This window comes from Bos indicus x Bos taurus, chromosome 8 (assembly GCF_003369695.1).
Source record: "Bos indicus x Bos taurus breed Angus x Brahman F1 hybrid chromosome 8, Bos_hybrid_MaternalHap_v2.0, whole genome shotgun sequence".
In the NCBI taxonomy this organism is placed as follows: Eukaryota; Metazoa; Chordata; class Mammalia; order Artiodactyla; family Bovidae; genus Bos; species Bos indicus x Bos taurus.
Window position 1 is genome coordinate 56,594,796 of NC_040083.1, and position 144,179 is coordinate 56,738,974.

A 144,179-nucleotide genomic window follows, 5' to 3' on the forward strand; every position below is an offset into this window, starting at 1 on the left:
TCAGAAAACGAAGATCATGGCATCTGGTCCCATCACTTCATGGGAAATAGCTGGGGAAACAATGAAAACAGTGAGAGATTTTATTTTGGGGGGCTTCAAAATCACTGCAGATGGTGACTGCAGCCATGATATTAAAAGACACATACTCCTTGGGAGAAAAGTTATGACTAACCTAGACAGCCTCTTAAAAAATGGTGATGTTACTTTTCCAACAAAGGTCCATCTAGTGAAGGCTATGGTTTTTCCAGTAGTCATGTATGGATGTGAGAGTTGGACTATAAGGAAAGCTGAGCGCCAAAGAATTGCTGCTTTTGAACTATGGTGTTGGACAAGACTCTTGAGATTCCCTTGGACTGCAAGGAGGTCCAACCGTCAATCCTAAATGAAGTCAGTCCTGAATATTCATTGGAAGCACTGATGTTGAAGCTAAAACTCCAGTACTTTGGCCACGTGATTCAAAGAGCTGACTCATTTCAAAAAACCCTGATGCTGGGAAAGATGGGAGGCAGGAGGAGAAGGGGACAATAGAGGATGAGATGATTTGATGGCATTACTAACTCAATGGACATGAGTTTGAGCAAGCTCCGGGAATTGGTGATGGACAGGGAGGCCTGGAATGATGCAGTTCATGGGGTCGCAAAGAGTGAAACACAACTGAGCGACTGAACTGAACTGTACTGAAGCATGAATTCCTATGAAATTACGAATTGCATTCTTCACTGAACTAGAACTTTAAAAAAAAAAAAATTGTATGGAAAACAAAAGACCCCAAATAGGCAAAGCAATCTTGAGAAAGAAAAATGGAGTTGAAGGAATCAGTCTCCCTGCTTCAGACCAGACTACAAAGCTATAATAATCTAGACAGTAGGGTACTGGAAGAAAAACAAATATAGATCAATTAAGTAGGATAGAAAGCCCCAAAATAAACCCATGTACACATGGTGAATTAATCTACAACAAAGGCAGCAAGAATATACAATTGAGAAAAGATTGTCTCTCAATAAGTGGGGCTGGAAATACTGTATTTCTGCATGTAAAAGAATGATATTAGAACATTCTCTCGCACCATAAACATTTTGAATCAAATTCAAGATGGATTAAAGACCTAACTATAAATCCAAATACTATATAAAACTCTTAGAGGAAAACATAGGCAGAACACTCTTTGACCTAAATTGTAGCAATATCTCTCTCAATTCACCTCCTAGAGTAACGGAAATTAAAACAAAAATAAATGAGACCTAATTATACTCAAAAGCTTTTGGATAGCAGGGAAACCATAAACAAAATGAAAAGTAAACCCACAGAATGGGGGAAAATATTTGGAAACAATGCGACTGAAAATGGATTAGTCTCCAAAGTTTGCAAACAAGTCATGTGGCTCAATATAAAGGAGGAAAAAAAAAAAAAAAAAAGCCCAATCAAAAGATGGGTAGAATACCTAAACTGACATTTAACCAAAGAAGATACACAGATGACAAACAGGCACACAAAAAGATGTGCAACAACACTATTAGAAAAAGGAAAATCAAAACTAAAATAGGATTATCACCTCACACCAGTCAGAATAACCATCATCAAAAAGTCTACGAACAGTAAATGCCAAAGAGCGTGTGGAGAAAAAGGAACCCTCCTACACTTTTGATGGCAATATAAGTTTGTGCAACTGCTATAGAGAACAGCATGGAAATGCCTTAAAAAACTAAAAATAAAGCTATCACATGACCTAGAAATCCCATTCCTGGGCATATATCTGAAGAAAACCATAATTCAAAATATACACGCACCTCAATGCTCACTGTAGCACTATTTATGATAGCCAAGACATGGGAGTAGCCTAAGTGAATGGACAAAGAAGATATATATACCAAATCTTCTTTATATTACTTTATATGTGGCTGAATATTACTCAGCCATTAAAAAAATGAAGCAATGCCATTTGTAGCAATATGGATGTACCTAGAGATTATCATAGTAAGTGAAGTCAGTAAGACAGAGAAAAGTAAATATCATATGATATCACTTATATATGGAATCTAAAAAAAATACAAATGAAATTCTATATAAAACAGAAATATAAAAGAGACCTAGAAATATAAAATAGACATAGAAAACAAACCTATGATTACCAAAGAGGAGGGGGTGAAGAGGGATCAATTAGGAGTTATTAGGATAACAGATGCATATTACTATATGTAATATATGTATATTACTTTACATATGAAACTGAATCACTTTATACCTGAAACTAACACAACATTGTAAGCCAACAATATTTCAATAAAAACTGTTAAAAAGAATTCAAGCATGCTGTCCATTATATGTGACTACATATTTATTCTCATATTGTGAGTTTTCAAAAAATAACTACCTTAATAAATCCTATGATTCCAAATAATAATACTACTTGACAAGTATACCATTTTATTTGCCTGAAAATGTTATATTTCAAACAGTAATTAGGTTGAAGTTTGAAAACCAATTAAAAATCAGGAAAAGTTATAAGAGAAAATCTTTTGCCCTTTGTTTCTCGAATAAAAAGGAATCCTACAATTCATATACTTCAAGCTATGGCAGTGGAAAGCATATGTTGGCAGTTTTTCATTTGGAGGAAATTTATAGAATATGGTCTTTACTTTGTGGTTTAGTGTCCTTATTTGAAATGAAATACAGAAAGGTCCAACAATAATCAGGCAGATTGCCATTGAGCCTGGAGCATTTCAGGAACCACAAAGAAAGAATGAATCATTCCCATATAGCCCCAAACCAAAGTTTCATATCTCCCAATGATTTTTATAGCACTTGGGATTTGTTAATAGCTCATTAAGGTGATCTCAACATCAAACCTCCATTTACAATTGTTGATATTTCATTCCCCCAAAATGATTAGTTAGCCTAGCCAAATCTTGATTCACATCCTTACCTCAAAGGATCTCCATTTCCTCTAATGTTTGCTGGTTTGCGTTATTCTTAGTGATTGACTGTTGCATTAACATTTCCAATTTTCATCTTTACTTGCCTTGATTTAGTTAATAAAGATATGTAGCTAAGGCAGTGAATTTGGCAAGAGAGCTGTCTTTTAGGATCTAGTTAACATGGAAAAATCTCAGGGACATGTTAAATTACAGACAGGAATATGAAGGGACATGGCTATCCCGTGTCTAAAATCAGACCGATAGGAAAATTGAGACCAAACGCAGGAAGGCTTTATTTCAAATGAAATGATTTCAAGAAATACTGATGTCTGGCATCAATTTGAAATTCCTTAAATGAAATCCACATGATTTCAGTATTAAACAAGGCCTATCACTTCTAATGATCCAGAAGAAATCTTTGATTGAAGTGCCACAAGCAATTTAGTGAAAGTCTTAGAGCATTATTTAAGGAATAAATAATTTTGCATGGATGTTATTAATCACTTATATGTCAGTTCAGTATCAAAATAGGGTCTTAAAAATTAGATAGTCATAGGAAGACTTTGGTAAGGATGGAAAGCCCTAAAAAAAGTTCATTTGAAGCTCAGCCCTCTAGTGTGGAAAAGAAAGTAAAAATACGGTAGATATATAAAACTGTCATTTTTCAGTATACACAATATTTGAGCCACACATTACTTTTAATAATGAAATCATCTTGGATTTATATGGTGATATGTCTCCAAAGAACCAGAAATTCTCCTTTATATTAAGGAATACATTATTACCAATATTAGCAACCATGTTTATAGATGATTTTGATGCATGAAAAATGCATAATTTATCCAAGGTCACATAGTTCATCAGCATGAAAGTAGGATAAGGATCTAAGTTTACTGATTTATAATCAAATGTTCCATTCATGACTAAGAGTTCTTAACCAGTAGCCAAGAGCTCTGAGGACCTATGAACATCCTGACATTAAATGAAAAATGTCTCCTATATGTAAGTTTCTCCCCCTTTGGAAGAGGATCAGATTATCAAAAAGGGTCATGACATAAAAATTATTAAACACTATCTTATTTGACTAAGCCACTTCTGTACTAGATTTCTTGAAAAAGGGATCATATTCATTTCCATAACAAATTTAAAGTTCAGCCAAAGTTTCTAAATGCTATGTTAGCTGTTGAAATACATTAATGTAGTTTAGTAAATAATGTTGCAGGGAACAATGTAGATAATGGGGAACTTGAATCCCTTCTTAACTTTCACAGATTCTGACATTTTATCACAGAATTCACATAGTCAAATGCTACACTTAAACAGTTAAACGAATGTATCATTTCTGATATGTAACTTTTATACATAATACTTTTATACATATTTCATCTCTTGAAATAAAATTGTTCAAAGCAGGAGGCATTATTTATCCCCATAAATGTGTAACATCAGATTAGCTGGTTTTTACTTATGAGAACACAATGAAATTTGCTTTCTTTCCTATTTTACCTTTTGGAAATTTTGCACACACACACACACACATACACAATTCTCTAATTCAGAATAATGAAGCATTAAATTCACTATATCTGATTTTTGGACTGAAAATGTCATTCTGTATTTCCTTTTTAATGTTAAAAATTAAAAGTTAGAAGCAATTTAAATACTGATGTTCATGTACACATAATAGACAATTTGGATTTGCTTCTAAGTTGAATATATTTACTGTTGTTGCATTAGAAATAAAAAGGTACAGCCTTTACCTGAAAATTCATATTCCTTCAAATTGGGATATATCTATAAAGCATCCAAATTGAGAGTTTTGAGTCATTCAATCAGTTCCAGGAGGAGAAGGGGATGACAAAGGATAAGATGGTTGGATGGCATCACCAACTCAATGGACATGAGTTTGAGAAAGCTCCAGGAATTGATGATGGACAGGGAAGCCTGGTGTGCTGCAGTCCATGGGTCGCAAAGAGTTGGACATGACTGAGTGACTGAACTGAACTGAATCAATTCAATGAAACATACTATTTGATGATCTGTGGACTTAATAAAAAAATGTTGGGTTCATTTTAAATAGTATGAGAGCCTTGCAGTGTTAATCAAGGCAAAAAATCACCAGTACTCAGTTGTACTTGGTTGGCCTAGGAATCACATTTCACACCTTCCAAGGACTTTTCAGACTTGTATATAGTTTTGCATCAACTGACCTACAAGTCAACAGCCTGGAATCCACAGGTTTCTACCTTAGCTTTTCTATCAGAGATCTTTAATATTATTCTTCTCAAAATATAGGAAGTGTTTTGATGGTTGTCATCATGAGTCTTGTCCAGGTTCCCATGGGATGTAACAGTAGTTCTCTGCTTATATATACACAATTTATCCACTAAGATACATCAAAGATATGAGGGAGGAGGTTGTTGTCAGTGGAGTACAGGGTTTGTTTATTAGAAGCTATTGAAGGATGAATTTTTACTTCTGTCCCAAGGCAATGAATAAGGCAAAACTTTCCTAGAGGTATGCATGTCTTTAGCAAGAGTAATGGGATGTAGTTGACAGAAAAGAAGGTTATTTCCTCACACCTAAAGCAGTGTAGATCTGGTTTGTCCCACTGATAGTTTATGAAGATGAAAACAGTCACTTCAATCTCCTTTTCTTGAGTAGGGGGGTAGAAAATATTTGAAATTAAATATCAAATTAATCCATAAGTATGAAGAAGATCAAAGCTAGTTTTCTCTGAGCCTCATGAGTCATGCAAAAGTTTCTCTGTTTTGATAAAGAGTAAAAGGCAGGGGGCCAGCTCTCCATTTCCAAGAATATGCCCCAATTTTAATTGCTTAAGTCTATTACTGATTACATAGCACACAGGCCAATGTTTCTTGACTGTGAGCTCAATGGCTAGACTATAGACATCGGTAGAGAGAAAAAGGATTGCTAATTTCTACAGTCATTGTCTGGAGTAGGGGGGGAATACAAAGAACATTGATAAACCATAGATTTACCTATTTGATCAAGAGATTTCTCACACAAAACAAGGAAGAAAAGAAAGACAGAAGAGAGGCAGAGAAACTGTTTACTGGTCAAACTGACTGAAAGGAGATACCAGAAATGGAAGGCAGTCCTTGTTCTATTCTTAACAGCTGAATTTTCTCTGTTATACCTTTATTTCAGAGATAGCAAAATGGATTTCTTGGCTAAAGACAATCTCCCTGGAACGAAAAAGACAAACACGTCTGCTTTTGTGCAGGTTGTTGCAAAAAAAACGCAAATTCTCCTTCAATATGAAAATACTTTATTCGTAAAGCACGTAGTCTTAAACCAGTACAAATGGATAGAGATGATGTGTCTCTTGGTACAGATAATTTCCCCAGGTCACTTAGTCTATTAACAGTAGCAAGAATAAATTATGGCACATGTGCTTGAACAATCAGAATGAAATAGATTATTTAAGCCACCCCTTTGCTATATTAGCTGTGAAAAGAAGAGAAGCGAAAAGCAAAGGAGAAAAGGAAAGATATAAACAACTGAATGCAGAGTTCCAAAGAATAGCAAGAAGAGATAAGAAAGCCTTCTTCAGTGATCAATGCAAAGAAATAGAGGAACAACAGAATGGGAAAGACTAGGGATCTCTTCAAGAAAATTAGAGATACCAAAGGAACATTTCATGCAAAGATGGGCTCGATAAAGGACAGAAATGGTATGGACCTAACAGAAGCAGAAGATATTAAGAAGAGATGGCAAGAATACACAGAAGAACTGTACAAAAAAGATCTTCACGAGCCAGATAATCACAATGGTGTGATCACTGACCTACAGCCAGACAACCTGGAATGTGAAGTCAAGTGGGCCTTAGAAAGCATCACTGCAAACAAAGCTAGTGGAGGTGATGGAATTCCAGTTGAGCTATTTCAAATCCTGAAAGATGATGCTGTGAAAGTGCTGCACTCAATATGCCAGCAAATTTGGAAAACTCAGTAGTGGCCACAGGACTGGACAAGGTCAGTTTTCATTCCAATCCCAAAGAAAGGCAATGCCAAAGAATGCTCAAACTACCGCACAATTGCACTCATCTCACACGCTAGTAAAGTAATGCTCAAAATTCTCCAAGCCAGGCTTTAGCAATATGTGAACCGTGAACTTCCTGATGTTCAAGCTGGTTTTAGAGAAGGCAGAGGAACCAGAGATCAAATTGCCAACATCCGCTGGATCATGGAAAAAGCAAGAGAGTTCCAGAAAAGCATCTATTTCTGCTTTATTGACTATGCCAAAGCCTTTGACTGTGTGGATCACAATAAACTGTGGAAAATTCTGAAAGAGATGGGAATACCAGACCACCTGACCTGCCTCTTGAGAAATTTGTATGCAGGTCAGGAAGCAACAGTTAGAACTGGACATGGAACAACAGACTGGTTCCAAATAGGAAAAGGAGTTCATCAAGGCTGTATATTATCACGCTGCTTATTTAACTTACACGCAGAGTACATCATGAGAAACATTGGACTGGAAGAAACACGGGCTGGAATCAAGATTGCAGGGAGAAATATCAATAACCTCAGATATGCAGATGACACCACCCTTATGGCAGAAAGTGAAGAGGAACTCAAAAGCCTCTTGATGAAAGTGAAAGTGGACAGTGAAAAAGTTGGCTTAAGGCTCAACATTCAGAAAACGAAGATCATGGCATCTGGTCCCATCACTTCATGGGAAATAGCTGGGGAAACAGTAGAAACAGTGGCAGACTTTATTTTCTTGGGCTCCAAAATCACTACAGATGGTGACTGCAGCCATGAAATTAAAAGACACTTACTCCTTGGAAGGAAAGTTATGACCAACCTAGATAGCATATTCAAAAGCAGAGACATTACTTTGCCAACAAATGTTCGTCTAGTCAAGGCTATGGTTTTTCCTGTGGTCATGTATGGATGTGAGAGTTGGACTGTGAAGAAGGCTGAGCACCGAAGAATTGATGCTTTTGAAGTGTGGTGTTGGAGAAGACTCTTGAGAGTCCCTTGGACTGCAAGGAGATCCAACCAGTCCATTCTGAAGGAGATCAGCCCTGGGATTTCTTTGGAGGGAATGATGCTAAAGCTGAAACTCCAGTACTTTGGCCACTTCATGCAAAGAGTTGACTTGTTGGAAAAGACTCTGATGCTGGGAGAGATTGGGGGCAAGAGGAGAAGGGGACAACAGAGGATGAAATGGCTGGATGGCATCACTGACTCGATGGATGTGAGTCTCAGTGAACTCCCGGAGTTGGTGATGAACAGGGAGGCCTGGCGTTCTGCCATTCATGGGGTCGCAAAGAGTCGGACATGACTGAGCAACTGATCTGATCTGATCTGATCTGGTTTTGCTATGTTAGGCTAATTCTTGAAAGGCAACGGAATTTTCATTCCAATTAATGGTCATAGTCTTTACTACATTTGTCACATTTATCCTTGCAAAACCTCCATTTCATCAAAGGTATGTGTCTCTTGAAGACATCTGGGGAGTTTCTGACCCTATTGTTACTTCATTACTGCTTCTTGAAATGCCCTTCACCATTTCTCTGTTAATCTCAATCATTTCTCTGTTAATCTCAATCTTTCTCATCCCTGTTCTCAGTGAAGCCTTTCCAGACACTACAACTCTTTCTTTTTTTTTTTTGGTCCATACGTCTGTAAGTCAAATTTCTACATTTGGCATTTATATACATCCTATGTTTTTACAAATTTATGAGAACCCTATATTAGCCAGGTAACTGTGCTTTTAGTCTCTAATCTGCATGTAGAATTTCTTTTCTTTTTTTTTCTGTCATTTTTTTAAACCTGGTAGAAATTATAGTTGTCCAAAAGGTTTTGAGCATGTTGTTTATTGTTAAGTCACTTCAGTCGTGTCCAACTCTGTGTGACCCCATAGACGGCAGCCCACCAGGCTCCCCTGTCCCTGGGATCCTCCAGGCAAGAACACTGGAGTGGGTTGCCGTTTCCTTCTCCAATGCATGAAAGCGAAAAGTGAAAGCAAAGTCTCTCAGTCGTGTTCGACTTTGCGACCCCATGGACTGCAGCCTACCAGGCTCCTCCATCCATGGGATTTTCTAGGCAAGAGTACTGGAGTGGGGTGCCATTGCCTTCTCCTAGAATTTCTTTTCTAGTCAACAAGTTACTTAACTTCTCTAATCTTTCCTTTACTTGTTAGTAAAGTGAAAAGAATAATACAGCATTTCTTTTCCTACCAGTATAATAAAAGTAACTAATTAAGCTTGAAATAAATGTTTATCATTGTTAACAATAGCACTGCATTTTTTGTGTTTAGTTATTTTCTTTTTGGATTAGTAGTACTTTAGGAATAAAATAATAAATAAATAATATTAATAAATAAAATATTAAATAAATAAAATGATTAAATAATTAAAATAAATAAAATAATTCTGAACTAAACAACTTCCCTTGCTTCCTCAACATCTTTATCAAACTCTGTATTTGCATTTATACCAATATAAGATACTCTATATTGTATCTATCTCTCTTACTAAAAGCTTCCAAAGATAAATCTGCATTATAGTTATCTTTGAATATTTAATACTTACCACCTCCAGTGAATCCAGTCTTTGAGAAGTACTCCTACTTTTTTGAGTTTTACCTCCAGGGGCCACACTGGGCTCTTGCAGTAAGAATCATACCCAAGAGAACAATTCCCTTGGGTATCTGGCAGAGGGTGAGGAAAAGTAGCTGTTTTGACACACAGAATACTGGAGTTGGTAGCCTTTCCCTTCTCCAGGGGATCTTCCCAACCCAGAGATCAAACCCAAGTCTCCCGTATTGCAGGCAGATTCTTTACCAGCTGAGCCACAGGGGAAGCATTTTGAAACACAATGCCTGTCCTAAAAATGAACTATTTCACCAGAGTCTAATAGACTAGAGTTTTACCTGAGCCTAACCCACCTAGGGGAAGAAAAATACTGAACTCCAGCTTCCTCTAGCCTTTGAACGAAAGAAAGAAAAATACCCAGATTTTTGTCTCCTGTAGACTTCCATGTGGAATAGGAAAATACTTAAGTCCAGCCCCATCTAGCCTTTTATCTAGAAGGGTTGTGGGGGACTGAGAGCCACCTATAAAGATCACAGCCCAGGTACACAAGCAGACTAAAGACAGATCAAATCATAGGACTATAGACATTATAGAGTGCTTCCCTTCACCCATACCTCAACAACACATCAAAAAGACTGGTTTAACCCAATTCTTGAGAATTTTCCAAAATTAACATCAGAAACCAAAACACAGATCTAAACTTGTACCTTAAGAAAATAAGAAAAGAGAAGCAAATTAAATACAATCTAAGCAGAATGAAAGAAATAATAAAAACTAGAGCAGAAATCAGTGAAATTGAAAACAGGAAGTTAATAGAGAAAAAACAAACTAAAAGCTGGTTCTTTGAAAAGAACAATAAAATTTTAAAATGTTTAGCTAGACTAAGATAAAAAGAAGATACAAATTTCCAAAACAGAAAAAAGATGTAGCTATTGATCCCATTTATAATAAATGTAATAAAAAATACAAAAAATTTATTATCCACCAATTTGATAACTTAGATAAAAAGGATCAGTTCACTTAGAGACACAGTCTACAAAACTTCATGCAAATAAAAACAGATCATATGAATAAAACTATCTTTATTATAGAAATTGAGTCAATTATTAATAACCAAAAATAGAAAACAAAGCAGAAAGCGCCAGACTTTGTTGTGTTCACTAGTGAATTCTACCAAACATTAAGGAAGAAATTTTATCAATTCCCTGCAACTTCTTAAAGAAGAGAGGAAATATTTCTTAACTCAGTGTGTAAGGTCAGAATATCCTAATACCAAAACTGGACAAATATTACAAGAAAGGAAAACTACAGACTAGTATCTCTCATGAACACAGATGCAAAAATCCTCAACAAAATAACAGCAAATCAAACCTAAAAATGTATGAAAATAACTGTGCACCATGACCAAATGGAATTTATTCCAAGTATGCAGGCTTTGTTCAACTTTTGAAAATCAAGTATAATCCATCATATTAAGAATCCAAAGGAAAAAAGTAAGATGATGATATCAGAAGATATGAAAATGCATTTGACAAAAATCAAACAGTCATTTTTTTATAAAAACTGTTATGAAACCATGGATAGAAGGGATCTTCCTCAACTTGTTAGAACATTGGCGAAAAATCTACATCTATCATTATACTCAATAGTGATAACCTAGAAGCTTTCCCTCTCAGTTCAGAAACAAGACAAAGGTGTCCCAGGTCACCCCTGCTCTTCAACATAATCTGGAAGTCCTAAATAAATATATAAGAAAATAAAGAAAAGAAAGGTAAACAGGTGCAAAGGAAGAAATTAAACTGAATTATTTGTAGATGATGCGATTGCCTATGTAGAAAATCCCAAAGAATCAATGAGAAAGCTCCTTGAGCTAAGTGACTATAATAAAGTTGATACTGGATGCTTGGGGCTGGTGCACTGGGACGACCCAGAGGGATGGTATGGGGAGGGAGGAGGGTGGAGGGTTCAGGATGGGGAACACATGTATACCTGTGGCAGATTCATTTTGATATACGGCAAAACCAATACAATATTGTAAAGTTAAATAAAATTAAATAAAAAAAAAAAGGTTAATATACAGAAGCCAGCTGCTTTTCTTATATGCCAGCCTTGAACAACTGGACTTTGAAATTTAAAATACTATACCATTTACATTAGCATCTCCAGAAATGAAATATTTAAGTATAAATCTTATAAAACATGTGCAAGACTGATACAAGGGAAACTATAAAACTCTTATGGAAAAAAAAGAAGTTAATAAATGGAGATACTCCATGTGTGTGGATATTGAGATTCAACATTTCTAAAATATCAGGTCTTCCCAACTTGATCTACTGATTCAACCCAATCAATACTCGAATCATACTATGTATGATTTCAATTTCTGTAAATTTATTGAGATATTTTATGACTCAGAATATAGTCTATTTTGGTGAAGTTTGTAAGTGTACTTGAATTGCTGATATTGTTTAGAGTATTCTTGAAATGTCAATTAGGTCATTTTGGTTGATAGTTGAGGTTGATAGCTACATTAAAACCTTCCACATTCTCACTGATTTTTTTCTACTTCATTGATTATTGAGAGACAGATTTTGAAGTCTCTAATGACCACTGTGGATCTGTATATTTCTTTCTTCAGTTTTATCATTCTTTGTTTTGTGACAAACCCCTTTCTTAGGTACAGACTTATTTAGTATTGTCATGTTTTCTTATTTGACCACTTAATCAGTATTTAATATCTTTCTTTCTTTTAATATCTCTAGTAGTATTCTTTGTTATGTTTATAATTTGTATTATATTAATATAACTACATCATTTTAAAATTAATCTTTCCATAGTACATCTTTTATCAGATATTTACTTTTAATGTGTGTCATTCCTATATTTAAAGTGGTTTTCTTTTAGACTTTTTATAGTTGGGTCTTAAATCTTATCCAGTTTGACAAGCTCAGTCTTTTAATTGTGTGGTAGAATGTGTACATGCGTGTGTGCATGCTCAGTTGCTCAGTCGTATCTGACTCTTTGTGACCCCATGGACTGTAGCCAACCAGGTTCCACTATCCATGGGATTCTCCAGGCAAGGATACTGGAGTGGGTTGCCATTTCCTCCTTCAGGTGATCTTCTCAACCTAGGGATAGAACTCACATCTCCAGCATCTCTTGCATTGGCAGGTGGATTGTTTACCACTGAGCCACCTAAGAAGACTGTGTGGTTGAATAATTTCTGTTTATTAATATGGTTGGATACAAATCTATAAATTTTAAATTGCTTGCTTTCAGTTCTGTTTTTTATTCCTTTTTCTCTTTTTCTTAATATTATTATTAATATTTCTTAATATTTTTTATTTCTCTATTTTATCTATACTCTTGGCTCATTATTTGTACCTATTTTAAGTCAACAGTTGCAATAGGGTTTATGATATTCATCATCTACAGTCTTTCTACAGTCTAGTTTTTAAAAAGTCCAAAATTCCCAACTTATTTCTACCATCTTTTGCATTAATGTTTTCATACTTTCCTATTTTCCCCATTTTTACTACTGTAGCAGTATCATTTCATTAGACATATCATTGTAGCAACCACAGTGATAGTTTACTAGCATTTATTAAACATATACTATGTGCCAGATACTTTGTTAATTTACATGAACCATGCTATTTAATACATATAATTCTGTGCAGTAAGTACCTTTATCATATCCATTTAATAGCTAATGAATTTGAGGCATAGAGAAAGTAAGTGATTAACAAAAAATTACACATCCTTCTAATGTTTGAAATTAGCCAGTCCATCACCAGAGTTTCAATCTATAAATTATGTTTGCTGGTACATAATTAATTTATTAAATTGTAAAAATTTCTAGTATTCTTAGTTTGTCTTCTAAAATTTCCTACTGGGAAAAATTTTGTTTCCAAATTGTAACATTAATTTCCTCTTATTCACTAATGTTTTTGCTTTGTATCTTATTGTATTTGTCAGTACCTCTAGAATAATTAAATAGTTGTAAAGATAAGTGCATATTTTATTCTTGATTTCAAGTGAATTCTTCTATGGTCTTATCTTTAGTGTATTAAGATTTTTTTAAGAGTAATCAGTGAGTATATTTTATTTAATGTTTGACAAATTTTCTGATTCCTGCTTTTCCCTGTTTTGTAAACCTATTATAATCACATATTGCATTATTATGGAAAACAACAAAAACTTCTAAAAAGAAGGGAAATTTTATACGAAAAATTAAGTCAACATTTTTAACTCAGTGAAAAAATTAACATTTGCCTATGGATAGAATGGCATGTGACTTGAACATTCTTTCCAGTACAGAGTTCAATCAATACCAACATTCAATAAATTTTTACTGACTACCTAAATGGACTAGAGGATTTTCACAGTTCATAATGACTAACATTATCATCCATATGCCTAATGCCAAAAAAACAGAATTTTACTGAACATTCAAATGATGGTATTATATTGCTGCAATCTGTTCTATAACCAAATCCAAAAATTGATTTGACAATTTTAATGTAGTATAGAGCTGACTCCAGAGCATAATCTCATGAAAGACATTTTAAATTCTTGTTTGTAATGCAGCCAGTGTATTACCATGTGTCACCTAATCCATCAAAAGGTTAAACGAGGGCTTCGTAGAATAGTAATGGCTGCATGACGCCAGAAGCTCTATAGGTTAGAAAAGCTCAGGTGCAACTTCTTACACGGTAAAGGAATTTTCATGATCTTGTCTTCTAAATATCCATGAGTATAAGATGACGTCCTGTATAGTATCAATAATAATGAGTGGACCTTAGGGTATACTTAGATTTACAGCTAATCAAATAATAGCACTTCATTAATTTCTTCTTCTCTGATTCAAGGAAAATCAAAAGAAGTAGCCTTATTGAACTTTATACATACATTCTCTAATTGCATCATGTACTCATCTCTCTTTCAAGATTGGTGGCTTCCTGAAAGGTAGTCATATATCTATATCCATACGCATGCACATATACATATACACACAGATATAAGTGCACATATATGTGTCTTTTCAATAATTATGCAATTTAAAATCAATGACAGAACCCCAAATACAAAGTAGGACTACACAGATATATCACAAACCAAATTTCTGGACAAAATTCTCAGTCATCCTCTAGGGCTGCACTGTGTAACATTATAGCTACTAGCCATAAGTGACCATTTAAATCATACTTAATTAAATAAAATTTATCAGCCTAAGTGTCCATCAACAGATGAATGGATAAAGAAGTTGTTATATATATAAATACACACACACACACATATACACAATGGAATATATATGTATAAAATACTAAGCTATTTAAAAACAAAAATTTTGCCATTGAAGCAACATGGATGGACATGGAGGGTGTGCTAAGTGAAATAAGTCAGACAAAGACAAATACTGTATGATATCACTTATATGTGTAACCTAAAATGTACTCAGATCTAGGGAACAAACTAGTGGCTGCCAGTGGGGAGAGGGAAGAGAGGGGCAATACAAGGAAACGGGGATTCAGAAGTACAAATTATTAGGTATTAGGTATAAAATACTGTATATCATGGGAAATATAGTCCAAATTTTATAAAAACTATAAATGAAGTGTAGCCTTTAAAAACTTCAAATCACTATATGATACACCTGTAACTTATATAATATTGTACAGAAAATATATACTTGAAGTGAAACATAAAATTCATTTCCTCTTCACACTAGCCACATTTCAAGTGCCCAACAGCACGTGTAAGTAGTGGCTAACATACTGGACTGGACTTCCCAGGTGGCTCTGTAGTAAAGAATCCACCTACCAATGCAGGAGATGTGGGTTCAATTCTGGGGTCAGGAAGATCGCCTGGAGAAGGAAATGGCAATCCCACTCCAGTATTCTTGTTTGGGAAATCCCATGGACAGAGGAGCCAGGCAGGCTGCGGTCCCTGGAGTTGCAAAAGTGTTGGACACAACTGAGCGACTAAACAACAACAACGTACTGGACAACACACATATAGAACACTTTTCTCATCACAGAAAGTTCTAAGGGACAGCACTGCTCTAAGAATTACAGAGAGTTCTCCTTCACCACTCAGCAGGAGGAATTCCTATGAAAGTGTTAACAACCTTTCAAATTCTTCTTCAAACAGCTTTAACTGTGAAGACTACTACACAGAGAGGGCCTTCAGCCATAGAACAATTGATTTTTCACAACAGTACATGAAAGGTGTTAAAGCAATAAATTCCCTTGAGCCACTTCTCAACTATGATTCCCAGAGGAGAGCTTGGTGATGCTAAAGTTGAAAATCCATGGTGCTACAAAAATGCAGGATCAGTTTTTTACTTACGTCTCAAATACACAGCAACACTGCTTATGAATGCTGAGTTTTAATCCAGCTTTTTCACTCTCCTCTTTTACCTTCATCAAGAGGCTCTTTAATTTCTCTTTGCTTTCTGCCATAAAGTTGGTGTCGTCTGCATATATAAAGTTATTGATATTTAAAACTCAACATCCAAAAAATGAAAATCATGGCATCTGTTCCCATAGCTTCATGCCAAATAGACAGGAAAACAATGAAAACAGTGGCAGACTTTTTCTTGGGCTCCAGAATAACTGTGGATGGTGACTACAGCCATGAAATTAAAAGATGCTTGCTCCTTAGAAGAAAAGCTATGACAAACCTAAGCAGCATATTATAAAGCAGAGACATAACTTTGCCAACAAAGGTCCATCTAGTCAAAGCTATGGTTTTTCCAGTAGTCATGTATGGATGTGAGAGTTGGACCATAAAGAAGGCTGAGCAATGAAGATTTGATACTTTTGAACTGTGGTGCTCAAGAAGATGCTTGAGAGTTCCTTGGACTGCAAGAAGATCAAACCAGTCAATTCTAAAGGCAATCAACCCTGAATATTCATTGGAAGGATTGATATTGAAGTTGAAACTCCAATACTTTGGGCACCTGATGGAAAGAGCCAATTCATTGGAAAAGACCCTGATGCTGGGAAAGATTGAAGGCGGGAGGAGAAGGGGATGACAAAGGATGAGATGGTTGGGTGGAATCACCAATTCAGTAGACACGAGTTTGAACAAACTCCGGGAAATGGTGAAGGACATGGAAGCCTGGCATACTGCAGTCCATGGGGTCACAAAGAGTCAGACACAACCGAGCGAGTGAACGACAACAACTACTTATGAGAAGGTGTAAAGCTCCATAATCACCAGAGCAAGGGGAACACACTGAGCAGAATAATGCAGTTGTCAAAGAGAACAAGAGCTGAAACATTACACAACTATAGCCAGCATCATGCAGAACTTATAAGAAAAAAACAAACCATACATAGTCACATATTAATTAAGCTGCAGTAGTTGAAAACAAGACATAGTCAAGACATACATACATGTGATTTACTAACAAAGCCCCAGAGAAAGAAGCAATCACAGAAAAGCAGATGGTATCTCTTTCAACACAAAGCACATACAATACAATAAAAAGATTCAACAGTGTTGAGCAATGTGGCTTCAGTTTATCACCTTTTTCTTATATTTAAAGTTGGCAAGTTGATATTAAAACATATATCTACTATGCTTTTTTATTTATATAGGGATATGATATTTGTAAAACTTTAATTTGTGGGTTGGGTTCTATCATTTTCAGAATATCTCTTTTTTTAATCTTCAAACACTCCTTAGTTAAGGAGTTCATAATTATTATTATTTTTAAAAGACAGAATTGAATGTAATCTGTCTACAAGAGTCAAAATTCATTTTTTAGAGGAGAGAAACCAACTAAAGCCTTTCTTTGTAGAATTCTGGTGAGGCTTATTCCTGTGTGTGTGTGTGTGTGTGTGTGTGTGTGTCTGTGTAAGTTTATACTTATTTCTGTGTGTCTGTGCTATACCTAGCAATCACAGATTTCTCTACAGAGTGTTGAGACATTATCCACCTTTGCTTTAGCTGAACCAGGAAGCAGGTCAAACATTTAGGAAGTGACTATAAATCTACTGAGTTTTTTTTTTTTTTTTTAAGCTATGAGAATTACCATCACGCATAGATTCTTTATGTAAATCATTAAAAAGTAGGTCAATGTCATCCCTTATTATTCTCAAGAAAACATTGAGATCTTCCTGTTTACTTCTTGCCTGTGATCATATCACAGTAGAATACAACAGATAAAAGGAGAAAAAAAAATTATTAAAGCAGGCAAGCCACATTCACCTCCATTAATTGAAAAATAATTTCAAGCAGCTATTTAACATCCAGATAACCACGATGGTGTCAACACTCACCTAGAGCCAGACATCCTGGAATGTGAAGTCAAGTGGGCCTCAGGATCCTTACAATGTTTAGGAAGCATCATTACGAACAAAGTAGAGGAGGTGATGGAATTCCAGTTGAGCTATTTCAAATACTAAAAGATGATGCTGTGAAAGTGCTGCACTCAATATGCCAGCAAATTTGGAAAACTCAGCAGTGGCCACAGGACTGGAGAAGGTCAGTTTTCATTCCAATCCCTAAGAAAGGCAATGCCAAAGAATGTTCAAATTACTGCGCAATTGCACTCATCTCATACGCTAGTAAAGTAATGCTCAAAATTCTCCAAGCCAGAATTCAACAGTACATGAACCATGAACTTCCAGATGTTCAAGCTGGATTTAGAAAAGGCAGAGGAACCAGAGATCAAATTGCCAGCATCTGCTGGATCACCAAAAAAGCGAGAGAGTTCCAGAAAAACATCTACTTTTACTTTATTGACTATGCCAAAGCCTTTGACTGTATGGATCACAACAAACTATGGAAAATTCTTAAAAGATAGAAATACCAGGCTACCTGACCTGCCTCCTGAGAAATCTGTATGCAGATCAAGAAGCAACAGTTAGAACTGGACATGGAACAACAGACTGGTTCCAAATTGGGAAAGGAGTATGTCAAGGCTGTATATTGTCACCCTGCTTATTTAACTTATATGCCGAGTACCTCATGCAAAATGCTCGGCTGAATGAAGCATAAGCTGGAATCAACATTGCCAAGAGAAATATTAATAACCTCTGATATGCAGATGACACAACCCTTATGGCAAAAAGTGAAGAAGAACTAGAGAGCCTCTTGATGAAAGTGAAAAAAGAGAGTGAAAAAGCTGGCTTAAAACTCAACATTCAGAAAACGAAGATAATGGCATCTGGTCCCATCACTTCATGGCAAATAGATGGGGAAACAATGGAAACAGTGAGAGACTTTATTTTGGGAGGTTCCAAAATCACTGCAAATAGTGATTGCAGCTATGAAATTAAAAGATGCTTGCTCCTTGGAAGAAAAGCTATGACAAACCTCGACAGCATATTAAAAAGCAGAGACATTACTTTACCAACAAAGGTCCGTCTAGTCAAAGCTGTGGTTTTTCCAATAGTCATGTATGGATGTGAGACTTGGACTATAAAGAAAGCTGAGCACTGAAGAATTGATGCTTTTGAACTGTGGTGTTGATGAAGACTCTTGAGAGTCCCTTAGACTGCATAGAGATTAAACCAGTTGATCCTAAAGGAAATCAGTCCTGAATTTTCATTGGAAGGACTGATGCTGAAGATGAAACTCCAATACTTTTACCACATGATGCGAAGAACTGATTCATTGGAAAAGACCCTGATGCTGGGAAGATTGAAGGCAGGAGGAGAAGGGGATGACAGAAGATGAGATGGTCAGATGGCATCATGTGCTGAATTGACATGAGTTTGAGTAGGCTCTGGGAGTTGGTGATGGACAGGGAAGCCTGGCATGCTGCAGTCCATGGAATTGCAGAGTTGGACACAACTGAGCAGCTGAAAAGAACTGAACTGATTTATCACATATGTTGAGAATAACATCAATTCCAACACAATTGTAACTTAAAAATGTGAATACAGTAAGAACTTAAGTGTTAGATGCACAAATTTGTACATGTCTCACATATTAAAGTTTTGGACAGTTATCAACTAAACCCAAGAATGAGGTTTAGTGTCATTCAGTGCCCTTTCAGGTAGGTAAGATTTAATATCAGTGCAAATTTTATTCCTTCCTATTCACTACCCTCTGCAGCTATATTCTTGGCACTGACCTGTTCCTGCTTCTGAGGTTAGACAGTATGATTTAAAGCATGGCTCTCCTCGTTCCCTACAGTAATTAGTCTGCTTTGCCCAAGAAAGTTGCTTGCCAAGGAGCATTTTAATTGGGTGCCAGTTTCTGTAACTAACTAAAAGTCAAGCTTGTGACCTTAAAGTTTCATGCTGAAACATCCAGGTGACCCAATATCATTGGACCTAGGTCTGGCTGGAAATTTAGCTTCTTTTAATGGCTGTTGAATGAAATTATTTCTCTAGAATGAGAAGCATTATCTATTATCACAGGGTCATTAAAGCCTGTATCCAGTGTCCACACAAACCTCCCAGTAATTATGAAAGCCTACACCTGAGTTTGGATTCCAGACACTTGTTACATTCGAGTTTTACGGGGTGCAGTTACTTGCTCCGACATGGTTTGTTTTTTTACTAAACACTGAGGCTATTTCACCGAAAGCTTACAAAAGTGAATGGACCTTTCTATGAATACGTAGAATTTATTAACAGAAGAAGCAACACCTTTAAAATATCTCTCACCATATATTGTACCAGGGGCCATACACATAGGATATTTGATGTCCTAGAATTACAATTACAAAACTGTAGCAATTTACAGCCTAAAAAGATCTATCTTATGCAATGTGTTAGTTAAGAAAATGTAGATTTGTCTATAACCAGTGGTATTCTGCGGAGAAGGCAATGGCAACCCACTCCAGTACTCTTGCCTGGAAAATCCCATGGACGGAGGAGCCTGGTGGGCTGCAGTCCATGGGGTCGCTAGGAGTCGGACACGACTGAGCGACTTCACTTTTACTTTTCACTTTCATGCATTGGGGAAGGAAATGGCAACCCACTCCAGTGCTCTTGCCTGGAGAATCCCAGGGACGGGGGAGCCTGGTAGGCTACCATCTATGGGGTCACACAGAGTCGGACACGACTGAAGTGACTTAGCATAGCATAGCATAGCAAACACACTCATGGAGATGGCAATGGCACCCGACTCCGGTACTCTTGCCTGGAATATCCCATGGACGGAGGAGCCTGGTGGGCTGCAGTCCATGGGGTCGCTAGGAGTCGGACACGACTGAGCGACTTCACTTTTACTTTTCACTTTCATGCATTGGGGAAGGAAATGGCAACGCACTCCAGTGTTCTTGCCTGGAGAATCCCAGGGACGAGGGAGCCTGGTGGGCTGCCATCTATGGGGTCGCACAGAGTCAGACACGACTGAAGCAACTTAGCAGCAGCAGCAGCAGCAGCAGCAGTGGTATTCTGACTTTAAACTTAGTATATGATTCCCTCTTAGAGGCCCTTCTGCATTTAAGACTTCAGAAAGAAGCTTCATCCTGAGGTATTAGACAATAGAGGATATAATGCATTAACTAGAGCTGAACAGAACTAGGCTAAACAGAACCACCACTCAGTGACTGTGTGACATTGAGGAAATACCTTAACTTTGCTGATCCCCATTCTTCATCTGTAAACTACCATACATAATCCTTAACCCTGTCTCACTACCTCATAATCCTACCTCATAATCTGACCTCTCCTTTTTGTAAGAAGAAAGGAGACCATACATGTATCATGGCTGAGATAGATCCTATCCTCTAGTAAACAGTCAATATATGATGGTCCTTATTATTCTTTTGAAAGCACCAATAAACAAACATGAATACACAGAAATCCTTTTCTAAAAGTTCAATCTGGCAACACATCTGAACTTTTTCAAACACAGCATCATTCTGCTGGCCTTGCTCATACTGAGTTGTACTCACAAAGCATGCTTAATAAATATTTGCAAAGATGTGTTTGCAGATCTAAATATGGATTTTCCTTTTGGAAATCAAAAATTCTTCAGGTTAACAAGATTTAAAAAAAAAAAGAAAAAGTTTTTAGCCATCACCTTCTACATTCCTCATATTTCTATGTTTATATTTTCATGTAAACCAGTTCAGTTCAGTTCAGTCACTCAGTCATGTCCGACTCTTTGTGACCCCATGAATCACAGCACTCCAGGCCTCCCTGTCCATCACCAACTCCCAGAGTTCACTTAGACTCAACGTCCATCGAGTCGGTGATGCCATCCAGCCGTCTCATCCTCTGTCGTCCCCTTCTCCTCCTGCCCCCAATCCCTCCCAGCATCAGAGTCTTTTCCAATGAGTCAACTCTTCGCATGAGGTGGCCAAAGTACTAGAGTTTCAGCTTCAGCATCATTTCCTCCAAAGAAATCCCAGGGCTGATCCCCTTCAGAATGAGTAGGCTCATAATAACATATTCTTTTAACATGGCCTAAATCTATCAGACCCACTATTTTGTAAAGGATACAAAATGCACATGCAAGCATGCACATAGACACATATACTCATGGATCAAACTTCCCAATGATTTTTATCTTTAATTTATGGTAGAGATTTCTGTCCTATTTTTCTCCTTCCCTGTTATATACAAAAGAGAGCTTGCATTACGAGGCCTCATTATTTTAAATGCATTGAAACTACCCTTTTTATTTCCTTAGCATTGTTTTTTTCACATTAGATAAATCCTCCCACATCAGAACTTAGAACAGGGGAATCCTTGTAGAATGCATTTGGAATAGGATCACTTCACAGAATGAATTTAACCTGAGCACAAAGCTAATTTTTATCTGAGCCAGCTCCTTGGCAATCAAAACGGTACTATAGAATGAGATAAGGAATGTTAGTTCTTTATCGCTCATGTAACAAATGTCTTAATAATACAGAATGGCACATTAGTTATTTCTAGTGACAATATGAGGACAGTAATGAGAAAAGAAAATCATCATATATTCATTCTCCTGAAAGGTATTACAATAATATTGGGGACAGACCAAAAAATTAATCAATTGCACTTGGCCTAAAGGGAAATAAGAACAGCAAGAACAGTGTTGGAAACAGGAACAACAACAACAACAAAAAACCCACTGTGCTGGCATAAGTTCAATTCCTGTCCACTTCTGGAGACTCTTATCAAGCTCTTATCAAAATCTACTTAAATGCCTGTTTCTTGCTCTCAGAGTGTTCTATCGACTGCTGCCTCAGTGAAAAGTACCTCTACTAGTTATCCTTTTTAACCTGCTCTGCAACAGAACCACAGGGCACAGGTTCCTTCAAACTCCTGGACCAGCTGTTATATCAACAGTCCCAGAATGAAAGCAAAGGAAATGGCCTACTGTGGGAAAGGAAAGATTCCTAAGTGCACTTGTGGTGCGCTTAATCATCATCATTTCAGGAAATTCATGTGGTGTTCCTAAATTAAAATACAAGAAAATGTTTTGGTGAATTAGATTGCTTTTAGTGGAGACTAGGTGCTTATCCTTTACAGCAATAAGAGCAACTATCAAAGGCTTATGTTTTTGTGTTTGTTTTAGAAAATTGAGCTAATGGCTAGTTTCTGATGGTTTTAGGAATTCTGAGAGTGTTATATTACCTGGACCAATAGAAAGTCTTTTTTATGAACTTTCTGAATGGTGTTTTGAATTTTACAACATTTAATGTATGTTCTTATATCTTCACAGTTTTTATTTTAACTCACCTGACCTTTGTAAATTAGGGGATATGAGAATGACGATAATCAAAAACAATTTTATGAATATAACCCATGGCTCTGAGAAATGTTCAAAATTAAAATTCTTGAGATAAAAAGAAAATAGCATCACTTAAAAAATAGCCATAACAATGAACCACCTGTGACACAATTTAGCTTGAGAAAGCAAGGTCTGTATTTTGGCCAGAAACAGAAACAAAAAGGAATGGAAAGATTTTGGTTAAAATTTATGTTTGTTTGGATTCTTTTATTGTTATTGTCCACTAAGAATAAAAGTCGCATCTGTGATACCAAATGGCTTCAAATTTCCCAGTGTCCTTAGGGATGGTGATGGAAGTGATATCTCCTTCTCTTCTGATGCAGACAGTGCTGAGTTGAGAAGACACTGACTTGGTAGATCAAAGTAACTGAAGATTAGCAAAGTGAGGTTTCCAGACCAATGGCATCAGCATCTCCAGAGAACCTGTCATAAATATTACTGAATCAGAGCCTCTGGGGTCAAGACCGGCAGTCAGTTTTAGCAAGCCCTCCAGGTGATTCTGATGCCTTCCAAAGGTTAAGAACCACTGAACTAAACCACTCCAAAACATTCAGGACAAAGATCAGGAAAAGAGGTAAAATCATTAGCTCACAGCTATGTCAGCTATACTTGTGTGCTCTTATCTAAAGGTTACCGAATCCAACTTCATACTGCTTGCCACATGACGGGCCAATAGATTGAGAGACTAGGTGTTAAGGCAAGGAATTGCAACTTTATTTGGAAAGCCAGAAGACTAAAAAGATGGTGAACTAATGTCCCAAAGAACCATCTTACTCAAGTTAGAATCCAGGCTTCTTTTAAGATACTAAAAATGGAGTAGGGTGGGTGGTTGTTGCGAACTTCCTGGTGCTGGAATCCTTTGTTCTTGCAACTGTCCATCTAGGTCTGGTCACTGTGTTTCTGGTCACTGTAAACCTCTAACAAATGACAAATGCTATTCTAAGAAAAATGCTATTCTCTGTTCTGCAACTTATTTCTATATGCATGGAAAAGTGTTACACCTTTAAAGAAAAGACTCTTGAGCATGGGTTACCATGTCTATTTCAGGCTACAAGCAACAAACTGCAGAGACAGCATGACTAAGCACAGAGAACAGAGCACAGAGGATAGAGCTAAAAGAATAGATTCAATATGGAGTCAGGTTTGTTTTTCTCTGTTACATAAATATGTAATATGATATCATAAAAATGAATGTATCATGAGTACTGGGTTTTGGTATCCTTGACAGAAACCTGAGCTTATTAAAGGAAACAAATATTTTAAAAGTTTGATAATTTAGTAATTATAATTCACATAGTTTGATGTAAAAATACATAATATTGGTTGATATGTTTTGCATGTATTATAAAACATACATGTAGCAGCTTAATTTAAAACCCACTTAAAAACTGAGATTCTTTTACATTGATGCCAGATATAAAATTGAGTCGTAGTTTGGCCACCTAATGTGAAAAGCCAACTCATTGGGAAAGACCCTGATGCTGCATAAGATTGAGGGCAGGAGGAGAAGTGGGTAACAGAGGATGAGATGGTTGGATGGCATTATTGACTCAATGGACATGAGTTTGAGCAAACTCTGGGAGATAGTGACAGATAGAGACCAGTATGGTATTCATGGGGTTGCAAAGAATTGGACATGACTGAGCAACTGAATAACAAAACAACAAATAATTAGTTTTAAAAAATCTGCTTGTACTCATAACTATGAAGCTGTGTGACATGTCATTAAAATAGCACACAGTATTTCCGTAAGTTAACTTACATGACCATAGTCAAGGAATGAATGAACCAGGCATTGCAACTTCACAGTTTATTCCATTTGATGGAATCACTGCTTTTAATGATGACTGGAAATATTCCCTGGGGCTAAATAAAAGCAATATGGGCCTAGAAATTCTTCTAGTCAAAGTAATGATGCTTTCAAAAGTATCCAGCAAAGAGTTCACCTCAAAGTCTGCTTCAAAGCCTAGTCATGATATGTCCTCAAATGCTTAAATAGATGATGTTATTGTAACTCAGTAAATTAAGAGCCATAAGTTTGGGATCTGTGCAAAATAGGGCACAGGTAGCATTAAGTATGTACATGAGTTTCTACTAGTGCTTACAGGAAAATTTACATATTTACTTTTCAAAGTATGTATATTCCAAATTTCAGTTATAATCAACACCCATAAAACATAGAAAGGTCTATAGAAGATAGATTTAGAATAATTGTCTTAATTTAGAAAGATGGTAACAATAACCCTGTATATGAGACAGCAAAAGAGACACTGATGTATAGAACAGTCTTGTGGACTATGTGGGAGAGGGAGAGGGTAGGATGATTTGGGAGAATGGCATTGAAACACGAATAATATCATATATGAAAGGAGTCGCCAGTCCAGGTTCGATGAATGATACTGGATGCTTGGGGCTGGTGCACTGGGATGACTCAGAGGGATGGTACGGGGAGGGAGGAGGGAGGAGGGTTCAGGATGGGGAACACATGTACACCCGTGGCAGATTCATGTTGATAAATATGGCAAAACCAATACAATATTGTAAAGTTAAAAAATAAAATTAAAAAAAAAGAATAATTGTCTTAGTATGTTTAGACTGCTATAACATAATGTCATACACAGTGGGCTATGATCAACAGAAAAGTTTTCTCACAGTTCTAGAAGTTGGGAAATTCATGATCAGGGCACTGGCAGATTCAGTGTCTGGTTTGCTTCCTCATAGATGGTTCTTTCTCCCAGAATCTTCAGATGGTAGAAGGAGCAAGGGAGCATTCTTAGCACTAATTCCACTTCACAATCACTTCCCAAAGGCTCCATCTCCCAAAACCATCACTGTAGGTGATAGGATTGCAACATGTGATTGTTGAGGCACATAAACCTTCAGATTATAATAGTAATGCTTTAAGAGATCTACTGTTGATATTCTTTTCAAATGGAACAGTGGTTAAAGCATTTTTGAAAATGGTACTATGTGGCACTAAAAGAAAAAACAGGTAGTGTGTGCATTACATATATCTTGTACTTAAATACATAAAAGGTAAAATTATGTAGTTATATATACCTGGGATTATTTTGTTTGTTACAGTTTTTCTGTGAAATAGTACACTCTCAAGTCAATATAATTAGGTTAAAGAGGACCATGATTTGGGCTGAAAGGTACTTGGTCACACAAGCACAACACAGAAGAAATAAAAATATTAGCACACTGCAACCATTAGAGAGAAGGAGTAATTGCAGGGGAGTTTTTAAACGTGTGCAGAACACAAGGCTGAAGCCATATGGGAAAGCATTTGTGGATAAAAGCATGCAAAATCAACAAGTTCTCAGTTATATTCTTCACAAGTTACATCTTCACCATAAACATACTATCTGCCTTAACAACTGCTCTCTTCATTGTACTCATGCTCCTTTTTGACAGCAGAGAAGTTTGACCCTGGCAGTATAAGGGGATATAAGATTCTATCTACAGATTCATCATGTTAGATGAGTGGATATAAATTCCTATCAGGATTTTTAAGTGAAAAAAAGCATTTTTTTAAATAAAGGTTAGTAATTTTAGAACTTCCTCCACTCAGAAGACTACTCATTTATGAATAAGTGACCAGATCTGCTTTTATTGACATTATTCTGATCTGTTGCAAATAGATAGGCTTCCCAGGTACACAGTTGGTAAAGAATCTGCCGTCCAATGAAGGAGATGTGAGTTCAATCCCCAGATTGGGAAGATCCCCACGGAGAAGGAAATGATAACACACTCCAGTATTGCTGCCTGGAAAATTCCATGGGCAGAGGAACTGGCATACTACAGTCCACGGAGTCACAAAGAGTCAGACATGACTGAGCACACACGTTGCCAACAGACTGGGAAAATGACAGACTTGTTAGAACAGAGTTCTCCCAAACAATTAAAAAAAAATTTCCTAGATATGTTAAGATTGTTAGAAAAAAGAAAAATGTAAACTCAAAATTTCTAAGAAACCCAGTAGTCGAATGGATAGTAGGACTTGACAAGAGTAACAGTATGCTGTTCTTTGATGTTTTATTTGGCAAAACCTCAAGATTGGCAAGGAGCTAAGAGATGTCTTCTCTCTTTTGTTGAAATCTTGGGACCAGATGTACTTGAAAATTTAGATAATTTTTAGGTGTAAGGAAGTTTATGGCATATTTGCTTTATAAAATATAACTAGCCACAGATGGGTCTGAGGTAGCATCTGTAATCAACCACATGAATATTTCTGCAGTGATATGTGACTCGATAGTCACACCAAGTTACATAAATGTGAACTCTAAATAGCCTCATGCCACCTCAAGACAAGTTCTGCCTCCAAATAAAAAGTCTCAAGATTACGCAGAAAGATGCAAACTTGGAGATTTGGGTAACTTGGAAAACAGCTAAGGAATGGCAGTCATAAGAACAAAAATTACTGTTACTATTTACTATAATTATTATTGTCCATACCACTATATTTACTGCTTAGAAGGCAATGGCACCCCACTCCAGTACTCTTGCCTGGAAAATCCCATGGACGAAGGAGCCTGGTGGGCTGCAGTCCATGGGGTCACTAAGAGTCAGACATGACTGAGCGACTTCACTTTCACTTTTCACTTTCATGCATTGGAGGAGGAAATGGCAACCCAGTTCAGTGTTCTTGCCTGGAGAATCCCAGAGATGGGGGAGCCTGGTGGGCTGCTGTCTTTGGGGTCGCACAGAGTCAGACACAACTGAAGCAACTTAGCAGTAGCAGCAGTATATAGCAAACAAGTAATAAGTGATTTATTAAACACCTTCTAAATCCTCTCAACAGTATTTTAGATACGTAATAAAACTTCATTTTAGGAAATTAAGAACTGGGCACCTATAAGGAGCAGATTCAAGATTCTATTTTATGAATGTTCAACTCAAAAGTCCATACTTTTTCTAAATATTTATACATACATGTATATATGCATATAGGCTTCCCTGGCAGCTCAGACAGTAAAGAATCTGCCTGCAATGCAGGAAACTCAGGCTTGATCCCTAGGTTGGGAAGATCCCCTGGAGAAGAGAATGGCTACCCATGCCAGTATTCTTGCCTGGAGAATCCCATGGACAGAAGAGCCTGGCGGGCTACAGTCCATGGGGTTGCAAAAATAGTGCATGTGTGTGTGTGTATATATATATATATATATATATATATATACACACATATATATATGTATATATATATATTTAAAACTTTCCACTATGTCTTCCTTCCCTTTTTTGTTTTTCATAAACTTTTTTTAAATTTTGTATTGGAATATAGCTGATTAACAATGTTGTGATAGTTTCAGGTGGACAACGAAGAGACTCAGCCATACATATGCATGTAGTCATTTTCTCCCAACTCCCCTCCCATCCAGGCTGCCACATAATATTGTGCAGAGTTCCCTGTGCTATACAGTTGGACTCTGTTGGTTATTCACTTTAAATATAGCAGAGTGTACATGTTGATCCAAAACTCCATAACAATCTCTCCCCCACTCTCCCCCCATGGTAACCATAAGTTTGTTTTCTGTGAAAATTTCTGTTTCATAAGTAAGTTCATTTGTATTATTTTTTTAAAATTTGACATAAAAGGGATGTCATACAATATTCCTCCTTCTCTTTCTGACTTATTTCACTCAGCATCATAATATCTAGGTCCATCCATGTTGCTGCCAATGGCATTATTTCACTCTTTCCTTCCCTTTTTTATTGAACACATATTTACTGAATGCCTTCTATATACGAAGCATCTTTGCTTGACACTGAAGAGACAATAAGAAACAAAATAAATATTCATAAAACCTACGTTCTAATGGGGGAGGGGAAATTCACAAATAAAAATAGGTTTTAAAAACTATAAATTATAGTTGTAAAAATAATACAGGATAAGGAAGTAATAAATAATGCTGTGGAGAGACAGATATATCTGTTATATTTTGAGTCATAAGAAAAGGCCTCCCTAAGGCCTTTGATCCAAGTGTGGTTAATGGAGAAGAACATTCCAGGCAGAAGGAAGAGGAAAAGCAAATGGCCTGAGGTGTAGAGCTGTGAGATAAAATGCCAGCATATTCCCTGTGATGCCAGTGTGTCCCCGAGTGTTGCCAGTAGGCTCCTTGTAATAGCTGGGATGCACTTATACTTGAAAAATTATTTATCTAATATATAAACTGAAATGGGTGCTTCATATTTCCTTAATTTGACAACCTACTGAGGCAAAAATGTGTTTGTTCTATTATAAGGATGACAAGGAGGCTAAGCAAGGAGGCCATGTTAGTTAGAACAGAGGATCTGGAGGAGAGAAACTGAGGAAGAGAGCTCCTGAGAAGGTAAGTCACATACGGCTACTGAGCACTGGAAATGTAGCTGGTCATCAATGAGATGTGCTGTAAGTATGATACAACCTAAATGCCAAAGGTTAGTGTGAAATTGAAGGTGAAATACTGCATCAATAATTTTTACATTGTTTGAGTGTTGAACTGATAATATTAGGGAGTATACTAGGTTAAAGTAGATTATTGAAATTAACTACACTTATTTCTTTTTTATTTTTAACATTTCTACTAAAAACTTGAAAATTACATATGTGACTCACATTATATTACTATTGGATTATGTCAGATAAGAAAGAAAATGGCTAGGGGAGGAAGGCGACCATGCAGAGCTTTGGAGATGGTGGTAAAGACTGGATTATACTTGAGTGGGATGGAGAAGCGTTGGAAGGTTTTAAGCAAAGGAGTGATGGAATGTACCAAATTTGAAAATTGTCCCTGGGATTGCTGTCTTCAGTCCTCACCAATGAACCTTAAACAATGGTAACTTAAACACAAATGCTTCTTCAGGGTAACTACTGATAGTATCTGTAGAAATTATCACTTACTGCTACTGCTGCTACTGCTAAGTCGCTTTAGTTGTGTCCAACTCTGAGCGACCCCATAGACAGCAGCCCACCAGGCTCTGCCGTCCCTGGGATTCTCCAGGCAAGAACACTGGAGTGGGTTGCCATTTCCTTCTCCAGTGCATGAAAGTGAAAAGTGAAAGTGAAGCCGCTCAGTCGTGCCCAACCCTCAGCAACCCCATGGACTGCAGCCTTCCAGGCTCCTCCGTCCATGGGGTTTTGCAGGCAAGAGTACTGGAGTGGGGTGCCATTGCCTTCTCTGTATCATTTACTATCTCACCTTATCTCCCAGACCGCAAGCTGAGACCAACTGACTTATGCCCTATTACTCTAAGTTGTTTTCCAGAGTCACTGATTCAAAAATATTCTTGGAGAACCTACCAAATGCCAGACACTATTCTAGGTGCTGTAAAAGAAAGATGTATCTATAAAAGAAGGGGAAGAAATGAAAATTATGTCTCACAGAGTTTATATTTTAGTGGAGATATTCCATAAATAAACAAAATGAAAGTAAAACCAAAAAAAGAGAAAAAATAAATTATATACTAGATTAGATTTAAAGCGATATGGTAGAAAATAAAACAAATGATGGTTATGGAGTACTGGAGTAGGACAAGTTATTTTCATTTTAAGTAGAGTCATGACTGGAAGGCTTCGTGTGAAGCAGAGCAGTAAGGGACCCACATACATACTGGGGAAAAGAGAGTTCCAGGCGTAGAAAACCCAGATGTGTTTTGGAGATGTTGTCCCTTTACATGTTTTCTGGTAAAAGGCTCCAATGATCCAATAGGTTAGGAAAACACTGAAACTAGATCCTTGTCTTAGAGATTCCTGATCACTGAGCCCTTAATGTGCACACTGGTACATTAAGGGCTTTGAGAAGTCCTGAGGTAAGAAATACATAGAACCTTGTTTAATCCATCATTCCCCACACTTTTTTGGGGTGGGTGGAGGGAGGATAAGAAACTCTTTTATTCATGTAACACGTGTTCATATGCATGGCTTAGTGAACCATGGAGTCTGCTGTGACTGAGCATGGCTCAGGGAGAAACCCCTATGTGCCTTTGTGCTATTCTTCCAGATGCCCTTCCACCCAGCACACTTGGGGTCTTCATAAAGTGTTAGCCCTGCCTAAAATGATCTTGAACTCAAACTCATCCAGGCAAAGTCCAGCACTGTGACCTGTTCCATCTATTCCCTCACTCGCTTCTTAACCCTCTTTTCCCCAAGAGAGAGGAGCTATGTCTCCATCAAACTAATATTCTCTTTCTTTCTCTCTCTCCCTTTCCTTCTCTCTCCAGCATTAATAATTATCTACTTTACCATCTTTTCTCCTCTCACTACCTAATTTTCCTTTATTAATAATTTTCAAAAATTAAAAAAAAAAATCACAAATAATGGGGGTGGTCCCAAGATGGTGCAGTAATAGGATGGGGAGACCACTTTCTCTCCCACAAGTTCATCAAAAGATCATTTGAATGCTGAGCTACTTCCACAAAACAACTTCTGAACACTGGTGGAGGACACCAGGCACCCAGAAAGGCAGCCCATTCTCTTCAAAAGGAGGTAGGACAAAATATTAAAAGACAAGAAAAGAGACAAAAGAGTTAGGGACTGAGAACCGTCCTGGGGAGGGAGTTGTGAAGGAGAAGTTTCCAAACAGTAGGAAACCCTTTCACAGGTGGATCTGTGGGGAGTTTTGGAATCTCAGAGGGCAACATAACTGGGAGAAAAAAAACTGACAGAATACATGCCTAACTGCAACTGCCAACAGAGAAGTAGCCCAGATACTCGTATCTGCCACCAGCAAGTAGAGGCTGGACAGGGAGGTGCGGGCTGCATCATCTGTGCCTAGGGTAAGGACTGGGCCCGAATGCCCTGATGACAATCTGAGGGAGCTAATGTGAGATAGCAACCCAAACTGTGGGATCACCAGAGAGGAAAAAAAAGGATTACTTTCCTGCAAAAGTCTCTAACATGCAGCCTGGCCCACTCACAGAACAAAAGATTAAGTGAATAACAAAGGAGAGCTAACCTGCTGTGTAGGGGCCCCTTCCCCATGCAGGAGGCAGAGAGGCAGGCATGAGACAGCCAGAGACTGAAGGCAAGGGGCAGGCTCAGCCCCAGAGACCAGCATCTTCAACCAAACTGTGAGCAGGCTCCCAGTTGCTAACCACACCTTCCTAGGATCCCAGACATTTGACATCTGCCAGGAGGGTCACAGCCTGAGATCAACTGCCCAGAGGAGACATGCGGCACACCCAGGAAACTGAGCGGCTGGGACAAGGGAGGTGATTAAGATGCACGGCCCACCTGAATCAAAGCACTTGCCAAACACTGGTCGCCTGAGCTGCTCGGACCTGGGAAGGGCACAAAATACATGCCCAACCAAGTCTGTGCCCTTGCAGAGTATGGGAGAACCTGAACCTGAGCGGCTTAGACCTGGGAAGTGCACAAACGCAGGGCCCACTTTGGACGCTGCCCCTGCAGAGCACCCTGGAGCCTGAGCAGTGTAGACCTGAAAAGCACACACTGCAGCTGGGGCAAACCCAGTGTGGTCCATACACTGTGAGCACTCCCACACACACTGGCAATATTTGTTTACAGTGTCCCTCCCTGCCCACAACATAACTGAACTGTGAGCTTATATAAGTGACCACGTTTGCTCCCTTTTATCAGGGCACAAATTAGACACTGAAGAGACTTGCAAACAGAGAAAACAAAAATAAACGAAGAGGAAACTGCTCTGGAACTTACAGGTGCAACAGATTAAAACCTTGTAGTTAACATTGACTAAGATTGGAGAGGGCCTATAGAATGTGAGAACAATTATAAGCTAGAACAAGGAACTATCTGAAACTGAACTGACCCCACACTGCCCACAATAATCCAGAGAAATTCCTAGTTTTATGTTTACTATTATCACTTTTTAATTTTTTTAAGGTCTTTATTACTCCTTTAATTTTCATTTTTATAACCTACTATTACCTTGCCAAAAAAAAAAGACCTTATTTTTAAAGCAAGTTTCACATATATTTTTAATAATTTTTGTGATTGATTTTGTTTTGTATTTTAATATTGTATTTTTGAGAGTCTAACCTCTACTCTAGATGTCTAATCTTTGCTTTTTGGTATTTGTTATCAATTGACTTCCCTTGTGGCTCAGACGGTAAAGCGTCTGCCTACAATGCAGGAGACCAGGGTTCAATCCCTGGGTTGGAAAGATCTCCTGGTGAAGGAAATGGCAACCCACTCCAGTATTCTTGCCTGGAAAATCCCATGGATGGAAGAGCCTAGTACACTACAGTCCATGGGGTCGCAAAGAGTCGGACATGACTGAACGACTTCATTTTCACTTTTTACCTTTAAGACTCTAATCTTCAGTACCCCTTTTCACTTAGGGGTGTGATTACTGGCTTGATTGCTCTCTCCCCTTTTGACTTTCCCTTTTCTCTACCAGGTCACCTCTATTTCCTCCCTCCCCCTTCTCTTCACTACTTAACTTTGAATCTCTCTGGGTGTTCTGGGCTGTGGAGAACACTTCAGTTCAGTTCAGTTCAGTTGCTCAGCCGTGTCCAACTCTTTGCGACACCATGAAATGCAGCACGCCAGGCCTCCCGTCCATCACCAACTCCCGGAGTTCACCCAGACTCATGTGCATCGAGTCGGTGATGCCATCCAGCCATCTCACCCTGTCGTCCCCTTCTCCCCCTGCCCCTAATCCCTCCTAGCATCAGGATCTTTTCCAATGAGTCAAACTCTTCGTATGAGGTGACCAAAGTACTGGAGTTTCAGCCTCAGCATCAGTCCTTCCAATGAACACCCAGGACTGGTCTCCTTTAGGATGGACTGGTTGGATCTCCTTGCAGTCCAAGGAACTTGCAAGAGTCTTTTCCAGCACCACAGTTCAAAAGCATCAATTCTTTGGTGCTCAGCTTTCTTCACAGTCCAACTCTCACATCCAAACATGACAACTGGAAAAACCATAACCTTGACTAGAAGGACCTTTGTTGGCAAAGTAATGTTTCTGCTTTTCAATATACTATCTAGGTTGGTCATAACTTTCCTTCCATGGAGTAAGCATCTTTTAATTTCATGGCTTCAATCACCATCTTCAGTGATTTTGGAGCCCCCAAAAATAAGTCTGACACTGTTTCCACACTTAGGGAACTGATTACTGGCTTGATTGGTCTCTCCCCTTTTGACTTCCCCTCTTCTCCTCCCAATCACCTCTATCGCCCTCCTCCCACCTCTCTTCTCTTCTCCATGTAACTCTGTGTACCTCTCTAGTGTCCCTTGCTGTGGAGAACTGTTTCACCATTAACCTAGATGTTTTATCATCTGTGCAGTATGGATGGAGAAGTCTTGAGGCTACTGTAAGAATAAGACTGAAAGCCAGAGGCAGGAGGCATAACTCCAAGACCTGAGAACATCAGAGAACTCCTGATTCCAGGGAAGAGTAACAGACAAGAGCTCATCCAAAACCTCCATACCTACACTGAAACCAAGCTCCACCCAAGAGCCAACAAGTTCCAGAGCAAGACATATTATGCTAATTCTCCAGCAAATCGGGAACATAGCCCTAAGCATTAAAATACAAGCTGAAAGCCATGCCAAACCCATAGACATCCCAAAACTCTACTGGACACTTCACTGCACATGAGAGAGAAGACATCCAGCTCCACCCACCAGAACACAGACACAAGCTCCCCTAACCAGGAAGCCTTGACAAACCACTAGTCCAACCACACCCATAGGGAGCAGGCTCCACAAGAAAGAGGAACCACAAACTTCCAGCCTACAGAAAAGGGACCCCAAATATAGCAATCTAAACAAAATGAAAAGGCAGAGAAATATTCAGCAGGGAAAGGAACATGATCTATGCCCACCAAACCAAACAAAAGAGGAAGAGATAGGGAGTATACCTGAAAAAGAATTCAGAATAATGATAGTAAAGATGATCCAAAATCTTGAAAAAAAAAAAAATGGAGTTGCAGATAAATAGACTAAAGACAAGGACTGAGAAGATGCAAGAAATGTTTAAAAAGGACCTAGAAGAAATAAAGAAGAGTCAGTCAATAATGAATAATGCAATCAGATCAGATCAGATCAGATCGGTCGCTCAGTCGCGTCCGACTCTTTGCGACCCCATGAATCACAGCACGCCAGGCCTCCCTGTCCATCACCAACTCCCAGAGTTCACTCAGACTCACGTCCATCAAGTCAGTGATGCCATCCAGCCATCTCATCTTCTGTCTTCCCCTTGTCCTCTTGCCCCCAATCCCTCCCAGCATCAGAGTCTTTTCCAATGAGTCAACACTTTGCATGAGGTGGCCCAAGTACTGGACTTTCAGCTTTAGCATCATTCCTTCCAAAGAAATCCCAGGGCTGATCTCCTTCAGAATGGACTGGTTGGATCTCTTTGCAGTCCAAGGGACTCTCAAGAGTCTTCTCCAACACCACAGTTCAAAAGCATCAATTCTTTGACGTTCAGCCTTCTTCACAGTCCAACTCTCACATCCATATATGACCACAGGAAAAACTATAGCCTTGACTAGACGAACACTTGTTGGCAAAGTAATGTCTCTGCTTTTGAATATGCTATCTAGGTTGGTCATAACTTTCCTTCCAAGGAATAAGCATCTTTTAATTTCATAGCTGCAGTCACCATCTGCAGTGATTTTGGAGCCCAGAAAAATAAAGTCTGACACTGTTTCCACTGTTTCCCCATCTATTTCCCATGAAGTGATGGGACCGGATGCCATGATCTTCGTTTTCTGAATGTTGAGCTTTAAGCCAACTTTTTCACTCTCCATTTTCACTTTCATCAAGAGGCTTTTTAGTTCCTCTTTACTTTCTTCCATAAGGGCGGTGTCATCTGCATATCTGAGGTTATTGATATTTCTCCTGGCAATCTTGATTCCAGCTTGTGTTTCTTCCAGTCCAGTATTTCTCATAATGTACTCTGCATATAAGTTAAATAAGCAGGGTGACAATATACAGCCTTGACGTACCTCTTTTCCTATTTGGAACCAGTCTATTGTTCCATGTCCAGTTCTAACTGTTGCTTCCTGACCTGCATACAAATTTCTCAAGAGGCAGATCAGGTGGTCTGGTATTCCCATCTCTTTCAGAATTTTCCACAGTTTCTTGTGATCCACACAGTCAAAGGCTTTGGCATAGTCAATAAAGCAGAAATAGATGCTTTTCTGGAACTCTCTTGCTTTTTCCATGATCCAGCGGATGTCGGCAATTTGATCTCTGGTTCCTTTGCTTTTTCTAAAACCAGCTTGAACATCAAGAAGTTCACAGTTCACATATTGCTAAAGCCTGGCTTGGAGAATTTTGAGCATTACTTTACTAGCGTGAGAGATGAGTGCAATAACTGAGATCAAAAGCACTCTGGATGGAACCAACAGTAGAATAACTGAAGCAGAAGATAGGATAAGTGAGGTGGAAGATAGAATGTTGGAAATAAGTGAAACAGAGAGGAAAAAAAGAATTAAAAGAAATGAGAACAACCTCAGAGACCTCTGGGACAATGTCAAATGCTCCAGCATTCGAATCATAGGAGACCCAGAAGAAGACAAAAAGAAAGGGCATGAGAAAATACTTGAAGAGATAACAGTTGAAAACTTCGCTAAAATGGGAAAGGAAATAGCCACCCAAGTCCAAGAATCCCAGAGTCCAAAACAGGATAAACCCAAGATGAAACACCCTAAGACACACATTAATCAAATTAACAAAGATCAAACACAAAGAGCAAATATTAAAAGCAGCAAGGGAAAGCAACAATTAATACACAAGGGGATCCGCATAAGGATAACAGCTGATCTTTCAATATAAATTCTTCAGACCAGAAGGAAATGGCAGGATATACTTAAAATGATGAGAGAGAAAAACCTACAACCAAATTACTATACCCAGCAAGGATCTCACTCAAATATGAAGAAGAAATCAAAAGCTTTACAGACAAACACAAACTTAAAGAGTTCACACCACCAAACCAGCTCTTCAACAAATGCTAATGGAGCTTCTCTAGATGGGAAACACAGAAAAGGTTTATAAACTCAAACCCAAAACAACAAAGTAAATGGCAACAGGATCATACTTATCAATAATTACCTTAAATGTGAAAGAGTTGCATGCCCCAACCAAAAGACAAATATTGGCTGAATGGATAAAAAAATAAGACCCTTATAAATGCTGTCTACAAGAGACCCACCTCAAACCAACAGACACATACAGACTGAAAGTGAAGGGCTGGAAACAGATATATCATGCAAATGGAGACCAAAAGAAAGCTGCAGGAGCAATACTCATGTAAGATAAAATAGACTTTGAAATAAAGGCCATTAAAAGAGACAAAGAAGGACACTACATAATGATCAAAGGATCAATCCAAGAAGAAGATATAACAATTATAAGTGCATATGCATCCAACATAGGAGCACCTCAATATGTAACGCAAATGCTAACAAGTATGAAAGGGGAAATTAACAGTAGCCCAATAATAGTGGGAGACTTTAATACCTCACTCACACCTATGGATAGATCAACCAAACAGAAAATTAGCAAGGAAGCACAAACTTTAAATGATACAATGGACCAGTTAAATCTAATTGATATCTATAGGACATTTCACCTTTTTTTCAAGTGCACAAGGAACATTCTCCAGGACAGATCACATCCTGGGCCATAAATCTAGCCTTGGTACATTCAAAAAACATTGAAATCATTTCAGGCATCTTTTCCAAACACAATGCAATAAGATTAGATGTCAAGTACAGGAAAAAAACTATTAAAAATTCAAACACATGGAGGCTAAACAACATGCTTCTGAATAATCAACAAATCACAGAAGAAATAAAAAAGGAAATCAAAACACTCAAGGAAACAAATGAAAACATGACAACCCAAAATCTAAGGGATTCAGTAAAAGCAGTGCTAAGGGGAAGGTTCATTGCTATAAAAGCTTACATCAAGAAACAAAAGAAAAATCAAATAAATTGCCTAACTTTACACCTAAAGCAACTAGAAAAAGAAGAAATGAAGAACCCCAGGGTTAGTAGAAGGAAAGAAATGATAAAAATTAGTGCAGAAATAAATGATAAACAAAGGAGACTATAGCAAAAATCAACAAAACTAAAAGCTGGTTCTTTGAGAAGATAAATAAAATAGACAAACCATTAGCCAGACTCATCAAGAAAAAAACGGAGAAGAATCAAATCAACAAAATTAGAAATGAAAATGGAGAAATCACAACAGACAACACAGAAATAGAAAGGCTCATATGAGACTACTATCAGCGACTATATGCCAATAAAATGGACAACTTGGAAGAAATGGACAAATTTTTAGAAAAGTATAACCCTCCAAAACTGAACCAGGAAGAAATATAAAATCTTAACAGACTCATCACAAGCATGGAAATTGAAACTGTAATCAAAAATCTTCCAACAAGCAAAAGCCCAGGACCAGATGGCTTCACAGGTGAATTCTACCAAAAATTTAGAGAACAGGGGAGATTTGGGAGAATGGCATTGAAACATGTATAATATCATGTATGAAACGAGTTGCCAGTCCAGGTTCGATGCACGATACTGGATGCTTGGGGCTGGTGCACTGGGACGACCCAGAGGGAGGGTATGGGGAGGGAGGAGGGAGGAGGGTTCAGGATGGGGAGCACGGGTATACCTGTGGCAGATTCATTTCGATGTTTGGCAAAACTAATACAATATTGTAAAGTTTAAAAATAAAATAAAATTTAAAAAAGAAAAAAAAGGCAATCTGAATAAATAAATAAATAAAAGGCAAAAAAAATAAAAAAAATAAAAATAACATTTGTTGAAATCCAGATTTAAGACAGGAACAAAGATAATGTCAATGGAAGCTTGCAATTTCTAATTAAACATTGATTGCGCACTTAAAAAAAAAAAAATTTAGAGAACAGTTAACACCTATCCTACTCAAACTCTTCCAGAAAATTTTAGAGGAAGGTAAACTTCCAAACACATTCTATGAGGCCACCATTACCCTAATACCAAAACCAGGCAAAGATGCCACACAAAAAGAAAACTACAAGCCAATATCACTGATGAACATAGATGCAAAAATCCTCAACAAAATTCTAGCAAACAGAATCCAACAACATATTAAAAAGATCATACATAATGACCAAGTGGGCTTTATCCCAAGGATGCAAGGATTCTTCAATATTCACAAATCAATCAATGTGATACACCGCATTACCAAACTGAAAGATAAAAACCATATGATATCCTCAATAGATGCAGAGAAATACTTTGACAAAATTCAACACCTGTTTATAATAAAAACTCTCCAGAAAGCAAGTATAGAAGGAACAAACCTCAACATAATAAACGCCATATATGATAACTCACAGCAAACATTATCCTCAATGGTGAAAAATTGAAGCATTTCCCCTGAAGTCAGGAACAAGACAAGGGTGCCCACTCTCACCACTACTATTCAACATAATTTTGGAAGTTTTATCCATAGCAATCATAGAATAAAAAGAAATAAAAGGAATCTAGATTGGAAAAGAAGTAAAACTCTCACTGTTTGCAGATGATATGATCCTCTATGTAGATAACCCCAAAGACACCACCAGAAAATTACTAGAGCTCATCAATGAGTACAGCAAAGTTGGAGGATATAGAATTAATGCACAGAAATCCCTTGCATTCCTGTACACTAACAATGAGAAAGCAGAAAGAGAAATTAAGGGGAAAATCCCATTCACCATTGTGATAAAAAGAATAAAATACTTAGGAATATATCTACCTAAATAAACAAAAGACCTATATACAGAAAACTATAAAACACTGATGAAAGAAATCAAAGATGACACAAATAGATGGAGAAATAAATATACCATGTTCATGGATTGGAAGAATCAATATATTGAAAATGAGTATACTACCCAAAGCAATCTATAGATTCAATACAATCCCTATCAAGCTACCAATGGTATTTTTCACAGAACTAGAACAAATAATTTCACAATTTGTATGGAAATACAAAAAACCTCAATTAGCCAAAGCAATCTTGAGGAACTGGAGGAATCAATCTGCCTGACTTCAGACTATACTACAAAGCCACAGCCATCAAAGGCACAAAGACAGAAATATAGATCAATGGAACAAAATATTAAACCCAGAGATAAACCCATGCACCTATGGACACCTTATCTTTGACAAAGGAGGCAAACATATACAATGGAGAAAAGACAATCTCTTTAACAAGTGGTGCTGGGAAAACTGGTCAACCACCTGTAAAAGAATGAAACTAGAACACTTTCTAACACTGTTTGCAAAAATAAACTCAGAATGGATGAAAGATCTAAATGGATGAAAGATCTAAGGCCAGAAACTATAAAATTCCTAGAGGAAAACATAGACAAAACACTCTGACATAAATCACAGCAAGATCTTCTATGACTCATCTCCCAGAGTAATGGAAATAAAAGAAAAATTAAACAAATGGGACCTAGTTAAACTTAAAAGCTCTTGCACAACAAAGGAAACTATAAGCAAGGTAAAAAGACAGCCTTCAGAATGGGAGAAAATAATAACAAATGAAGCAACTGACAAAGCGTTAATCTAAAAAATATACAAGCAGGTCAAGCAGCTCAATAACAGAAAAATAAATGACCCAATCAAAAAATGGACCAAAGAACTAAATAGACATTTCTCCAAAGAAGACATACAGATGGCTAACAAACACATGTAAAGACGCTCAACATCACTCAGAGAAATACAAATCAAAACCACAATGAGGTACCATTTCACACCAGTCAGAATGGCTGCGATCCAAAAGTCTACAAGTAATAAATGCTGGAGAGGGTGTGGAGAAAAGGGAACCCTTTTACACTGTTGGTGGGGATTCAAACTAGTACAGCCACTATGGAGAACAGCGTGGAGATTCCTTTAAACACTGGAAATAGAACTGCCATATGACCCAGTAATCCCACTGCTGGGCATACACACTGAGGAAACCAGAACTGAAAGAGACACACGTACCCCAATGTTCATCACAGCACTGTTTATAATAGCCAGGACATGGAAGCAACCTAGAACAATACTGTAAAGTTTAAAAATAAAATAAAATTTAAAAAAAAAGAAAACTGACACAAAAAGAAATGGAAATTCTGAAAACTTCTATTTTCCATTATAGAAATTGAATATGTTAACAATATTTCCACACCCCCCCCAAAAAAAAAAGAAAAGAAAGCTGTGGTACATATACACAATGGAGTATTACTCAGCCATTAAAAAGAATACATTTGAATCAGTTCTAATGGATGAATGTAAGTTTTACAACATGGAGGTGGATGAAACTGGAGCCTATTATACAGAGTGAAGTAAGTCAGAAAGAAAATCACCAATACAGTATATTAACATATATATGTGGAACTAAGAAAGATGGTAACAATGAGCCCATATGTGAGACAGCAAAAGAGACATAAAGTACAGACTCTGTGAGAGATCGTGAGGGTGGGATGGTTTGAGGGAATACCATTAAAACATGTGTATTACCATATGTGAAATAGATCACCAGTCCAAGTTTGATGTATGAAACAGGGCACTCAAAGTCGGTACACTGGGACAACCCAGAGGGATGGGATGGGGAGGGAAATGGGAGGGGGGCTCGGGATGGGGGACACATGTACACCCATGGCTGATTCATGTCAATGTATGGCAAAACCACCACAGTATTGTAAAGTAACTAGCCTCCAATTAAAATAAATAAATTAAATTTAAAAATGCAAATAACAAAATAAAGAAGGCCATGACATCATCAAAGGAATATCACCAAAGAAAAAGTGTGAAATAAATTTTGTGGCAGGTGAGGTCAGTGGTAGCTGGGGGTTCACAAAACACAGGTGCCTCACAAGAATGCTTGAAAGGCTGGTCAAATGAACATAAACAGGGAATGGGAACGGGAGTTATAGAAAATCATAATGCCATGTTCAGTGCAGAGAGACAGGTGTCATTATCATTTTCCAAAGAAATGACCTCCCATAAGAAATGACCTTCCCCCTAGGGCTTTCAGTAACAAATTCTGTATTTAATATGCACCTTTACATTTCCTATAAGCATGGTTATTTCTTTCCATTCCATTATAGTTCTGTTCTTTCATTAAGAGTTCAAAAGACAACAGCATTCTCAGGCTCAAGTATTTACTTTTGCTAAGGAAATATCAACACAGAGAGGAGAAAGTTCTCTCTTTCTTCTTGAGGTTTCTGAGGCAACAGGGGGACTCTCTATGTTTAGAGAAAACTACTTTTTTTTTTTTTTTTTTAAAGAAAGAAACTAAAAGAACCTAACACAGGATTTTGATATGTTGTGTCCTGCCACTAACTGGCCTGCAGCAGTGACAAACTTAAGTCTTTGGGTTTGGTTGGGTTTCCTCATATGTAAAAAGGAAGCAGTGATCTAAACCAGGAGTTGGTAAACAGCAACTAATGGGCTGAATCCAGCCACTGCCTGTTTTCAGAAATAACATTTCGCTGGAGCACAGCCGCACCCATTTGTTTACGTCTTGCCGATAGCCGGTTACCTTCTACAATGGCGGACTTGAAAGGAGTTGAGTAGTCGGGACAGAGACCCTATGGTTCAAGAGTCTAAAATATTTACTCTCTGGCCCTATGAGAAAAAGTTGGCTCAGTCGGGCTTCTGCCAGCTCTGACGTCGTCCTGTGATACAGATTATCACCCCACAAAAGGCTTAATTGTTGTCTTTGGAGTACAGGTGTTAGGGGTAGAGTAAATGGCCCGAGCAAACCACCCCAGTCTTAGTATTTCATGCACCTTTAGTCAACCGTTTTTTGCCACCCACAGCATTTTGACAATGAACCACACACCAAATTGCTGTAACTAGTGCCAAAGAAACACATTTTGAAAACAAAGCTTGCTTTCTGGTCCATGCCTTATGAAAATGTATGATGTGAATCGCTCTCAAATAAGGTGTGTGTTGTGCTGTGTCTCCAGCTTTGAATCCCAGAAACCACAACATTCCTCAATTCAGTCTCCTTCATAGAGGAGGGAGTGCTTTCCTTGCCAACCAGATGAACAAACCCTGACATTTGATTTATTTTGCTTTCTGGAAACACTCACTCAAAGGGAAAAGGGTCCCCAGATTTTCTGCAGCTGCTGTCTGGATCATTTTTTAAAAATATACCCAAGGAAGCTGCCTGGGTGGCCACAGAGAATAGTTGAATCAGCCTGAATTTCACATATTGGGTGCTTTCAATGGTTCACAGTGATGAGACTATCCGCAGGGTCCTGACCATGTCTGGCCACCCACTCACAACTGCCTACACACTATGACCAAGGATTTGCTACAACACCAAAGGGATTTTCCTTGATGATGTTCTGCCTTTAACATTTAACCCAATACATTGAAAGACAAGCTACTATTCCAGCTTTGACAGCAGAGAAGAATTCATTTAGAAAAATGTCAAGAACATAAAAACTCAATCACCAAGTGATTACAGACGCTAAACCTCAGAGCCTCAAAGAGATTCTAAGTTTTACAACATTTTCTTATTGCATCTATGTGTTTGAGGGAGAGTGTCATTACAAGGAACCCATTTTGATAATTAAAATTATTAATTTCACACAACATTTTAAGAAAATAACAATAGTAGACAAAAAGTCAATTATACTGAAATTTGTAGCAGTTTAGTAGGAATCTGCTATTGGTAGATGCTGAAATATGTTAATAAGTTCTCTGTGACCCAAAGCTGCCACCATTCAGTCCCTTGGCTCATAAAGGACGCTGGACACTGGAATCTTGCAGGGATTGGAGTAGGGCTATTTCTTCTCATAGACACCACATTCCTACACATTTTTTAGGTTGGGATAAGAATCCTGACAGGTAAGGATTTCGATAAGTAGTTTAGGAATTAAGGGCAACTTATTTGATCTCCCTAAGACACTGAGCATTTGTCCACCTGTGTCCAGGGATCCAATTCCAACAATTCTGCTCTCTAAGAAGAAAGGGAGAGAAGCAACATGAAGGAGAATTCAAGAAAACAGATCCCAAACCGTCTCTAATCTCTGCTTCCCCCAGCACCTTTCCCAGCATCTGAAGTTGCTCATGTGATGAGGAAGGGGATAGGGAAGGGCACTGGATTTTCTGCAGGCATCAGTTCCCCATCTCCAATGCAGGTACTTAGAAAGTGACACTGATTGCCAACTCTGTACTAGCTACAATGAACACATTATTTCATTAACACTATTTCATATAATTGTTGAGCACTGCAAAGTTGGCATTATTATATGATTCTCCCTATTTCATGGGTGAGAGGATTTAGTTTTAACCCAAGGAAACTGTCTATAGTAATAGATTTGGTAGTAGCAAATAAGAGATTTGGACTTGGCTCTGTTTGGCTCCAAAACCCTTGTCAGTCCCACTACACTCCTCTTCCTTCAGAGCCAAGCCTTCAGGAGAAAACCCTCCCTATTATCTTTTTTCATCAAGGATGAGAGAACCTTCTGATGTGGAGTGGATAGGGTGTGGAAAGTGGACAGGAAAGATGGCTGGCACATGCCTCAGAAGCCCTAAGCTTAGATTTAAAAGCTTCTATATCCTTGCTAGCCATGTCCTGGAAAGACGCAGCAGGATAAAGGCCAGTTACAGAATTGCACCACTTGATTGTGCTGGTCTGCCATGCTTCTTGGAAGTGTTGCAATGTATGCATGCCAACCAATATGTGGAAGTGGATGTGGTCCTTCACACACGCGACTGCACTGCAGGGTGTCGGTCTGCCCCGTGTGCAGTTGTGGGGCCTTAGTCACCCTAAAGAATAAAGAGAGACCACCTCTTTGTTTTCATTCTCAACCCTCCCCAAAAGGCAGCGGCTAACATTGCACTGCTCTCAGGCATAGATCTGTGTCTCCCTCCTGCATCATAATAGAGAGATGATGCTAAAGCCTTCACAAATCTCAGCAAGTCAGACTCACGGGAGACAAGGAGAATCTGAGATAGTGAGAAGTTCAAATTGTATAGTCTTCAAAGAATTACTACAAAGAATATAACACAGGCACACACACATGCATACATGTTTGTATGTAGGCAAAGAAAGCCTTGGAAAGTAGGCAGTGGAGAATTTCAGATCCTTTGGGAGTCTGTTTTGATGACAGAGAATGATTTACATGATTTAGTTCTTCTAAGGTACTTGAAAGGAATTTCTTTTCAATGGTAGGTGAGAAATCCCATCTTTTTGCGCTTGTTTACACTCTTGTTCTCTTTAGAAAATTTTAAATAGAATATACAAAAAGGCACTTGGTCTAAAGTGGTTCATCACAAATTCCAAACGTGAGATCTGATTAATCAGATCTTATAGAAATGAAGGCATCTCTGAGAAAAGGTTGTAAACAACCACTACTTCTCCATTCCAAAAATCAGTGCCTTAAAGGCCTCTCTGATAACCCCAATCAAGAAAAGATAAGTTCTGAGTAGATAATACAAGGACACCTATGAAAATAGTGACTGCAGCTGCCTTGGTGCAGGGAAACTGAGGGGCTTTACAAACAAGATTGGAAGGGCACTTACTTAAACACTCTGTGTCTACCGAATTTTCAGTCAGGTCATTCAAAATAATTGAAATAAAATTTTTGAATTAATATTCATTGTCACTATTTCTATTTACTACCTCGTTGACAAGGAAGCCATTTGTTTTATATTTACTCTTTTTACGTATTTGTCATGATGTTCAACAAGAAATCACATCACTCGTTCCCCATCTCTGCAATATGTCCATTTCTACTCACTAATATGCTGCACCCAGAATGCTCTTCAGCAACTTTGCATGATAATCCCTGCATCTATATCTGGATTTGGGCTTCCAAGGGGGATTTTCAAGAGAGGTTGTATGAGTGTTGGTTTTGATGGTTGCCATTCTAGGTTAGAATTTTGGCTTCAACCTCTTACTAATTTTATGTCCTTGGCCAAGTCACTAAAAATCTCTAAAGACTCATTTTCCTCATTTCTAAAAAAACGATATCAATATGAATACCTTGTTGAAATGTCAAAACATTGAATAACAATAATATCTTATTTAATTTTCATAATATTAAATTTGCTCAGTTCTCTGTACATAGCCTTTACTCAGTAAATGTGTTGTATTAGTCACTCAGTAGTGTCCAACTCTTTCTGACCCCATGGACTGTAGCCTGCTAGGTCTTCAGTCCAAGGAATTCTCCAGGCAAGAATACAGAGTGGGTAGCCAATCCCTTCTCCAGGGGATCTTCCCAACCCAGGGATTGAACCCAGGTCTTCTTCATTGCCGGCAGATTCTTTACCATCTTAGCCACCAGGGAGGCCCAATAAATAAGATACTACTGAATAAATAAGTTATTACTGAATAAATAAGTTATACTATTTTGCTTTTGTTCAATAGAGTGTATAATTTTCACACTTAAAATTTTTTAATTTCAAAAAACATGTTTAAAATATGTTTCTGACTGAAGCCCATAGAAAATAAGAAAGAGCAGCATATAGATAGTAAAGGGAATTAGAAAATATGGGCAATTGGTAAGTGTCATCTGGAAATTACATTTCTTCTTTTGCCTTCCTCACAATCAAACAAAGAAGGAGGCACACATAAAAACTACATAAGTCCATCTCCTTCCACCTTGCTTTTTCACAAGTCGCTTTCTTGCTAGATTGCCAACCAGAGTACAGAATCCAGGTTTTGTCATTTATATGTGGTTTTCATCCATGGTCCTTTGATTTTGATCTTTGGTTCCCAGTGTTCCTAATTACTTGGAAGCAATTCCCAGCCGTAGCAGAGCCCAGCTTCCATCATTAGCATTTGCCTGTCTGGCAAGACCAGCTCCAAAGAGGAAGTACATGGAAAGGCTTTCATGGTAGGAGTCAGTAAACTTGACTGAATGTCCAACACATGCTGTGTAATGTCCTCAGGCAATATGGGGTACATGCCTCTATCCCAGACATAAAAGAAATAATAGATCTGGCTCTATTCCCCTGTAGTCTTGAAAAAAAAAAAAAAAAAAAAGTCAAAATGAAATACAGAAAGGCAAAGTCTAGGTTATGTATGGATATACTTTGTCTTGTACAATGTTGGGTTGAAACATATGATCTGGGCCAGTCTCTTTGCTTTCTTCTATTTCTCAGTGAATGCTTGACCCATCATTTCTAATTAAAATATATTTTCTGGCAGGAAGATCATCTGGCACACATATTTTAACTAGTTCACAGATACATAAATAAATAAGTAAGTTTGTTCCCAAACTATTTAGAGTTGTCTGTGGGTGGTCATTCTGAGGTTGGGCTATAGGGCAGGAAACACACAGCTAATACTTCTCAAAGTGCTGTGAAGTCAATTAACTAGTTACACTCAGACATTCTTTTCATCACCATGGTAGGGAAATTCAGCATTGCCCGATAGAGATTATATTCCACACAGATCTAGGCAAGCGTAAAACGGCCAAATGTAAGGAACAGAAGAGAATGTAACAACATGCCAGCATGAAGCATAACTTTGCCTTTTGTCACAGACCCTGATCCTTATATCTACACCCACTTTTTAGGCTTAATGGTAGTATTTCATGAAGTTAAGAAAATGCAAATATTTTATGTCCTCTGATAAAAAGCAAAAGGACATCTTGTTTTGCTGCTGAAACTTGGCTGTAAGACCCAGCAGTAAAAACACTCACAGGCGGCCTGTGGAGGAAGAACACCTGAATTCTGGGGGAAATGCATCATTCATCATTTTTTTCTTAAAATATGCAGAAATATTTTGTTCTATCATCTTGTGCCTTTTTATAGGCTGTTAATGATGGGAGAACCTGATAAAATGCAGGCAGACTTTCACATTTAGCATGGATAAGTGGAAAGCAACAAATGCTAAACATGTGTCGTCCACTACCAGCCAAGGAATGGCTTTTTACTGCATTTTATAAACTCTCAGATTGACATTGAGTTGGATAAGCATTCACATTCACACAAGAATACCTTATTTTGCACACTACTGCTACTAATAATAAACAGCGAATGGTTCAATTAATTCCTATACGCCTTATGGAAAAGATTAACTTCCCTGCCATTTGTTTTATATTTGCTGGAAATTGGGAATTCCTAAGGTCATCAGGTACAATGTCCCAAATATTCAAAGGCCAGACTCCTATTAGGGAATGCAGGAAACTCATAGATACGGCATCTTTTTCCATGAGAGATGCTTTGAGTGTGCGAGCTTTGACATTGTTTTTAGATGCCACTTAGTACCCTGACTCCCAAATGAGCACCAAGATGCCCTGCGATGCTGTGGTGAACTCACAGTGGTACTGCAAGATACTTTAAATTGTAAATGGGAAATCCAGCTGCCTAACACCACACAAACTATTAAGTTGTTTTGTTGTTTAGTTGCTCAGCCATGTCTGACTCTTGTGACTCCATGGATGGTAGCCCACCAGGGTCCTCTGTCCATGGGATTTTCCAGGCAAGAATACTGGAGTGGGTAGCCATTCTCTTCTCCAGGGAATTTTCCCCACCTAGGGACTGAATCCATGTCTCCTGCATTGTAGGTGCATTATTCACTGCTGAGCCATCAGGGAAGCTCATTAAGTTTTTCAGACCCAACTATTTAAAAAACTAACTGATGAAACATTTCTTACAGGCTAGGAGTGCCATGAAAAAATTACTGTGACACCAAAGATATCAGGAATCCAGAAAGCTTGGGAACCTCTAAGATAATCCCATTTATATAAATCCCAAATTCAAAAGCATGAATGAATATACATCTTACACATTCTATATGCTGGAAAGTATAGTATGGAGAATAGAGGAACCCTCATATACAATGGCACCCCATTCCAGTACTCTTGCCTGGAAAATTCCATGGATGGAGGAGCCTGGTAGGCTGCAGTTCATGGGGTCGCTAAGAGTCAGACACGACTGAGAAACTTCACTTTCACTTTTCATGTTCATGCATTGGAGGAGGAAATGGCAACCCACTCCAGTGTTCTTGGCTGGAGAATCCCAGGGATGGGGGAGCCTGATGGGCTGCCATCTATGGGGTTGTACAGAGTCGGACACGACTGAAGTGACTTAGCAGCAGCAGCAGCAGCATGGGTGTGGGTATGGCATAAGTCCTCCTGGAGGAGGTGGGCATTAACCACACTATAGAGCTACCAGAACTCTATAGCTGGTACTTGAGACAGGGAAATCGACTCTTGGAGGACACAACAGAACCTTGTGCATTGAGACCCAAGAGAAAGGAACAGTGACCCCACAGGAGACTTGCCTCTGGGTGTCCAGGAGTCTCTGGTGAAGGCATGGGTCAGTGGTGGCCTGCTGCAGGGTTGGGGGCACGAACTGTGGTAGTACATGCCTGGGATCTTTTGAGGGAGGTCACCATTATCTTCATTACCTCCACCATAGTTTGGTCCCAGGTAAATAGCAGGGAGAGAACACAGCTTCACCCATCAACAGAAAATTGGATTGAAGATTTACTGAGCATGTAAAGAACAAGACCCAGTTTCCCCCTCAGTCAGTCTCTCCCATCAGGAAGTTTGGGCAAGCCTCTTATCCTTCTCCATAAGAGGGCAGACAGACTGAAAACCACCATCTCAGAAAACTAACCAATCTAATAACATGGACCACAGCTTTGTCTAACTAAACGAAACTATGAGCCATGCCGTGTAGGGCCACCCAAGACAGACAGTCATGGTGGAGAGTTCTGACAAAATATGGTCCACTGGAGAAGGGAATGGGCAGACTACTTCAGTATTCCTGCCTTGAAAACCCCATGAACCGTATGAAAAGGCAGAAAGATAGGACACCAAAAGATGAACTCCCCAAGTTGGTAGGTGCCCAATATGCTACTGGAGATTAAGGGAGAAATAACTACAGAAAGAATGAAGGGATGGAGCCAAAGCAAAAACAACACTCAGTTGTGGATGTGACTGGTGATGGAAGCAAGGTCTGATGCTGTGAAGAACAATATTGCATAGGAACCTGAAATGATAGGTCCATGAATCAAGGCAACTTGGAAGTGGTCAAACAGGAGATGGCAAGAGTAAAAGTCGACATTTTAGGAATTAGCAAACTAAAATGGACTGGAATGGGGGAATTTAACTCAGATGACCATTATATCTACTATTGTGGGCAAGAATCCCTTAGAAGAAATGGAGTAGCCATCATGGTCAACAAAAGAGTCTGAAATGCAGTACTTTGATGCAGTCTCAAAAAAGACAGAATGATCACTGTTCGTTTCCAAGGCAAACCATTCACTATCACGGTAATCCAAGTCTATGCCCCAACCAGTAATGCTGAAAAAGATGAAGTTGAATGGTTCTATGAAGACCTACAAGGCCTTCTAGAACTAACACCCCCCCCCCCCCCCCCCGCAAAAAAAGTCCTTTTCATTATAGGGGACTAGAATGCAAAAGTCAGAAGTCAACAAACACCTGGAGTAACAGGCATATTTAGCCTTGGAATACAGAATGAAGCAGGGCAAAGGCTAATAGAGTTCTGCCAAGAGCATGCACTGGTCATAAAAAACACCTTCTTCCAACAACACAAGAGAAGACTCTACACATGGACATCACCAGATGGCCAACACCGAAATCAGATTGATTATATTCTTTGCAGCCGAAGATGGAGAAGCTCTACACAGTCAGCAAAAACAAGACCAGGAGCTGACTGTGGCTCTGATCATGAACTCCTTATTGCCAAATTCAGACTTAAATTGAAGAAAGTAGGGAAAACCACTAGACCATTCAGGTATGACCCAAATCAAACCCCTAACAGTTATAGAGTGGAAGTGAGAAATAGATTTAAGGGACTAGATCTGATAGAGTGCCTGATAAACTATGGACGGAGGTTCATGACATTGTATAGGAGACAGGGATCAAGATCATCCCCAAGAAAAAGAAATGCAAAAAAGCAAAATGGCTGTCTGAGGAGGCCTTACAAATAGCTGTGAAAAGAAGAGAAGTCAAAAGCAAAGGAGATAAGGAAAGATATCACCATTTGAATGCAGAGTTCCAAAGAAGGTAAGGAGAGATAAGAAAGCCTTCCTCAGTGATCAATGCAAAGAAATAGAGGAAAACAATAGAATGGGAAAGACTAGAGATCTCTTTAAGAAAATTAGAGATAACAAGGGAATATTTTATTCAAAGATGGGCTCAATAAAGGACAGAAATTGTATGGACCTAACAGAAGCATAAGATATTAAGAAGAGGTTTCAAGAATACACAGAAAAACTGTACAAAAAAGATCTTCACAACCCAGAAATTGAGCAAGACCCAGATGCTTATCACTTCAAGAGGATGATGTTCAGTGTAACCATTAAGCCCTTCAGGAAGTGTGATCTGTTTAAGAAATGAGATACTTGGGACAGGAAACTTGGGGAAGTAAATTTGACCCAAGGCATTGCAAGCAAAGCTAGAATATCAAGATCAGTGGTTAAACGATTAAAAAAAGAATTGGGCCACAATCCTCTAAGGAGCAGATTGTTGAATTAGGACACCTGAGTTACAAAAACAGTCAGTAGGCCAGTAGGCCTTGGTAGGCCTTGGTAGGAAGAAGAAACTGAGTGGCCGAGGCAAGGATATCTGATTCCACTATGATGACACTATCTTGGAGTCAGTTAGAAGATTAATCTTTTGCTTTACAATGACTACCTAATGAGTCATTTATTTCTTAATAGTTAAATTTATGAGATTTTTGGAAGGGCAAACAAATTGTGATTAACCTCAAATCTAATCCTACTCTTGTAGTTCTGTCCCAAAGGGGAAAAAAACTGAACGGATTAGTTAACATTGTATCAAAACTGAAAAAAAAAGAATCATGCCAGGAACTACACTTGGGTCACCAATCTCTTCCATTGTGTCTTTCTCTGCTACACTTCTGAGGCTTCCCATGTGGTTCAGATGGTGAAGAATCTGCCTGCAATGCAGAATACCTGGGTTTGATCTGCAGGTTGAGAAGATTCCCTGGAGAAGGGAATGGCTACCCACTCTAGGATTTTTGCTTGGAGAATTCCATGAACAGAGGAGCCTAGCAGGCTATAGTCCATGGGGTCACAAAGAGTTGGACACGACTGAGCAACTAACACTTTGACTTCACTACTAAGCTTCTAACTGCACCCCAGGCTATGTGACTCCTTTTGCTATGATAATTTCTTCCTAGAAATTTAATTCAGTTCCTTCTTGGCTTTAAACGCCACCCATCTACTGCTGAATTATAAATTTATTTCTCCAACCCAGACTTCTTCCCTGAACTCCAGATTCATATATCTAAATACTTATTTAACTATGTAATACATGTGGCAACCTTAACACGTGAAAACAGACATCTTCATTCTCGGATTCCAAACCTACTCTTCTCCCAGCCACTATAAATGTCACTGCCATCCACTTGGTTGCTCAAATTGAAAAGTTACTGATTCCACTCATTCTCTTATCCCCCACTATGGCCAATCCACCTGCAAAAGTTCTTTGGATTCTACTGCCAAAGGCTCTCATAATCCTCCTATTTCTCATCATGCCATCTGCCACTAGACACCATCTCTTACCAGGATCAATAAAATGGCCTTGAAAGTCACTTCTGTCTTCCATTCTTGTCCTCTTCTATCCAATTTTATACATATAATTTTTAAAACATAATTGAGATCACTTCCTCTCTCTATGGAAGCCCTGCTGTGATGGTCAAATGCACTAGATAAAAACAGAACACCTTAGCCACAGCTGAAGGTCCTATTGAATCTATCCCCACCAAATCATCTAAATTCATGTGTTAGCAATCTCCACTTCAATCTCTCCATGCATGTCAGACTCATCTTTTTTTTTTTTTCCCAAAGATACCAAGCTTATTCCCACCTTAAGTCTTTTGTAGTGCTTGTGTTATCTTCCTAAAATGTTAATTTTCTATTCTTCCCATGCCTACCTCCTTCCTGTCATCTGGATCTTGTTTTAAATGTCATTTCTTCTGTGTCCTGTCAATTCATATATTCTCCAGTCAATCACCATGATCATGAGGAGTGGCCCATGATGATGGGGAGTAGCAATGGCCACTACTCAAATATATAATTATTTATTTACTGTGTACATTTATTTTCTGTCTTGATCTGACTGAAATATAAGCTCTAACAGTATAGGAAATTGTCTCCTTATATGACCAAGTACCCTGCTCAGCACATGGTGAGTGCTCAGAAGATATCACTAAAAATCCTTGAACTAAAAAATGGGTATCTCAGGCTCTCTCTTCTGTTTTGTTACATATGTTTTCTCTAATAGTCACTTGTAGACATGATTACTAAAAGCTCCCATCTCTTCAAACATACACAGATGAGAAAAAATTAGTAATTAAAGGTGAAAAACAAAAATCAGAAATAGTGCTATAATTCCACCTTATAATTAACTTGATAGCTGTGTTATGATACTTAAGAAAATGTTCTTTGTATTTCTGGAAAATGTCTGGAAAACAGACTTTCATTATAAATGTATATTTCTTAAGAAATAGTTTTCACATATTTATTAGAAAAATTTCAAAACTAACTTCACAGGCCTTGGTATAATATACAGAAAGTTATTTATTTATATATATATTTTAAAAGATCAACATTAACAACTTAATATAAAAAGCCTCTATTTTATCCCCTTCCTCAGAGGGGGGTAAATAGTATCATAGAATTGTATTAAGTAAAATTAAATTCTTTTATTTCTCAGAAATATTAGGAATGCCTATTGGCATGTTTATCCTTCTACTTGAATGAAATAGTGTTTTTCAGATACAGCATACCTATTACTAAGTAAGCCCCTAAGATACTGCACATACTACATTATAATTTAATGCAATTTTTGAGGATGAACAAGACATTTTTCTTCTCATGGGAATCTCATGATGTGAAAACACATTGTTCACATGCCATGCTTACTTTATGTATCTTTTCTCTTTCCAAATTCAAGTTCTGTTCTATAAGTGGAAAGAAAATGATGTTCATTTTCTTGAAAATAAATGTGAGAAAGTGAAAACCCAAGAACTAAAAGGAAAAGCATTCTTCACTACCAGAAATATAAAATCTTTACTTCCTGAAAATTCTGAATGTTTTAATCTGCTTCTTCAACCATTGCAGATTTTCAAAATTTTAATTATATTTTCAGACAGGGGGAAATAAGGTACTTAAGAATATTATGGAGAGTTTTCAGCAGTAGCTAAAACTGTACAGTTATTCCTTTAAATAATTTTTAAAAATCTGATGGAATAAGAGTAGTTACAAACATTAAATATTGAAGGTTTAAAAATGAAATCAAAATTATTTTAATTAAATTAAAAAATAAACTTAAAAGTTCTATTTTTATTTCATCATAGCATTTATATTAAATGTCACAAATATATGGTTCTTATTTTCTACAGACACACAAATACACACCCTTGTAATAGTTTTATACATGTAATTAGCTATAGTTAGAAATATCTTGAAATTCTGAGAAGCCTTTCCCTCAAAAGATCATTTGAATATCATATAATTTACCACAACTTCCAGCCTCTCACTTCCCTGGACTTCCATCTCACATTTTCGCTTGCTTTAGCATTCACATTGTTTTTGTTTAGTCTCTAAGTTGTATCTGACTCTTTTGCAACCCCAATGACTATAGCAGGCCAGGTTTCTCTTTCCATGGGATTTCCCAGGCAAGAATACTGGAGTGGGTTGCCATTTGCTTCTCCAAAGGATCTTACCAACCCAGGGAATAAACCTGCCTGCATTGACAGGTGGATTCTTTATTGTTGAGCCATCAGGAAAGCCCAATTAGACAGCTGCTGCTGCTGCTAAGTTACTTCAGTCGTGTCCGACTCTGTTCGACCCCATAGACGGCAGCCCACCAGGCTCCCCCATCCCTGGGATTCTCCAGCCAAGAACACTGGAGTGGGTTGCTATTTCCTTCTCCAATGCATGAACATGAAAAGTGAAACTGAAGTCGCTCAGTCGTGTCCAACTCTTAGTGACCCCATGGACCGCAGCCTACCAGGCTCCTCTGTCCATGGGATTTTCCAGGCAAGAGTACTGGAGTGGGGTGCCATTGCCTTCTCTGAATTAGACTGCTATCCACATACAAAAACAGTGCTAGTAAAGCTCTGGAGTCCACTTAAGAAAATTCAGCAACACAGTAGAACAACAACAACAAAACTTAGAATAAATGAGTTTTTATTTAAAAGAGAAGGAAGACAGTTTAGTTTTGCCTTCATCATTCGATCCCTCAAGTCAGTATTCTTCAGCACCAAGCCAGAACACCCCAGGAAGAAAGACTTTCCCTACTAAGAAAGGAAGAGTGGGTTAAGTGACCAGCTTCCTCAGCCGGTTGGGGCACCACACAAAATTCCCACTTTGACTTCACTCCACTGAGACCAGAAAGGCTGAGATCCATAGAGATAACTAGGAACAAAAGAAAAATGAAGCAAGGATATCAGTAACAACCACCCACTGGGAGTGCTCACGGTTCACAGTGACTTGCTTTATAGATAAATTCAGCAGCTTTTGCCACTGAAGAAAGAACAAATGGCCATCATAGCTGCCATGGATCCCCTGTAGGTTTCACCAGCTTTCACTCTACAGGGACTTACATTGGCTAGCATTACCTGCCTGAGTGTCTTCCTCCTCCCTCCCCATCCCTTCTCCATTCCCTGCAAGAACCCAGAAATTACACCAGAAGCCAGCCCAGGCCTCTACAGCTATGTAAGTGAAAGACACCAGCCTACACTACTGCAGCTGAACCCCATCACCAAACACATGCTCAGGCCTAGTTACTCTGGCCAATATCCCTGATGAATACAGATGCAAAAATCCTCAACAAAATACTAGCAATACAAATTCAACAGCACGTTTATAATGTTCAAAATCATGATCATGTGGGATTTATTTCTGAGATGCAAGCAAGGATGGTTCAACATACACAAATCAATAAATGTGATATACCATGCCACACAATAGAAGCAAAGACAAGAATTGTATATTCATGTCAACATGCAAACAAAGCATTTGACAAAATTCAACATCTTTTCATGATAAAAGCTCTCAACAAAGTAGGTATAGAAGGAATATACCTCAACATAAGAAAGGAAAAAAAAGGACAAGCTCACAGCTAACATCATACTTAATGATGAAAGGCTGAAAGCATTCCCTCTGATACCAGGAATAAGACATTTAATGCCCATTTTCATCACTTTTATTCAACATAGTATTGGAAGTTCTAGCTAGAGCAATAAAATGCATACAAATTGAAAAAGAAGTAAAATTGTCTGTATTTGCAAATAACATAATCTTATAGAAAATCCTAAAGACTTCACCTAAAACTATTAGAAATAATAAATAAATTAGGTAAAGTTGCAGGATACAAGATTAATATACAGGCAACTTCCCTGGTTTCCCAGTGGTTAGGAATCGACCTTCCAATGCAGGGGACACAGGTTTGATCCCTGGTTGAGGAACTAAGATCCCACATGCTGTGGAATAACTAAGCCCACACGCTGCAATTAAGTGGATTAAAATGCCCATATTACCCAAAGCCATCTATAGATGCAATGCAATCTTTATGAAAATTCCAATGGCATTTTTATACAGAAAGAGAACAATCCCAAAATTCATATGGAACCACAGAAGACCCCAAATATCCAAAACAATTTCTAGAAATAGCAAAGCTGTAGGCATCATACTTTCTAATTTTGATCTACACTACAAAGCTATATCAATCAAAATAGTATGGCATTGGCATAAAAGTAAACACCAATGTGGCATTAGTGGTAGAGAATCTGCCTGCCAAAGAGGGAGGTGCAAGAGATGCAGGTTCAATCCCTGGGTTGGGAAGATCCCCTAGAGAAGAAAATGTCAATCCATGCCAGTATGCTTTCATGGAGAATCTCATGAACAAAGGAGCTTGGGGTCCATGGGGTTACAAATAGTTGAACAAGACTGAGAACACACACACACATTGGCTTAAAAACAGACACATAGGTCAAAGGAATAAAGTTAAGAGCCCAGAAATAAAATTTTGAATATATGGTCAACTAATATTTGACAAGGGAGCCAAGAAAACTCAATACAAAAAGGATAGTCTCTTAAATAAATAATGTTTTGAAAATTGGATGACCACATGCACAAGAATAAAATTAGACCCCTTTCATACATACCTCACAAAAAGCTGGAAATGTACTAAATATTTAAACATAAAAAATGAAACTGTAACAGCCTTAGAGGAAAACATAGGAAAAAATCTGCTGACATTGGTCTTGGCAAAAGTTTTTTTGAATATGACACCAAAAGCACAAGCAACAAAGGCAAAAATTAGTAAGTGGGACTCAGTTCAGCTCAGTCACTCAGTCGTGTCCGACTCTTTGCAACCCCATGAATCACAGCACTCTAGGCCTCCCTGTCCATCACCAACTCCCGGAGTTCACTCAGACTCATATCCATCGAGTCAGTGATGCCATCCAGCCATCTCATCCTCTGTCATCCCCTTCTCCTCCTGCCCTCAATCCTTCCCAGCATCAGAGTCTTCTCCAATAAGTCAACTCTTCGCATGTGGTGGCCAAAGTACTGGAGTTTCAGCTTTAGCATCATTCCTTCCAAAGAACACCCAGGGCTGATCTCCTTTAGAATGGACTGGTTGGATCTCCTTGCAGTCCAGGGGACTCTCAGGAGTCTTCTCCAACACCACAGTTCAAAAGCATCAATTCTTCGGCGCTCAGCTTTCTTCACAGTCCAACTCTCACATCTATACATGACCACTGGAAAAACCATAGCCTTGACTAGATGGACCTTTGTTGGCAAAGTAATGTCTCTGCTTTTCAATATGCTATCTAGGTTGGTCATAACTTTTCTTCCAAGGAGTAAGCATCCTAAAAAGCTTCTTCATAACAAAAGAAATGATCAACAAAATGAAAATGCAACATAAGATATGGGAAAAATATTTATAAATCACATATCTGATAAACTAATATAAAAATATATGAACTCATACAACTCAATAGGAAAAAAAACAATTAAAAATTAGGCAAAGGAATGGAACAGACATTTTTAAAAGACAAACTGACAAATGGTATATGTTCATGACAGTATTACTTACAATATCTGAGATATGGAAAAAACCTAGGTGCTCATCACTGGAAAAATTGATAAAGAAGTCATGGTCTGTATGTACAATGGAATATAATTCAGCCATGTAAAGGAGGAAATCCTGCCATATGCAACAACATGGATGGACCTTTAAGGCATCATGCTGAGTGAAATAAGTCAGAGAAAGATAAGCACCATATGATATCCTTTATAAGTGGAATCTAAAGAAGTTGAAACCACAGAAACAATGAGTAGAATGATGTTTACCAGAGGTTAGAAATTGGAAAATGGTGAGATGTTACTCAAAAGTGATAAGATGAATAATGTGCAGCATGTTGATTATTACAATAATACTATATTATAATACTAGAGAATTATCAAATGAGTATCTTTAGTGTTCTCACTACAAAAATTAAATGGTAATTACATGAGATGATTGCAGTGTTAGCTAACACTATGGTGGGAATAATTTTACAATTTATGAGTATATCAAATTAGCACATAGTACTTACTCTTACACAATGTTTTATATCTCAATATAGCTATCAAAAACTATCAGTTCTACTTACCCAAATCACTTAATACACCTCAAATAACTGTTATCTACACAAACTCATCCAGAAAATATTTTCATAAAAATAGCAATCCTTACTCCTGGGCAGACACCCAGAGAAAACCATAATTCAAAAAGATACATACATTACAATGTTCATTGCAGCACTATTTACAATAGGTAGACATGGAAGCAACCTAAATGTCTATCAACAGAGGAATAAAGAAGATGTGGTACATATATACAATGGAATATTACTCAGCCATAAAAAAACAAAATAATACCATCTGTAGCAACATGGATGAACCTAGAGATTGTCATACTGAGTGAAGTAAGTCAGACACAGGAAAAAAATATCATATGCTATTACTTATGTATGGAATCTTAAGGGGAAAAAAAGGGTACCAATGAACTTATTTGTAAAACAGAAGTAGAGTCACAGATATAGAAAATAAACTTATGGTTACCAGGGGATAAGGTGGGGAGCAATTTAGTGGGAAGAAGACTGGGATCGACATATATACAGTACTATAAATAAAATGTAACTAATAAGGACCTACTGTATAGCACTACTCAATACTCTCTAATGCCCTGTATAAGAAAGGAATCTAAAAAAAGTGGATGTATGTATTTGTACAACTGACTCTGCTGAACACCTGAAAATAACACAGCATTGTAAATCAACTATACTCCAATAATTTTTTCAAAGAAAACCTCACATATATCTTTGTATTAATTTGCCAGAGCTACCATCACAAAGTATCATAAAGTAATTGGCTTAAACTACAGAAATTTATTTTTCTCACTTTTTGGAGAAATTTATTTTCTGACAATTCAGAGGCTAGATGTCCATAATTAACTGTGGCGTTTGTAGTACTTTACATTGTGTCATGCATCCAGTTATTAAAATGGTTTAATTTAACCATTTAACTTTTTAACTGGCATAAGGATGGCTTTAAGACTGGTTTAGTAAGTACTAGTAACATAAATTTTATTTTCATGAATTGTTATAGTTTATCATGACTTTGTCCACATCAGTGGCTGTTTATTGGCAGGAAAATGACTGTCCTAATGAAGCATTAGGCTTCTTCAGGAAGCAGACACAGCTAATGGCAATATGACATTATAGGAAGAAAGACAGTATAATCTAAAAACTTCTAAAATTTTTAATGTGCGGATTTTTTTCTATATTTTACTACATTTCTCAACCAGTTCTGCAAGGTAAAAGACCAAAACTTCAAAAAGCTGAGTGCTCTAATTCTAGAAAATACTAGTTTTATATGATTATATATCTTGCTTCAGTTGCAATACTACCAGTTTCAGCTCTAACATTAAACAGCTTTGAAGTTGTCACTCTCATCTTTACAATGAGAAAAATAGCTCAACAAACTGAAAATTGATGACTTTCCTCAGGCCCATCAGAGAATAGAAGTTGTAAGGCCAACCACCAGCAATGAAATCTATAGAGACAAGCAAGATGAATAAAGAATCTCAGCCAAGATCTGCTGAACCAGAGTAGAAGCTGCTAGAGCGATCCACTGGTAGGAACACTTAATGGTAGTTTAGACAAACTGTGGAAGCTGCGTGGGGACTAGCACGAAAAAGACAAAAACCCATAATCCACAGTCTTAGGGGTACCCTCATACTTATGTGGGGTTTGTCTCCAGGAACTCCACCAGATTCCCAGAGTGAAAGGCCAAGAAAGAGCCCCTTCCACTTCTGGCAACAGTTGAGAAAAGCAACCATAATCAAATACAACAAAGGGATTCTCCAGGGGAAAAAGTCTACTGTATTAAGTAGTATTAATTATTATTAATTATTAATTGCTGTATTTACCGTCTTTTTTTTTTTTTTTTTGTATTCTAATGGTTTGACCTGACCTGCCTCTTGAGGAACCTGTATGCAGGTCAGGAAGCAACAGTTAGAACTGGACATGGAACAACAGACTGGTTCCAAATAGGAAAAGGAGTAGGTCAAGGCTGTATATTGTCACCCTGCTTATTTAACTTATATTTAGAGTACATCATGAGAAACGCTGGGCTGGATGAAGCACAAGCTAGAATCAAGACTTCTGGGAGAAATATCAATAACCTCAGATATGCAGATGACACCACCCTTATGGTAGAAAGTGAAGAAAAACTAAAGAGCCTCTTTATGAAAGTGAAAGAGGGGAGTGAAAAAGTTGGCTTAAAGCTCAACATTCAGAAAACTAAGATCATGGCATCCAGTCCTGTCACTTCATGGCAGATAGATGGGGAAACAGCGGATACAGTGGCTGACTTATTTTTCTGGGCTCCAAAATCACTGCAGATGGTGATTGCAGCCATGAAATTCAAAGACCCTTACTCCTTGGAAGAAAAGTTATGACCAACCTAGACAGCATATTCAAAAGCAGAGACATTACTTTGTCCACAAAGGTCTGTCTAGTCAAGGCTATGGTTTTTCCAGTGGTCATGTATGGATGTGAGACTTGAACTATAAAGAAAGCTGAGTGCTGAAGAATTGATGTTTTTGAACTGTGGTGTTGGAGAAGACTCTTGAGAGTCCCTTGGACTGCAAGGAGATCAAACCAGTCCGCCCTAAAGGAAATCAGTTCTGAATATTCATTGGAAGGACTGATATTGATGCTGAAACTGCAATACTTTGGCCACCTCATGCGAAGAGTTGACTCATTTGAAAAGACCCTGATGCTGGGAAAGATTGAGGGCAGGAGGAGAAGGGGACGACAGAGGATGAGATGGTTGGGTGGCATCACCGATTCAATGGAGATGGGTTTGGGTGGACTCTGGGAGTTGGTGATAGACAGAAAGGACTGGTGTGCTGCAGTTCAGGGGTCGCAAAGAGTCAGACACAACTGAGCGACTGAACTGAACTGAATGGTTTGACAGCTTGAGGCCTTGCTGACCCCTTGCTGGTTTCAAATGCAAATGCAGAGACCACACACCGACTGTCTCCTTTATCAGAATCTCACATTTTTGGGTGGTATCCACTTACCCTCATCACCTCAAAGCTAGGTAAGAGACAACTACGGCCACCCCTATGTCCCTATTCAATACTGAACGTATTCAAGCTGGTCAATAATAAGATTGTTTACCCTGCTTCATCCACTCCTTTTTGTGGAAACCATAATAAAAGCTCTTACCTACCATTCTTCCTTCTTCTTCTGCCTTATGACAGACACTAGTGCTTCCCCATATGTACCCCTCACCCCCATGACATGTCATGTCCCTTCTTCTTGGGAACTATGAGTAATAAACTATCTTTTCAATGGCAATCATGTCCAGGTACGTTGGTCTAACTATATTGCAATTTTGTATTAATATGCTATATTTTAAAACTACTCTGTTGTAAGGGAAAATATTACTAGGGCCTCCTCACTCTTTCAATTACTTATTACCCAACTCCGGTTCTCAGTAACCTTCCTGTCTCACAGAAGTGGTGGGTGAGTGAAGAGACATGAGCCAAGAAACATATGTGAAGGTCATGGCCCTAGAACACAGGTCAACTAAAAGACTGAGATTTAGTCATAAAATAATAGAATACTTTCCCTCCCCAGCAATTTACCATGTCAACAGGACTCTTACGTAATAACAGTGGATTATAGCTAAAGAGTTACAAGGTAGAAATTCTATTTAAAGAAGAGTTCTTAGAGGAGTGCAAAGAAAACAAGAAGGACAAAATCAAGGACATTAAAGGAATTTGAATCCTTTGGCACTTTCAGCTACAGCAAACATTCAGATCAGATCAGTCGCTCAGTCGTGTCCTACTCTTTGTGACCCCATGAATTGCAGCACACCAGGCCTCCCTGTCCATCACCAACATACCCAAACTTCTAGTGAGGTTAACATAAAACCTTGCACTGAAAGCCGACATACATGAGTTCTTATTACCCAAGATATCATATCTAACTTTCAACAAAAAATCACAAGTTGTGCTAAAAGGCAAGAAATAAATATGTAGTCTGAAAGGACAAAGGAAATGTCAGAACCAGACCCATATATGACACAGATTTTGGAATTTCACAGAGAGAATTTATAATAATTATAACTAACATGTTAAAGGATCTAAAGGGAAAAGTGGACAATATTTAAAACAGATGAGTAATGTAAGGTGAGAAAGGGAAAAGCTAAGAAAAATCAAAAGGAAGTGTTTAAAAATCAAAAACAGTGTAAAAAAATGAATATTTTTGATATGCTCATGAGCAGCCTGGACACAGCAGATATAAGAGTCAGTGAGCTTGAAGATACAACAATGGAAACTTCTAAAACTAAAAGATACAGAGAAAAAAAGAATGAAAAATAAATTGTACAATTTCAAAATGCATAACGTAAATATAATAAAGAGAAATAGAATAAAGAGAATAAAGAGAAAAAGAAACAGAACAATATTTGAAGTAATAAGGAAAATAGGCTAGACAGTCCCGATAGATTGCTGCTCTTTGCTGAGGGAAGAGTCTGGAAGAAGAAACTGCAGACTTAGGCTTCTGCCTTCTCTTCTTTTTTGGGACCTACTTCATCTCATTGTGAATAAGGTATATTCTGAGCTCTTCCATAATGTGAGCTTTACCTGTTGAGGCCAGTTACTGGACTGTCTAACTACCTCAACATAGTGTCAGTAAGTCTGCCTAATTATAGATTGTATATTCAGTTCAGTTCAGTTCAGTCGCTCAGTCGTGTCCAACTCTTTGAGACCCCATGAATTGCAGCACGCCAGGCCTCCCAGTCCATCACCAACTCCCACAGTTCACTCAAACTCATGTCCAACGAGTCAGTGATGCCATCCAGCCATCTCATCCTCTGTCGTCCCCTTCTCCTCCTGCCCCCAATCCCTCCCAGCATCAGAGTCTTCTCCAATGAGTCAACTCTTCGCATGTGGTGGCCAAAGTATTGGAGTTTCAGCTTTAGCATCAGTCCTTCCAATGTAGACCCAGGACCGATTTCCTTTAGAATGGACTTGTTGGATCTCCTTGCAGTCCAAGGGCCTCTCAAGATTGTATATTCAGTTCAGTTCAGTTCAGTCGCTCGTTCTTGTCCAACTCTTTGCAACCCCATGAATCACAGCATGCCAGGCCTCCCTGTCCATCACCAACTCCCGGAGTTCACTGAGACTCACGTCCATCGAGTCAGTGATGCCATCCAGCCATCTCATCCTTTGTCGTCCCCTTCTCCTCCTGCCCCCAATCCCTCCCAGCATCAGAGTCTTTTCCAATGAGTCAACTCTTCCCATGAGGTGGACGAAGTACTGGAGTTTCAGCTTTAGCATCATTCCTTCCAAAGAAACCCCAGGGCTGATCTCCTTCAGAATGGACTGGTTGGATCTGCTTGCAGTCCAAGGGACTCTCAAGAGTCTTCTCCAACACCACAGTTTAAAAGCATCAATTCTTCGGCGCTCACCTTTCTTCACAGTCCAACTCTCACATCCATACATGACCACTGGAAAAACCATAGCCTTGACTAGATTGTGTATTAGCAAGCCCCAAACCACACCTTCCATATTAAATTGTAAAAATGTTAACATTGGGTTTTTATATAAATACTGTGATGCCCAGATGGTTCCAGTGAATGGGATTGTGATTTATTAACACCCTATAGTCTAATTCTAAAATGTTTTATCCTTTTCTGATCATTCTAGAGTACTAATTTTATATTACTAATAACTTATTAATAAGTATTAATAACTTATTAACGTCTAGTCAAGGCTATGGTTTTTCCAGTGGTCATGTATGGATGTAAGAGTTGGACTGGGAAGAAAGCTGAGTGCCAAAGAATTGATGCTTTTAAACTGTGGTATCTGAGAAGACTCTTGAGAGTCCCCTGAACTGCAAGGAGATCCAACCAGTCATCCTAAAGGAGATCAGTCCTGGGTGTTCATTGGAAGGACTGATGCTAAAGCTGAAACTGCAATACTTTGGCCACCTCATGGGAAGAGTTGACTCATTGGAAAAGACTGATGCTGGGAGGGATTGGGGGCAGGAGGAGAAGGGGACGACAGAGGATGAGATGGCTGGATGGTATCACTGACTCGATGGACATGAGTTTGAGTAAACTCCAGGAGTTGGTGATGGACAGGAAGGCCTGGTGTGCTGCAATTCATGGAGTCTCAAAGAGTTGGACACGACTGAGCGACTGAACTGAATGTTTGCCCTAAGTAATAGAAAATCTATCTCTTGTGTAAATGATACTACAGAAGTATGTGGCAGAGGCAAAAATTTACCAGCTAAGATACCAAGGATATCTTAGTTAAAGACAAAGGAGAAAAGGAAAGATATTCCCATTTGAATACAGAGTTTACCAAAGAAGAACAGAGAGATTAGAAAGCATTCCTCAGTGAACAATGCAAAGAAATAGAGGAAAACAATAGAATGGGAAGAAATAGAGGAAAACAATAGAATGGGAAAGACTTGAGATCTCTTCAAGAAAATTAGAGATACCAAGGGAACATTTCATACAATGATAAGCACAATAAAGGACAGAATTGTATGGACCTAACAGAAGCAGAAGATATTAGGAATAGGTGGCAAGAATACACAGACGAACTATACAAAATAGACTGTCATGACCTGAATAACCATGACGGTGTGATCACTCACCTAGAGCCAGACATCAAGTGGGCCTTAGGAAGCATCACTATGAATAAACCTAGTGGAGGTGATGGAATTCCAGTTTAGCTATTTCAAATCCTAAAAGACGATGCTGTGAAAGTGCTGCACTCAATATGCCAGCAAAGTTGGAAAACTCAGCAGTGGCCACAGGACTGGAAAAGTTCATTCCAGTCCCACAGAAAGGCAATGCCAAAGAATGTTCAGTATACTGCACAATTGAACTTATCTCACATGTGAGCAAAGTAATGCTGAAAATTCTCCAAGCCAGACTTCAACAGTATGTGAACTGTGAACTTCTAGATGTTCCAGCTGGATTTAGAAAAGGTAGAGGAGCCAGAGATCAAGTTGCCAACATCTGCTGGATCATCAAAAAAGCAAGAGAGTTCCAGAAAAACATCTACTTCTGCATTATCGACTACGCCAAAGACTTTGACTGTGTGGATCACAACAAACTGTGGAAAATTCTTAATGAGATGGGAATACCATACAACCTGACCTGCCTCCTGAGACATCTGTATGCAGCTCAGGAAGCAACAGTTACACCTGGACATGGAACTGGTTCCAAACTGGGAAAGGAGTACATCAAGGCTGTACATTGACATCCTGCTCATTTAACTTATATGTAGAATTGCCGGGAGAAATATCAATAACCTCACATTTGCAGATGACACCACCCTTGTAGCAGAAAGCAAAGAAGAACTAAAGAGCTTCTTGATGAAAAAAAGAGAGTGGAAAAAGCTGGCTTTAAAACTCAACATTCAAAAAACTAAGATCATGGCATCTGTTCCAATCACTTCATGGCAAATAGATGGGGAAACAATGGAAACAGTGACAGACTTAATTTTTTGTGCTCCAAAATCACTACAGATGGTAACTGCAGCCATGAAAATTAAAAGCTGCTTGCTCCTTGGAAGAAAAGCTATGACCGACCTAGATAACATATTAGAAAGGAGAGATATTACTTTGCCAACAAAGGTCTGCCTAGTCAAAGCTATGGTTTTTCCAAGAGTCATGTATGGATGTGAGAGTTGGACTATAAAGAAAGTTGAGCACCGAAGAATTGCTGCGTTTGAACTATGTTGTTGGAAAAGACTCTTGAGAGTCCCTTGGACTGCAAGGAGTTCCAACCAGTCAATCCTAAAGGGAATCAATCCTGAATATTCATTGGAAGGACTGATGCTGAAGCTGAAATTCCAATACTCTGGCCACCTGATGCAAAGAACTGATTTATTGGAAAAGACCCTGATGCTGGGAAAGATTGAAGGCAGGAGGAGAAGGGGATGACAGAGGATGAGCTAGTTGGCATCATGGACTGGATGGACATGAATTTGAGCAAGCTTCAGGAGTTGGTGATGGACAGGGAAGCCTGGAGTGCTGTATTCTATGGGGTTGCAAAGAGTTGGACATGACTGAGCGACTGAACTGATATCAGGGATAATGTCTGAGAGATCCACATTTACCTTCACTGCAATGTCACGAGATGTTACCCCAGCTCCAAACATCAGTCACAGTCAAGGCATAAGAAAGAACATATGATATCTATTTCTATCTTCTTATCAGAGATGCAAAAATTGTTCCAGAAATTCCCCGATACTTCTCTACATGTCATTGGCCTGAACTGTCACATTATCACATCTCACTATACAAAGGTGGAGAAAATGAGTAATTAGTTTTTCAAGCCTTTTAGGTGGAAGATAACAAATGTGATAGGGGCAGATAAGAAAAGTTATGACCAATCTAGACAGCATATTAAAAAGCAGAGACATTACTTTACCAACAAATGTCCATCTAGTCAAAGAAATGGTTTTTCCAGTAGTTGTGTATGGATGTGATAGTTGGACTATAAAGAAAGCTGAGCGCAGAAGAATTGATGCTCTTGAACTGTGGTGTTGGAGAAGACTCTTGAGAGTCCCTTGGACTGCAAGGAGATCCAACCAGTCCATCCTAAAGGAGATCAGTCCTGGGTGTTCATTGGAAGGACTGATGCTGAAGCTGAAACTCCAATACTTGAGCCATCTGATGTGAAGAACCAACTCAGTGGAAAAGACCCTGATGCTGGGAAAGATTGAAGGCAGGAGGAGAAGGGGACAGCAGAGGTGAGATGGTTGGATTGCATCACCGACGTGATGGACATGAGTTTGAGTAAACTCCGGGAGTTGGTGATGGACAAGGAGGCCTGGCATGCTGTAGTTCTTGGGGTTGCAAAAAGTTGGACACAACTGAGCAACTGAACTGAACTGAATGCCTTTTGGAACAGTCAACCATTAGTGTCAACATAATATGGACAGTGATGCTGCCAGGGGCTCTGAAATGAAATCAGTTTTATGTCTTTCATTTTGGAAAGGATTTATTATAAATGGTAGTTTTATCATTGTGTTATTTCTTTTTAAATTTTTCTTTGTGTATTCTCACCTGTTTTTAATCTACAGCATGACTTCAACAACTATGTAGCTCAGAGTGATACTTCTTTGGGAAAAAAATAGCTCATGAGGTGTATCATAGCTCTTCCTCATTTTGAGGATTTTTAAAAAAAATTCTACTCTGGTTTCACATGTCTGTCTAGGCCATTAATGTTACTGAATGCCTGACACATACAAAGGCTAGTATCATTTTGAAAGTAAAAAATTTTCTATTTTTGTATTTTCTTCTGGTTGTTTAGTCATATTGTTGGCTTTACAGAAGAACTTGGGATGTTCAGATTTGGATTCTTAAATCCTCCTAATACATGATGGAGGTTATTCAAAATGTGGTTTCCGTTTTTATTTTGTGTTACTCTTGTGATATTATTACCACTTTCTTTTTCTCATTCCTTGAAACTTAGCCAAATAGAAGTGGAAGGTACTACCTTACAAGTTTAGTTCAAATGTTTTGCCAATTTTGATTTTCATTCAAACTGATGTGGGCTTCACAACAGATTTATTTCCTGCTTTTCATGAAAACTTAAAAGCATATCTGTTAAGATTGTTCTCCTTTCAACTTTGAAACAGTCTATTAATAGTACAGTACTACATCATAATGTAATATTTATTGACTCTGTAGAGATATTGCTTTGAAGGAAAAAACGTTTTTTTAAATGTCTTGCTTTGGGTTAGAATTGACAAAATGTGTTAAATGTGAGTGGATTTGTTTACAGTATTAACTATTTTAAACAACTCCATTTTTGAAAGTTTTCTGTTTTTTTTTTGTTGGTTAAATATATATATATACATATATATATATATATTCTTCCATGTATGGCACTTAATAAAAATTGCACACACAAAGAATTTAGGTCAATATTTCCAGAAAAGACATAGTAAGAGAAATTAGCCCTTAAATTAAGAGCTAAATAAATCAAAAATTGCTTAATAAATAAAAGGTTGCTTTCCATTTAAGCATCTTTTACTTACACATTCATTTTCAAGTTTTCCTCATGCTCCTTACACATGGATCACAAATTGGGGGAAGAACATACCAATAATAAACAACTCAGGCGAAAATGCTGAACATCACTTTTGTAACAAGCTTGCAGCCAGAATAATTAGCGCAGAATCTGCCTCTCGTTACAGATACAAGACGGGCCTTTTGCTCCATGAATGTACTGACTGCATCTCACGGCCAGGCTGGGCAAGCTCCCTGAACAGAGCTGGCGGTGGAACTTATGCACTTGCTGTCTCAACTTGCTGTTCAGAATCGAGACTGCCAGACCACTGCTAAAATTGATTGGCGTTCACACTTCATTTGAGTGGGTTTGCATTTGGACGAGGTTTCATTTTCACCTTTCTTGCTAGTTCCTGAGGCAAATGAGCAATTCTGTGAAGCTGGTGTGCTTTTCAGTTCTAGGATTGTTCAGTTACTCACTGCCTCCCCTCCCCCAAGCTTTCTTTATAAAAGAAAGGTCTGCATACTTAAACTTGAAGGTAAAAGAGTGTTATACTCAATTCCTGCATTTTTCAAGATTTTTCTTCCCTTATTTTTTTTATTTTTTACAGAGCTTAGGAGCTGTGTGAATGGTTGCTGACTGAGAACTAGATATACAGTAAATTCATCATTTATCTACAGATCAAGGGGAAAATTAAACTGGAGGAAATGACCTTATGACAGCATTGGGGAAGTATGAACCAGACTTAAAAGGGGAAAGAGTTGTTGACATACTGTTTCCCATATGATTCTTTTCACTGAGAGGGAACAATCTGTTTTTCTCTCAAGGAGCTGGCATTGGTCAAGTGCATTTTAGAAAAGTTACACTGAACTCAATTCATTCAAAGCTGTGAAGCATCTTTTAAACATTAACATATAGTACTGCTGATATTCATTTGATTTTTTTTGTAAAGCTAAAATCCAGGTTTGTAATGCCAGACTGGATCAGAATTTGGAACCTCCTACACTAATCTTAGGCAATATAAACAACCAATATTTATATACACATATGTATACATATATGCATATGTATATGCATATACATAATAACATTTTTTTTCACAGAAAGAATCTAGGAAAATGAGGCTGCCAAAAAAAAAAATTGACCTGAATTATTCAAATTGAAAAAATTGTCTGGCACAAACTACCTTAGCAACTAGTCAATTCTATACTTTAGTTCTGCCGTGTTCTTCTCCAAAATCATGTATGATCAAAAAAGTATGGCAAGCTCAATAGATTATTTCAATTATGAAACAAATCCAGACCTTATAATTACAGCAAAGACAGATTCTTTTGAAATAAGCCCCAGATCTCAGGAACTTTCTGCACCTTCTTCCTTCTGCATGGCAATATTTTTCTTTTTTTCCACTCTTTACCTCCTTTGCTATTGGGTAGACCTTAAAACACCCCTCAAGAAATGGCTCAAATGTCTCAATGATTACTTCTTTGACTCTGCATCTACTCATTTAGTTAAAAAAGTAAATGTATTATGTATTACGTACGTAAGTAGTGTTACATATACTAGAATACAAGATACCAAGGAGCAAGCAACTTAACTTGTTCTCTCCAGAACCTTAGGATATACTTGGATCACAGACTTCATCATTTGTAATATAGTTTAATCATCATTTCTGTCTTCATGAGAGATCTGCATTGTCCAATATGGTAGCCATATGTGGTTCTTTAGCATTTGATATGTTACTAATCCAAATTGAGAAGTGCTGTAACTATAAATATACTAACTACATTTCAAAGACTTAGAATGTAAAAACAGAGCTACCTTACACTGTGAGCATCCTGAGAATAAGAACCATACTTTACTAATTTCTATATTTAGATATCAATTGCATAAAGGATAAAGGTATTTAGTAAATGTATGTTAACTGAATGTATATTTCAAGAGGCATCGTTAATGTCCTAGAGCTAAGAACAAGATGATAATTCAAGGAGGCAAAAGTTACTTTAGGATTGAGACCCCTGATGTCCTTTTTGTTTTAATTTCTTAAGATATGACAGTTTGGAAACAATTTCAAAGATTTCTTCTTACAGATAATTTGATTTAGTTATTTCTACAGCCTATGTCTTCGTGTCTACAATCCTTCTCAGTTATTTGACCTGGCACGTTCTACAGAAGTGATTTTCCTCTAATGCAGAGGGGATTGATGCTATCTTCTGACCCTCCAGCAGGATCACTAGCTAGGTTGAAATGAAAAAGGTGGCCAACGATAGCACCATGCTCCAGCAAATCTGCTCATTTACCACCAGTATTTCACTTAGCTGTCTGGGAAGCCTCAGGAGATCCAAAATACATTTTTCATGAGTTGCATAAAGGAGAGGAAAATCTCTAGGAAATTGATGTTGTTTTGGAACATCGAAGATTTAGGTAAGTTTTTATCTCCTATGGGCTTCTAGAATCTAAGTTTAGCCTTTGAAGGCTTCAGAGTTTGGGATATTTTTGGTGAATGATAGAGGCATAAATGCTGTGCAATCTTATTTGCTGTGGTCCCAAAATAAATGATTGATAGAGTGCCATGCTATGCTCAGTCATGTCCAACTCTCTGCAACCCCATGGATTATAGCCCTCCAGGCTCCTCTGTTCATGGAATTTTCCAGGCAAGAATGCTGGAGTGTGTTGCCATTTCCTCCTCTGGTGGATCATCCCCACCCAGGGATCAAACCTGAGTCTCCTGCACTGGCAGGTGGTTTTTTTTTTTTTTTAATCACTGTGCCACCTTTGGTGAAGGGTAGAGGCGTAAAGGCTGTGACAGTCTTATTTGCTGCCGTCCCAAAATAAATAGTTGATAGAGTAAAAGATACTAAAGAAATACGTCAACGAAATGCAGCATATAATCTGGTTTAGATCCCGAATCAATGAATGGTATTTCTGGAACAACTGACAAAATTTGATTAAAGTATATAAAACAATATTATAGTAATGTTAATTTAATAATTTTCATAAATATACTATAGTTATGAATGTTCATTAGCAGTCATATTACTCCCATGTTCTAACGCTACTATAAATAATGCTGCAATGAACACTGGGGTACATGTGTCTTTTTTAGTTATGGTTTCCTCAGGGTATATGCCCAGTAGCGGGACTACTGGGCTGTATGGTAGTTTTATTTGTAGTTTTTTAAGGAATCTCCATACTCTTCTCTATAATGGTTTTATCAGTTTGCATTCCCCCCAACAGTGTAAGAGGGTTCCTTTTTCACCATACCCTCTCCAGCATTTATTGTTTGTAGACTTGGTGATGGCCATTCTAATCAGTGTGAGATGATACCTTGTTGTAGTTTTGATTTGCATTTCTCTAATAATGAGTCACGTTGAGCATCTTTTGCATGTTTATTAGCTATCTGTATGTCTTCTTTGGAGAAATATCTGTTTATGTCTTCTGGCCACTTTTTTATTGGGTTGTTTGTGTTTCTGGTATTGAGCTGCATGCTGCTGCTGCTAAGTCACTTCAGTCGTGTCCGACTCTGTGCGACCCCATAGATGGCAGCCCACCAGGCTCCCCCGTCCCTGGGATTCTCCAGGCAAGAACACTGAACTGGGTTGCCATTTCCTTCTCCAATGCGTGAAAGTGCAATTGCTCAGTCATGTCCAACTCGTAGCGACCCCATGGACTTCAGCCTACCAGGCTCCTCCATCCAAGGGATTTTCTAGGCAAGAGTAATAGAGTGGGTTGCCATTGCTTTCTCCATGAGCTGCAGGAGCTGATTGTATATTTGGGGTATTAATTCTTTGTCAGTTGTTTCATTTGCTATTATTTCCTCCCACTCTGAGGGTTGTCTTTTCACCTTGTTTTTAGTTCCCTTCATTGTGCAAAAGTTTTTAAGCTTAATTAGGTCCCATTTGTTTGTTTTTATTTCCATTACTCATGGAGGTGGGTCATAGAGGATCTTGCTTTGATTTATGTCAGAGAGTGTTCTGCCTATGTTTCCCTCTAAGAGTTTTATAGTTTTTGGTCTTTACATTTAGGTCTTTAATCCAATTTGAGTTTATTTTTCTGTATTGGTTTTAGGGAGTGTTCTAATTTCATTCTTCTATACATAGTTGACCAGTTTTTCCAGCACCACTTATTGAAGAGACCATCTTTTTTCCACTGTATATCCCTGCCTTCTTTATCAAAGGTAAGGTGCTCTTAGGTAAGTGGATTTATCACTGGGCTTTCTGTCTTGTTCCATTGGTCTATATTTCTGTTTTTGTGCCAGTACCACACTCTCTTGATGACTGTAGCTTTGTAGTATAGTCTGAAGTCAGGAAGGTTGATTCCTCCAGTTCCATTCTTCTTTCTTAAGATTCCTTTGGCTATTCACGGTCTTTTGTGTTTCCATACAAATTGTGAAATTATTTTCTCTTGTTCTGTGAAAAATACCATTGGTAGTCGGATAGAGATTGCACTGAATCTAGATGTTCAGCTGAGTCCAGATTTTCTAGAATCAACAGATGAATGGGTAAGCAAATTGAAGTACATATATATATACACAATGGAATATTACTTGACTATAAAAAGGAACACTTTTGAGTCAGTTCTAATGAGGTGAATGAACCTAGAGCCTATTACACAGAGTGAAGTAAGTTAGAAAGAGAAAGACAACTATCATATATTAATGTATCTATGGAATCTAGAAAGATGGTACTCATGATCCTAGGTGCAGGGCAGCAAAGGAGACACGGACATAAACAGACTTTTGGACACAGTGGCAAAAGGAGAAGGTGGGATGATTTGAGAGAATAGCATTGGAACATATACATTACCAGACGTAAAATAGATACCCAGTGGGAGTTTGATGTATGACACAGGGAACCCAAAGCCAGTGCTCTGTGACAACTTGGAGAGATGGGATGGTGAGGGAGGTGGGAGGGGAGTTCAAGAGGGAGGGGACACATGTATGCCTATGGCCATTTCATGCTGCCATATGACAGAGGCCACCACAATATTGCAAAGTAATTATCCTCCAGTTAAAGTAAATGAAGTTTTAAGAATTGATGTTACTCAATGTTTAAAAACAGAATTTTTATATTTTATAAAATTCAGAAGCTTTGACCATTTGAAGAAGTTTTCTGAATTTTTAAGTTCCATAATTATAAATATAACTATATAATATCTACAGTATATTCATATTGAATTTTCTGAACAACATAGGGTTCTGGTGACCAAGTGATATTTTCTGTCAATTACTCTGAATGATTAAAATATATTTATTCTGTTGGGTGAAGTTATTAGTTTATATTAAGATAAAGTTAAACCAAATATGTATGGATGTTTTATTATGTCTGCTCTCTGTATTGACTTAAAATATGCAGGTTCAGCCTAAATCATCTCTTTTAATCTACTTTTAAAAATTCAACTTACTCTCGGAATCCTGAGGGCATTTCACATTCCATGTTGTGTGAATTAGCGTTTATTCCTGACTTGGGCACTGGGAATTATTCACTGAGGAACAAAGTGAAATGATCCAGTTGAAGTTTTAAAAAGATATCTATGCTGACAGAGCAAAGCAAAGATAGCAAAGAGATGAGACTGGGAGTATTGTGAATGTATCTGCAGCAGATGCTAGAGAGCATAACTAGACAATGGCAATAAGAAGAAGAGGGTCCAGTTATAAAGGTCATTCCAGAAACAGTATATCATGAATGCCCACACTAAGGCTGAAAGAACTCATATTTACACACAGTTGCCAAGGCCGGTGACCTAGAAGGTGATAGACTTGAGAGAGCACACCCAACTAAGGAAGGGTATATAGAGAAGATATTTTTATATTACTTTATCACTACTTCTCATTTGGAAAATTCTTTTCTTTAATATATTCTCTTTAAGATTCATTTTCCATAAAAATTCACACAGGAGTCTATTATTGCTAAGATCTGGGGAATTTGCTTGTAGAAATTTGTGGATCAACTAACACAGCATTTCTAAGGAGTCAGGCTCACCCACATAGATCTACAAGGCTGAAATGTTTTCTGGAGACAGTACTTAACATGGGTCACTGTGCTTTTTAACTTTTCAGATTTTGCATGGGAAGTGCCATCCTCAGCTTTAGAACATTATCATGTAAAGGAAGGGACAGGTGATATTTTCCCAATAGTTCATAATTTATGTTTCTTTAAATATGGTATTACATGGTAGGAAAATTTCCCGAGAGACAAAAAAAAAAATTTTTTTTTATAAGAAAAAGAAAGAAAGACCAAAAGAAAGAATCAACTGTTCCAATATATGTCACATGTAGAATAACCCAGAAAATAACTGACTGAGTAACAGGCAGCTGTGAGAATTTAAAATGCTAGTCACGATCAAAAGTCTTCATCAAAAGCTGACGGCAACCAGCCAATGTGTTCATAACGGATGTGCTAAAGGACCTCCAGCCAAGAGGCAGAAATGAATAAAGTGAAAATTACTGCTATTACCCTGAGCTGAAGATGACCGATGAGGCCAAGCCAACCAGTGAGATTTGAAAGTCAGCCAGCTGCCAGTGATGCCGGAGACCTGGTCTGCTCCTAGTCTCAGGGATCCGACCTCACTCATTGGCAGTAATCACTGCTAAAGGCCTGTCATCATCCACTTTTTATTACTGCATGGGGACATGTGAGTGCCACAGCCATACCACAGCATTCCCTCCTTCATCAGTACCTGAAATCTACTGTCCTGTGAAATCTGTTCTTTTAAGAGATTTGCTTTCCTCAGTTTCTAAATTCCCTTTAGTGTGAGTTTCCCACCTTAGAAAAAAGGCCTTGTGCTTGATGTGAAGTGCCAACTCATTGGAAAAGATCCTGATGCTGCAAAAGTTTGAAGGCAAAAGGTGAAGAAGGTAATAGAGGATGAGATGGTTAGATAACATCACAGACTCAGTGGACATGAATTTGAGCAAACTCTGGAAGATAGTGAAGGACAGGGAAACCTGGCATGCTGCAGTCCATGGGGTCGCAGAGTCAGACATGACTTAGTGACTGAACAACTTCATTAGCTAATTGATTTTAGTACTGCCTGAAGGCACACTTAATCTAAATTACCCTTGGCTTTAAACAACATGAAATCACCTCTTAATAGCTTAACCTTGCCAAACTCCTATTTGTATTTTAACTAATGATGTTGTGGGGGTTTTGCTGTTTATATTCAGTAAACAGTTTGCTATTTTCTCCAAAATCCTTCATCCTTTCATCACCTCCAACGCACATGCACATGAATGCACACACACACACACACACACAATCCAAATGGAAACATTTCAGTCCCATATGTTCTAAAATAGGTGAGTCTGGTTTAGCAAATATGTGACTAAATCTAGGATTTAAAGTAGCTGGTACTGAAGATAATGGATAATGCCAAGGATTCAAGGCCTAGGGATTAAAAGAGTAGTTTCAGCTTTAATTCTTCTGAAAATGTATCCATTCTTGTTATGCAACCAGCGGCCATCCTGCCCTGCAAATGGTAACTATACTCAGGCACTGAAGGGCTTTCATGAGCTACCGCATCATATTCTCCACTAATCTTCCAGACAAAGGAGAAGCTGAACAAATCCCAGTTCCAGATGTGTCTCTCCTTGACAATTCCTATCTTATCCAGGCCCAAAAGTGTCAAAGTTCTGCCATTATTAGGTCTGACCCTGGTAGCTCCTGCACAGATGAGAACCAGCATGACCATAGTTGAGTGCTTCTGACCCATGAGCACTTTAAGCCAACAAGCAGTCTCCTGTGTCTGGACTGAGCTAGTGCTCTGAGGCTCACTGGGCTGCCACTACACTTGACCCCAACTGTGTGCAGCTGGTGTGTCTCACTAGCCCCATACCTGGGGCTCTGAGTCCAGATCTCCAACATGGCTCCCTCAAACTGAAGCTTAATCTCAATGACCTTGACTATTTCTGCAATGATTTCTCACAAGATTAGATCCTGCTTCTCAAATAAATTCATATCTCTGACACTGATCACTGCCATCATTCAAAAGTGCCACCAAGTCCTCTAGAATCAGCCACCTCAGAATAGTGGCCCTTGACCCTGGGCATGAATTGGAATCGGCCCAAGGTTCAACTCCATTCCCTCAGATTGAGAAACACTGCCTTAAATACCAAAGCCAGTCTGGGCCAGTGTGCAGTTTTGCATATACGTGATTCAAGCATGGAAGCTGTTTCAAGCTTTCTAAAGAAGTGTTCAGGCTATAAATCATAAAGTAGTAAAATATATAATATTCTGGTTATCATCATTGTGTAATTTATTGTCATGTTAATCACAGGATGATTAAATTACTGCTTTAATAGTTTCTTGGCATTAGGGAATCTTCCTCCAACTCTGCTATTGGTCATCTCTGTCTGGTACCTTCCTGTTCTCCTGGCCCATCAGGTCTGCAGTCATGCCACCTGTTGGCACCACCCCAAAGGACATATCCTAAACCACTTGTTCATCCCATTTCACAACACAGTTCCTCCTTTCTTTCTACTCTCTTCGGTTTTTGACCTTGGGATTCTTTTTGACTCACTACTACTTATCGTTAGCCCTGCTACCACAGCCAAAGGAAGACTCAGTTTTCTCCTTCATCTGAATCCAACTTGCCCTCCAGGTCAAAGGCCTTCAACTGCCCTTATAAAACTATCCACTTAGATATGCATAGATTTACTTCTGAATTGCAGAGGGTATCTAGAATTCTTTGTCCTTATTTTTATGTAGAATAATATCTTTACAATAAAAGGACAGAAAAAAGTAACTTCCATTTTGGTATAAAGGAAACTAAGCAATATAATCTGCCTGTTTTCTGGAATCAAACCATCAAATTTCTATACGCAGAGTCCTCACCAAGTTGTCCATGGTCTTCCTAATTGATGCCTATGTTTTCTCAAACCCTTTTGGTACCCCATATTGTTGATAGTTTAGGATGCACTGAATGTTAGATCTTTCTTGTGATACAATCTTTATGTGTGGATTTAGCATGCCAGTCTCAAAATCACTGCAGATGGTGACTGCAGCCATGAAATTAAAAGATGCTTGCTCCTTGGAAGAAAAGTTCTGACAAACCTAGACAGTGTATTAAAAAGCAGAGACATTACTTTGCTGACAAAGGTCCATATAGTCAAAGGTATGGTTTTACCAGTAGTCATGTACAGATGTGAGAGTTGGACCATAAAGAAGGGTGAGTGCCAAAGAATTGATGCTTTTGAACTGTGGTGTTGGATAAGACTCCTGAGACTCCCTTATACTGCAAGGAGATCAATCCTGAGTATTCATTGGTAGGACTTAGGCTGAAGCTCAAGCTGTAATATTTTGGCCACCTGATGTGAAGAGCCGACTCATTGGCAAATACCCTGATGCTGGGAAATATTAAAGGCAGGAGAAGAGGACGGCAGAGGACAAGATGGTTGGATGGCATCACCGACTCAATGGACATGAGTTTGGGCAAGCTCCGGGAGATGATCAAAGACAGGGAAGCCTGGTGTGCTGCAGTCCATGGGGTGGCAAAGAGTCAGACATGACTGAGCAACTGAACAACAACTCCTGATCTAAAAGATTCATTGACTTCAAATTTTCTAAAGAAGTGACCCTCACTTGATGGAGCATATCATATTAGGCAAAGGGACAGAGTATAGGGGAGATATATGCTCCTGAAAGCAGTTGCAATATTATAATTCCAAACCATGTTCAGAAAACATTCAAAAACCATGTACTTCTTCCACAATAAAACTTACAGAAGGGACAGTTCATTTACTCTTCCATGATGAACACCTGTTCATAGTTGTTCATCATGGATGAACTACATAGTATGTGTAGCATATACTGTTCTTGCTATTCTACTAGCTACAGGGAAAATCTTCATTGGCATGTGAAAAGAATGCAGACAAGCTGTAGAAGAGTCATGCTGAAACAAAAACCCAAATTAAAATCTCAGGAAATCTCCACAGAGTGTAAAACTGCAGTTCTACTACAAGTCTCAACTCTGATCATTTCTCAGCAGCCACATAGAGGGTTGAATGGTGGTCCTCAAAAGATAAGTCCATGTTCTAAGTCCTGGAGGCTGTGAATGTTACCATCATTTACATAAAGGATCTTGAAGATGTAATTAATTTCAAGATGAGATCAGCCTGGTTTATATGGTGGGGGGCGGGAGATATGGGGGGAATCTAAATGCAAACACAGTTAAGTGTCATAAGAGACACACAGAGAGACACAGAGGGAAAGAGGAGAAGACCATATGATGACAGAGGCAGAGATTAAAGAGATGTATCCGCATGCCAGAGAACACCTGGAACCATCAGAAGCTGGAGGAGATGAAGAAAGATTCTCTGCTAGAGAAGTAGCATGGTCTTGCTGGCACACCTTCATTACAGACTCTGGCCTCCAGAACTGTGAAAGTATAAATTGCTATGTTTTAAGCCATGAAGTTTGTGGCAATTTGTTACAGCAACCACAGAAAGTTAATAAAACCATATACTGTAATTCATAGTAACTTTTTTCTCACCCTATAGCAACAGAGAGTATGCATAGTTGATATATGATAAATTCTTAATGGACTCCAGACCCCCTGCTTTATATAGATTAAGGACTACCTCTGGGGTAGGAGAGAGTGAAAGGGTAACCTAAATTGATTCAAAATTATTATTCTGCCCATACAACATTCAGACTCTTACCTTAGGAAAGATACAGTATCTTTTTCTTCTCTTATCTACCATGAGCTACATCAAACAAGACAGGGGATAAGTAAATACATCACAAAGAATTATTGATTTTTTTTAATGCAGTGTACTTGATATACCAGTGAACTGTTCCCCAAATAATTCCAAAAACATACTTTAGTTATATTTTACACAGGATGTACAGTGATTGGACCCTTGCTTTTTATTCTTTTCAGGTTGAAGACATCTCCCATTGACCTCATTAGCTACTAATAAAGCAAGTACCTCATAAATGAATTTTTACTTGGCAAAAGTAGATTAGGAAATCCTACATTTATTCTCAAATCGTTCAAAGTTCTAATTTTATTACATAGTAATTAGAAAGATAAACCACAAACCAAGATATACTCAATGTTGAATGTAAAGAATTTTTACATGCAAATAAAAGAAATTTTTTAAATCATAAAACATAAAATGGCATAGAAAGTAGTAAAACACTAGTAAAAGAAATTAAAACAGGAAAATAGAGAAAAAATTCTTATCAGTAATGTTTCTGTACACTTGATCTTAGCTACATAAACATAGCTTGGGCAGTTAATTAAGCAGTTGAAAAAAGATAGATGAGGAGTGAAGGAAAGGGAAATAAATAAAACTCTAAGTGAGAATTTTCTGACAAATGTGCCTTCTTGGTTAATTTTCACATCCAGAGCTAAGCAACATCTGCATCGCTTGCACTTCCTTTCATTACCCAAGCACCAATCACTTACTCGTTTATCATTCCTATACATACACATATTACTAAAATGTGATGATTCGTCACTATTCATTGATCAAATAACATTCAGAATTACCTTCCAAATGCTTTGCATGTAGAGGTGACCAGATACCTAAAAATGTTTGACGCTTCCTTTTCATAACAGCTCCATGAAAAGATTCAGTAAACCTGATTCCTTTTAATGTCTCTCATTTGCAAGGGGACTGTGCTCTCTCACTCTAGATAGGCCTGCATGCCTCTCTCCCTCCATGCCTGTTCATTCCACATGCTTTCATGTGCAAATGGACACAAATTGCTGTCAGTTGGGAACATTCGGAAACCATTTGCCTTGATTTTCCTTAAGTAAAATATAAAAAGAACTAGGAGCAAATACATGGGACTATTATGTAAGAAGACTCTTTAATATGTTGCTTGGGTGCTCAGTCCCAAGGAAAACACTGTTTATAAGTTGAGCAGATCAGACTTTGTCAATTAGAACTTAGACCACCATCCTTCTGGAAAGTGGCTGCTTTTAGGGGAGTGGGTTGTATATATGAAATGGAAAGAAATATGATCTTTACATGAGTCATTTTTGCAGCCTTCTCAGAACCTACCCATGGGTCAACTGCAGGTATTCAGAAACTGTTTATTGACTGCAGTGGGCATGTGGACTTCTGTTTTCCAAGTTGCAGAGTCTCATTTAGAGATGTTGTTAAAGGCGTCCTGCTCTATTATCCCTATTAGAAGTTTGTAGAATCTTTAATTCACAGCAGCCACACATCTAAACTTTGTTCTGAGCAAACTGCTGAAGGCAGCTGCCCTGACATTTCCCTCCATAGGTAAGTAGAGCTAAAGACTTGGGCTGAATTCAATGAGAGAAAATGAACAGTTGTGAAAGGACATGATCTCTTCTAAACTGAATCTGAAAAACCCCTTCAAACACATATTAGATTCTCTCTCTCTTCTCTCCTTTCCTCCCTCCATCTCCCTCTTTCTCTGGCAGGCAGTGGATGGGAAAACACTGACTAGCTGTAGAACAGCTAAGCTCTGTTCTACATGCTTTATCTTACTTAATTCAGTTCTATTTACAACACTGCCCTTGGAGAAATCTGAACTCAGCATTATGCCAGCTCACTGCTCAAGGGTGTAGACTGAATGTATAGTCAATAACAACCACATCCATTGTCTTCTTCCTACACCATGATACCTCCAAGTACATGGGCTCAAAAAAATTGGTCAATGGAAAAGCCTTAGAGTTCAGCCAACAGGTAAGCAGACTACATGAAAAAGAACTTTTAAAATTAAAAAGAAAAAAAAAAAAAAAGTGAATATATGTAAGAAAATAGTATTGTATTTACCACTGAACATCCTTCTAGGAGAGAGCAGACTTGAGTGCAGGCACGGAGAAATTTCTGTAATACTGAAGGGAGCAAGACTACAGTCTGTCATCTTGGCCACATAGAAGAATAAAATCAGGATGTCAAATCAAGTAGAAAGGAAGATAGAGCATGATCTTATTAGGTAGTTAGAATAGGAAAAAGGAGTCCAAAATGGTGGTGGCTAAAAGACAAAAAAAGGAAAAAGCCCACGAAAATGAGACAAAAGAAAATCCAAGGGCCAGAGTGAGAATCTCAGGTGAAACAAACAGCCCTCCTGGCTAGCCCAATTTACATAAGGCAGGCTTAGGGGGAGGAGAAAAAAGCATATAAAAAGAGGAGCCAAGATAGAGCTGCTCTCTTCTTTTGGGTTGGCCCTCCCTCACGCCTGGAGCATGTATTTTCCTTTGCTTGCCAAATAAAACTGAGCTGTCACATAACTATAACACCAGTCAACTGTTTCAAATCTTTGCTGTGGCAAGACAGAACCTAGGAAATTACACACTCCAGAAGTCAGGAAAGATTAAAACAAATATGAGCATTGTCACGAAGTCAGATGCAAATACAGCTGACAATTCCATAGGAATTAATAGTTTCAATTAATACAGTCAAACCTCAGTATCCTCCCATATAATTTAAATCATTTCTAGAATACTTATAATACCTAATACAAAGTAAATGTCATGTAAATAGTTGCAAATACAATGTAAATGATATGTAAAGAGTGCCAGCATGTAGCAAATTCCATTTTGCTTTTTGAAATTTTCTGGAATTTTTATTTTCCAAATATTTTTGATCCACAGTGGGTTGAATCTGCAGATGTGGAACCCACAGGTACTGAGGGCTGACTGTAATTTTCTGCACTGTATCCCAGTGTGACCTTGCCTGCCTTTGTTTTTATTCTTAAAGATCCAGGACAATTTTAAGCCTAAATCCTAATTCTAGAGTCTATGTACCTCAGGAGTCATAGAGATGCTGTACTCTTTCCAGGTATCTCTAAGTAATTTTTCTAAAATTTTCAAAAACTCCATTGTAACAAAATGTATCAAGTCCAAGCTCACTCTGCTCACCATAGAACAGGCCAATGAGTCAAGAGAGGAGGTGTTGAGGCAAGGAATAGGACTTTATTTGGAAAGCCAGCTGACTGAGAAGATAGTATACTAATGTCTCAGAGTAACCATCTTGTTGGGGTCTGGAAACCAGGTTCTTGTATAGAACCAAAGAGAGAGGCAATAAGGAACTAAAGTCAAAAAGACAGATGAATAAAGAGGGAAAAGCAATGAAAAAGTCAAGGGAAAGGGCGGGAGAGGCAATGGTGAAGTACAGTGAAAGAATCTTCAGTCTTGAAAAACATCTCCTGAAATGGCCAGCCTTTGGAATGGGTGTGTTAATCTCTTCTCTTTGTTGTAGCTATTCACAGGTAGGCAGGTTCAGATTATCTCTCTAAGAGCTGAACAAAGGCATTTTAGTTTACAGTCAGGAAGAGGGGCCCAGTCCTTCAAGGCAGGCCATTATGTATGATTGTAATAACAAAAGCAACAAAAAGCAAGTCAAAGAAATAGTTTCCAACCCCTGGAGTCAGAATTGGCTTCTTCTCTGTAATATATTCAGGAACATAGACCAGTGGTACCCATTTCATTAGGGATTTCCACCACCTCATTGGCAACTGTACCTGTAATAACTGCCTCATTCACTTTAGCAGCGGGTTTTTGCCATCACTTAAGGTATCTAACGTTTCTCCTTATTAGGGAAAAGCACTTAAAGATGCTTATCTAATTGTGTTCAGACAACATAAATGACCCATCTTTATCCAAGTTGAACTCCCAGTAGCTATTCATCAATGTATGTTGATACTAAAGAGAATCTAACACCTCTGATCTGATAAATATTGAAGTAGTGCTGATGAAGGCAAAGAAAAATTTTCCACAAAGACTTTTGGAGACAAAAACTCTAGCATTAATGAAGCATCAGATATGCAAAACAAAAACCCCTAACACCTCATTAAGGTGCAAATATAGGCTAAAGGAATAGCAGGAGCTAAATATGGCCTCATTGCATAGCTGCCTTACTCTGCACCTGCCCTCTCTTACTCCATCTAACTTGGTAGGTGATAAATCCTTTGGATTTTTATATTTGGGGTAAGAGAAGTTGATCAAAATTTTAGTGAGGGAAAAGAGCATTAAGGATTTATCAATATATTCTCTCTCTGCAGTTTCCATTCCCATGCTCCTAAACATATTATAATTATAAAAGAATTGTCTATTATGAGTAACTTTAAGAATTTATGAAATAAACAGGGGTTAGAGAGACAGGAGATCAGTCCTGGGTGTTCATTGGAAGGACTGATATTGAAGCAGAAACTCCAATACTTTGGCCACCTGATGTGAAGAGCTGACTCATTTGAAAAGACCCTGATACTGGGAAAGATTGAGGGCAGGAGGAGAAGGGGATGACAGAGGATAAGATGGTTGGATGGCATCACTGACTCGATGGACATGGGTCTGGGTGAACGCCGGGAGTTGGTGATGGACAGGGACGCCTGGCATGCTGAGATTCATGGGGTGTCAAAGAGTCGGACATGACTGAGAGACAGAACTGAACTGAACTGAGAGAGACAGGGTTCATAAGCAAACCTGTGAAAGTATTGAAAATACTGTTCATATATAACAATAGTAATAAACATAAGAAAATCAGGAAGAAAAAATAATAGAACACATATTTAAAAAACATCTATGGCTTTTAACATATTTTGAATTTGTAAAAAGTAGTACTAAACAACATATTTCCTTGGTCTATTCTAGCTCACTAGAAAACTTGAGAATATTCTTTTCCCATAGTGACGGTCACATATTTGTTTGCTTTGATGCTCTACTACCCATATGCACAGGCACACAAAATCTGTTTGGTCCTTAAGCCTATTTTTAAATTGTTTTTGTTTTCCTAGTCAACATTGTGATTTCTTTATGTTAGACCCTAAAGTCTCACAAATGTGAAAGTGATGTCAATTTGACTTTGGGAGTGTTAATTAAAGAAACCATTAGACTGGGCTAGTTCTAAAGTCATATAAGCCTGCCTACACACCCAAACCTAAGCCTGAAATGCCTCAAGGTCAACAAATCAAAACCCGAGGACAACTAATCACAGACCTCCAACTAGGTCTTCCCAAATAAGGCAACCACTTACATGATAATCAATAAATAAGGTTGTATCTTTGCTCCCCCATCTTCTCTATAAAAATCTTTTCACGAGATCCTGTCCATGGAGTCATCTGAACTACTTCTAGTTTGGGACTGTTCCATTCAAATCAAGCTTTGCTCAAATAAACTCATAACGTATTTAATGTGCCTCAGTTTATCTTTTAACAGGAGGAATTTAACTGATTTCTCATTCATGAAAGTCTTGATTCCAAGTGGCCATTGGGAAATCTGGTATAAAACCTCCAGATTTTCACCATCATAATCTACCCATTAAACAAATTATACCTGAATTGTGAAATTAAGACAAATTTGTTAGCAAAAAGCCTGGGAATATATACTTATCTTAAAGATGAAAGCTCATTTTGATATCTTATCGGTTTTTTCTTTAACTTTTTCCTGGCAATTGCCAACATAAATTACTTTTGTAGGATTCTTATGTTTCTTAATCACTACTACTTTTTCTACGACTTCATTCTCCCTCCCTCTCTCTCTCTTAACTCACAGATTATTTCTGAAAGTATCTAAAGTGAAAAAATGAAAAAAAGAATTCTGTCTTTGTAATTTCATGTCAAGTGAGGAAGTAGAGGTTTTTCACCCCCAGATAGTTCAGAGTTCACTGCCAACGAATTCTCTCTTTTCTCTATCCTATTTCTGTAAGAACTGGAAAAAAAAAAAAATACAAGTCCAGACAAGTAGTCTGGACACTACTGAAGCAAGTGTGGAAAGCCTGTGCAATCTGGGAAGCCCAAGCATTGCTGGAAATTTCTCTCCATTTAAGTGACCCTGTCACTGATATTCTGTTTCTCAGGGCATCTTCCCCATTGGTCAGTAGAAAGGGAAACTCATATGAAATTAAATATCATTCTATATGAAACATGACTTTAGTCCTCAAACCAGTCTTGATTTGCAAGGACACAAGCCATTATGCTGGGGTCAAAGACACTAATAATAAAGGCACCATTTGATAAAGTAACTATTCACAGAGAAAGAAACCATGGAAATATGTGGTGAAATTAGTCACTGTTTCTAAATTGTCTTTCTGAGAAATGAGATGCATTTAAAATAGCGCCCTACACTTTTAAGATGGGAACAATGATTAATGACGATGCTTCACCTCATCCAGCAAGAAAAAGAATTGCATGTCAAAACAGACACAAGGTATCTGAAAATTGTAGATAGTGTGGAGAATGTATTTTCTATCTTTGAAAAAGGAAAGCAAGCAAGTAATTGCCGCCTCCTTTCAAAGGGTTAAGCATTTCTGATTAGCTTTGGGTCATGCATCACATTTTGAGTGCCTAAGCTTAAAGACACACTTCATTGAACCCCATCTAGCAAGCTTCATGCTTATGAAGGTGTTCCTCTTGATTGCTTCTCATCTGGGCTACAAAACGATTGGGTTGGAGACTGACATTGATTAAGTGCAACAGAACCATGTTTTACTGTGACAGCTGCTGGCTTCTATCAACAAATCAATGTTTTTTTTTTTTTTTTTCCTTTTCGCCTTAACTCTCCCGTTAGCATCCTGCTGTTACTAGAGATGAAAAACATCTCTGTAACTGTCTGCTGATTGACCATTTTCTGATTTGCCAATCACATAAAATGTTTTTATGATGGAAAAGGCTAACCCTTCATTCTAAGCAGCTTTTTGTGCACAAATAGTGCAATTTGCTGGAATCCTCTGGGGTGTGGCTGCTGCTCCTATAACGTAAAATCACAATAGAGAGTAACGTATTTTACAGAAAAAATGTCACTTTACTCTCTGGATTTGATCTGTAAGATTACAAATGCATCCTGTCCATGAATTTGGGAGTGTTTAGCAATGGTTCCACCTATTGGTCTTTTGCTATCTAAATAAGATAGTAGCCATTTATAGCTTTTTGTGCACAGAATATTCCTGGTTATTTACAAGACAGGCTGTTAAAGCTGTGCAGTTCATACTGTATACCAGAAACAGGAGGCATGGTTAGGAGACAACATATACAGAGATCTCCAAAGCAGCACTGTGTCAAAATAGAACTTTTATAACAGCAGACTTCCCTCCTGCCTTCTACCTCCAATTGTATGGCTTCAAATTGAGCCCTAAATTTGCCTGACTAGAAACATATAGGACAGACCCAAGTAGAAGGAGTAAATCACTGCCAAGTAATTAGAGCCTTCTGGGACTATTTAATGAAAAGTGTATTTTCATATGCTTCTGTCTGCAATTTTTTTTCATAACCAAATACTGCTGCTAAGTCACTTCAGTCGTGTCCGACTCTGTGCGACCCCATAGACGGCAGCCCACCAGGCTCCCCTGTCCCTAGGATTCTCCAGGCAAGAACACTGGAGTGGGTTGCCATTTCCTTCTCCATAACCAAATACTAAGTAACCTGAAACCAAGGTTTTAACTGTGTCAAGTCTTGGACAACATGGTTTATTTTGCCCAGCCTCCCCTTATGCCTTAGGATATTAACTCAAAAGACACAAATTATTTTACTGAAAATGTGTTACATTGTCAACAGGCCAAAATGGCAATGGGATTTGAACAATGGAGCTCCTTGATGTGATGAGTTGAATATAATCATGACTTGTCCGTAACTTCCTGCTAGCTTGATCAGCAAGCAACTGGAAATGAGGAAAGAAAATTCAAATCTCCTGGGTAACATAGAAAAAAAAAAATCACTTGTTCAGATCAAGGAAAGCATTACTAGCTGTTTCAAAGGACATTAAAAAATATATATAGCACTTAATAAGCCAGTTTCCCAGGCAAAATAGCATTGGACAGGAATCCTAGCTGTATACTGATGGTTCTCTAACTCATTCATCCTGGATGGCCATCAGACCCCAGGCTATACAAAATCCTGCATGAAAGAAGGTATTCATAGTAATACATCTGTTTCCTTTTTTTCACCAAGGAAAAAAAGATATAGAGATAATAGGGGAAAGTAATGGGGTCAAAGGTAGAAAGAGGAAAGGATAAAATAAAACAAATTGGTCACAAAGAAAAGAGGCCTTGGCATTCTCTGGCCCCAGTCTCCACACCTCCAGACATGTTTTTCAGTTACTAAAGGAGATGGCTTAGAATACCAGACCACCTGACCTGCCTCTTGAGAAACCTATATGCAGGTCAAGAAACAACAGAACTGGACATGGAACAACAGACTGATTCCAAATAGGAAAAAGAATACATCAAGGCTGTATATTGTCACCATGCTTATTTAACTTATATGCAGAGAGTACATCATGAGAAACATTGGGCTGGAAGAAGCACAGCTGGAATGAAGATTGCCCAGAGAAATATCAATAACCTCAGATATGCAGATAACACCACCCTTATGGCAGAAAGTGAAGAGGAACTCAAAAGCCTCTTGATGAAAGTGAAAGAGGAGAGTGAAAAAGTTGGCTTAAAGCTCAACATTCAGAAAACGAAGATCATGGCATCCAATCCCATCACTTCATGGGAAATAGATGGGGAAACAGTGTCAGACTGTATTGTTTTGGGCTCCAAAATCACTGCAGATGGTGATTGTAGCCATGAAATTAAAAGACACTTACTCCTTGGAAGGAAAGTTATGACCAACCTAAGTTTAAGTTTAAGTTTACGCCGCTCAGTCGTGTCTGACTCTTTGTGACCCCATGGACTGTAGCCCACCAGGCTCCTCCATCCACGGGATTCTCCAGGCAAGAATACTGGAGTGGGTTGCCATTTCCTTCTCCAGGGGATCTTCCCAACCCAGAGATCGAACCCAGGTCTTCCATATTGCAGGCAGTCGCTTTAACCTCTGAGCCACCAGGGAAGCCCTAAGACCAACCTATACAGCATATTGAAAAGCAGAGACATTACTTTGCCAAAAAAGGTCCATCTAGTCAAGGCTATGGTTTTTCCAGTGGTCATGTATGGATGTGAGAGTTGGACTGTGAAGAAAGCTGAGAGCCAAAGAATTGATGCTTTTTTTAAATATAAATTTATTTATTTTAATTGGAGGTTAATTACTTTACAATATTGTATTGGTTTTGCCATACATCAACATGAATCTGCCACAGGTATACACGTGTTCCCCATCCTGAACCCCCCTCCCTCCTCCCTCCCTGTAAAAGATGGTAACAATACCCTGTATGCGAAACAGCAAAAGAGACACAGATGTATAGAACAATCTTTTGGACTCTGTGGGAGAGGGCGAGGGTAGGATGATTTGGGAGAATGGCATTGAAACATGTATAATATCATATATGAAAGAATTGATGCTTTTGAACTGTGGTGTGGAGAAGACTCTTGAGAGTCCCTTGGACTGCAAGGAGATCCAACCAGTCCATTCTAAGGGAGATCAGTCCTGGGTGTTCATTGGAAGGACTGATGCTAAAGCTGAAGCTCCAGTACTTTGGCCACCTCATGCAGAGTTGACTTATTGGAAAAGACTCTGATGCTGGGAGGGATTGGGGGCAGGGGGAGAAGGGGAAAACAGAGGATGAGATGGCTAGATGGCATCACCAACTCGATGGACGTGAGTTTGAGTGAACTCCGGGAGTTGGTGATGGACAGGGAAGCCTGGCATGCTGCAATTCATGGGGTTGCAAAGAGTCGGACACAATTGAGCGACTGAACTGAACTGAAATGAACTGAGATGGCTATCTCTTGGTAGAACTACTTTATGATTGCAAGAGTGTTTTCTCATTTGACTTCATTACCATGCTAAAAGGCTCTTACTACTATAATGCAATTCATCCTGGCTCTCAGAATATTTCTTCACATTCAAACACATTCTACTCAAATTTCTTATATAAGTTTTAAGAATCTGAAAGTTTGAACAATACTGTTGCATCTGTTATGAGATATCCACATAGAAAAAAATGTATCATCAAAACTCATTTAAAAACATATTTATAAGTGTTGCATATATTCACTTTTTAGAGAAAAAATTTACAATTTTCCCCTCTTCTCTTTTACCCTATGGTTAAGAAAATGTTTCACTTCAAAAGAAGTAAAAAATCAAATTAGAGCAAACAGTCCAGTGAACCCATTATAATGATATTTGCTTCCAGACCAATTATGAGGGAGAAGGATTCCTTCTGTTACTAGAGAGAAAGTTGACAGCAGTTACTTTGTTCTGTTTTTTTTTTAAGCTTGGGAAAATTTCCTTTCTCTCTGTCACATATTTTTTTAAGTTTCTGTGTGTTTCCATTATCATCTATGAAAGAAGAATTTTAGGCATGTAGTTTGATATACAATTTTCCATCACATATGAGAATTAAGGAAATCTTATTTAAAAAGCACTCCTCTCTCAATTATTCTAACACATTGTTGCAAAGGGAAGCATCTCATCAGGAAGTTCTCAAGCCCCAGGTTTATCCCATGTCCAAGACCACACACTTGGCCTAAATGGAAAGGACTTGAATTTCATTTTCACCAAACCCACTCACATGATGGTTAAAGGTTCACACTGAAACTATTGTTTCTACTAACATAAGGAATGACACATATGCAAGGTCATTAGAGAATCCAAGAAAGAGCCTGAAGTCCATTGGCAGATATACACTGTTTAGGTGGATAAACAGGTACATTTGTCTTAGATAGTTCTCTGGACAGATACTGAGATGGAGACTTGAAAGCAGACCATTAAGCAGGGAAGTACTCTTGAGAGTTACAATTGTAAAGGCCAGGATGGCAGAACTGGACAATGGGAGAAGTTGACCTGTAGCTGGGGCATCTGCCCATTCTGGAGAGCCCTATGGATGGAATGCTTCCTAAGAGTTTTATCCAATAGTCAAGAGTTCTGGCCTTTATCTCCATAACAGCCAATTCTGGGCCTTGGGAAACTCCCTATGAGGGGGCATACCTCTGGGTGAGTCACTACTCACTGCCAAGGGCAATACTCAGTAAGGAAGGCAGTTGTGAGCTGTTAGCAGCAGAAATTTCAAGCAACAGGAGGATGAGTACATCAGCCAGAAGAGGGAACCTAGGCAAAGCCATGCAGTAACCACTGGAGAAAACACAGTTTATAATATAGACTGTTCTGCATCAATATAAAAATTCTATATTTTATCTACAGTGGCTTATTTTCACAGGAAAATTATATTCTAGGTTTGATATTTAATTTTTACTGTGTGGGTGTGAATCAGTCCTTTTTTACATCTAATTTAAAACTAATTCCTCTTGGAAACATAAGTCAGAACTTTGGAAGGACCTGGCCTAATATACTCATTTTACCAATAAAGGAAAAATTTCCGTGTCAAAAGGCTCTTTCATGACGGAGATATATTAAGAAGGGGCTCCAGTCTAATTTCCTTTCAGGTCACCATTCTGCTTCATTAATTTAACAATCTTTGACTGTCCATTATATTTTTATTGTTGGAGATAGAAAATCCATGGATTCCCACTCCCATGTAGCTTATCATCTTGAAATCGTGTGTACTAAAATATGCCCCATTGTTACTGAAAATGTTTTTCTAAGAATTAGCATTGACAACATTTGTACTAGTTGTTCTATGACAATTTAATGTGAAACCCGCACCTCTTTTGAGGTAGAAACGTATCAATCTTTCCATATTTTAATTATGAACCTGTAGGAAGGAAAACTTTTCCCTTCTAGGTTCTTGAGATGGCATAATAATTATATTGGCATAAAACAGAATAACAGAAGAAAAAGTGTAAACTTAATTTTGTACATATGGAAGTCCCACAAAAACATAAGACACTCGCCAACAGTCAGGCTATTGAGGTTTGCATGCCCTCCTGAGCTAAGAAAAGCTATGACCAACCTAGACTGCATATTAAAAAGCAGAGACATTACTTTGCCAACAAAGGTCCATCTAGTCAAGCTATGGTTTTTCCAGTAGTCATGCACGGATGTGAGAGTTGGACTATAAAGAAAGCTGAGGGCCGAAGAATTGATGCTTTTGAACTATGGTGTTGGAGAAAACTCTTGAGCGTCCCTTGGACTGCAAGGAGATCAAACCAGTCAATCCTAAAGGAAATCAGTCTTGAATATTTATTGGAAGGACTGATGCTGAAGCTGAAGCTCCAATACTTTGACCACCTGATGTGAAAAACTGACTTCTTAGAAAAGACCCTGGTGCTGGGAAAGATTGAAGGCAAGAAGAGAAGGGGACGACAGAGGATGAGATGATTGGATGGCATCACTGACTCAATGGACAAGAGTTTGAGCAAGCTCTGTGAGTTGGTGATGGATAGGGAGGTCTGGCATGCTGCAGTCCATGGGGTCACAAAGAGTTGGACAAAACTGAGTGACTGAACTGAACTGAACTGAGCTAAGAAGAAGTGGGTAGAGGTCTGCAACTTCAAAGGGGAGGAAGATAGTTCACAGGAAGAGGGAAGAGCAAATGTTTGATAAATGTTTACCACATTAAGAATTCTTTCTGGTGTTAAAAAAAAAATCCAGTTATATTTGGTAATAGCTCTCTTCCTGGTACAGGCTCCCTATCCAAATTATTTTAGGCAGTTAAGGGGATATAAAAAGTTCTTCTTGAGTTTGTTGGACCTTGATTGTCTTTAGCTCGAAGTAATCCACATGCCAAAGTGCCACATTCTGGGGAAGCCTGCCTTGAACCCCATCAAAGCAATATCAGTGATATTCTCCTTCTTAGCTATCACCTGACTCTGTCTCAAATAACCATACCCCATGAATGTTAAGGCTGTGCTTCTTCAGAATTAATTATACCCTATTCAGGCTCAAGGATATGCTTCCCATTCTTTTAGCTTTCCTCTGTTCTTACTTGATATAGGCTGTTTCATTTCTCTTTGCATACCAAATTATTTGTCCTACTACCATAAACTGATCTTTTTAAAGATAATCTCTGTGAACATTACATGGGTCTTCCTATTCTGTCAGCCCCACTGGAGCTAGCTGAAAGGATCTAATCATAGGAGGTATAAGCTCCAACTCTCAATGCTAGGGAAGGTGACCAAAAGAGCAGGGCAACCTACCCAGTGTGTGGAACATTCCACCACAGCACAGTAAGCTTCAGCCACTGAAACTGTTCCTGTCCATCTGGTATTGCCTGAGTCTACTTTTATCTCTCAACTTGTTTTTTATGATTTATGACAAAGGTGGTAATGACAATGATGTTGATGATACTCATATATATCAAGCACTAATTGTATGAAATATTTATATAAATCCTTCCTCATTTTATTTGGTCTTCAAAAAGGGGCATAATGTATTTCATAATTGTTGTTGCAAACATGGCCAACTATAAGCCACATTTTTTTTTTGCATGATTCCAGTCTCCAGAACACAACTGTCTGCTGTCTGATGCCTCTGTGGAATCTTCAAAAGATAGTGCCATGTTCCTGCAGAAAGTGTTATATCAACATTCATTATCTTACAATTGTTCCACATACTTTTAAAATATTTTTAAATGTATAAAATCTGGTAGAACCTCTGTCTTCCTCTTCGTAGCAAGTAAAACTTGTAGTAAAATGAAACTAAAATTCAGCATAAACACTCTTCATACAAATACATCTCCTTCTCCCCCTCCCTTTCTCTCTCCTCCTCCAGTTCTCCCTGAAGGTATCCATTATAGAACATTCCCCTGTAAGAGAGGATCCTAATGACATTCTGCCCTTAAAACCTATATCAGCCACAACGGTTGGCATTAAAATAATCAGACACAGCTCTAACCCCAAAACATCGATGAGTAACACACCTTTGCTTTTTGTTTGTTTTGATCAAGAGATAGAAGTAAAACTCCCTTTAACCATCTCCAGCTCATTCTCAAGTTTCTCTTCCTCCAGTGACTACCACATCTTTCCCGTTTTCCTCAATCCATTTCTTTTCATAGTTGCTCATAATAAAACTAATTCTTTATCTTCTTTCACTCTAACCTTTCCAAACTTTCCCCTACCATCCCCTTACTTTATAGAATAGTAAAAACAAACCTATGAATTTCTAAAAGAAAAGGAAAAGGAAAATAACTAGTATATTCAATAGACAGCATTTTGCTCCAAATGTGAATTGGTTTGAAGGGGTTGATGATGGAGAAGATATAAGAGGTGGGGGGTTGTGCTACAAGTGCTGAGTAGACTCCTCCAAATCAACATGGTAAGTTCTTTTTTTCCTTTTATTTGAATGGTGTCTAGCTTCCATAAAACTCTCCTCAGTTTTGGCCTTATACAAGCAACTTCCTGTTAAAAAGCTCTCCCTGAATCTTATTGGAATCTCAAATTTATTACATTAGCAAAAAGAATTAATTATGGGCCCTGGGACATTTGCTTTTCTGCAAACTATTGATTTAATCTCACCATCAAATTGCCCAACATACCTGGGTAGCTCAAATGGTAAAGAATTTGCCTCCTATGAGGAAGACCGGGGTTTGATCCCTGGGTCTAGAAGATCCCCTGGAGAAAGGCATGGCAACCCACCCCAGTATTCTTGCCTAGAAAATCCCATGGACAAAGTCTGATGGGCTACAGTCCATGAGGTTGCAAAGAGCTGGACACAACTGAGTGACTAATACTTTTACTTCACTTTCATACTTTACAGTCCTCTCGCCTCTCACCTCCAAGTGCTTCTAATTGAAAATGTTGCAGACTCCTCATGAACATCTCCATCATCAAAGTCTTGGCTTAATCTCCTGTCATACCTTACCTACATTGGTACAACAGCCTCTTCAATAATTTCAGTTTTCTGCTTCAGAAATTGCTACTCCCTTCCATCTTTCCTTTCCCTACAACTAAGAACTTTTATTTTTTACTTTCTATAATTGAAAATTTGAAACCTATAGGAAAGTAATGGAAAAAATCAAATAAACTCAGGTATCCATCAACCAGTTTTAACAGTTCACAATTCACAACCAACTTATTTTCATCTATAGTCTATCCCTGATTGTATTAGAGCAAACTCCAGGCATGGTATCATTTCAACTCTGAAGAATATAAGAAAGAAACTTAAAATCTTATTACAAAACATTATCACACTTAAAAATTAAATATAATTTTTTAACAGCAAAATGTCAAGCAGTGTTCATAACTTCCCTCACTGTCTTACGCATTTTTATTTTACAGTTTGAATCAAAGTCTAGATAGGAACCATAAATTGCAACTCTTTCCTTATTTTTCAAGCATCTCTTACTCTATGGTGCCTGCTCCTTTCTTTCTTTTGTTGTTTTTATGGTGGTGTAAAACAAGAAAACCAAGAATGTTGCTCACCATTCTGTCCTACAAGGATGAAATCATCAGCCACTGCAGTTCCTGATCAACAGTGCACCTGAGAGAAATTTAGAATGAAAAACAGGGTTAGATACTCTGTGCTTTGGACAAGCAAGCCTCTTAGATAAGATGTATATCTCAGGAAGAATTTTAATGAACCCTGATACTTCCATCTCCCCATACATAGAAATACACTAAAATCATTAACTTGAATTATTTGTTCTTTGTCAATAGCAGTAGTCTTCTACCCAGATGTATGCTTGACTACATGTTTTCCCTAGCCAAAAGTCATGTATAAACTGGCCTGTTGCTTAACTCTTTGGAGCACTTCCCTCAGAGCTACTGAGAGTCCATCTCCTAGGCTATCAGTTCAGTCGCTCAGTCATGTCCTCAGCAAAGTCCTCAAATAAAACTTAAACTCCCAGCTCTTTTGTAGTGTGTTTTTCTTTCAGTTGACAATACTAGTTGAAGAAAATGTATTGTTTGTTTTGTCTGAGTTTTTATAATTACATTTTCATGATTCTGTTTAACATGTTGGTTAGTTTGCTATGTACCTATAAATTGATGATCAAATCTAGAGGTTTGATCTGTTTTGGATTTAATACTTTAGGCAAGAAAATTTCATAGGTTTTCTCATATGCTTGAGTGAGAATGGTTTATCTTTTTTATGTTACCTAGTTCTATTAATTTATGAGGTATTACAAGCCAAATTGTCATACTTTATCATTTCTTCTTCATTTACTAGGTCAAATTGCCTATAAAGAAGAAATTTCCCTTATCAATTATCTGGTTACCTTAAACCATAGTTTTAAGCTTCTTACTGAAAATGCTTCATGATCCAGCTCTGACCTATCTTGTCAGGATTAGCCCCCTTCCTCATCACATGCATGTTTTCCCCAGGAGTGTAATGGTTTACAAGAACTAGGTTTCAAGATCTTTTCTTGACACCCCCAGATCAGATTAGATCAGATCAGTCGCTCAGTCGTGTCAGACTTTTTGCGACCCCATGAACTGCAGCACGCCAGGCCTCCCTGTCCATCACCAACTCCCGGAGTTCACTCAGACTCATGTCCATTGAGTCAGTGATGCCATCCAGCCATCTCATCCTCTGTCGTCCCCTTCTTCTCCTGCCCCCAATCCCTCCCAGCATCAGAGTCTTTCCCAATGAGTCAACTCTTCGCATGAGGTGGCCAGAGTACTGGAGTTTCGGCTTTAGCATCATTCCTTCCAAAGAAATCCCAGGGCTGATCTCCTTCAGAATTGACTGGTTGGATCTCCTTGCAGTCCAAGGGACTCTCAAGAGTCTTCTCCAACACCACAGTTCAAAAGCATCAATTCTTCAGCGCTCAGCCTTCTTCACAGTCCAACTCTCACATCCATACATGACCACTGGAAAAACCATAGCCTTGACTAGATGAACCTTTGTTGGCAAAGTAATGTCTCTGCTTTTGAATATGCTGTCTAGGTTGGTCATAACTTTCCTTCCAAGGAGTAAGCGTCTTTTAATTTCATGGCTGCAGTCACCATCTGCAGTGAATTTGGAGCCCAGAAAAATAAAGTCTGACACTGTTTCCACTGTTTCCCCATCTGTTTCCCATGAAGTGATGGGACCAGATGCCATGATCTTCATTTTCTGAATGTTGAGCTTTAAGACAACTTTTTCACTCTTGACTTTCACCTTCATCAAGAGGCTTTTGAGATCCTCTTCACTTTCTGCCATAAGGGTGGTGTCATCTGCATATCTGAGGTTATTGATATTTCTCCTGGCAATCTTGATTCCAGTTTGTGTTTCTTCCAGTCCAGCGTTTCTCATGATGTACTCTGCATACAAGTTAAATAAACAGGGTGACAATATACAGCCTTGACGTACTCCTTTTCCTATTTGGAACCAGTCTGTTGTTCCATGTCCAGTTTTAACTGTTGCTTCCTGACCTGCATACAAATTTCTCAAGAGGCAGATCAGGTGGTCTGGTATTCCCATCTCTGTCAGAATTTTCCACAGTTTATTATGATCCACACAGTCAAAGGCTTTGGCATGTCAATAAAGCAGAAATAGATGTTTTTCTGGAACTCTCTTGCTTTTTCCATGATCCAGCGGATATTGACACCCCCAGCATTTAGCAACTGCTGACAAGTATTAGCCAATTAAGAAATGTTTGCCAAATGAGAGCAAGCATATGATTTTTCTATATAAGTAACTGATCATGTAATACTTGTATTTATGCATGATTTCAAACACATTCAGAATTTCAGATGCTCATACTTAATGTCAGAAAGAATTCTTTTCAATGTGAATACACCAATATACTGACAAGTCATATTAACTTCTAATACAACATTAGCAGTGAATTAAATGAAGACATCCTAAATTATACCATTCAAGAGATAAATGTTATTCTAGAGTGGATTTGTCACCATGTGCTCTTAGCAATATAAAGTCACCAGTTCTCAATGATTTTATTTCCTATCACCTGCAGTAACCAAACCATCACTAAATAGGTAGTGTTAGCATTTCAAAAAGAACACTAAGCAAATGTTCTTCAAATTCAATGAGAAGATTTCTTTATTCTCAAAACACTCTCACTTATTCTTAAAACACTCTCCTGCTGCCTTCAGAATAGTTCAGTCACTCAGTCATGTCCAGCTCTGCAACCCCATGGACTGCAGCATGCCAGGCCTCCCTGTCCATCACCAACTCCCGGAGTTTACCCAAACTCATATCCATCGAGTCGCTGATGCTATCTAACCATCTCATCCTCTGTTGTCCCCTTCTCCTCCTGCCTTCAATCTTTCCTAGCATCAGGGTCTTTTCCAGTGAGTTAGATCCTCGCATGAGGTGGCCAAAATATTGGAGTTTCAGCTTCAGCATCAGTCCTTTCAATGAATATTCAGGACTGATTTCCTTTAGGATGGACTGGTTGGATCTCCTTGCAGTCTAAGGGACTCTCAAAAGTCTTCTCCAACACCACAGTTCAAAAGCATCAATTCTTCAACCAATTCTAAGGCCTGTTGCCTTAGATGATGCCATATCCATAGGTTTTCTGCCTACAAATATCACTTTCATTCTGTGTCTGCCTGCTCATCTTTTCCAAGTGATCGTCAGATAAAAGAGTTCCTCAAAGTTTAGAAAACTTTCTTTATTCCTATTCTTAGGCAATGTTATCTAATTATCAGCTTCTTTCTTGTCCATATATTTTCTTTGGGTTATAGACAGTTGCCAACATCCCTACTTGGAAGTTTCACAGCCAGCTCATATTGAACATCATCTTCCTCCTGCCACCTTCCTCCTCTCCTGTTTCTTAGAATCTCAAGGAGGGGCACCACCGCATGTAATTGGACAAACTAGGGCTCTAGTCATGCTCTTTCCCTCTCCTCTCCCCTCATTTCCAATCAAGATCCAAAGTTGTTTTTTTGTTTTTGTTTTTTGTTTTGTATACAAAATACTCCGTGAGTATGTATGGGAGCAAAACGGGCCAACTCAAAATGTTACTTTGGCATATGAAATTTTTCAAATTGAAAACAATGAAGGCCCAAAAGACTCAGAAAGAAACTTTCACTTAGCCCACTAACTGACTAAAATAATTTAGAGGAAGTACCTGTTCCCATAATAGAGCTATCATGAGCGTTATCTTCAAATATAGGCTAGGTGTGGTGGTGGAAACTCAGGCAGGGCCTATGAATCAGACTCCAGTCTGTGTCCCATGGTCTCTGCAAGGCCCAGCACACATTTGGTTACCAAACATTTGCTTTTGTAGCTCCATGTCCATTGCTTTCCTCCCACATGAAGTTCCAAACCACTACTTGCAACACCCTCTTTTGTCTTTAACTGAAGATGGTGCTTAAGATGAGGGTTTCAGCCATTTGGGTGAGTTTTTCAGTCCTCCTGGGTCTCTCCCATGTGTATATGCTATTAAAGTTTGAATTTCTCCTCTTAATCTGTCTGGTGTCAATTTTATTCTTAGACTAGCCAGAAGAACCTAGAAGTGTAGAGGAAAATCTCTTCCTTCTCGATAAATGAAACCATTTTTCTCTCTTTCCACATTTAAGATGCTGGTTCTGGTCATTAGGGAATTGTTCCTGCACTAGAGTTAGTTTCTCCCAGGGGCCTCACTGCATATAATTTTGCGTTGAGTCAATTCATAATAATCTTTAAAAATTATTTCACTCCCTTGTTTAAATTATTTTTTATTGTTTCTATTCTCTGGGGATAAAGGGGAAAAAATCCCTGATATTTCTTAAAAGCTTTGCATATCTGGATATAGTCCTTTCCACTTCACTCTAGCCACTTTTGGCTTAATTTGTCAGGCATGTTGTATTTGTTAAGGAAAGGATAAGTCTTTTTGCATATAGGCTATTTCCCCAGACACATGGCCAGACACTTCTATTTTACTGAATTTATCATCAGATCATGGCTCAAACGTATTGTATGTAGTAAATAGTCTGTGACACATACACTATAGTCCCTGCCATCACCACCAAGATGAGGTGAAGACTCCTTGTTATAATAACTTATCAACCCTATATTTCTTTATTGCACTATTGCAGTTACAATTAAATATTTAATTGGTTTAAGTAGAGAGGGGGTGTTTATAAAACAATATTGGCTTTCCAAACCAAAATGTGAACTTATAAAAGCTAGGGCGCTTGATCTTTGTCACTCTTAGTCACTGATCTCTTAATTATTAACACAGTCCCTGATACATAGTGCACTGCTGCTGCTGCTGCTAAGTCACTTCAGTCATGTCCGACTCTGCGCCACCCCATAGATGGCAGCCCAACAGGCTCCCCAGTCCCTGGGATTCTCCAAGCAAGAACACTGGAGTGGGTTGCCATTTCCTTCTCCAATGCATGAAAGTGAAAAGTGAAATTGAAGTCGCTCAGTCATGTCCGACTCTTTGCGACCCTATGGACTGCAGCCCATCAGGCTCCTCCATCCATGGATTTTCCAGGCAAGAGTACTGGAGGGGGGTGCCATTGCCTTCTCCTGCATAGTACACAGTACACAATAAATAAATATTTGCTGAAGAAAGGAAAGAACCAATCACTCAATCAGTCAAAAAGGCACAAAAGATTTTCACATTGTAAACTGCCTCCTTGGGTTTCAGGAACTTTCAAGTCTGGGCCAAAGTGAAATCTTCTGCTGAGGTATACACACTTATCTTTGTAAATAATAGATATATAGCACCTGCATACTTGCCTTCGTCCAATACAGTTCTGGTCAGCTATCATTTATAAAACATCCTCTACTAAGCAGCAGTTTATTTCATCACTGTACTTTTACTGAGTGTCAATTATGAATATTTTGAGTGTCATTTATAAATAGTCTGAATGACTATTCAAGATTATTTACCCCTCCGGTGCCTCCTGATGTGATATCTGCCACATAGAGGTTGCTAATACATTTTACATTTTCTTTTTATTTATTTTTTTATTTTAATTGGAGGTCAACTACTTTACAATATTGCACTGGCTTTGCCATACATCAACATGAATCCACCACAGGTATACATGCGTTCCCCATCCTGAACCCCCCTCCCTCCTCCCTCCCCTTACCATCCCTCTGGGTCGTCTCAGTGCACCAGCCCCAAGCATCCAGTATCATGCATCGAACATTTTTAGACGTAATAAAGTTATCATGGGAAATATGGGTAGGTGACATCGGGCAGATTTGTGCCCAAGCCATCCTTGACTCGCAGCATGGGAAAGGAGCCACAGTTATATAATTTAGTTGCCATATACCTGCAAACTTTACTGTAGTGAGATTGTATTGATGGAAAATTAAGACCAAGGTATTGACTATGAATTTTACAAAGTGGCTTAAAAACAAGCCTAATACTACCCTTCATAGAAGACTGCTGTGCAATATTCAACAGATCTTTTGGGGAATATTTTAACCTAGTCATTTGTAAATCTAGGGTCTTTGATCAAGAAATTTCAGAAAGAGGGGAATCTCACAAATAATTGGAGAAAATCCTGATTCTCTGTAGCACATTTTAGCTTATTGGTACAGTTTTTATGAAATAATCTTGGCTCATGTAGTTTACATAGGACTCAAGGTTTGCTGATATCCCTTAAATTTGAATTTTCTGTCTTTAATAATTTTTTTAAAATCTACTGTAATTGTAGTTTTATATGTTTTTCAAGATTTTGCTTCATATATTTAAAGGCTATGATATTAGATGCATATAAATTTAGGTTTATAATTTCTTCCTACTAAATTCACCCAATACTATTAAATGCCTATTCTTTTCTTTAACATTATTTCTTCCCTTAAAGTTTACTTTACTATTAGTATAGCTTCACTATAGATTTTTCACTGCTGTATCTTTTTAACATCCTTTTGCTTTCAAATCTTATGCCTCCTTGTATTTAAGGTGAGTCCTTTTAAGTATCACATAGATGGCTTTTGTGGTTTAATCCAATCTAAACAATATTTATATTTTATTTGTAAATTTAACCTATTTACAATTACAAAAATTATGAATTTATAGAGATTTATATCTACAATTATAGTACTAGGCAATTTTCACCCATTTGTATCTTATTTTTATTGTGTTTATTTCTGTCCTGATTTACTTATTTTTTAAAATTTTATTGAAATAGAGTTGATTTACAATGTTATGTTAATCTTTCTTTTTTATAGTTCTCTGTTTCACCTTTCTTGCCTTTTTTTTGAGTAATCCATCCTTTTATTATTTCACTTTCCCTTGTAGAAGGTTTATACTGACTTTAATTCACATTTTATCACTTACTTTGATGATTAAAACATATACAGTTTTATTAGTATCTAGCAAATTTAAACCTTCCACATTTTCAGACAGTGAGAGAACTTAAAACCTTTTAACTCCATTTATATTCCTTCCTCCTGTATTTTCTTTATCATATCATTTCAGTTCAGTTAAGTCGCTCAGTCGTGTCCGACTCTGAGACCCCATGAATTGTAGCACACCAGGCCTCCCTGTCCATCACCAGCTCCCGGAGTTCACTCAGACTCACATCCATCGAGTTGGTGATGCCATCCAGCCATCTCATCCTCTGTCATCCACTTCTCCTCCTGTCCCCAATCCCTCCCAGAATCAGAGTCTTTTCCAATGAGTCAGATCTTTGCATGAGGTGGCCAAAGTACTGGAGTTTCAGCTTTAGCATCATTCCTTCCAAAGAAAGCCCAGGGCTGATCTCCTTCAGGATGGACTGGTTGGATCTCCTTGCAGTCCAAGGGACTCTCAAGAGTCTTCTCCAACACCACGCTCAGCTTTCTTCACAGTCCAACTCTCACATCCATACATGACCACTGGAAAACCCATAGCCTTGATCTACTTATATTTTAAAAGCTACAACAGATTATTATTATTTTAAGAAGTTCAAATTTATTTAGAAGATTTATCCACAAAAATACCCTCTCTGGCACTTTTCAGTCTTTCCAACATTGTATTAATTCATTGATTCCAACATTTTATTATGAAAATATTCAAATATATAGAAAACTAAAAAAAAATTTACACTGCATGAGTATTTATCTACCACCTGGATTCTGCAATTAACATTTTACTAAACTTGTTCATCATGTATTTACCTAAATTTCCACCCCTCTAATTATGCTCCTTATTATCAGATGTATAAGTAAGTTGCAGCCATCACCATGCTGCTTCTTAAATACCTCAGGATGGACATCATCTATGAGAGTTCAATATTTATTTATAGTTATTTATTTTGATATAAAACATGTCTGCAAAGAAATGTACAAATCTTAAGAGCATCATTCAGTGAAATTTGCTGGACGTCTAATGTTATGTCACTGTGATGTTCAATATTTTTTCATGTGTTAATTTGCGTATTTTCTTTTGTAAAGTATCTGTTCAAACATTTTGCACACTTTAATTGGATTATTTTTTTTATTATTGAGTTGTAGAGTTCTTTTTATATCCTGGGTACTTTGTTTTGTCTTGTAAATATTGTTTTCAATCTGTGGGTTTCTGACTCATTCTTTTAATAGTATCTTTTGGTAAGAATTTTAAGCTTTGATTAAGTTTAAATTATTATTTTCTATGGTTATTGTTTCCTCTGTCCTGTCCAAGGAAACTTTATCTCTAATCCTAAAGAGATTCACCTATGTCTTCAATTAAAAGTTTTATGTTTTAAACTTTTACACTTATATCTGTGAGTCATCTCAAACTAATTTTTGGTAGGATATAAGGTACTATTTTAGGTTCATTTATATATATATATATATATATATATAGACATTCAGTTGTCACAACACCATTGATTTAAAAGACATCACTTTCTGCATTTAATTTCTTTGAATTCTTAATTGAAAATCAAATGTCATTCTAATTCTGGGCTCTCTGTTCTGTTCCATTGATCTATTTGTTAATCTTTATTCAAATTACTCTTTGTTAATCTCTACTCAAATCACTCTATTCACTGACTACACTAAAGCCTTTAACTGTGTGGATAACAAGGTGTGGAAAATTCTTAAAGAGATGAGAATACCAGACCACCTTACCTGCCTCCTGAGAAGCCTGTATGCAGATCAAGAAGCAACAATTAGAATCAGACATGGAAAAACAGACTGGTTCAAAATTGGAAAAGGAGTACATCAAGGCTGTCTATTGTCACCCTGTTTATTTAACTTATGTGCAGAGCACATCATGTGAGATGCCAGGCTGGATGAAGCTCAAGCTGGAATCAAGATTGCCAGGAGAAATATCAATAACCTCAGATATGCAGATGATACCACACTCATGGCAGAAAGTGAAGAGGAACTAAAGAGCCTCTTGATGAAGGTGAAATAGAAAAAGCTGCCTTAAAACTCAACATTCAGAAAACCAAGATCATGGCATCCAGTCCCATCACTCCATGGCAAATAGATAGAGAAACAAAGGAAACAGTGACAGACTTTATTTTCTTGGGTTATAAAATCACTGCAGATGGTGACTGCAGCCATGAAATTAAAAGATGCTTGCTCCTTGGAAGAAAAGCTATGACAAACCTAGACAGCATATTAAAAAGCAGAGACATTATTTTGGCAACAAATGCCTGTATAGTCAAAGCTTTGGCTTCCCCAGTAGTCATGTACAGATGTAAGAGTTGGACCAGAAAGAAGGCTGAGCACCAAAGAATTGACGCTTTGAAATTTGGTACTGGAGAAGACTCTTAAGAGTCCCTTGGAGAGCAAGGAGATCCAACCAGCCCATCCTAAAGAAAACCAACCCTGAATATTCGTTGGAAGGATTGATGCTGAGCCTGAAGCTCCAATACTTTGGCCACGTAATGTGAAGAACCAGCTAATTGGAAAAGACTGATGCTGGGAAAAATTGAGGGCAAGAGAAGGTGGCGACAGAGGATGAGATGGCTGGATGGCATCGATGACTCAACGGACATGAGTTTGAGCAAACTCTCAGAGATAGTGAAGGACAGAGAAGCCTGGCATGATGCAGTCCATGGGGTTGCAAAGAGTCAGACACGAATGAGCGAGTGAACAACAAATTGAAATTACACATATCTTGATTACTATGGATTTACAGGAAATCTTGAAGTCAGATAGTGTGAGTTCTTCAAATTCTTGTCTTTTTCAAGATTCCTTTTAATATTCTTGGATTCATAACAACTTTGGTATCACTTTGTCAGTTCCTTAAAGAAAAAGCCTAGTGACATCATGACTAAGATTTTGTTCCCTTAGTGTATGAGGGATATCTCACCATCTCATCCCTTTTTTCTCACCAACACCCATCCCATGTAACTGGGTTATTAATATCTTTATGCAAACCATATTGATTTATTTTGGTAAGTACAATCTCCTTCAAATCAATGTATCAGCAAACAGAAAGTAAAACTGTCTGTGGCTGCCATGCAGACAGGCCCTCATCAAGTCTCACACACAAATATACATTCAATATTTTCACTTTTAATCATTTACCAGCCTGAAATCTGATCACATATTACCACTCTGTTGTTAATATGGGAATATTTAATAGCCCAAAACAGAGATGTTAAATACACTAATCACCCATACAGCAAACATTCATGGGATGTTTAAAATAAGACAGCCTCCTCACCAGATACTTCTTGTAATACCTACAATTAAGTTGAGTGTTAAGGTTATTCCCAGAGTTATCACACCATCATAGTTTTTTTCCTATTGTTTGGTGTGATATAAGATACATCAGAGAATCAGATTTAAATTATGAATGGATCCCTACCTTTACTTTTCAAGACAGTTGTGTCATGTTCAGAATACAGTCATCTCCCATACCACTTCCCTGAATTTCACGTTTTCTTTTTCACACTCCTAACATCAATAAACGCAAGCTCTTCTAGATTTTTATCTTCATATGTACACTGAATATTACAAAGCATTTCCTAGAGAAATGAGATAAGCCCTAAATAAATGGAGATCAACACTATGTTCATATGTCAGAAGTCTTAATACTGTTAAGATGTCAGTTTTCCCTAAATTGATCTACAGTTTCAAGACAACTCCTAGTTAAAATCCCAGTAGGATTTTTTTAAATATAAGATAAGAGTATGATTCTAATATTCTAATGAAAAGGTAAAGGATCTAAAATAGCCATAACAACTTTGAAAAAGAACAAATTTGAAGGGCTAACACTACCTGACTTCAAGACTTATTATAAATCAGTGCTCTTCAAAATAATGTTTTATTGTTGTAAAGACTGATAATTAGATCAATGGAATGGAATAAAGCATCCAGAAATACATCTACATATATTTGGAAAATTTGATAAATGTCACAAAGGCACTTCAGTAGAGAAAAGAAAGTCTTGTCAACAAATGGTGCTAGAATCCTTGGATATTTATGTTCAAAAAATGAACTTCAATCCACAACTTACACCATAAAGAAAAGTTAATTCAAAATAGATTAGAGACTAAATGTGAATGTAAATCTAAACCTCTAAAATGTCCAAAATAAAACATTGAAGAAAATCTTGAATTATTGGGCTAGGCAAAGCTTTCTCACATATAACAAGAAAATTTTTTCATAGCAGGAAAAACTGATATACTGAACTACATAAAAATTATAAACATCTACCCTCCTAAAGACATTATGAAGATAAACGACAGACTAAAAAGAAAATATTTGCAAATCACATATATGACAATGGACATGAATTCACAATAAGTGAAGTCAAGAGAAGTCACCCAGTCATGTCAGACTTTTTGTGACTCGATGGACTGTAGCCCACTAGGCTCCTCGATCCATGGGATTTTCCAGGCATGAGTACTGGAGTGGGTTGCCATTTCCTTCTCCAGGGGATATTCCCAACCCAGAGACTGAACCCAGCTCTCCCGCATTGTAGGCAGACACTTTACCGTCCAAGCTACCAGGGAATTCACAATAAAGAACCAACAAAACTCAATAAGAAAAATACAACCTATTAAACCTATTAAAAATAGGTAAAATGATGAGTGAACACTTCACTAACAATATGTATGAATGACAAATAAACACATGAAAAAAATGCTGAATATCATTAGTCATTAGGGAAACTTGAATTAAAACCACAATGAGGTACCACTACACATATATCAGAATAGATCAAATTAAAAAGAGTAACGAAATCCTAGGAAGTTTTGGTGAGGATACAAAGAACTAGAATTTTCATGCAATTGCTATCAGGAATGTAAAATGATACAACCTCTTGAGAAAATAGTTTGGTAGCTAATCTAAAAATTAATTATACACTTCCCATAGGATACAACCATTCTGCTCTAAGATATTTACCTTAGAGAAATGACAACACATATTCACACAAAGATTTATAAATGAATGTTCACAGCTGCTGTGTTTGTAAAAGCTAAAAACTGGAAATAAGCCAGTGCCCATCAACAAATGAATGGATAAACAAACTACACACGTCCATTCTATGGAATTAAATTCAGCAACAAAAAGGAATAAAATATTGATACATGTTACAACATGCTTAAATACCAAAATCATTTTGCTAAGTAAAATAAGTCACACAAAACAAGTATACATAATACATGATTCCATTTGTACAAAAAAATTTTAAAGGCATACTAATCTATAGTGAGAGAAACAGGATCCATGTTTGGGGAAGAAGCATGTTTAAGTAACAGTGGGAAGGAGGATTTACAAAAGAACAGAATGAAGGTGTTCATTTTCCTGACTGTGGTGATTATGTCATTCAGATTCAGATCAGATCAGTCACTCAGTCGTGTCCGACTCTTTGCGACCCCATGAATCACAGCACGCCAGGCCTCCCTGTCCATCACCAACTCCCAGAGTTCACTCAAACTCACGTCCATCCAGTCAGTGATTATGTCATGGATGCATAGGATCACAGTATATATATATATATATCAAAATCTATCAGATTATATGCTTTAAATTGTACAATTTGTTGTATTTAAACCTCAAAGTTTTTAAAAATAAAAATGAAAACAGAAAATAATAAAACATGATAACAAATTTGGTCATACTGAGAGACTTTGAAAGCTTCAGATTGAACTGATAGAACACTAAGAAAATATAAAGTAATGACTACAGGGAAAACATTTGATCAAAAAAGAATGTAATTCTGATATATGCTACACAGCTTTGTTGTGAATCATATTTATATAATCATAATAAGATTTGGGCTTCTCAGCTGGCGCTAGTGGTAAAGAACTTGTCTGACAATGCAGAAGACATAATAAGATGTGGGTTTGATCCCTGGGTTGGGAAGATCCCCTGGAGGAGAGCATTGTAACCCACTCCAGTCTTCTTGCCTGGAGAATCCCGTGGACAAAGGAACCTGGCAGGCTTCAGTCCATAGGATCACAAACAATCCGACACAGCTGATAGATTTAGCACGTGCACTCAGACACACACACACAATAAGATTTTTAAAATAAATATTTACTTACTAAATTATCAAATAACTATATTGAGAGGATGGGGAAATGAAGAGTGTGGTGGTGGTATAAAGGAGATAAATGATACTCTCGCATTATAAGAAGTGTATATATGTGTGTGTGTGTGTGTGTGTGTGTGTGTATGCAGCCTAAACTTGTCATACACACTATATATATGTGTGCACGTGTGTGTGTGCACATAAATAAAAATTTTGTGAACAAATACCTTTTTTCCATTGCCAATGGTGTGTTGATTTGAATCCAGTCTTATTTAAGATAATTTAGTTTTGATTTGCCTAGAGAATATATTTTCCATCTCTTCTCAATAGTCCGCAAACATTAATTACTTTGTAAATAAAATAATTTAGCAGCATTCCAAGTGTTCTCATAATTAATATATTACTTATGGATCTTAGGTTTACACTTTATTTTTGGAACATGCGTTGAATAACATAAGCAAAAAAAAAAAAAAATGTGACTATGAGAAAAAGTATTCAACCTCAAATTGCCCGCTTCCTATAACTAGCTGTTGACAACCCTGGGGATCACTCTGGTTACATCCAGAGCAATATTTGTTTTAGTCCCATTTATTGATTTCTTAGGCTGAGCTCTTTGCTGAGATGGCAGCACACAACTCAAACAATCTCACAGAATTTAAGGGTTAGAAAGGAACTTAAAGGTTACTGAGTCCAACTACTGCCAAAATACTGTCAGATTTCCTCAGAATATTGACACACATGAATTGGTGCCTCTACTTGATGCTGAATTCAACAAATACTTTTCAGTTTTTAACTTGCTTAAACACTCACTAGGGCCAGTTATTGCTCTTCTTCCTATTTCTTTTCCTTCTCTTGCTTTCCATTTTCTGACAAGTTTTCTTCCCATAGCTTCTATGGGACTCCATTTTACCACTGATTCATTCTTTCTCTCTGAAGTTACTTTTCTAATGGAAATTATTTAAATCCCCAAGGTTTGTCCTAAATCTTCTAATCTTATCCTCTCTACATTTTCTTCCATTCTCCTAGCTTCAACCATTTTAGATAATATTTAAATGTATATTTAACCTGGAACTCTGCCCTAAATTACAGATTTGTATATCCAGCAGCTCTTTGTACATCTCAATTTGGATGTCCCACAGGCATCTCAAATTAATCATATCTAAATTAAACTCATGGTTTTCTCCCCGTATACATGATTATTTTTTATGTATTCCCCATCACTGTTAATAGAATATTATCTACCCAATCACTCAAGCAAGAAAATAGAACATCACCTAATTCTACCTCTGAAATATCTCAAATAATATCAACTGTTTTCCCTCCTCAAAGTCAATTTATTAATTTAGGAAGCTAATTTTTTCCTTTATCTTATGTAATACCATGAACATCTTCTAACTTTCATAGTTAGAAGACTATGTCTCTGGTCTCATCCTTTTTTTTTTTTTCCCCACCATGCTGTCAGTCATTTTTCTAAAGTATAAGTCTGATCTTCTCTATCCTTCGTTTAAAGCATTTTAATTGCTATATATTATACTTGGCATAAAGTCAAACTGTGTTAAAATGTTTTTCGACACTAGTTTAGTTCTGGAATTTCATCTCTTCCTACTAAATCACTTTTTTAGGTCTAGAAAAAAATGAATGTGTCTTGCTCAATCATGTGTTCAAAGGGTTCCCTCTTGCTTGAAAAACAGCTGTTGAAGACTGAGTTTCTTGGGAAACAAGTTCTAAGATGGAGATTGATATGCATAAACTTTATTAGAGTGCTCTCAGGATCAACATCTGGGAAAGGGAGGGAAAGGAAAGAAGCAAAATGAAGCAGAGGAAGAAGCCCAGTACCTATGCAATCTAGGCAAAGACTTCAGCCAACCCAAATAAATTCTTCAACTAGGATGGCCCTTCCAAGTTGTTCCCAGTGTGATGAGGGAGCAAGGTATAGTCCCGCAGAGTTCAGCCATTGGATGAAGGCTACACTATGGAAGGGGACATGATCTTGGGCATGGCATCTCTCTGAATCAGGGCAATTTCTTAAAAGGGATGATGGCTGAATACTCTCAGCTGATAAAACTCCCAGTTGATCCATCAATCCTGATGATTTATCCAAGTTTCTATTACAGGGCACCTCTGTTGTCCCTGAGATACATATCTTCAAATAACATCCTGGTAGGCCTCTTTTACTGGAGAAAACTTACAAGATTACTGAAATGAAGTACAAGGACCTGCTGCTGTGGTCTTGAGACCAGAACTAATATTTGTCCCGCTTCTCCACTATCTATCTGAGATTCCCTTCACTCTCATTGAGCACCTCTGCTAGTCTTGGTGGCTTCCTTTGTAGTAACCTACACTCAAATCCTTGAAGACCTGAGTCCCTGATTGCCATATAGCATTCTGTATTGGTGACTACTTCACGTGTCCATTTACCATTCCTTGGTAAAGGAATTTTAACAAACTTGCAAATGTTTCATCTGAATAATAAGCATATTTCTCTATGCTCCCATTATTTAGCAGCAGACCTACTTCTTCAAGTAGTTCAGTTCCTCTGTTAGGGTGGTAACTCCTCTTTTTCCCTAGTTTTCCTTTGACACAAGAAGCAGAAACTATCTTGGAAGAAACTGATAGCTTATGGTTCTATGGGGCCTTTGCAGTATTCAATAATGAAAATGTTTCTTCTCTTAAGAAACCAGGGCCTTTAAACCCACAGAGCCCAGATTTGTGTGAGTAGGAAACACAAATTTCTAAAAAGGGTCACTTGGAGTTACGATGGCAAGCAGAGAAACTTCTGTTATCAACCCTTGATTCTCAAATCCATATTAAGGATACCACACCAAATAAACCTCATTGATTAAGGGTATACAGTATTCCAGAGGATGGCACTCTATACTCATAATGGATCTTCTCAAAGCTGGTGGCTTAGTTTTGGCTTCAACAGGACCTATCACTGTCAATATAAAAGCTTCTGTGTACTCCTCCTTCCACGGTGTAAGGGGTCTGTGTAGTCAGCTTGACACCAAATGGATGATTAATGTCCTCAAGGGTTAGTGCCACACTGAAAAATCATCATTGATCTCAGCTGCTAGCAGATTGGGCACTTGGGATTAACAATAGCTTCAACATTGGTGATAAGTGTTTGCTACTGCCCCATGTACATCTCCATCTTTACCACCATAACTATTAAGTTCACATGTTCATTTTGTCAAACACATGATAGCTGATGACTGATGCTGGCTGATGCCAACTGGTTGAACTATACTGCCTTCTCAGTTGTTTAGTATTTCTTCTATGATGGCTTCTCCCTGGTGAGGATTAAAATGTGATTCTAATATCTTCATACCAAAGTATGCTTACTCCTGTAAGTTCATCCACAAGGCTTTACTTCAAATCTCCTTGTCCTCAATCTTCTCAAATTTTTCTTTCCAGATCAATCAGTCAAGTCATTTGCCATTGCCCATGAGCTTGCACATATTGTAATCCCAGACCATTTCTCTTTCCACTCTGACTAAAGCTCTGCTCATAGTGAAGATGTATTCAAATTGCTGTCTTTCAAAGCTATCACTAATTAATGATATTTCAGAGCAGCTGTCACTTTTTAATTTACCTACATACCAAGCCAACTTATCCGTGAACCAAGTTTGGCTTTTTCTTCTGTAGTCAGTTGGTTACAAGAGACTCCCCTATGAGGTCACACATAGGTGTGATAAGTACAAGAGAGGTGAATGATGAGAATCTGAGTCACCAACTGTGCAGCTTGCATGTGCATACTAGCCCTTTTCATGCCCAATTCTGAATGCACTGCTTCCATTTTACTATGGATTATTGTTTTCATTTACTATGAATATTGCCAGATCCTACTGATCTGCCTCTTGAGAAATTTGTATGCAGGTCAGGAAGCACCAGTTAGAACTGGACATGGAACAACAGACTGGTTCCAAATAGGAAAAGGAGATCATCAAGGCTGTATATTGTCACCCTGTTTATTTAACTTATATGCAGAGTACATCATGAGAAACACTGGACTGGAAGAAACACAAGCTGGAATCAAGATTGCTGGGAGAAATATCAATAACCTCAGATATGCAGATGACACCACCCTTATGGCAGAAAGTGAAGAGGAACTCAAAAGCCTCTTGATGAAAGTGAAAGTGGAGAGTGAAAAAGTTGGCTTAAAGCTCAACATTCAGAAAACGAAGATCATGGCATCCGGTCCCATCACTTCATGGGAAATAGATGGGGAAACAGTGGAAACAGTGTCAGACTTTATTTTTCTGGGCTCCAAAATCACTACAGATGGTGACTGCAGCCATGAAATTAGAAGACGCTTACTCCTTGGAAGGAAAGTTATGACCAACCTAGACAGCATATTGAAAAGCAGAGACATTACTTTGCCAACAAAGGTTCACCTAGTCAAGGCTATGGTTTTTCCTGTGGTCGTGTATGGATGTGAGAGTTGGACTGTGAAGAAGGCTGAGCGCTGAAGAATTGATGCTTTTGAACTGTGGTGTTGGAGAAGACTCTTGAGAGTCCCTTGGATTGCAAGGAGATCCAACCAGTCCATCCTGAAGGAGATCAGGCCTGGGATTTCTTTGGAAGGAATGATGCTAAAGCTGAAACTCTAGTACTTTGGCCACCTCAATGCGAAGAGTTGACTCATTGGAAAAGACTGTGATGCTGGGAGGGATTGAGGGCAGGAGGAGAAGGGGACGACAGAGGATGAGATGGCTGGATGGCATCACTGACTTGATGGACGTGAGTCTGAGTGAACTCCAGGAGTTGGTGATGGACAGGGAGGCCTGGGGTGCTGCAATTCATGGGGTCGCAAAGAGTCGGACACGACTGCGCAACTGATCTGATCTGATCTGATCTGATGTCAATAAGTATGACAGAACCCACCTTATGATGGGGAGTTGTGGCTCATGATCGCTTGAAAGCTCACAGCCAGGTTATTTATCACTGTAGGAACTATTTTTTCAAGTGAAATATGACTCTGCACTGCCAGTGGCAGTCTTGCAACAAAGCCCATAGGGTGTGCATGGTGGTTCTCCTATTAGACTTTGCCATAATGCCAGATGGCATATTTTATTGCTACATATACCAACAATGTTACATTTTCTTGATCATATGGCCCAAAGAGCAGAGTCTCTTGAATTGCAACTTGGAATGCTTCAGAATATGTTACTGCTTTTGTCTCCACTCAGAGCTGGCAGCTTTTCATGTTGCTCATATATGGGATATAGTGTAAACCTGAGTTGAATTGACTGCCTCTGTACGCAAAGAGGCCCAATGAGCTGTTACCATGGAAGGAGACGTGAGATGGAATGATTTGTCCTTTACTTTGGAGAGGGTGTCATAAAGTGTCTCTGACTGATGGACTCCTAAATATTTTACTAATTTTGTGAGCCACTTAAACTTCACAGAATTTATTTCCCACCTTCTAGAGCATATATATCTTAACAATGCCTCCCAACACACTGGCTGCTTTTTTAACAACTGGTCCAATGATGTCATCAATATAGGCACCAGTGTCATGTCTTCTGAGATGCCCAGGTAATCCAAGTCTCTTCAGACTATACTGTGACAGTGGGTGGGAGAGTTAATACAACTATAAGGCAGAACCATAAATGTCTAAATGTATATTCTAACCTTTCACATGAAGGTGAACTGTTTCTGAGCCTCTTCCTTAATAAGATGTAAAAAGAAGTATTAGTCTGATCAACAGCCACATACCATGTTTCTGAGGTCATGTTAATCTGCTCTAGCAAAGTGCCATATCTGGTTACTACTGAGCTTATAGAAGTCCAGTGTTAAGTTTATAGAAGTCTTCTTTTATCCTCCAGAGTTCATCTGGATTTTAAATGGCCAGATTAGAAAAATAAATGGGGATTTGAAGGGGCCCACTACCCCTGCATCTATTAGTCTTTATATCTTTATGTCCTTGGGATAAAATATTGTATGGTTTTTCTAACCTCTGGCTGAGATAAGAGCCCCTTTACATGCTACTAAGCAGGCCCTATGACATTTATATTCAGGGTTTAATTGCTAATTAAGCACTCCCTGCTTTTTATATCTTTCCAAGATATCAATCATGCTTGGCAATAGTCACCAAATTAAACTGTCCTTGCAGTTATAATTATCCCTCCATCTACACACACACACACACACACACAGAAACTTCTTAAATACTTGATAGGTTGCCCCTGACATGGTAGCTAGATACCAAAGATCCCCCGCCCCCCCGCCCACAGGGAAACACAGTTCCCAGTATTCACACTCATGCAGGCCTCCTCCCTTGAATCCAGATTAGCCCCGTGACTTGCTTTTGACCAATAAAATACAGTGGGAGTGGCACTGCATAGCTTTAGGACTTATGCTCTAAGAAGCTTTTACCTTCTACCAGAGCCTCCTGGACCACTTGCTCTTAGGCTATATCCTCTCTGATCCTTGACTACATGTCATGAGAAACCAATGTAATACTGTAAAGCAATTATCCTTCAACTAAAAATAAATAAAAACAACATGCAGAGACCACATACAGTACACTTCTCCATAGCCCAAACTGAACTTCCAGCCAACAAAGAGCATTAACGTCCAGCCAGGTGAGTGAGCCATTCTAGACATCTTGCTCATTTGCATTTTTAGATGACTACAGCTCTGGTTGACACCAGAGAACAATTGCATGGGAGCCCCTAAATGACAATGCCCGAGCTAAGCCTAGATAACTCATGAAACTGTTTGAGTAACACTAAATTTAGAGTTGCTTCTTTCAAATTAGTAACTAATGGAAACATCTGGTATACTCTTCCTAATTCACCACTGATAAAAATTTAACTATTATTAATACAAATGTAAATACTTTGGGCTAGGGGTTATTCATATTTACATATATTCACATTCCATTGAAGGTGGGTCATCACTGTTGACTAACTGATATATGAGACAGCTCAGTATCTCAGCTTAGCATCAGTTTTCTCACACCACTCCTGGTACCAACTAATAAAAAGTTTGAGTTTCCCAGGAAGATCTATGAGACATAGGTTAGGATACAGAGAGTTCCTTATGGATTTAGGATCAAGAGCTGTGGAATGGGAGAGGAGGAGAGAAAACAGAATCAAGCAAACTGAAAATCTGGGTTGTGATGTAGTCTTAACAAAGGCCTCAGCTGGTCCTATAGGGAGCTCTGAAGGCAGGAAATCCTAAGAAGAGCTTGGCAGTTTCTCATAGCATCCCAAATGCCACCTTCCCTCCTCTGTGCCTGTCAGTTCAGCCAATTCAGATGTTATCTTGGATGCATGTTCCACCAGCAGTCCTTTCCTCACTCCTCTGATAATCCAAGTAGATTTCTGCCACCCCCTACCCCCGCCCGCTCACATTTTCAAATCATCTGCTCTGTGTACAATGGTATTTATTGAAGCCCATTGTGATTGCTTTTTCCTCATCTTTCTCTGTTCCACTAGACTGTAAGCTCTTCAAAGACAATGCATATTTTTATACACAGTAATAATAGTGTATATATAGTAATTCTTACAAATATGAATAAAAAATGAGTCAAGCATAATTTAAATGAATAATAGTATGACAGAACCAGTATTAAACTACAAGTAACCATCTTCTCCTTGCTGCTCTCAGTTATTATTGCTCTGATCTAATAGAAGTTAGCTTAGAGGAAGGAAATTCATAGATTTAGAGTGCTTACTTCAGTGATAATCCTGAGAGTATACGCACAGCTTTTCTCTGTGTTTGAGCTCCCTATGGCAAATACAAAGTATTTCCTGAGTCAGGGACTGTATAAAAGTGAAATGTAAAGCATGAGACATAGTTCTCAAAAAAAAAAACCAAAAATCTAGTCTATAAGACTCATGTCTGATCAATGGAGCAACCAGGATAATATAAGTATGTAAGAGAAAAAAAAAAAGATTATACAGCTTCTGTTATTTTTATTTATGTAAGTTGTAGATTGCATGAATTTTTGTAATTAAATATATAAGTAAGCTGTGTAAGTAACAAATATTTCTGTTAGTATATAAGTAAATGACAATTTAAAACTTGCCACAGACTTCCCTGGTGGTCCAGTGGTTAAGATTCAGCCTTCCAGTGCAGGGGGTACAGGTTTGATCCCTGGTCAGGGAGCTGAGATCCCACATGCCTCATGGCCAGAAAACCAAAGCACAACACAGAAGCAATATTATAACAAACAGGGTGTGACAGGGAGGTTCAAGAGAAAGGAGACATATATGTATTTATGGCTGATTCACTTTGTTGTGTGGCAGAAACCAAGACAACATTGTAAAGCAATTATCCTCAAATTAAAAATAAATTTTAAAAAAACCCTCCTTAAAAAAAAAAAAAAAACCTTTCCCACATAACTAACCAAAGAGTCTACTTAAATAGACATCAATATGTAAACAAAGATGTAGACAGGCAAATATTATTTTATAGTAAAATAAATTTAATTCTTTACATTTTAGTGAAAAACCATATATGATATGTTTACAAGGCAATAGAGTTCTACCAAAAAAATATTAAGCTAGAGAGTAACCTTATAAGATTTTCCTTTTAAAAATATTGGAATATTTGATTAAGTTGAATTTATCTATTTTTTTCTTTTACTGCTTGTGCTTTTGGTATCATATATAGGAATCTACTAGCAAATCCAAGGTCATAAAGTTTTTCCCCTGCTTTCTACTAAGAGTTCTAGAAATTTATCTTTTATTTTATTTATTTTTTTCAATTTTTGTAGCATGTGGGATCTTAGTTCCCCCACCAGGGATCAAACCCACACCCCTTGCTTTGGAAGGTGGAGTCTTAACCACTGGACCACTGAGAAAGTCCCTGTTTATTGCATTTAGAACTTTGATCCATTTTGAGTTAATTTTGTATATGGTGTGAAGTGGGTGTCCCATTTCATCCTTTTGCATGTGGCTATCTAGCTGTTCCAGCATCAGTTGTTGAAAAGACTGTCTTCCCCCCCAGTGAATGGCCTTAGCACATTTGTCAATAATCAGTTGATCACAGACACATGCAGTTAGTCTGAACTCAATTCTATTTCACTAATCCCTATGTGTATCCTTAGGCCAGTACCACAATGCCTTGATTATTGTTTCCTTATAGTAAATTTTGAAATCATGAAATGTGAGTCTTCTAACTGAGTCCTTCTTTTTCTAGATTGTTTTGACTACACTAGGTCTTCTGGAGTTCTAGATGAGTTTAGAATCAGCTTGTCAATTTCTATAAAAAGCCAACTGGGATCCTGATAGGAATTGTGTAGAAACTGTAAGTCAATTTGGGGAATCCTAGCATCTTAACATTATTAAAAAATCCATCCGGTAAAGGAAAAAAATCAAAAGGTTGCTATTTATTAAAACACTAACTTCTGCCCTATGAAATAAAATATTTGCAAAACATGTATCTGATAAAGAACTTGTAATCAAAACATACCAAGAATTCTTACAACTCAGAAATAAGGAAACAAGCACCCAATTAAAAATGGACAGAAGACCTGAATAGAAACTTACCCCAAAACATCTACATATAACAAATAAGCATATGAAAAGATGCTTAACATGATGTGTCATTAGGAACTGCAAATTAAAACAACAGTAAGACACCACTACATTCCTATCAGATGGCTAAAATCCAAAACACTAACAATATCAAATGTTTGCAAGCACGTGGAACAATAAGAGCTCTCATTCATTGCTGGTGGGAATGCAAAATGATGCAGCCGCTTGGAAGAATGTTTGGTAACTGCTTCCAATCCTAAACATATAATTACTATATGAGTCAGCAATTGCAGTTCTAAGTATTTACCTAATTGAGTTCAAAACAAAACCTGTTTTAAGCAGCTTTTTTCATAATCACCAAAAACTGGAAGTAACTAAGAAGTCCTTCAGAAGGTAAATGAATAAACTGAAACACCCACACAATTGAATATTACTCAGTGATTAAAAAAGTGAACTAGCAAGCCACTAAAAGACATTGAGGAACCTTAAACACACACTGCTAAGTGAAGGAAGATGGTCCAAAAAACAGCAACATACTATCTGACTCCAACTATATGACATTCCTAAAAAGGAAAAACTATAGGGACAATAAAGAGAGCAATGGCTGCCAGGGGCGCAGCACGATAATGGGGAATAAACAGGTAAAGCCCTGGCAAGTTTTAGGGCACTAAAACCATTCTGTATAATACTGTAATGATGAATACACGACATTATACATTTGTGAAAAGACACAGAAGTGTTCAACACCAACACTGAACCTTAATATAAACTATTGACTTCAGTTAACAATAGTGAACCAGTCTTACTTCATTAATTGAAACTGTATCATGTAATAATGCCAGATGTTCATAACTGTGAAAACTATATGTGTGAGTGTTGGGCAAACAGATGGTATATGGAAATTCCATTGTCTGCTCATTTGTTCTGTACATTTAAAATTGTTTTAAAAAACAGTTTATTAACAACAAAACAAGATCAGCACATGATGAGTATGGAAAAGACATTTAGAGAACCATTAAGAATACAGGCAAGGAAAGACTCCCCTGGTCCAGTGGTTAATACTCTGTGCTTCCAATGCACAGAACATGGCTACGATCCACAGTCAGCGAATTATCCCACATCCCACATGCTATGTGGCATGGCCAAAACAATGACAACAACAACAACAAAAGAGAATGAAAGCAAGACTATTAAAAAGCTACTAAGGTTAAGTTAGAGAATGACGATGGTGGTTTAAAGTAAGGTTAAGAGTGATGAGGATGAAATGAAATTTAAAAACTCAAAATAGAGTGAGGAAGAGGACAGGGGAAGTAGACAAGAAAAAAAAATGTTTATAAAAATGTGGGTGGGCAGAGGAGACACAGGAGGAGAGAATTTGATCCCTCAAATTTCTGACTTACAAAAACTTTGGCAATCATCAACACAACACTATTGTACTAGAAAGAAATACCCATGGGTATTATAGAGATTCACTGTGCTAAGAATCAGTAAACATGACTAGCAATCTTGCTAAAAATAAGAGACTAGAACCATTTTAAAGTTTTCTATGGACTTTTCAAAGACTTCAGTTCAGTTCAGTCACTCAGTCGTGTCCGACTCTTTGTGACCCTGTGAATTGCAGCACGACAGGGCTCCCTGTCCATCATCAACTTCTGGAGTTCACCCAAACTCATCTCCATTGAGTCAGTGATGCCATCCAGCCATCTCATCCTCTGTCGTCCCCTTCTTCTCCTGCCTCAAACCCTCCCAGCATCAGAGTCTTTTCCAATGAGTCAACTCTTCGCATGAGGTGGCCAAAGTATTAGAGTCTCAGCTTTAGCATCAGTCCTTCCTTCCAAAGAACACCCAGGACTGATCTCCATTAGAATGGACTGGTTGGATCTCCTTGCAGGCCAAGGGACTCTCAAGAGTCTTCTCCAACACCACAGTTCAAAAGCATCAATTCTTCAGTGCTCAGCTTTCTTCACAGTCCAACTCTCACATCCATACATGACCACTGGAAAAACCATAGCCTTGACTAGGCGAACCTTTGTTGGCAAAGTAATGTCTCTGCTTTTCAATATGTTATCTAGGTTGGTCATAACATTCCTTCCAAGGAGTAAGCATCTTTTAATTTCATGGTTGCAATCACCATCTGCAGTGATTTTGGAGCCCCTCAAATAAAGTCTGACACTGTTTTCCACTATTTCCCCATCTATTTCCCATGAAGTGATGGGACCAGATGCCATGATCTTAGTTTTCTGAATGTTGAACTTTAAGCCAACTTTTTCACTCTCCTTTTTCACTTTTATCAAGAGGCTTTTGAGTTCCTCTTCACTTTCTGCCATAAGGGTGGTGTCATCTGCATATCTGAGGTTATTGATATTTCTCCCAGCAATCTTGATTCCAGCTTGTGCTTCTTCTAGCCCAGCGTTTCTCATCATGTACTCTGCATGTAAGGTAAATAAGCAGGGTGACAATATACAGCCTTGATGTACTCCTTTTCCTATTTGGAACCAGTCTGTTGTTCCATGTCCAGTTCTAACTGTTGCTTCCTGACCTGCATACAAACCTCTCAAGAAGCAGGTCAGGTGGTCTGGTATTCCCATCTCTTTCAGAATTTTACAGTTTATTGTGATCCACACAGTCAAAGGGTTTGGCATAGTCAATAAGGCAGAAATAGATGTTTTTCTGGAACTCTCTTCCTTCTTCCATGATCCAGTGAATGTTGGCAATTTGATCTCTGGTTCCTCTGCCTTTTCTAAAACCAGCTTGAACATCTGGAAGTTCACAGTTCACGTACTGCTGAAGCCCGGCTTGGAGAATTTTGAGCATCACTTTACTAGCATGTGAGATGAGTGCAATTGTGCGGTAGTTTGAGCATTCTTTGTCATTGCCTTTCTTTGGGATTGGAATGAAAACTGACATTTTCCAGTCCTGTGGCCACTGCTGAGTTTTCCAAATTTGCTGGCATATTGAGTGTAGCACTTTCATAGCATCATCTTTCAGGATTTGAAATAGCTCAACTGGAATTCCATCACCTCCACTAGCTTTGTTCGTAGTGATGCTTTCTAAGGCCCACTTGACTTCACATTCCAGGATGTCTGGCTCTAGATCAGTGGTCACACCATTGTGGTTATCTGGATCGTGAAGATCTTTTATGTACAGTTCTTCTGTGTATTCTTGCCACTTCTTCTTAATATCTTCTGCTCCTGTTAGGTCCATACTATTTCTGTCCTTTATCGAGCCCATCTTTGCATGAAATGTTCCCTTTGTATCTCTAATTTTCTTGAAGAGATCTCTAGTCTTTCCCATTCTGTTGTTTCCCTCTATTTCTTTGCACTGATCGCTGAGGAAGGCTTTCTTATCTCTCCTTGCTGTTCTTTGGAAAGTTTATATCTTTCCTTTTCTCCTTTGCTTTTCGCTTCTCTTCTTTTCACAGCTATTTGTAAGGCCTCCTCAGACAGCCATTTTGCGTTTTTTCATTTCTTTTCCATGGGGACGGTCTTGATCCCTGTCTCCTGTACAATGTTACGAACCTCTGTCCATAGTTCATCAGGCACTCTATCTATCAGATCTAGGCCCTTAAATCTATTGCTCACTTCCACTGTATAATCATAAGGGATTTGATTTAGGTCATACCTGAATGGTCTAGTGGTTTCCCCTACTTTCTTCAATTTCAGTCTGAATTTAGCAATAAGGAGTTCATGGTCTGAGCCACAGTCAGCTCCCAGTGTTGTTTTTGCTGACTGTATGGAGCTTCTCCATCTTTGGCTGCAAAGAATATAATCAATCTGATTTCAAATCTGGTTATTCAAAGACAAAGAAACTTAATACTCTACCGTGTTATGGAAGATCCTTAATATAGAACAGTGTCTAAGAAATTATCCTCTGGAGTCAAACCTTATGAAACATGGACTTTGATCATTCTACTCATGATGGTTATAGTGAAATTAATGGATATTGATCATATTGGTAATTTTTAAAAATTAGTATATCTCTCTAGCAATGGTAAAATAAATAGTTACCTGTGATTTCAAGATGGGAGACTTTCTGTGACGTAAGTTTGGGGCAGCAGCAACATCTCCTTAAATTCTGTGTCTCTCTGTCTTTGCTCACACTCCTATTGTCAAAACCTGTGATGAATGGAGGAGAAAAGATTTATTGGTATTCTTTCCTGTCATATTAGACAAGATATACAGAAATGGATGCTTGAAATAGCCATTAATAAGACATGAGTTGTCAGCATTGTATCGCAGGGCAGGCTAAATCCATTATGATTAAGGGCTTTCATCTTAAAGGTAATTTGCACTAAAACGTAGGCAAATGGCTGAAATCCCATAACATATCTGAAGGACTTGGAAAGAAAAGAGAAGAAACAACAGTGTGTTTCAGGGTCTTGATTTGCAGGAGATGTGTGTGTGTGTGTGTGTGTGTGTGTGTGTACATATGCCTGCATGAAAAGTTTTTCAAAGAGCCACAGTATAGGTTTATTTGTGCCCCTATTTTTCCCTTGATATGAACTCTGTGATATTCAGTAAGAAGAGAGTTAAACACAACCATCGTTTTTGGTCTACTGTGAGGAATCCACAGAAATAGAAACATGATACATTTTTCTTGATGACATATATTTGAAGATTTTGTTCAAACGATTAAATAAGCCATTTTGGACATTTGCTTGGCTCAGATTAATCTAACATTGCTGACTTCATAAAAGAGATTTCCTGTAAAACATCAGGTCAAATTTATTCATTTTTGTGGTCAGATTTCTCAACCACTTAGGACTGCGTTCATCTGCATGTAAAGAAAACACTTACAATATCGTCTAATTTTATACACACAAAGTCCAGAGATGGGAGCCCTAGGCTGCTCAGCAGTTTCCTTACATCAATAATGCCCACATCTCTCTCTCTCTCTGCCCCAGTATCCTTATTATGTGGCTTCCCGCTTACTACTTGTTGACTTAGGGTTAAAAGAAAGTGTTCCAGTCTCAAATTCACCTTCTAGGAGAAAAAAAAAAAGGCAAAGGCATAGATAGAATAAATGCCAGCTCTAGTTGTCTTTTTAAAAATTTTGAAATAGGACAGCAATAGTACTTCCAGAATCCCAATCCAAATGACTTCTGTTTTCATCTCACTGATGAAGGTTGGGTCACACAACCACCCATAGTGGCAAGGCACCTGCAAAGTTAGCTGTTTTTCTAATAGGGGCTCACTGCTGTCCCAGGAAACTTAGTCTTCACGGTAAGAATCAAAGGGGAGGTGATTCCTATGGTAGGCACCAAGCCAGACCTAACACACTCTTTTGACTCTAAACCCTTCTAGCCTCCTTAATCTTTCACATGAAAGTATCAGTATCAGCTTCACCTTTCTGAAGACAGTAATACCTCAGAAATGAATTGTCTTCTTGTCTGAGTAATTTGGCAAAAACAAAGATCTATGCTCTCAGAAAGCAAACAGAAGAAGTAAAACAAACTCTATGACTAGATTATAGTCACTATACTATACAACAGAAAACTAATTCATTTTTAAATTCATTAATTTATTTTAATTGGAGGCTAATTACTTTACAATATCGTGGTGGTTTTGCCATACGTTGACATGAATCAGCCATGGGTGTACGTGTTTTTCCCATTCCGAAACCCCCTTCCACTTCCCTGCCTGTCCTATCCCTCTGGGTTGTCCCAGTGCACAGGCTTTGAGTGCCCTTGTTTCATGCATCGAACTTGGACTGGTGGTCTATTTCACATATGGTAATATACATGTTTCATGCTATTCTTTCAAATCATCCCACCCTCGCCTTCTCCCACAGAGTCCAAAAGTTTGTTTTTTATATCTGTGTCTTTTGCTGTCTCACATATAGGACCATCGTTACCATCTTTCTAAATTCCGTATATATGCATTAGTATTCTGTATTGGTGTTTTTCTTTCTGACTTACTTCACTCTGTATAATAGACTCCAGTTTCATCCACCTCATTAAAACTGATTCAAATGCATTCTTTTTAATGGCTGAGTAATTTTCTAATAGAGCCCAACACAGTATTATACATGTTATGTCTGGGCACAAATATATCCACAGTCTCTGGTAATATCACTGCATCCCAAAGATTTGTAGAAAATCTGGATTCCCTGTAACAAGTGTGACATCCTAGATTATCTCACTAGTTTGCTAGGTGGGTAGACTCTAATACTAATTTTTGAAGAAACTGGGCATCATGTGTACTTTCTGACAGACGTTTTCCAACTATTCTTATTTATCTTATTTTTAGATGTCTTATAATGCAAACACAACTCTTTTTCTCAGTGTAGGTAGGAAATATTTCTCACAGACTCCTCTATTGATTTCAAACCTATTCCTCAGCTCCAGGCTCTACATGTATATTGCCATAAATCCAAGGCAACAAAAGAACTGGTTATGGATTTTTGCCATAGAACCAAGTGAATTCTTTCCCTGTCTGTCCTTCCTCCTTTCTTTCCTTCCTTCCTTCCATCTTTCTTTCTTTTCCTTCTTCCTTCCCCCTTCTAGAGGATCTGATATGAAAAACAATGAAAGAAATCTGAAGAATTCTTGGAAACTGAAATTATTTGTGTCACTTTGACAGTGCCAGCACTCCAGTAATAACTTATAATGTTCACTCAGAGATTTCATAATTATTCACATCTAATTTTTAATTGTGCATTTCTGAAAGGCAATTCACACAAACCTAGACACTGTCAAAGATAATTAAAATAAAAATATGTGATAATACAAACAGTAAAACATTTAACCCTGAGAAACCTTCAAACTTCCTATATTCTAATTCAAGAACTCGATTTCAAAAGAATGAAATATAAGATGAAAAGAATCCTGCTTTGCCATATTCCAAATTTACTAAGCATTGACTTACCAAAGTTAGAAACCTAAGAAGTTTCACTTGTAAAAAGATAAAAAATTTAGTACCCACCTAAGTCATCAATTTATCAAGGTTGATTAGACCACATTTCAAAGCAAAATAAAGTGTTTAATTCTGAGTCTGGACAAATACACTGAGTCTAGACTATGGTCAAGCAAATAGGGGCCTGTGAACCATTGCATACAAGAAAGCTAAAACTGTTAAAAACAGCTGAGACTTTTTACCATGAACAGCAATCATACTGAGATGGAAGGGTAGAGAAGCATAGGGGAAGTGGTACACAGTAGACAAATAGGAACAAAATGCCATGGGAAAAAAAGGCTTTTCCCTCCGAAGCAAATGATGCTGCTCTCTGCTTAAATCCTCACTGGTTTCTAATTATATTCTATCCCTAAAAACATCTGGCCTGCAACCACTGCATCCTCGTCTCAGGCCACCAGCTTTCACGCCTACATTTGTGCAGATTCCCTAGTTTCAACTGGATCTCTGACAGGAAAACCATACCTGACGATGTCCTTATAGAGCACTGTGATGAGCACTTTCTCTAAAGGAGTATTCCATCTCCCCTGGGGCACCTTTGATGCACTACCTGGTTTGCCTTTCCCTCTCAGTATTATCTTCTTGTTGACTCATTTATTCATTGACTCTACCCTAGAACATGTTCACTGGAGGCAGAGAACCCTTATTTTTATTCACCAATGCATTCACTGGAAGGACTGATGCTGAAGCTCCAATGCTCTGGACACCTGATGCGAAGAGTCAACTCATTGGAAAAGACCCTGATCCTGGGAAAGATTGAAGGCAGGAGGAAAAGAGGGCAACAGAGGATTAGATGTTTGGATGGCATCACCAACTCAATGGACATGAGTTTGAGCAAACTCCAGGAGATGGTGAAGGACAGGGAAGCCTGGTTGCTACAGTCCATGGGGTCACAAAGAGTTGGACATGACTTAGCAACTGAACAAGTGCTAAGTTATTGGATCTAGAACAGTGTGTGGAGCACAGAAGTTGCTCAGTATATATATTTCACTTTAATCAATTATACCAGAAGGCAGAATTTGTTTCAAAAACATTACAAGCCAATGGATTTTCTTTTAATATGATGAGGAACAGGATAAACATCTCTTAAGGCAAAACTGCAGCTGTCTCTCATGAAACTAAGGAACCCCAGGCTAAAAGGTGGCTGAAGATAATGGTTTTAGAAGCAAGTTGGAAGTCAGAAAACCACACAGATCACTTCAGTTCAGTGGCTCAGTCATGTCTGACTCTCTGCGACCCCATGAACCGCAGCATGCCAGGCGTCCCTGTCCATCATCAACTCCCAGAGTCCACCCAAACCCATGTCCATTAAGTCAGTGATGCCATCCAACCATTTCATCCTCTGTCATCCCCTTCTCCTCCTGACCTCAATCTTTCCCAGCATCAGGGTCTTTTCGAATGAGTCAACTCTTCGCATGAGGTGGCCAAAGTACTGGAGTTTCAGCTTCAACATCAGTCCTACCAATGAACACCCAGGACTGATGTCCTTTAGGATGGACTGGTTGGATCTCCTTGCAGTACAAGGGACTCTCAAGAATCTGCTCCAACACCACAGATCAAAAGCATCAATTCTTCAGTGCTCAGCTTTCTTTATAGTCCAACACTCACATCCATAAATGACCACGGGAAAAACCATAGCCTTGACTAAATGGACCTTTGTTGACAAAGTAATGTCTCTGCTTTTTAATATGCTGTCTAGGTTGGTCATAACTTTCCTTCCAAGGAGTAAGCGTCTTTTAATTTCATGGTTGCAGTCACTATCTGCAGTGATTTTGGAGCCCAGAAAAATAAAGTAAGCCACTGTTTCCCTATCTGTTTGCCATGAAGTGATGGGACCAGATGCCATGATCTTTGTTTTCTGAATGTTGAGCTTTAAGCAAACTTTTTCACTCTCCTCTTTCACTTTCATCAAGAGGCTCTTTAGTTCTTCGTCACTTTCTGCCATAAGGGTGGTGTCATCTGCATATCTGAGGTTATTGATATTTCTCTCAGCAATCTTGATTCCAACTTGTGCTTCATCCAGCTCAGTGTTTCTCATGATGTACTCTGCATACAAGTTAAATAAGCAGGGTGACAATATACAGCCTTGATGTACTCCTTTTCCTATTTGGAACCAGTCTGTTGTTCCATGTCCAGTTCTAACTGTTGATTCCTGACCTGCATACAAACCTCTCAAGAGGCAGGTCAGGTGGTCTGGTATTCCCATCTCTTTCAGAATTTTCCACAGTTTATTGTGATCCACACAGTCAAAGGCTTTGGCATAGTCAATGAAGCAGAAATAAATGTTTTTATGAAACTCTCTTCCTTTTTTGATGATCCAGTGGATGTTGGCAATTTGGTCTCTGGTTCCTCTGCCTTTTCTAAAACCATCTCGAACATCTGGAAGTTCACGGTTCATGTTTTGCTGAAGCCTGGCTTGGAGAATTTTGAGCATTACTTTACTAGCGTGTGAGATGAGTGCAATTGTGCTGTAGTTTGAGCATTCTTTGGCATTGCCTTTCTTTGGGATTGGAATGAAAACTACCCTTTTCCAAAGCTGATCTCATTCTTACCACTACTGGATTCTATGATACAAAACAAATCAACAATGCTGTGAGTTCCTTGAGAGGAGAGATTTTTATTCATTTTTATACTCCCAGTGAAATACCTGACTCAAATTTTTAAATAAAAAAAGTCATTTTGAATGTAATGAATATTGTCAGCTATATTAATAATTCTCTATGTATCCATCAGGGTCTAGTCAGGACAGAGAAGCTAAGCCATTGATGTGAGCAAGGAATAAAGAGCTGTTAATCACGGTGGTTAATCATGGTTAAATGTGGCTAACAAGTGATGGGGTGAACAGAAAGTGAACAGAAGCAGCAACTGTAGGGAGCAGCTGCCTCCTTTAGGTACTTGGAGAAAAGTGAACAAAGAAAGACACAGAGGTTATGAGGCTGAGATTCAGACCTGAAAGGATATGTCAGGGCTGTGGTAAAGACGCCTCACCCACCTGTGCAGTGGCACCTGCAGGGCCTGTCATGAACCAAACTACTCACCACCCTTTGGAAATCAACACTCCAGAAAGAGCCCCCCCACCTTCTTCCTCCAGCCCCACAGCCTCCCTCTGTTCTCCATGCTGGCAGAGCCTAGCAAACACTGAGCCCCTGGCAAAGACTAAATGCTGCTTGTTGAGTCCAGCTCCAAAAGCACAAAGAAGTGTGGGTTTGATGCCGAGAAGCAATACATTAATAACTGACATGCACCAAATTTTCCAAAAGCATTTAAGGCAGCTTTCAAAGGATCATGCCCTCCAGCAACATAAAAGCAAATATGTAAGTGAGTAGTTAGAAATATAGAAAGGCAGGAAAATGAAGGCAAAGCCAGCACTTTTATGGGTACACAAAATACATCCTTTAATGACTGATACCTGTTTTATACATATTACCAAGCTTAAGTCTCAGAAAATCCTTGCAAGACAGATATTATTCTCAATTGTACACATGAAGAATCTTCTTGAAAATCAAATTCCTTTTAAATTGCAGGGTCAAAAATGGTTATACACCAAAGTTTATAATTTTCATTATACTGAACTACCTCCATGGGATGTGTGAGGAATTGAGATAAGATTAGGAAGAAAGACATTCAGCATGGAAAGTGCTGCCTTTACTGTTTATTTTTTTTTTCTTTTTTATTCCTCTGCTATTTTTCAAGGATGAATTTCCTTATGAACATCTCCAGCAAAAGATGTATTAAAATTAGACATGGAAACTCAGCAAGTGTGGTAACAACATATTACATACAGGTGGAACTAGCACACAAACCCTACCACTCCTCTTGGGAGTAGTAGAGTCCAGTTTCTCTATCAAAAAAGAAAAAAATCAGAAATTTGTAGCCCTAGACCTATTGGTACTCAAAACCAAGCTTTCAAACCAGCAAATCAACAATTAATATTTAAAGAGGAAATAAAAGCTAGGTCAGCAGCAAGCATCCTTTAGAAGTCATCACAGAGACTACTTTTATTGAAACTTTCATTTTGTCGACCCAGTTTTATGTACTTTTATTATAGAATACCTTTAGTCATACACTCAAGAGCATCATTTCGAAACTCCTTTAAGAAAAAGATAAAAATTTCAGGCACCACTGAATATTTTATCAGTCTTCATTAGGAAATAAGCAATAATCATGAGTCAAATTTGAGTGCAAGGAGAAAGCAATTGCTCCTATGCACAAGGAAAACGCCACACAGGGTTCATCTGGGTAAGAGACACATTTGCTATCATTGTTCAGACATCCACTTTTGTCATTGTTATGAAAATCTCACATTCAAAGCAAGTTTAGAATTTGTCTTTCTCACTGGGTTTTTTTATACGGTTGCCACTTCCATTGCCATATACAATGGGTGGGTAATGAACACAGTGAGGAGGACAATTTGGCACAAGGAACTAGAGTCTCAGATGTCCCAAGATGAGCTAAAATGAGAGTAGTAATGAGAAACCTGGTGACTGACTTTGTTCAAAAGCAAAGATCTGATAGCATGAGCAATTAGGCAGAGCAGATAAGATTGTCCATGCAAGAGCATTAAGGGAGTAGTAAAATGTGAGGGTAAACTCTTAACAGGTTGAGTCACAAATTTGATAAGCAGAGCCTTCCTGAGACTGTAGACAGTTTAGCTTCTTAGGGGGATTATTTTTGCCTTATTTTAAATGTAAGAGAAAATATAACAAGAATAAATGAAAACCTGTCATCAATGACATAATTTAATGTTTAACTATAGTTATAGTCATTACGTTTTTCATCTTGTATACTTTTCACCTCATTGCAAACATAGTGCCCATAATAATTCTCTTCTTGGCATCACATAATAAGTATTTTCTGTGTTTATCAGTTTTCACAATTAAAAAAAAATAATATGTAAGTCACATCATCTAAGTAAAATACCATTTGGTTAGCAATAGTTCATTTCTCTACCTTTATAACTTTTATTTTTTAAGAAATTCTAAAATGCAATGATACATAAACATTAGTGAATAAAAAACTTGCAAGTGTAAACTTCTTCTTCCATTGTTTTTGCCATGTTTCCCAATAGTTTTGGATAAATGGATGCCTGCTAACAACTCTTTCCCCACCTCACCCCCATTTTTTTAATGTGTTAAAATACACATAACATAAAATTTACTACCCTAGCCATTTTAAGTATACAATTCAATGGTACTAAAAACACTTATAATGCTGTGCAACCATCACCACCATCCATTTCCGTAACGTTTCATCTTATAAAACAAAACCAATGAACTCATTTCTTTCTTATCCCAATGAGCCTTATCCAGGCTCATTCTACTTTTTATCTCTCTGATTTTTACTACTTCATATGAGCAGAATTATACATTATTAGTCTTTTTGTGACTGGCTTATTTCACTTAGCATAATATCATTAAAATTTATAGTGTTGTAGCATATCTCCGGAGAAGGCAAAGGCACCCCACTCCAGTACTCTTGCCTGGAAAATCCCATGGACGGAGGACACTGGTGGGCTGCAGTCCATGGGGTCACTAAGAGTTGGACACGACTGAGCGACTTCACTTTCGCTTTTCACTTTCATGCATTGGAGAAGGAAATGGCAACCCAGTCCAGTATTCTTGCCGGAGAATCCCAGGGACGGGGGAGCCTGGTGGGCTGCCGTCTCGGGCCGCACAGAGTCGGACACAACTGAAGCGACTTAGCAGCAGCAGTAGCATATCTCAAAATCTCCTTCATTTTAAGGCTAAATATTATTCCAGTGTATGTATATGCTACACATTTTTCTTATTCATTCATCCTGTTGAGTTGTTTCCATGTTTTAGTTACTATAAATAATGCTGCTATGAACACATGTGTACAAATATCTCTTTAAGACTTTGCTTGCAAATCTTTCAGGTATATTGCCCAAAGTGGAATTGCTGAATCATACAGTAATACTATTTTTAATTTTTTGAAGAACCACCATACCATATTCCACACCAGCTGTACATTACATCCCTACCAACAGGGCACACGATTTCCAGTTTCCTCACCAATACTTGTCATTTTCTAATTTTGATATAGCCGTCTTAAAGGGTGTGAGGTAGTTTCTCACTATACTTTTGACTTGTATTTTCCTAATGATTCATGAAGCAGGGCAAAGGCTAATATAGAGTTTTGCCAAGAGAACATAGTAAACACCCTCTTCCAACAACACAAGAGAAGACTCTACACAGGGACATCACCACATGGTCAACACCAAAATCAGATTGATTATATTCTTTGCAGCCAAAGATGGAGAAGCTCTATACAGTCAGCAAAAACAAGACTGGGAGCTGACTGTGGCTCAGATCAGGAACTCCTTATTGCCAAATTCAGACTTAAATTGAAGAAAGTAGGGAAAACCACTAGACCATTCAGGTATGACCTAAATCAAATCCCTTATGATTATACAGTGGAAGTGAGAAATAGATTTAAGGGACTAGATCTGACAGACAGAGTGCATGATGAACTATGGACGGAGGTTCATGACATTGTACAGGAGTCAGGGTCAAGATCATCCCCATGGAAAAGAAATGCAAAAAGGCAAAATGGCTGTTTGAGGAGGCCTTACAAATAGCTGTGAAAAGAAGAGAAGTGAAAAGCAAAGGAGAAAAGGAAAGATATAAACATCTGAATGCAGAGTTCCAAAGAACAGCAAGGAGAGATAAGAAAGCCTTCCTCAGCAATCGATGCAAAGAAATAGAGGAAAACAACAGACTGGGAAAGACTAGAGATCCCTTCAAGAAAATTAGATATACCAAGGGAACATTTTATACAAAGATGGGCTCGATAAAGGACAGAAATGGTATGGACCTAACAGCAGCAGAAGATATTAAGAAGAGGTGGCAAGAATACACAGAAGAACTGTAAAAAAAAAAAAAAAAAAGAGCTTCATGACAGATATTCATGATGGTGTGACCACTGATCTAGAGCCAGACATCCTGGAATGTGAAGTCCAGTGGGCCTTAGAAAGCATCACTACGAACAAAGCTAGTGGAGGTGATGGAATTCTAGTTGATCAAATCCTGAAAGATGATGCTATGAAAGTGCTGCACTCAATATGCCAGCAAATTTGGAAAACTCAGCAGTGGCCACAGGACTGGAAAAGGTCCCAAAGGAAGGCAATGCCAAAGAATGCTCAAACTACCGCACAATTGCACTCATCTCACACGCTAGTAAAGTAATGCTCAAAATTCTCCAAGCCAGGCTTCAGCAATACATGAACTGTGAACTTCCAGATGTTCAAGCTGATTTTAGAAAAGGCAGAGGAACCAGAGATCAAACTGCCCACATCTGCTGGATCATCCAAAAGGAAGAGAGTTCCAGAAAAACATCTATTTCTGCTTTATTGACTATGCCAAAGCCTTTGACTGTGTAGATCACAATAAACTGTGGAAAATTCTGAAAGAGATGGGAATACCAGAACACTTGACCTGCCTCTTGAGAAACCTATATGCAGTTCAGGAACCAACAGTTAGAACTGGACATGGAACAACAGACTGGTTCCAAATAGGAAAAGGAGTACATCAAGACTATATATTGTCACCCTGCTTATTTAACTTCTATGCAGAGTACATCATGAGAAACGCTGGGCTGGATGAAGCACAAGTTGGAATCAAGATTGCCAGGAGAACTATCAATAACCTCAGATATGCAGATGACACCACCCTCATGGCAGAAAGTGAAGAGGAACTCAAAAGCCTCTTGATGAAAGTGAAAGAGGAGAGTGAAAAAGTTGGCTTAAAGCTCAACATTCAGAAAATGAAGATCATGGCATCTGGTCCCATCACTTCATGGGAAGTAGATGGGGAAACAGTGGAAACAGTGTCACACTTTATTATTTGGGCTCCAAAATCAATGCAGACGGTGACTCCAGCCATGAAATTAACAGACGCTTACTCCTTGAAAGGAAAGTTATGACCAACCTAGATAGCATATTCAAAAGCAGAGAAATTACTTTGCCAACAAAGGTCCGTCTAGTCAAGGCTATGGTTTTTCCAGTGTTCATGTATGGATGTGAGAGTTGGACTGTGAAGAAAGCTGAGCACTGAAGAATTGATGCTTTTGATCTGTGGTGTTGGAGAAGACTCTTGAGAGTCCCTTGGACTGCAAGGAGATCCAGCCAGTCCATCCTAAAGGAGATCAGTCCTGGGTGTTCTTTGGAAGGACTGATGCTAAAGCTGAAACTCCAGTACTTTGTCCACCTCATGGGAAGAGTTGACTCATTGGAAAAGACTCTGATGCTGGGAGGGATTGGGGGCAGAAGGAAAAGGGGACGACAGAGGATGACATGCCTGGATAGCATCACTTGCTCAATGGACATGAGTTTGAGTGAACTCCGGGAGTTGGTGATGGACAGGGAGGCCTGACGTGCTGTGATTCATGGGGTCACAAAGAGTTGGACACGACTGAGTGACTGAACTGAACTGAACTGAATGATTATCAACGCTGATTTGAGCATCTTTTCAGGTATTTATTGGCCACTTGTATATCTTCTTCATAGAAATATCTAAACAAGTCCTTTGCTCATTTTTTTAAATAGAAGATTTGTTTTTGTTGTTGAATTTTAGAAGTTCTCTATATATTCCAGATATTAATCCCTTATCAGATACATGATTTGTAAATATTTTCTCCAATTATGAAGGTTTCTTCTTTATTCTATTGTCTTTTGATACTGTTCTTTGATGCATAACGGTGTGAAATTTTTTCATGAAGTCCAACTTATCAACTTTCTTCTTTTGCTGCCTGAGCCTTTACTGTGATAGGCAGGAAATCATTGACAAAGTCAATGCTGTGAAGATTTTGTCCTATATTTCCCTTTAAGAGTTTTATAGCTTTAGGTTTCTGACAAATTTTGAGTTAAATATATAGTGTTAGGAAAGTGTCTAACTTCTTCCTTTTGCCTGTGATATTCAGTTTTCCAGCACCATTTGTTGAAAGGCTATCTTTCTGTATTAGAAGGTCTTGATATCTCTGTCAAAAATCATCTGACTATAATATGCAAAGATTTATTTTTGAGTTTCTATTCTATCCCACTGGCCTATATGTCTGTCTTTATGCCAGTACCACATTCTTTTGAATATTGTAGCTTTGTAGTAAGTTTTGAAATAGAAAATGTGAGTCTTCCAGGCTCGTTCTTTTTTAATACTGTTTTTGGCTCTTCTAAGTCCCTTGAATTTCCATATGAATTTTAGGATATGTTTTTCTACTTCTTCCAAAAGCATCATTGGGATTTTGATAGAAATTGTGTTGAATCCTTAGATCAGTTAGGGTATTACTGACATTTTAACAATATTGTCTTCCAATCCATAAGCATGAGACATGTTTTCATTTATTTATGTCTTCTTTAATTTCTTTCAATAATGCTTTGTAGTTTTCATTGTACAAGTCTTTTACCTCCCTGGTTAAGCTTATTCCTAAGTATTTTATTCCTTTTGCTGCTATTATAAGCAAAACTGTTTTCACAATTTCCTTTTCAAATTGTTCATTATTGTGAATAGAAATAAAATTGATATTTGTGTAGTGGCTGTTTCTTGCTACCTTGCTGAATTCATTTATTAGTTCTGACAGTTTTGTGGAATCTTTTGACTTCTCAACATATAAAATTTTATCATCTTCAAAGAGAGATAATTTGAGCTCTTCCTTTCCAATTCAGATACCTTTTATTTCTTTGTATTGTCTAACTGACCCAGCTGGAATTTCTACTACTATACTGAATTGAAATGATTAACATGGTCACCCTTGCTTTCTTCCTGATCTTAAAGTAAAAACATTCAGTCTTTCACCATTAAGTATTATGTTTGCTGTGGGATTTTCACACATGGTTTTTATTATGTTGAGGTAGTTTTCTTCTACCCCTAATTATTTTAGTGTTTTTATCACAAAAGGATATTGAATTTTGTCAAATTCTTTTCCTGTGTCAGTTTAGATGATCTTGTGAGTGTGCTTTGTTTGTTTGTTTTGTTTTTCCTTTCATTCTGTTAATGTGGTATTATGTATTATGAATACACTGATTGATTTCCAGATGTTGAAACATCCTTTGATTCTAGGAATAAATCCTACCCAGTCATGTAATATAAACCTCTCAATGGGCTGCTGAATTTATTTTGCTAGTATTTTATTGAGATTTTTGTTGCTTCAGTGTTCACAGGGGACATTGACCCTTCATTTTCTTATATGTCTTTGTCTTTGGTATCAGGGCAATGATGATCTCATAAAATGAGCTAGGAAGTATTCACTTCTCTTCAATCTTTTGGAAAAGTTTAAGAAGTGTTATTAGTTCTTCTTTAAATGTTTACCAATGAAGCCATCAGGTCCAGAGCCTTTTGTTGTTAGATTTCTGATTCCTAATTCAATCTCCCTACTAGATATAGATTTATTCAAAATTTCTATTTTTTCATAATTTAGTTTTGATAGAGTTTGTGTTTCTAGGTATTTATCCATATCATCTAGATTATTCAGCTTGTTGGCATGCAACTGTTCATAGTTCTTTTTTACAATCTTTTTACTTACTATAGAAAGAAACAGTATTAATGTCCTTACTCTGTTGATAATTTGAGCCTTCTCAGTTTTTTCCTTAGTTCGTCTAGCTAAGAGTCAATTTTGTTGATATTTTAAAAGAATCAACTTTTCATTTCATTAAATTTCTCTATTGTTTTTCTATCCTCAATTGCATGTATCTCTACTCTAATCTTTATTAATGTGTCTTCTACTGTCATTAGGATTACTTTGTCCTTCTTTTTCTAGTTCCTTAATTTACCAAGCTAGATTTTTGACTTGAGAGCTCTCTTGCTTTGTTTTGTTTTAATGTAAGAATTTATAGCTATTAATTTCTTTAGTACTGCTAAAGCAAATCTGTGTCCTGTCGGTTTTTGTTATATTATGTTCTCATTTTCATTAATCTCTTTGTATTTTCCAGAGTCCCTTGTGATTTCTTCTTTAATCCCCTGGTTGTTTAAACTGTTTTGTTTGATTTCCACTAATTTAGAAATTTTCAAATTATACTTCTGTTACATTATTTTCAGCACATGTGGTTGGAGATGATACTTTGAATGATGTCTATCATTTAAAATCTATAAGACTTAATTCATAGGCTAATATATCCTGAAAGTGGAGAGTGAAAAAGTTGGCTTAAAGCTCAACATTCAGAAAATGAAGATCATGGCATCTGGTCCCATCACTTTATGGGAAATAGATGGGGAAACAGTGGAAACAGTGTCAGACTTTATTTTGGGGGGCTCCAAAATCACTGCAGATGGTGACTGCAGCCATGAAATTAACAGACGCTTACTCCTTGGAAGAAAAGTTATGACCAACCTAGATAGCATATTCAAAAGCAGAGACATTACTTTGCCAACAAAGGTCCGTCTAGTCAAGGCTATGGTTTTTCCAGTGGTCATGTATGGATGTGAGAGTTGGACTGTGAAGAAAGCTGAGCGCCGAAGAATTGATGCTTTTGAACTGTGGTGTTGGAGAAGACTCTTGAGAGTCCCTTGGACTGCAAGGAGATCCAACCAGTCCATTCTGAAGGAGATCAGCCCTGGGATTTCTTTGGAAGGAATGATGCTAAAGCTAAAACTCCAGTACTTTGGCCACCTCATGTGAAGAGTTGACTCATTGGAAAAGACTCTGATGCTGGAAGGGATTGGGGGCAGGAGGAGAAGGGGACGACAGAGGATGAGATGGCTGGATGGTGTCACTGACTCAATGGACGTGAGTCTGAGTGAACTCTGGGAGTTGGTGATGGACAGGGAGGCCTGGCGTGCTGGGATTCATGGGGTCACAAAGAGTCAGACACAACCGAGCAACTGAACTGAACTGAATATACCCTGGAAAATGCCCCATATGCATTTAAGAAGGCAATGGCACCCCACTCCAGTACTCTTGCCTGGAAAATCCCATGGATGGAGGAGCCTGGTGGGCTGCAGTCCATAGGGTGGCAAAGAGTTGGACATGACTGAGCGACTTCAATTTCACTTTTCACTTTCATGCATTGGAGAAGGAAATGGCAACCCACTCCAGTGTTCTTGCCTGGAGAATCCCAGGGACGGTGGAGCCTGGCGCGCTGCCGTCTATGGGGTCGCACAGAGTCGGACACAAATGAAGCGACTTAGCAGCAGCAGCAGCAGCAGCATACTATTGTTGCTGGGTAGAGTGTTCTGTATGTATCTGCTGGATCTAGTTGGTTTACTATGTTGCTTAGGTTCTCTGTTTCCTTACTTAGCTTCTACTTGGTTTTCTATCCATTATTGAGAGTAGGGTATTGAAGTAAAAGCAGAAAATGTTCACATTTCCAAAAGGATAAAAAAGAGTTAATTTAGTTGAAGGCTGTGTGGAGGAAAGCTGGTATTGAAAAATTACGAGAGGTCTGATTATATAAAAATGTGATCAGAGGCCAAGGACTTGGAACAAATCCTATAGACCAGAGATTGGAAAATATTCACTGTAAAGTAATTAATAGTAGTAAATGTTTAAATTAGATAGTAAATGTTTTAGATTTTGTAGGCCTCATCCCTGCTGCAACTGCTCAATTCTGCCATTGTAGATGAAAAGAGTCGCTGTTGCTCATTCTCTAAGTAGTGTCTGACTCTTTGCAACCCCATGGACTGCAGCATGCCAGCCTCCTCCGACCTCTACTATCTCCTGAAGTTTGCTCAAATTCATATCCATTGAGTCAGTGATGGTGTCTCACCATCTCAACCTCTGCCTCCTTCTTCTTTTGCCTTTAATCTTTTCCAGCATCACGGTCTTTCCCAATGAGTCGACTCTTCACATCAGGTGGCTTCAGCTATTGGAGCTTCAGCTTCAGCAACAGTCCTTCCAATGAAGTCTTATTTCCTTTAGTATTGACTGGTTTGATCTCCTTGCTGTCCAAGGGTCTCTCAAGAGTCTTCTCTAGCAAAATTCAAAAGCATCAGTGCTTTGGTGCTCAGCCTTCTTTATGGTCCAACTCTCACATCCATACATGACTACTGGAAAAACTATAGCTTTGACTGTTTGGACATTTGTTGGCAGTGACAGCTTTTTAATATGCTGTCTAGGTTTGTGATAGCTTTCCTTCTAAGGAGAAAACATCTTTTATTTTCATGGCTGTAGTCACAATCCGCAATTATTTTGGAGCCAAAGAAAATAAAATCTGTTACCACTTCCACTTTTTCCCCTATTTGCCATGAAGTGATGGGACCAGATGCCATGGTCTTAGTTTTTTTTTTAATGTTGAAAGTAGTCATAGACAATGTATTAATGAATGAATGTGCCTGTGTCCCAATAAAATTGTATACATAATGAAATTTGAATTTCATATAATTTTTACACAGCAGGAAATAGTATTATTTTTCCTTTGAAACCACTAAAAATATAAAAATCATTCTCGGCTCACAAGCCATACAAAAGCGGGAGAAGGGTCAGGTTTCACTTGCAAGTCATAGTCTGCCAAACCCTGCCATATCACTGGGGCACAATGGGAGTTTTCTGAACAGAAGAGGAATTGGAGCACCAGTGGTAATTAGTGTTCTGTATATTAACCTGGCAAATTTCACAGACAGATATTTGCAGATGGGCAACTGGACAAAAGAATAAAGAACACACCCATGTCAGTGCATAAGGGCTTGGACTGTTTTGTTCCAAGAACACAAGAAAGAGGAAAACTATACAAAATGAGAGGAGAGTTAAGAGAGTTATTAAGGTTAACTGGAATATTTTTAAGACTAGTATTTTGAAGGAATAATGGTATTTATAATGAAATTAGAGCAGTTCCAAAGGTAAAAATTAGCCCATGTCATCAATTCCTAACTCAACACCAATAGATTATTAAGATCTCAAGTGACACACATAATTCAGAGATGCAATTACATCTGTTTAGATTTTCCTATGTGGTCTCTCATAATTTCTCTCTAAAATACAAATATATAGAACAAAACAAAAGCTGGAAGACCTGTTATTGACAAGATCTGAAGATTTCCATGAACTGTAAATCCATGGATAATACTGGCAAAGGGATACTGCTTTGCATGTATGGCTCAAAGATAGTCAAAATATGAATTCAGCTTCCTACAAAATATACCAACTAGCTGAGAATCCTGTGGTATGTTCCAACCATTACAGATACACAATAGACAGACATACAAACCGACCAAAAATGAATTTTTGTCCCTCTATAGGAGAAATTACAAGATTTTTCTGTATAAAGTCAGATAATAAATTTTAGGCCTCATGGAGTATAGAGACTTTCTGCAGCTGTTCAACCCTGTTATCATCACATGGAAGCAACCACAGATAATACATGAACAAAAGGGCATGACTGTCATTTAATCAAACTTTATTTACAAAATCAGATGATAACATCATTTGGTGACTCATGCTCTATAGTATATCTGGATTTTTTTTTTTCAGGCAGCCAGATAATCTCTCTGTCTCTTAGCATTCCTTAACCTCTGCCACTGCCAGCCATTACCAATATCATTGTGACCCTGAATCACTTAATAATATCCATCCTTAAGTTTTACTTTTTACTCTTTCTGAAAGGTCTTCCCTTCCCTTATTGTTAAAATTCCTCATTTCAAATCTACTTAGCTACATGTACTTCCCCTTCCATCACAAGCACCACAACTCTAATTTTTTGTCAACTACATTGAAGTTTCAAGACAGCAAGTTTTGTGTCCATCATCTATGCTCAGCACAGCTCAGTATATAATGATGCTCAGTAGATACTGTTTTGTTTATTTGTTTGTTTGTTGTTGTTATCATTTGCTTTTGCCATACTGTGCTGTATGTGAGATCTGAGTTCCCCAACCAGGGATCAAACCCATACCCCCTGCACTGGGAGCACAGAGTCACTGGACTGCCAGGGAAGAACTGATACTGGTTGGACATATTTTAATAACATTAAATGGCATGGAAATAAAAGATAAGAGGAAAACCTGTTTAAAACTTAATGCATAGCATAAGGGAAAAAAGAGCAATTTTGACATAAAAACAAATCAATAATAGAATTTTAAAAATACTTTTAGGAACTGTAAAAATAAAGGAGAACAAAAACTATCAGGAAAAGAAGGGTCAAAATGACAAAAGTGAAATCTATATTTAAACATAATATTGACTATAGAATGATAAAAATATCTTTAAACATATGGGAAGAAGAAATAATTGTAAAAATGTAAAAAAAATCATTTTAATATCTAGCATACTTTATAACCTCAAATATCAATATACAATATGTCAGTAAGTGTCTTTAAAGGAAAAGATTATAAATCCAAACTTTTCTTGCTGTCTAATTCATTTATATGTGAAAGCAAACTTTTTACAGACATTCTTGTGTTTATATATTCCATTTATGCCTTTCTTGAAAAAATTAATTTCATACAACAATTGACCAATGATAAGCTAATGACAATAGCTAAAGACAATAAACTAAAGACATAAAGGAGAAAAATTAAATTAAAAAAAACTTCACATACATGTTGAAATCTATTTAAAATAGAGCTGAGTCATACTAAACGGGAACTGAATGTAAAATAAGTTTAAAAACAAGATGTTTGTAACATTATTATATGATAATCTAATAACAATAATCTGGCCTTATTATCCAAGCTTCTATACGTACACAATCTGGGAATGGAGTGAAAAGTGAAAGTTTAAGTTTAGTAAATCCTTTATTTTGCCTGAGTGAAACTCTGAGGATATTTTAAAATTTTCATCTTGTTTTAGTAAAGAAAGATTTATAAGTGAAAGATTTTACAAATTTTAAATAGAACCATCAAAATGGTTGAAACTAGTATTGGTAACCATCAAATCATTTGAGATTGTTGAATAACTTCATATAATAAAATATCAAAAAAATAGAAAGCATCAAATGAAAAAGAAACAAATATTGGTTTAGTCAATGATGTAAACAACTCGATCTTCTGTCTTAAAAAGTAATGACTCTCATAAAACCCAATAGACATATTGCCAAAGACATTACACAAGCACAAGGCAGCCAGCACATGTAAAGATGTTCAACATCATTAACCTTCAGAGAAATGCAAATCAAAATCATGAGACATCGTTTCAGACCCCTTAGGATGGCTCTAATAAAAAGAGATTGTAATGTGTTGAGAAGGATATGGAGAAATTGGAACCCTCATACACAGCTGATGGGAAGTAAAATACTACATCCACTTTGGGAAATATTCTGATAGTTTCTCAAAAAAAAAAAAAAAACAAAACACATAGATTTACTGTTTGACCCAACAATCCCATTCTGACAGATATACAAGAGAAATGAAACCACATATCCACACAAAAACTTGTACATGAGCTAAAAAGTGGAAATAACCCAAATATTCACCAAATGATGAACTGATAAAAGAAATCTGATGCATGCATACAATGGGACATTATTCAACCATAAAAAGAAATGAAGTCCCAATAGATACTTGAAGCATGTATAAACCTTAAAAATATTATGCTAAATGAAAAGAAGCATGGACACAAAGACCATGTCTTATATGATTCCATTTACAAGAAATGTCCAGAATAAGCAAATTTATGGTGACAGAAAGTAGGGATTGCAAAGGGCTGGGGATAAGGGATAGAGTGACTGGAAGGTGATGACTAATGGGTCCAGGATTTGAGGTGATAAAATTGTTCCAAAATTGTGCTGATGGTTCTGCAACTCTGTGACTATATTAAAACCTATTAAGTTTGTAATTTAGGTCAGTGAATTACAAAGGATATGCTGCTGCTGCTGCTGCTAAGTCGCTTCAGTCGTGTCCAACTCTGTGCAACCCCATAGACGGCAGCCCACCAGGCTCCCCCGTCCCCGGGATTCTCCAGGCAAGAACACTGGAGTGGGTTGCCATTTCCTTCTCCAATGCATGAAAGTGAAAAGTGAAAGTGAAGTTGCTCAGTCGTGTCCAACTCTTAGCGACCCCATCGACTGCAGCCTTCCTTCCAGGCTCCTCCATCCATGGGATTTTCCAGGCAAGAGTACTGGAGTGGGGTTCCATTGCCTTCTCTGACAAAGGATATGAATTATATCCAAATAAAGCTGTTATCAAAAAATATTAAAAAGCTATGAGGTACCTTGAAAAAGTACATGTAAGCTGAAAAGATAGAAAAAGACTTAGCAAGGATCAGCAACAAAAGGAAAATGAGCAAATTAATTTCAGATTAAAAAGAAATTTAAGGAATAAACTCACTAAGTGAAATAAGGCCATCTGATATCAATAAAGTGGGTAAAAACCACCATAAAGATAGAAAGGTCAGTAAGAAGGAAAGTTATGGCCAACCTAGATAGCATATTGAAAAGCAGAGACATTACTTTGCCAACAAAGGTCCATCTAGTCAAGGTTATGGTTTTTCCAGTAGTCGTGTATGGATGTGAGAGTTGGACTGTGAAGAACGCTAAGCACTGAAGAATTGATGCTTTTGAACTGTGGTGTTGGAGAAGACTCTTGAGAGTCCCTTGGACTGCAAGGAGATCCAACCAGTCCATTCTAAAGGAGATCAGCCCTGGGTGTTCTTTGGAAGGAATGATGCTAAAGCTGAAACTCCAATACTTTGGCCACCTCTTGCGAAGAGTTGACTAATTGGAAAAGACTCTGATGCTGGGAGGGATTAGGGGCAGGAGGAGAAGAGGACAACAGAGGATGAGATGGCTGGATGGCATCACCGACTCGAAGGACGTGAGTTTGAGTGAACTCTGGGAGTTGGTGATGGACAGGGAGGCCTGGTGTGCTGCGATTCATGGGGTCACAAAGAGTTGGACACGACTGAGCGACTGAACTGAACTGCACATGTATGTGCTTACAACAAAGTGTTAAATGAAGCAAAAATTATTAAAAATATAAGAAAATATTAATAGAATCATAGACTTTTCAGAAAAAATAAATTAAGCAAAGTATAATAAGTTATATAAAAGTAAAAATAATAAAGATTTAAATATCATGAGTAAGTATTCATGAAATATCTGCCAAATGCAGCAAAATAAAAATCCTAATAAAGATGCTATAGTATAAATTGTACCGTCTATATTCTCTAATTAGTAAAAAAAAAAAATAGCCACCAATTTTATGTAGTAAGAAAGCATTTTGAAAATTAAAAATTATTGTGATATATTTTCCAAAGGCAGATCTCTTTCAAACCCTGAAAAAACTTATATTTACTTCCAAAATCTATATTACTACTACTACTTCAGAAAAATATTTTCTAGTGACTCCAGCCCAGTGCTTTCTTTTTCATGGTATCTTTTATTGTTTTCAGTCAAATTCACATGGTTATTATCTTAATAACATATGGTTTTGTTTTATTATGATTCATACATGTAAGTGCTTTGATGACAGAGACACTGCAATAAATGTCTTTTATTATCAGTATATTTAAATATCTTCCTGAACACAGAAGGTGTGCAATAAATGTTTGGTAATTGATTTCACTGGACAGTTGAGAAAGGTGGTAGACTGAAAATTAAGGGACATGAGTTCTTGACCATTATTAAAAAGGTTTAATGATTCTTGGCATGTCAATTTACTTCCCTAGATTTTATTATCTGCCTTCATTAAATGAGTTAGTATTAAAACATTTCTATGATTCTTTCCAGTTCTAAAATTGTATGATTTAACTAATAGGGAAAGAAAAGACGTCCCTCAGTACACTAGAAAATTTCCCTCCATGTGCAGCAACACTGGTTTCTTTGAATGTCAAGGACTCGAACAGATTGTGCATTGTTGAGAAAAGAGTCACCCTCAATTACTCATCAATGATGGAATTTGCGGTTTATTCTCAGTAACCTAGTGTTTCCTTACCACCACCCACCCAGGTCCAGGGGGGATATATATGTGTCTGAGTATGTGTGTATATTTGCCTCTCTGACGACATTCCAAGACTAATATAAACACCTCCTAAATTACCCATTACTCTGTGTCACTTCTCTTTTCCATTAGAAAGAGGTAGCCTATATTTATATTTCAAGTTCTAACACTCTACCCTTTCCATCACCCTTCTCTTTCTCAAAGACCGATCTCTTCCTCTATCCTATATATGGACCACATTGCAAATATTTCTTTAAACTTAGGTATTGGCATAACCGTTCTATACTTAATTTATTATATTAAATATAATATTTAATTAATTATTTGGTATAATTAATTGTTTAATTAATAGTTGGTTTAGTAATATTCAATAAAATTACATTTAATTAACATTACTGCATAAATAAAAAACTGAGAGAACATATCCCAGAAGATAAATAGTGAGGAAGATCATGCATGATTTTTATATTTTACTTTTTGTGTTTCTATTTTCTACAGTTTTATGGATTGTAAACACACCAATTATTTATGCACATATCCACACACACCCTCAATTAAGTGGAATCAAAATCAAAGTTCACATAACTCTTTACTAGTCTATATTTTATGAAAAAGTTCAAATAAATATATATAAATTGATTCTAAAAACAAATATCTTAATGTATGATTTCAAGTTGTTGACATCAACCCTTGATTTAATAATAAGTCTGAACCTGTAAGAGCTCAAAATATGTTCATTTTCAGAATAGTATAATTATTTAGACAAGAAAGCAGAATAGTATACTTAAGATTTTCAATTATCATGGGCAAAATAAAACACCAGTTAAACAGAAAACTCAATCAGAATATATTCTCTAAACATCCATTACTCAGGCAAGTTTCTTGTACAGAAGTGTCTGTATATGTGTATATCCACTGTTGTTGTCCATTCACCCAGTCATGTCCAGTTCTTTACGACCCCATGAACTGCAGCACGCCAGGCCTCACTGTCCCCCACTGTCTCCCGAAGTTTGCCCAAGTTCATGTCCATTGCATCAGTGACGCCATCCAGCCATCTCATCCTCTGATGTCCTCTTCTCCTTCTGCTCTCAGTCTTTCCCAGCATCAGCATCCAACGAGTCAGCTGTTCGCATCAGATGATCAAAATACTTGAGCTTCAGCATCAATCCTTCCAGTGAGTATTCAGGGTTGGTTTCCCTTAAGATTGACTGGTTTGATCTCCTTGCTATCCAAGGGACTTTCAGGAGTCTTCTCTAGCACCACAGTTT